Genomic DNA, 144,179 nt, shown 5'->3' with positions numbered 1-144,179 from the left:
TACTCATTTATGTCTAAGTAGATACTTCTTAAGGCTTTGCTTGGGGGAGAAGAGAGCTAAGAAGTGCTAGGGGCATGATATAGTAACAAGAGAATTGGATTTGACATCAGATGACCTGAGAGCAATTGACAGATCTTCCAGTCACTCCTTTTTTTACTTTGGACAACTCACATCCTCTCCAGGCTTCATTTTGCTCATTTGTTATATGAAAGATTTGGGTTAGGTGAACTTCAAGATCAATTCTAGTTTTGAGTCTACACGTCTATGATATTATTAACCTATTTATTTTTTAATCCAAATCCAGAATTTTCTTTTCATTACTTCAGATTATATCTATATTGAAATTGTTTTGTCTATCTACATCAACATTTTACATCTATAAACATCTATATTCATATTTGTATTAACATCTATTTCTATGCATATTTGTGTAGACATGTCCATGAATATCTTTGCCATTGATTTTCCTGACTCTCAATGAAAAAATACTAAGTGTATGGAGCTATTTACTACTTGTGGCTTGCAGTCAATTTATCAAGTCCATGAATATATTTATCTATGCTTCCAGTTTACTCTGACAATCTGGACTAATCTTTTGGAACCTTAGGTAAAAGTTCTTGTGAAGGAAAAAAGAAAAGATGATTAGCAATCACCGAGTTTGGTTTATTGGAATCTTGTCAAAGCAGGGAGGCACTTTAAAGCCTATTGCCTGTGGTCTTTGAAGTAAACAACCTCCCAGGTATGGAATACTGATGTACTAATAGTGTGACAGTGAAAATTCAAGGCCTCTGGGCTTAGGAAAATCAAATCTAAGGAGCATTTTTTCAGATTGTCATATTTTGGATCTATAAATCTCCAGGGTCTCATTTAGTTTTTTGGATCTTCCCTATACTGAATTTTTACATTTTTAAATTAATGCATTAATTGGACTGAAAGTTGTCAGATGTAATGAGATTGGATACATACATGTTATTCCACTGCCACTGGACAATCCGGAAATTCACAACATATATTTCTTTCTCTGATGTAGCCATACCATGTATCTCTCCTCTGACACTCACTGATGCAAAGAGACTGTGACAAATCAGCTCTTCGTGTAGTTACAGAATCTAAATGTGTAACATTCCAAGGGCAATCATTTTACCTTTTTCTCCTTGTGCTTTTCTTTATTTCCTCCTTCTAAGGAATTAACACAAGATGGACCAGATCTACACAACATTCTTCCTAATTCATGTTGTCTGGTACATAGTAAGTACTTAATAAATGTTTGATTTCTCATTTGCTCTTACTAATTCTGAAAATGTTTTACTTCATTCCAAGACAACCTCAGGTTACCTTCTTGCTCTGCTTCATTCTTTACAGACTATCCCTCTTCCATTTGCCTTCAATCAGCTCAGTCAAACATGACAAAGGACTCTTGGAGCTCTGAGGAAGGTAGTAGTGAGTATAATTAATCCGATTATACTTAAAAAGCTACCTGATCTTATCAAAGTAAAATTTCAAAACAAACTGATAAATTCTGTTTTTTTTTTAATTGGGCACCCTAACCAAAAGGAAATCATTTCTAACTGCTAAAGACTCAGAACTAAGTAACCACATTGTGTAAACAAGGAAGGCAGCCTGTCACTCCTTGCAATCCTTTTTCCTTGACCTCTTTTCCCCTCCTCTCAGATTCTTTGAGTGAGAAAAGAATGACATAATTTAGGATGAAATGAAGGTCACTTGGATAACATCCAGGTGTCCAGTTAACTAAACTACTAGAACAAGGGGTTTTGGCTCCCACTTAAATTTCATTCTCTATGTCGTTACTATCTTGGAGTTATAGATGTGTGAATTTCTTTTTAAGTTCTCTTGGCCTCATCCCCAGTCTAGCGAACCCCCAGACATTTCATCTGTGCTTTGTTCTCACCCAGCATGCTCTTTGTTTGTAGTTGGTCATGATGGATGAATGTGGCATAAAAAACCCTACAAAATCACTCAAAGAGACGAAACAGGAGAGGATTAGAGGCAACCAGCTGGCTAGAATTAAATTGGCAGAGTTCAGCCAATGAAAGTCAACTTGCCAAGATTTAGTCTTCTGTTAGGTCATCTGTTTCCTCCTAACTAAACAATTCTTGGATATTTATAGACATAAATGAATTTTTATTCCCCACAATAGCCAATAACTTGTCATTTCTGGTATTTGAATGTCAGACATGGGGAAAAACAAGGTCTTGGATATAGAAAACTCAAGTGTAGTCTCCTGACTGACTTCAAGTGAAAAAAAGGAACAGATATAAAATATGTTTTATGCTGGATGTCATCTTAAATGAGGAATTTGTTTAAACTTTGTTGAATTAACATTGATATTGAGAAGTAGCAGTAACAAAATAGATTTTAGACTCAGAGTCAGCAATGCCTAGTTTCAAATCCCACTTCAGATACTTAATAGCTCTGTGACCTTGTATGTTACTTTCTTGATATATGTCTCAGTTTCCATACCTGTAAAATGAGATTATTTGGGCTTGATCACTTCTAAGGTTTCATGCAGTTGCAGATCTATGACTTCTATTATATGTGCTATGAGGACCACTGTACATTATAGAAATTACTATTAAAACTGTAATTCCTTTCAAAAGATGTTGATATAGATAAATGGATAGATTATGGATGAATGGATAGATTGATAGACAGACAAAGAAGACTCTAAAAGAATTATTTTCCAGTTGTTTGAAGATCCCATATTTAAAGCAGGTGGATATCCATTTCTAACAAAGATTCAAATCCAGGGGAAAGGATTTGATTTAGCTTATATTTGTAACAGGGACTATTTTATCTGTTGTCTTTAGTTTAAAGATCTGACTTAGCAATATTTTTAATGCCAGCATAAATTGTAATCATTATTGTTAGATTTTTCTTTATGGATTTTTTTTCAAGTGTCCCAAGTGATTTTGTTTCTGATTTGTAACTTTAGTATTTATAGCTAGAGCTACCTTTCTATCTTTCACAGTGAAAGGAGAAAATTATAATTGTGAAATCATATCATTTAGTGTATTCCTATGTGTATGTAAATATGAAATTATGTATCTATATATAAAATGTATATCAATTAATTGGCAAGGATTTATTTAGTTACTACTTTTTGGCAGTTATTCTGGCAAGCTTTGGGGATAGAAAGACAAATAATAAAACTGTCACTATTTGTTTTTTTTTTAAGATATTTTATTTTTCCAGTCATATGTAATAACCACTTCCCACATACATTTTTTGAAGTTATAAGATCCAAATTACCTCTTTTCCTCCCTCCTCAGCACCCCCCACCCCCAGAGATGGTAAGCAATTTGATCTGGGTTATAAATGTATTATGAACCAAAACAAACTTCCATATTGTTCAAACCAAAACCCCATAATAAGAACACAAATAAACTGAAAAATAGTATGATTTGATCTGCATCCTAACTCCAACAGTCCTTTCTCTGGAGGTGGAGAGCATTCTTTGTCGTAAATCTTTCAGAATTGTCCTGAATCATTGTATTGCTGGGGATAGCTGAGTCTTTTACAATTGATTGTACTATAATATTGCTGTTACTGTGTACAATGTTCTCCTGGTTCTACTTATTTCACTCTGCATCAGTTCATGTAGATCCTTCCAGCTTTTTATATAATGATCTGTCTGTTCATCATTTCTTACAGAACATTAGTATTTCATCTCCATTATATTCCACAATTTGCTCAGACATTCCTCAACTGATGGACATCCCTTCAATTTTTATTTTTTCATCACTACAAAAAGATCTATTTCAAATATTTCTGTACAAATAGGCCTTCCTCCCCTCTTTTAATCTCTCTAAGATACAGCCCTTCTGGTGGCATTACTGGATCAAAGGGTTTGCACAGTTTTATATCCCTTTCAGCATAATTTCAAAATGCTCTCCAGAATGGCTGAATCAGTTCAACATCCACCAACAAACCATTAATGCCCTAATTTTTCCAAACTCCTTTGAATATTTATTACTTCCCTTTATTGATATATTGGCTAATATGAAGATAGAAGGTGGTACCTTAGATTTGCTTTAATATGCATTTCTCTAATCAAAAGTGATTTAGAATGTTTTAATATGATTATTCATAGCTTTGATTTCATTTGAAAACTGCTTGTTTTTTTACCATTTTGAGCATTTATCAGTTGGAGAATGGATTTATTCTTAAATTTTTGTCTTAGTTTCCTATATATTTGAGAAATGAGACCTTTATCAGAGAAATTGGACATTAAAATTCTTTCCTATTGTGATATTTCTCTTCTAAAATTTTAATTCATTATAGACAAAATTATTCATTTTACGTCTTATAATACCATATATTTCTTATTTGGTCATAAATTATTTCCTTGTCCAAAAATCAGAAAGTCCCTAGAGTGACTTTTAGTGGGGAAGAAAATCAGTATTGATAGAGAATGAAATGAAGGACAAGGAAAAGAAAGGGTGAGAGAAAGATACAGAGAATGAGACAAGGAGACAGAGGCAGAGTTAAGAGACAGACATAGCAGGTAGAGACAGAGTCAGAGAGACAGAAATAAATAGAGACATAGATAAAGAAACAAAGAGACAAAGAACATGGTACATTATAGTCTTTAAAATGTTCAGATGAGTATCACACAGACATTAAAGAAGTGGGTGCAAGCAACTTCTCCATAATAAACATATAATAAATCCTAAAATATGACATTAAGGAACTTTGAAAAAGAGCTGCAGCAAAAGATTTTATCAAAGAAATAAACAATTGAAGTATTGTATTGGGTAGAGCCCATTGAGACAGTGAATGATAGCAGATGGATGGTCCTCTTATTCTACTGATATTCTTATGTCAGAAAACTGAGTACCATGTCCTTTATGGCCAATTTTTGAAGTAACAAGAACAAAATTTGTCCTCTATGAGAAGATAAGGAATAAACATTTATAAGGATAGGTAGTCTACAATCTCCATCCCCTAGACAGAATATCCAAATTAATAAAATCAAGCATACATTTGAACATTTGGATATGTGTATATAAATATGCTTCTCTGAATCTATGATCACACTGGTACAGGTAGTCTTTCATTGATATAAAGTATACCTCCAAACCTCACTCAATGTGATTCTGATTTATATTTTCTCACTAATTCTTTCCTTAATGAGCTACCAAGTATACTGAAAGCTTTCCTCTGTTGTTTTTTTTTAATAGCTTAAGCATATAAATATAGGAATGTAGTTCTTTGACAATGCATCCATTGTTCCTCATTCTTGCTATGTGACTAATTCATCTGCCTTTTGAGTACAATATATATAGGACATTTAAGTTGTCTTTTATCACTGGTTACATGAAAGTAATTGTGGTTAATTTGTTGCAGTCTATTTACCTATGCCTTGAATTCTTTCATTTCCCTTTGATTCTTGTCTCTTTATTTCTTCAGATCTTATGACTTCCTGTAATTTTTATTAAAACTTGGGGGTGAGAATATGATCATGTCCTCCAAGTATTTAAAGCACCAGCATGTGGAAATGGGGTTAGATTTATTCTAATTGCTTTCCTGAGTAATCAGTGAAAGTTTAAAGGGGATAAAAGCAGATTTAGGCTTAATATAGGAAAAAATGATTTGACAATTATAACTGTTTTAAAGTAGTATATGATTCCTCCAGAAAGAAGTATCCCCTTGCTTGAGTTTGTCATGATGACCACTGGTAAAGGATATAGTAGAAAGGATTCTTGATCACGTAGATTGGCACTGAGATCCCTTCTGGTTTGAAGATTCTATGATTCACAGAGCAGTCCCAAAAGGATTTTGATGTTAAAGACGCATCTGTAGAAGTAAGCAGCTTATTGGTATTGTGGGATTTTGCAGAATCAAGGAGCTTAGGATCATCAAAAACCCTATACATCTTTATAGTTTGATTCAGCAAAATCTTTTCCATTCCAAAAGATGTTAATGCATCCTTTTATTTAACTTTATGAGATTCGTTAGGTGAACAGTACAATTGTTCTATTTACAAAGAAAAAATTAGAAGATTTCTCAGTTTCTTAGGGGAATGAAAGATTTGAAGCTAGATAGGGCATGAAAGATCACTGTGTCCAACTAACACACTTTAGAAATGAGGACAACAAGGCCCAGAGAAGTTAAAAGTTTTGAACAATGCCACATATATAAATAATAGCAGAGGTGGATTTGAATCCAAATCCTATGTTTCTAAGTATCTTGCTCCATTCTTTGTGTTGTTTTGGCTCTTTGTTAGTTTTGTAATACTAAAATTATAATAATAGTAATATTTGGGGATGATTTAGGAGAATAACTAGATGGTACAATAGATAGAATGTTGGCCCTGGAGTAAAGAAGATTCATCTTCTTTAGTTCAAATCTGGTCTCAGACACTTACTGGCAGGATGACTCTGGGTAACTTATTCAACCCTGTATGTCAGTTTCTTCAACTGTCAAATGAGTTAGAAAAGGAATTTGCAAACCATTTCAGTGTCTTTGCCAAGAAAACTCTAAGTGGAGTCATGAAGATTTGTACACAACTCAACCACAGCATCTAGGAGGAAATCTACCCTGATATTAATACCTATTTGCTCTTCTTCTTTAATTCTTCTTTCTATTGACTAGAAGTAGACTTTTGTTGGGCTCAGTAATCTAATTTCCTGCTTTAATAAACCTAAATATCTTTATTGTCTATTTCAAGCTCCTATGCTAAGCACCCTTTTAAAAATATTTGCGTGTGCAAAATTTTGATATGTATTCTTGCCCTTTATTCTATCAATTAGTCTTCCTCTTCATTCATCATTAAAAGCGTTGCCTTTGTCTCAAAGATTTTCAAGTATGCTTTAAGCAAATTAATATCCAAATATTTGCCCATCTCATTTCTTTCCAACATAAAAAGATAAGAATGAAAGTATAACAGGCATGGTACAAGATTGAAAGAAAAAGAAACACCAAAAAAAACAAGAAAAAACAAGAAACACCTCTAACAATTTAGACTAATATTGCCTAGATGTGGCAAAAATTGTTGAAAAAGATTCAACAAATGTGTTCTGGACACTATTATGTGGTCAACATTGTTCAAGACTTTTTAGATCATCCAGAAAGGAGAAAGGATACAGTCATTGTTTCAGGGATATTAAAATCTAATTCAAGGGATTTTAACCTGTTTTTGTATGCTAACCTATGGAACTCTTCTCAAAATGTTTTTAAATGAATGAAATAAAATTCAAAGGAAAGGGATAATATTTAAATGTAGTTATTTCTCAGTCTATCTATAGGTCTATGGCTTTCAATCTATGATCAATTTATCTCTATTTCAAAATACTTCATGAATTTCAGGTTGAAATCTTTGAATTATTGCAAAAGGGAAAATAACACAGAAAACACAAGACCAAATGTAATTAAAGACTAATTTTCTTGGTACAGGCTATAAATTCTGTAAGATTCCAGAAGAGAAGAGAGCAAGAAAAGACAGTAGTGGCCAGTAGATTTTCATGGAAAATGAGGGATTTGGCTAGAATGAGGTAAGGGTATTCCAAGCAGAAAAGTTAAGATATTGAAGAGAATATCTTGACTCCACTGGAGTATGGGTTTTTGTTGTTACTATTTAGTCAATTGTATCTGACTCTTTGTGACCCCATTTGGGATTTTCTTGGCAAATATGATAGGAAATGGATACATAAGGTATCTATAGTATTTATTGGAAGTCTAGAACAAGAATCCCAGTGAATGAGAAGACTTGGAAAAGACAGAGTTGCCAATTGTGACAACCCAAGGAGTACTAGCATCAGTGGAGTCACAGATCGATCTATGTATCCAACTGAGAGAGAATGGGGCTGGACTTAAATGTCAAGTGACCAGTATAGCCTAGCTATGATCAAATGAAAAATGCTAAATCAGAGATGCCATTTAATACTTCCTATAAGGTACTTCTTTACCTGTCTTGACAAGCCTTCTCTTTCTCCTGATGATTTATTCTGGGTATCATATCTGTGCACAATGTTTCTGCATCACCAGACAGACTAGTGGCCCAGACTGCACCTCTATTGATTACTGTCCTCCTCGCCTCAGGAGAACCACTTGTCACCTTGTACAGACTATGATGTTTACTGCAGGAGTGGAAAAAAAAAGTCTTAGCTGTTGCAAAACATTTTCTAGTGATTTAAGGATATAGCATTCTAGCAACTCACTGTTATAATGAGCTGTGGGGTTTTTCCCTTGGATTTTGCAGGATATGCCCTTGAATTATTTATAACAGTGCAGCCACCTGCTTGCAACCATTTTCCATTTTGCCTTGTGTTCATCCAGCCTTGTCAGTTACCTTACAGGTGAGAATGGCATTTCTTCCCAGCCCCACTTTCACCCATATTAGAATGATTCTGACCCTGAGCTTCCAGGCATACCACTGTTACTTATCAAGCAAGGCCATGGCTTTTCTCTAAATGGAGAGACCTATGGGCCTCATCATCAAGAGAGATACACTGTTCAATTGTTCAAACAAATATCTCTAACTCCAGTGATGCTGAAAGCTAGCATTTTCTTGAAAGGTTGAAATTCATGAACATGCATGCTTGTGATGACTAACTGAGGGGGGAGTGGAGGGGACCACCAATATACCTGCTTTCAAAAGTAGAGTCTGTGCTGGCAAACAAGCAATTCTTTTCCCCATCCTTCTTACTGCTCTTTAACAAAAAAAAAAAAAAAAAAAGAAGAAGAAGAAACATTACATGTTTGAGTAGATAACAAGAGGCACCATTACGATGCAGAAAATTGAAAACCTAGACAGCAATAAAAATTTGAGGGAGAAAAAAGGCAGACACAGGGGAATTTGTAATGGTTTCTCCAGGTTTTAGTGGAAGACTCCCCCCCCACCTTTTTTTATTCACTGAGCAAACAGTGTTCACAAGCAACGGTGAAGAACAAAAGCTGTGATTTATATTTATGGACAGGTCTACATGCACCCCTGACCTCCTGCTGCCTTCCTAGCCCTCAGCACCAGAAGCAATTTATGGAGACTGGTCTAAATAAACATTAAAGGGGCAAAGCCACCAACTGACAGCCAGGAAAATCAATGGTCTCCAGAAACCAGCAAGTAGGATCAATAAAAGAGATTAGGCATCACAGGCGAGTGTGGGGGCACTTACAGGTAAATGTGGCTTACTCTTCATCTGACAGGCTTCTCTCAGCAACAGGATAAAAACTGTCATATAAACAGAAGCACCCTGAGTAGCCGATGGAAGACGTTCCTTAGCTGCAAACACTCACCGATGACCTCGGAATGAAAGGGATTTATACAGGGGCCTTTGGGAATTTTCAATTGCTTTTCCAGAGTCATCTCACACACACCTGGGTAGCTGCCCATAGGAAGCTGTGCAGATGTCACTTTTACAGAGCCCTCTCCTTCTTTTTCATTTGTTTGCTTTCCTGTGGTGTATTCATTTTTCCTTTTATTCTCCTCTCACCAGTTCCACACATACCTGCCTCTCCCAGGCCTGCTGCTTGCCCTTCTACCCCCTAAGCCCCTCCAACCTTTACTTCTCTTGCAAGGTTATTTATACAGTCATATGTGCAATGAGGAAATACTGAAGCACTTCTCAGCCCATGTTACCCCCACATATCTGCTTCATGGAAAGGAAATCCATAAACACCACACTAATACTTTAGAAATCTGGACAGTAAGCCCTAATCAGAAGAAGATTCATCTTGAACCATTTCACAGTGAAAAAAATGAAGGATAATTATATTCCTAAAAGTCTAAGAGTCTGAGATTTTAATGACTGAGACTATTTTTCCTTCTTCCCCCATATAGAACTGTTATTTAAGGACCTGGGAATTCACATCTCAGCTTTGTACTAATAGATACTTGTTTTATGATTAAGGCTAAGCTACTAATGCACTCACTGTGCCATGTCATGCCCTGACTCTGCCCTTCTTGGGTGGGGGAAATGTTCTGTTAATATGTTCTATATATCAAAAGTTTGAATTTTTCCCTTTTACTTTGAAAGTGAGGGGAATAAGCATGGTGCTGAAAAAATGCAAAAAAAAAAAGTACTATGTTTAGTCAGATGACCTATTCAAATCCAGACTCTAAACAATTATTACTTACGAGACCTTTGTTGAGTCACAACCTGATTTTTGTCTTTTATATTATGAAGTGTTTAGAATAGATGAATCTGAGTTCCTTATAACTAAAATTGTGATCCTATCATCTGAAATGCTTTAAATTCCTTTTGAGAATCAAAAGGATGAATGAATGGCAATCTAAACCCAGGAAAGTGGTCAGAATAAGCTTCTGGATGAGAAAAATAAAGAGATACATTGTTCATTGGTCAGAAAGTGTGTCCATTTTCTTGGCTTTATCAATGACATTAGAGACCAGAATCATTCATCTGAGCCTGGTAGGTATGATCAAGTAAAAAGGAATCTGAAAGATTTGTATTGTGAATTGGTACCACTGGGTGGATCAAAAGTCAAATTTCCTCAAAAAAGAAGGGGGTCCAAATATAAGTCTCTAGAGTAAAACACAGTCTCAACTGTTATACTGGATAAATGATTTTAACAGTGACTAGAATTGGTAGGCTAAGTTGAGTGTAAGAGGTAGTTTTTGAGGCTCAAGAAGGATGGACATCTTCCTTAGTGTGTAGGAAATGAGTATATGAGGTCGCTGCAAAAAGACTGGAATCCAAGGGAAGAAATGGTGATATAAAGGATTTGTGTTCCATCTCATTTATAGAGCCAGCAGAATAGACAATTCATTAATATATTAATTATTTGAGTAGTTAGGTAGTTCAGCAAAAATTTCAAACTGCTTTTGAGAATCATGGAAGGAAGGATGAATGAATGGCAACCTAAACCCAAGAATAAATGGGCAGAATAAGCATTTGGGTAAGAAAGAGTGCTTGGCCCAAGGTCAGGAAGACCGGAATTACACTCTTGGTCTCAAATGCTATGTGACTCTGAGCAAGTCATTTAACCTTGATCTGTCTGATTCTTCATCTTCAAAATGGGAACAATAACAATAATAGCACATACCTTGCAAAGTAGTTGTAGGGATCAAATTATATAATAACTGTAAAGTGTTTAGCATGGTTCCTGGCACATAGTTAATATTAAATTAAATGTTAGATGTTATTGTAAACGAGTCTAGAAACTGAGGATAAAGGAATTATATTCTCAGAACATTGATGCAGAAAATGACTTTGTAAAATGAACCTATAGCAACTAGAAACCCAAAATATCTATCCAGCCTAAGAATAGGAGACTCCAAAAGTGAGACTTTGAAAAAAGGTAGTCAATCAGGAAAAGACATAGAGTCTGGAAGAGCATGGACTTTGAACAGGTCTAAGGTAATAATCCTCAACAATGTCAAAGACAGAAACTGAAAATAGGTCAATTATAAAAAAAGAACAGAATAAGGACCTTGAGGGCAGGAACTGTCTTTTACCTCACATTATATTCCCAGTGGTTTGCACATTTCCTGGAACAGAGTAGGCTCTTAATAAATATTTATCATTGACTTAATGATTAAATATACAACAATATATTGAAATATTTAAGCAGTCTTTGTATAATAGCAAAAAAATGAAATGAATATAATTATATAATATAATTATATATAATAATATAGTATAATAGATTAATTGTGGTATATAAATGTAGTAAAATATATTACTGAACCATAAAAACAATTAATTTTGAAGAATAAAAAGACTTATATGAACTGATGCAGAAACAGCAAAAATACTATACAATATCTGAAAAAATTAAAACCATCTTTGATCATGTGATAAAATGCTCTAAATCACTATTAATAAGAAAACTGCAAATTAAAATATCTCTGAAGTATCATCTCTGACCTATTAGTCTGGCTAATATAATAAAAAAGGAAAATGATGAATGTTGGAGGAGGTGTGAGCTGATACAACCATTCTGGAGAACAATCTGGAACCATGCCCAAAGGACCATAAAACTGTGTATACTCTATGAATCAACACCTCTACTAGAGCTGTATCCCAAAGAGATTTAAAGATAGCAGAAAAGGACGTATTTGTACCAAAAAGATTTATAGCAGCTCTTTCTGTAGTGGCAAAGAACTGGAAACGGAAGAGATGTCCATTAATTGGTGAATAATTTATCAAGTCCTAGTACATGATTGTAATGGAATACTATTGTGACACAATAATTGACAAACAAGATGATCACCAAAAAATAAATAAAAACAGCAAATAACAACAATAATGTATGATCCACTGTGAATGATTTAACTATTTTCAACAAGGCAAGGATTCAGAACAAAAAAAGTTATCTAATGCCATAGTAGAAACTGAGGGAGCCTAAATGCAGATTTAAATATAGTATTCTTCATTTTATTTTGTCCATGAATTTTTCTCTAGTTTAAGCAATATGTGTCTTGTTTCACAACTTTAGAAATATGTAAACATGTACAATCTATATCTTCTTATCTGCTTTCATTGGGAGAGGGAATAGTGGGAGTAGGGGAGAGAACACAGATTGCAAAATGTGAGAAAATGATTATTAAAAATTGTATTGACATGTAATCTGGAAAAATATACAATGTCTACAACTATTTAAATGAAAAGAAGAAAATATAAAAACTGACTGATGTGTAATTACACTAACTAGTTTGGTTATGAAATAGAGATGAGAAAATGAAGTATTTCATTAGACATAATTCTCTTGTCTTTGAGGTAAGGAAAGAAAATATACTTCCATCTTTCCTGATCTCTGGCCTCCAATGGGAGGAACAAAAATGCCATCCTTGCATTTCCTACCTGGTCTCCAGCCTTCCATACGAAGAGGAGAAATGTGAATCCATTGCTTATCAGGCCCCTGACTTTGAAGTGAAGGGAGTAAAAAGTACATTCTTGGTAGTTTCAAAGAATAAAAGATGGCAACACAAAAATAGGAGTTGTAATTCAGGTTGCTTCTTTCAGCCAGTGCAGCATTGTTTTTCAGAAAAACAATGAATGTTCTTCAAGAGTGACTTTCAGTCAATCCTGGGCCTTGCAACCTCAGAACACCTACCAGCATCCCTCCAACCCATTCACCATTCTCCACAAAGACCCTCTAGTTACTGCTTCCTGGAGCTTTCATTTTGTGGAGGGGGAGCAAGGCTGGCCTACCTTCATTCTCTTTCCTATTTTGTTTCTGACTTCCCCTAGGCTTTAAAACCATTCATCCATGCCAGATACTTTCATTCCTCCCCCACTACACATACACTCAGTCTTTTCATTTCTCTTTTCTGTATTGTCTTCTCCCTTAAAAAGATAACTTCCTGAGGTAGTGAATGTCTTTCTTTGTACCTGTATCATCAACAGTTAACACAGTACATGGCACATAGTAAACCATTAATACATTCTTATTTTTCCATTCCTTCCTTATTTCCTTAATTCTTAAATAACAAGATGGTTTTACAAGGTTTGTCTTAGAGCTTAGTGGCTAGGCTGATGACACCTTCATCCTTTAGGTTTTTCATCTGTGGTGGGAATCATGCTCATATTTCAGGGAAATTATCTATCTATCTATCTATCTATCTATCTATCTATCTATCTATCATATCAGAAAAGAAAAGAGAGAGATAATTTCCTTGGACACTGATCCATGTCATGAGAAAGGAGTGTTTACTGAATTTTAATTTAAGAATGATTTTGAAATAGGTTCAATCTGCTCAAGTTAAAATGTATAATAAGTATAGTTGAAGTCTAGTCCATCTAGTCCAAACTCCTCATTTTACAGATGAGGAAACTAAGACTCAAGAAAACTAAGTGACTTTCCCAAAGTAGGTGGCACCATGTATAGAGCACCAAACCTAGAGTTGTGAGGTCCTGGGTTCAAATCTGGTCTCTGACATTTCCTAGATGTGTGAACCTGGGCAAGTCACTTAATCTCAATTGCCTAGACCTTGCCATACTTTTATCTTAGAATTAATATTAAGATGTAAGGCAAAGTTTTTTTTTTAATAGTTACTAACATAGTAAATACCAGAAACAATCAGAACTAGATCCTCTCTGAACCTAGAAGTAATGCTCTTTGGTGATTGTTGATCAAGAAATAACAATCAGAACTAGATCCTCTCTGAACCTAGAAGTAATGTTCTTTGGTGATTGTTGATCAAGAAATAACAATAATCTACATATATTATATATTAAGTTTTGTAAAATGTTTCATCTAAACCAACCCTGTGCATTAGGACTTTTGGTTTTTACCCATTTTATAGAAGAGATTCCAAGACTCATAAAATTAAAGTGAATTTATCAAAAATGCATATATATAGGGGTAACCACACACACACACACACACACACACACACACACACACACACATATATACAATGGATGTATATGTTTACATTCTCTTCCTACCCTGAAGGTAAGTAGAATGGTTTCTCATGAGCCCTCTGGAATTGTGGTTGGTTATTGTTTTGATCAATATTTTTATATATTTCAAAGTTATTTGTCTTTAAAAATATTATTGGTATTATATAAATTATTCTTTTGGTTCTTTATATGTCTTCCACAGTTTCTCTGAAACTAAACCCATCATCATTTCTTACAGAACAACAGTATTCCATCACATTCATATATAATAACTTGTTCAGCTATTTCTCAATTAAAGAGTGCTTGCTCAATTTCTAATTTTTTGCCACCACAAAAAGAACTAAGCTACTATAAATATTTTTGTACATAAGGCTATTTTTTCTCTTTATTTGATTTTTTAGAGTATACACCTAGTGGCAGTATTGCTAGGTCAAAAAGTACACACAACTTAATAGCTTTTTGGGCATAGTTGCAAATTGCTTTCCAGAATGGATGAACCTATTCACAGTTCCAACAAGAGTGCATTTATGCACCTGTTTTCCCTTAGATTCACTAGCATTTGTTAGAATATTTGTTTTCAATAAGCTCTATATCTAATTATGTCCCAAAAGATGAGGGGGAGGGGCTCACCCTGTGAGGATGCTGTGATCCTAACTCTGTCCTCAAATTACTATGTAAGATGTCCTGAGGAAGAACCATAAACTTCAGGGTCCCTTAATTTTGAATCAGGTAGTAATAGCTCACTTGGTGTCGTTGAAAAAAGTGTAAGACATGGAGTCTTAAGCTTTGACTTAGAATTTTAGTTCTCTCACCAATCGGATTTGTGATTTGGAACAGATCACTTAAGAATCTCTGCACTCCCACTTTCTCATCTGAGATATGGGGCTGGGTACCTTTTTACTGCCTACCATAGGCTTGTTTTAAGAATCAAGTACATCAATGGATATGAAAGTGGGATGCAATTTTTAAATACTCTACGTGTAATGTATTAATAGCTAACATTTTATAATAAGATATAAATAAAACTAATTAAGGTTTGTAAATAACTTTATATATATATATATATATATATATATATATATATATATATATATATCATCTCATTTAATCCACACAACAACTATGTAAAGGAGGAGTTACTATTTCCTACATTTTACAAATAATGAAACTGAAGCTGGGCAGTTACGTGATTTTCCATGGTACTACATGGTGGCAGAACCAGGATTTGATCCAGATTTTTCTCATTCAAAGTTCAGTATTGTATCTGAACAAAAACTAGAATGTTCTTCCTAAGCTTTTATTATTGTCATATTTTTATGGTATCTTTATTTCTAGAATAACAATAGGCATTCAATGGAGCATGAGGGAATATGCCTTTTCCCTGTGTTCTCCACGTAAATGCATTTAAAAAGAGTATGACCAACTCTCTTGACTAAGGCCAAAGCTCATCCCTATATATGGATCTATTACCTTCCTTTCCTCCCCAGCTATATCCTTCTTCCTTACTTACCTATTATTGTCAAGAGTCAAAGACCACTATGGTCTTTGTCTCCCAGGTTTTAAAGCCAGTTGTTATTCTTGACTCCTTACCAACCCTGACCTTAAGCCCCATATCCAATCAGTTGTCAATATCTGTCATTTCAACCTTTTCAACATCTCAATTATGACCTCTTCTTTCTTCTGATATTGTAACAACTCTGGAACAAGTCAATAATTAGATTATTGCAATAGTTCACTGGTTGGTCTCTGTTTCAGGTCCCTTTGGACTCCAATCTACTCTATTCAGCTATCAAAGATACCTCAGTAATATGCAGATGGTAACATATATGCATCTTCTCCATTCAATAAACTCCAGTGGTTCCCTATTCCCTTTAGGGTCAAATGTAAAATTATCAGTCTTTTAATCTAGCTCCTCCTTACCTTTCCAGTCTTCTATACTACTCAGCACACACACACTATGATCAATTGATACTGGCCTCATTGCTATGCATCTTTTGATCCCAAGCATTTTCAATAGCTGTTCCTAATACTTGTGACACTATCTCTTCTCTTCACCTCCTACCTTCCCTAGCTTCCTGCATGTCTCATCTAAAGTCACCTCCTTAAAGAAGTCTTTCAGAGTTCTCCTTGAAACCTGAAAGCCTTCCCTTTGAGACTAACTCCAATTTATCTTGTCTTCTTTTTGCCTAATCGTTTATATATCATCCCTACCTACCTAATTGTATGCCTAGAGTTTACAAAATACCTGGGGCATATTGGATATTAATAAATACTTAACTAATATGCCCCAGTGGTTGGCTGTAATTATGCTGTTAATAATAAAATAAGGACAAAGATTTTATATCATTCTAGAAACTTCTTACTGAATTATACTTGTTGCACTAAGGAGAGTAACAGAAAAACAAGTAGCGAACAGAACAGGATATTTAGAGATGGTGCACTGGAACCAGAGCTGGGGATTATCTGGATGATGAGGCCTATCTAGCCTTCCCCAAGTACTTTTTTCTCATTCTCTTTGGGATCTAGGGACAATTCAAACTTTAGACATGGAAAAATAGGGCTTCAGATACAAAAGTAAAAACTGGATTACATCAACAAAAGTTTATCTATATTCGCAAACTAGAGGATTTATCTTCTAATCTACATTATTTTATTATTTCCAAAAGGGAAAAAAGAACAAAGGATTTGTGATAATGAGATGGGTGAAGAGGGATGTATTTTTCACATTAGAGTCAGAAAATGGTCTCTATCTCATGCTTCAATATGCCTGACATTTGAAAAGGAACTGGAATGCATTCCCACTATTAAGAAGAGTGACCTGACAAACATGCCCGCACGTCTCTTAGCAGCCTGTCAAAAAATAAGATCATGGGACACTTGGTGCATCCAATCTGTCATATTAATGAAAATTCCCCAAAGCCTGAACATTCATCTTTGCCTTGCACTCCTAGCAAGGAAATGATTTAAAAGAGAAGAAACAGGGACCCAGCCTATCATAAGGCTCTGCTAGCTTATTGGGATTTTTTGCTTTAATTCTGCTTTGATTTTTTTCTCTAAATATACATTCACACTCATATACACTCACATATACACTCACATCTACACACACACACACACACACACACACACACACACACCACTCACACAAAGCTTTTTCTCTTTCCCAGCTTTGAACTGGTTTGTTATCACCTGGTACTACCTGTAGCTTAGATGTTTACTAGCGTCCAGATGTTATCCATCCTACTGTGAGTGGTATCAGTGTTCCCTTGCCTACCATATTGCTGGGTGATATCTATCAACACGTGTTCCACAATCTGTTGCTTTCCCAAGGGTTCTTCACACATTTATTTTCCGTTCCATCTCTGAAGTGTAAGATAACAACATACTTTGCTTTATTTTGGGCACAGTCATCAGTGAAAACCATCTTAGGAATGGTGTACACAGTCCTGAGAATTAGTTGAAATATCTAGTTTCCCTGGGACTGAGTGCTCAATGTGGAAACCTGAAACAAGACCTGAACATATGCTAGAACATTTAGGACAACTGGTGTGAAAAGACTGGAGTTACTAGCTCTTCTCTGCTTGCTCTGTTTCATTAAGAGCCACCTAAGTTCAGCCAAAATCCTTTCAGCTCACATTCTCATGGGTCAAATCATTTTCCATCCTGAATGCAGAATATTTAGGAAATACTAACTCATGGAGGTCACATTCACAGGCATGCATTCGCACACACACACACACACACACACACATAATAAAATATTTTTTAGTTTTCTATTTTCTCTTTGACTATATAGCTTGCCTTATAAGAGTGAAATTAGATAGGCAAAAGGTAGGAAATTAATTCATAAAATTAAATGACTGCCCAAAGGCCAATAACTTGAATGAACCTAACAGAAAAGCTAAAAAAAAAACCCAACAGAATATTTTCTCAAGTATTACTATTTAATATTTCTGATGTAATCTGTGTTTTTTACGAGAACCTTGGCTACGTGTTATATGTGCAGAGTCCCTTAAGGGCAGAGGATGTCGCATTTTCCATCAAATTTCCAGTGACACAGTGGATAAGGTGCTAAGGTATGGAGTCTGGAAGAAATAGATTTGAATGATACCACTTAGACTTGCAAGCTATTGCAAGTTGGAGATTTCATTTCTTCTATAAGAACTATAGTTTCCTTATCTCAAAAATGGTGATATTCATAGTTGTATTACAATACCTATCTTATGGGGGCTGCATTGAGAATCAAATGAGATAATGTATATAAACTGCTCTGCAAACTTTAAAGTGCTATATGCATGACATGAGTCCTTTATAAGTATTTGGTATTTTGAAATGAGTAAAAACATAAAATATTAGTCTATAGGATTTAGCTAATGCTTTAAGGTATGCAAATTGCTTTGCTCATGTTAATTTCATTTTAGTTTTCACAACATTCCTGAGATTGCTTTTAATAATTTCCTTTTTTAGATGAGGGAACTACTCATGACTAGGTCAAATAACTTTCCAGGGTCACACAGCTAGTTAATATTTGAGGCACTATTTGAATTTGAAACTTTCCGACTCCAAATCTGGCATGCTAATCACCTGGTCTCCTAATAGCTTCTGGATTTGGACTCTGATATATGCCAGAAGTGCCATATAAATGGAATTTTGTATAACTAAACTGGTAAAATCTTTTAGTTCAAATAGTTAATTGCCATCCTTTGACATGATAGATAGTATAAAAAGAGAGCAGAGATAATTATTATTTTTAAACTTTTTAAATCCTTTACCTTCAGTCTTAGAAACAAAACTGTGTATTGGTTCCAAGGTAGAAGAGGAGTGGTTAAGTGACATGCCCAGAGTCATACAACTAGGAAGTGTCTGAGGCTAGATTTAAACCCAGGACCTCCCATCTCTCTAGGCCTCACTCTCAATCCACTGAGCCATCCAGATTTCCCCAGAGATTTTTAAAAAAATATAGCTATTCACTGAAACAAATAATATTTTTATTATTTGATGACTCTTATGGTATCCTTGGGATAGATGCAGGCTCTCATCATCTCACTCCAGGACTATTGTAATAATAGTGTGCTGATGGATCTGACTATCTCAAGTCTTGCCCTACTAATCCACCTTTACTCACCCACAAAAGTGATATTCCTAAAACACAAATCCAATTATGCCAATCCCTATTCTGTATATTCTAGTAGCTCTCTATTGCCTCTAGGATCAAATATAAAATCTTCTGTTTGTCATTCAAAGCCTTACATAACTGAGATCCCTCCTATCTTTTTTTTTTCTTACAACTTACTCCTTTCCCTCTACTGTTCGATTCAGTGACACTAATCTCTTCCATGCCCATGGAAGGAAGAATACATGGGCATGGGGTCTTCAGGGAGAACTAGTACTTTGGATGTGAAGGCTTGCCAGGCCATTTTGAGGACTGTTCATACACCTTTGGTGTTCACCTTTCATCCAGCTTTCATTTGTGACTCTGAGCAGTTGTAGCATGAAGAGTGGCTACATCTGGTATGAAAGCCGACAAGCTCTTTTGTTCTGGACTGCTTTCCACCTTTGGTGTCCACCTGACACCCAACTTTTGCCTCTAACTCCAAAAAACTATAACATGTTCCGGGGCCATATCCCAGTAAAACTGTCTTGGGATTCAAGCTAAATCAGGTTGGGGGTAATCAATAGACCTCCAAATCATCAATGAGGCATGGGAAGGCATTCCCAGAAGATTAAGCAAATGTGTAAATTTGTTCCAATGACCATGAAGGTAGCAGAAGCAGGCACTGTGGAGCACATGGAGCTTGAGTAGCATCAAAGATGCAGCCATTGCATCCTGAGTCATTGTGAAGTCATTTTGACTTTCTGGTTGCCCTGGCTCTGATGACCCTGGAAGAAAGAGTGTGGCCAACCACTTCCACCAATGCTGTCTCACTTAAATTCAGTTTCTGAGCAATTGAAAGACATCAACCATATCCATTTCCACTTTGCATTTTACTATATTACCATTTCATTATTTTATTATATATAGCCATCCCAAATGTTCATATGGGCCATTTGTGCTCAAGCTATGGTAGAACTTTTCAAGTTGATATTGATCTGACTGGCCACAGTCAGACACATTGTACACTGACCCCAACATAGTAATATCATTTTGCTCCTTTCTGAGTATGAAGGACAATAACCAATAAATCATAGCCCTCAGTAAACACCTCCGGACCAATTCCATAGCTGCTACACAACAGTTCCATATGGAACATCCTGAACAAAAGGGCTTGAGTGAATGGTGAACCTATTCATCACATCTACATCATTCTTTAAAGTCTAGTTAGTGATTTGGAAGAGTTCAGTCAAAACAAAATGTCAGGTCATGTACACACAGGCTCATAAGGTCTCTGAGAAAATCTCCCATATAGAGATTGTTATGAACTCATTCAGAATTCAATCAAAGGCAAGAGAGCCAAAGGTCCTCAACTAATAACAACTTATCCAAGATCAGTGATAGAGAAAGCCAGGTTATACTTTCCAACCCATATGTCCCTTCTCTTTCCTTTGTCCTATCAACCAATTATTATACTGAAAGATGGCTAAGTATGACTCTCAGAGTGGAAATAATACAAAATGCCTTGCTTCCCAACAATCACTACTTTAGAAGTCCTGATAAGAGTGGAAAATGAATCTTTACTGTACAAAAGGGGGTTACTGGGAAACTACCTGCAATGAACTACTAACCTCACCACAAATTGCACTGTATACAAATATAGACATTTCAAGGTCTCCAATCTTATTCCTCATCTTCAGTCCTGTTGGGGCCTCATTCTAATTAAAATGATATCCTTTAATAAATCTCATTTGATTTATATGTTTTATATTTGGAATGCATCCTGCTTCCCTTAAGAGTGGACTTTGATACAATATATAATCACTCATTTGGAAATAGTCTTGCTGCCAATTTTAGGAATTAAAGTATATATAAAAACCAAAAATATTTTTTAATTTAAGGTAAAAATCAATGAACCTAGAAAATTATACTAATTAAAATTGGATCCAGGATTACAGCTAATACAGAGGTCTTGCTCTACTCAGATTTTTTTGGAAGGAAGGAGACAAACATTTATTAAATACCAATATTGTGTTAGGTGTTGTCATAAGTGCTCTACAAATAGTATCTCATTTGAGTTATCCTACAACTCTGGAAGGTAGGTTCTATTATTATTATTATTCCTATTTTGCATTTGAGGAAACAGAGAGACATAGAGTTTAATTGACTTATCCAGGGTCAAATAGCTAGTGCCTGATGTTAGATATGAACTCAGATTTTCCTGACTCCAGGTGTAATATTCTATCTATTGCGCAACTAACTGATATTGTAAGATCAAGGAGTTTATAATTCACATATACCTAGTATTGCTGGGAGGATTGGTGACAATGAGATAAATTTTCCTAGTATCAAGCAACTTGGGAATCATTGTAGCATGGCAAAAATGGCCAAATTTAACCTAGTACATACTTAGCTTACTATTTGATTCTACACATGTAGTCCAACCTAGAAATGAGTAAGATGGTAATAATATCCAGATTCTCTCCTTCTATTCCACAAAGGCTTCCCTGAATAATCCAGGTCTCAGTAATGTTTTCCTCCTGGAGATTACCATATGGTCTTTATCTTATTCATTTGTCATTTCCATAGTACCTCTTACTGTCATTTATCTGAGTGTGAACTCCTTAAGGACAGGCAAAATCCTTTGCCTCATTTAGCCCCAGTGCTTAGCACAGACCTTGACACATATTAAGTGCTTAAATAAATGATAATTGACTGACAGATCTAGCTGTTTCATTTGTTAAAAAAAAGTAAGCTACATAATAAAATAGAAAGATCATTGGTATTGTTGTCACTTGTCCTGTGTTTGAATCAATTAATTTTGAAATCCATGAAATTGTCTTCCAACATGTTTCAAGGACAATATTCTGATAACTGAATTATATGAAAGGAAGTTATTTTGGAAACATTTACAAATAGGAGATCTTATACGCTCATTTTTGTGTTGCAATAAGCTCTACTTGGATAGCAGAGAATAAAGTTATATCATATAACATTGGATCACAGAAACAAACTTTCAATTAATCAACATTTATTAAAAGTTTACTATATGCTAATATATCAAGTATTATATTAACTGCCACCGATGCAATTACAAAATGATAAATTCTCTGCCTTCAAAGAGATTAGATTTGAATTATGAAGGAGAAAAAGATATATAAACTATATGGTTGTTTGAAAAGGGACCTTTAGTCTGAACACTCTAGGGATTTTGAATAGATACATAAAGAAATAGATTACCATATTCTTTCCATAGGAAAAATGCTCTTGAATTAATAATTATTCTTTGTGAAATAATTAGAAAAAGATATTATATATATTAGGACTTGACACACATTATATACTCAATAGATAGTCATTGAAATGAATTCATTTGAGAGAGAAAATATTGTTTTATTTTACTCAAAAGATGTTTTAAAATTTTGTTTGGAGTAAAGGAAGCTAAGACCCCTAAGAGAAGTGGCTTGTCTCCTGGTTTTCATAACATAATGTGGGGTGGAGCAATGAAAGTAATCAGGTGATTTTCTAGCTATATGAAAAGTCAGTTGGAACATTTAGGACCAAAAGAAGATTCAATGGTAGGCAACACAAGATTGTTGAATTCCAGAGCAGCCATGATCACAGTAGGGTAATACAGGATCATAGTCCTCATTGTTAAGAGAAAAGCAATTCTGAATTTTATTAATAAAGAAAATATTACTATTTACACTGAAGTGGTTCAATGCCCAAGTGAAAAATCAATCTTCTTAGGCAAAATTAGGGATCTATGAAATCATCTAGTTCGCATCTTCCATTATACAGTAAACATTTCATTTTAAAAACAAGGAAACTGTGTCAAGGAAGTTTTTTCCCTCCCCCTCCTGAGTAGCTTGACCTGTCCATCAAATGTTCCTGACATACCACAGTTGTGCCAGGTTTGAGTTCCTGTACATGTTGTATGTCAATAAAAGTAAAGGCTTTGGCCTTGATGGGAGGAAGAAGCAAGAAGAGAAGGAAGAAAGAAGAAGTCAGGAACAGAGCAGGCAGGTAAAGGGGGAAGGTGGAAGAGACTTGCAGGCTAGGGAGCACATGGTCAGGTTACTTAGGGGAATAATTGTCTACCCTTTCTAATAAACTTTATTAAATATATATCTGGGTGGAAATATTATTTCAATTCTTATAGGATGGCAACCATTTTGGTTTAAAATAGGACCTTTATTTTCTTCTGAGAAGTTTTAAATACGTGCTTAGGTCAGCATAGGTTAATAGAAACTCAGTTGTGCCTGCCTGCATACATGAAACTTGCTGAGAAAGAGAAACAGAACTATCTAAAGTACCTCTTCAGATGAACTAGTGAGAAAACTCCCTCCCATGTGTTTCCCCACCCCCGTTCTTTTACCTTAGGCCAGGGTGGGTCAGTAAAGTCCCAACTGGAGCATTGCCCAGCCCAGCCCAGCCCCTGACTTCCCTGGGTACTCAAAACCACTGGCTCCTACTGCCACTTTGTACTCCCTAAATTAATCCTGGGGATCCTTCTACACTGTGAATTAGAGTTAGGGGCTCCATGGGACAGTAGAGACAGAAGTCCCAGCTTTTTGCTCAAAATAGAACCTAGGCAAGGGAGTGACTGCTTTTTTCCCCTGGATCATTAAGAACTCTTCCCAAGTGGTTCCCCACCTCCAACCCCACCCCAACTGTTTTGGACAAGAATGGGAAGGTAGAGGATAGGGGCAGGATCCCACACTCCCCCTAACAGTCTGACTTTTCTTGGGCACAAAAAGTGCAGATTCCTGTTTCTTCCCAGCCTCTACACTCTGCCCAGATGCAAGATACAGGGGAAACTGCATTTTTTTAAAACATTATTTTATTTGGTCATTTCCAAACATTATTCATTGGAGACAAAGATCATTTTCTTTTCCTCCCTCCCCCCTCCTGCCCCTCTCCCATAGCCGACCCACGATTCCACTGGGTATCATATGTGTTCTTGATTCGAACCCATTTCCATGTTGTTGGTATTTTCACTAGAGTGTTCATTTAGAGTCTCTCCTCAGTCATTTCCTCTCAGCCCCAGTAGTCAAATAGTTGCTTATATTCGGTGTTTTTACTCTCACAGTTTATCCTCTGCTTGTGGATAGAGTCTTTTAGATCCCTGCAAGTTGTTCAGGGACATTGCATTGTCCCTAGTGGAGGAGTCCATTACCTTCGATTGTACCACAATGTATCAGTCTCTGTGTAAAAGGTTTTCCTGGTTCTGCTCTTTTCCCTCTGCATCACTTCCTGGAGGTTGTTCCAGTCTCCTTTTAGCACAACAGTATTCCATCACCAACATATACCACAATTTGTTCAGCCATTCCCCAATTGAAGGGCATCCCCTCATTTTCCAATTTTGAGCCACCACAAAGAGTGCAGCTATGAATATTCTTGTACAAGTCTTTTTGCTTATTATCTCTTTGGGGTACAAACCCAGCAGTGCTATGGTTGGATCAAAGGGCAGACAGGCTTTTATCACCCTTTGGGCATAGTTCCAAATTGCCCTCCAGAATGGTTGGATCAGTTCACAACTCCACCAGCAATGAATCAGTGTCCCTACTTTGCCACATCCCCTCCAGCATTCACTGCTTTCCTCTGCTGTCATGTTAGCCAATCTGCTAGGTGTGAGGTGATACCTCAGAGTTGTTTTGATTTGCATCTCTCTGATTATAACAGATTTAGAACACTTTTTCATGTGCTTATTAATAGTTTTGATTTCTTCATCTGACAACTGCCTATTCATGTCCCTTGGCCATTTATCATTTAGAAAATGACTTGACTTTTTGTACAATTGATTTAGCACTTTGTAAATTTGAGTAATTAAGACTTTGTCAGAGGTTTTTATGTAGATTGTTTCCTAATTTGTTGCTTCCCTTCTGATTTTAGTTACATTGGTTTTGGTTGTACAAAAGCTTTTTAATTTGATGTAGTCGAAATTATTTATTTTACATTTTGTGACTCTTTCTAGGTCTTGCTTGGTTTTAAGTCTCTCTCTTCCCAAAGGCCTGACATGTATACTATTCTGTGTTCGCCAAATTTACTTATAGTTTCCTTCTTTATGTTCAAGTCACTCACCCATTTCGAATTTATTTTGGTGTAGGGGTGTTGATCCAAACATAATCTCTCCCACACTGTCTTCCAATTTTCCCAGCACTTTTTATGAAATAGTGGATTTTTGTCCCAAAAGCTGGGATCTTTGGGTTTATCATATACTGTCTTGCTGAGGTCACTTGCCCCCAGTCTATTCCACTGATCCTCCTTTCTATCTCTTAGTTAGTACCAAGTTGTTTTGATGACCGCTGCTTTATAATATAGTTTGAGATTTGGGACTGGAAGGCCCCCTTTCTTTGTATTTTTTTCATTATTTCCCTGGATACCCTTGATCCTTTGTTCTTTCAAATGAACTTTGTTATGGTTTTTTCTAAATCAGTAAAAAAATTTTGAAAGTTCAATGTGTATGGCACTAAATAGATAAATAAGTTTGGGTAGGATGTTCATTTTTATTATATTGGCTCATCTTACCCATGTGCAGTTGATGTTTTTCCAATTGCTCAAGTCTAGTTTTAGTTGTGTGGAGAGTGTTTAGTAGTTGTGTTCACATAGTTCCTGTGTTTATCTTGGCAGATAGATTCCTAGTTATTTTATTTTGTCTAAGGTGATTTTGAATGGGATTTCTCTTTCTAGTTCTTGCTGCTGAGCTGTGTTGGAAATATATAGAAATGCTGATGACTTATGTGGGTTTATTTTGTATCCTACAACTTTGCTAAAGTTGTTGATTATTTTGATTAGCTTTTTTGATTGAATCTCTGGGATTCTTTAAGTAGACCATTATGTCATCCACAAAGAGTGATAACTTGGTCTCCTCATTGCCTATTTTAATGCTTTCAATTTTTTTTCTTCTCTAATTGCTACTGCTAGTGTTTCTAGTACAATGTCAAATAATAGAGGTGATAATGGGCATCCTTGTTTTACACCTGATCTTATAGGGAATGAATCTAGTTTATCCCCATTGCAGATGATAGTAGCTGATGGTTTTAGATATATACTGTTTATTATTTTTCAGAACGACCCTTCTATTCCTATGCTTTCTAGTGTTTTTAATAGGAATGGATGTTGTATTTTATCAAAGGCTTTTTCTGCTTCTATTGAAATCATGTGATTTTTGTTGGTTTACTTGTTGATATGGTCAGGTATGTGGATGGTTTTCCTAATATTGAACAAGTCCTGCATCCCTGGTATAAATCCTACTTGATCATGGTGAATGACTATTCTGATCACTTGCTGGAGTCTTTTTGCTAGTATCCTGTTTAAGATTTTTGTATATATATTCATTATGGAGATTGGTCTATAGCTTTCTTTCTCCATTTTTTACTTCCCTGGCTTCAGAATCAGTACGTTTGTGTCATAAAAGGAATTTGGTAGAACTCCTTCTTTACTTATTATGTCAAATAGTTTGTATAGTATTGTGATTAGCTGTTCTTTGAATGTTTGATAGAATTCATTTGTGAAACCATCAGGCCCTGGGGATTTTTAATTAGGGAGTTCTTTGATGGCCTGTTGGATTTCATTTTCTGATATGAGATTATTTAAGAATTCTATTTCTTCTGTTAGTCTAGGCAGTTTATATTTTGTAAATTTTCATCCATGTAGCCTAGATTGGCATAGTTATTGCCATATAATTGAGCAAAGTAGTTTTTAATGATTGCCTTAATTTTCTGTTCATTGGAGGTGATGTCTCCCTATTCACCTTTGATACTATTAATTTACTTTTCTTCTTTCCTTTTTTTAAATTAGATTGAACAGTACTTTGTCTATTTTGTTTGTTTTTTCAAAGTACCAGCTTCTAGTCTTATTTATTAGTTCTATACTTCTATCATTTTTCAATTTTATTAATTTCTCCCTTAATTTTTAGGATCTCTAGTTTGCTTTTCTTCTGGGGGTTTTTAATTTGTTTGCTTTCAAGATTTTTTATTTGCATTTCCAATTGATTGATCTCTGCCCTCCCTAGTTTGTTAATATAGGCACTCAGGGATATGAATTTTCCTCTGATTATTGCTTTGCCTGCATCCCATAAGGTTTGAAAGGATGTCTCACCATTGTCATTTTCCTCGATGAAATTATTAATTGTTTCTATGATTTGTTCTCTAACTAACAGATTTTGGAGTATCATATTATTTAATTTCCAATTAATTTTTGATTTGGTTCTCCACATACCCTTTTTATTGCCTTATGATTTGAAAACACTACTTTTATTATTTCTGCTTTTCTGAATTTGTATGCCCTGTTTCTGTGACCTAGTGTATGGTCAATATTTGTGAATGTGCCATGTAGTGCTGAGAAGAAGGTGTATTCCTTTTTGTCCCTATTTATTTTTCTCCATATGTCTACTAACTCTAATTTCTCTAAGATTTAATTCACTTCTTTTACCTCTTTCTTATTTATTTTTTGATTTGATTTATCTAAATTTGATAATGGTTGTTCAAATCTCCCACTAATAGGGTTTTACTGTCTATTTCCTCCTTCAATTCTCCTAGTTTCTCCATTAGAAATTTGGGTGCTATACTATTTGGTGCATACATGTTGATTAGTGATATTTCCTCATTATCTATAGTCCCTTTTAACAAAATATATTTACCTTCCCTATCCTTTTTAATCAGGTCTATTTTTGCTTTGGCTTTGTCAGATATCATGATTGCAGTTCCTGCCTTCTTTCTATCAGTTGAGGCCCAGAAGGTCCTTCTCCATCCTTTAATTCTGACCTTTTGAGTGTCTACCCCACTCATGTGTGTATCTTGAAGACAACATATGGTAGGGTTTTTGATTCTAATCCATTCTGCTATTTGTCTACATTTTATGGGGGAGTTCATCCCAATCATGTTCAAAGTTATGATTGTCACTTGTGGACTCCCTAGCATTTTGATATGCTCCCCTAATTCTGACCTTTCTTCTTTAGCTATAAACTTTTAAGCCAGTGATTTACTTTAAATTAGTCCCCCGTAGTCCCCTCCCTTGATATGTTTCCCTTTCTAGCCCCTCCCTTTTTGTTCCCTCCCCCTCCCCCCTCTCCTTCCCTCCTTTTTTTTGGTTCCCTCCCCTCCTAACCACCTTGGTTTTCCCTTCTCCATTACCCTGTTGGATAAGATAAAATTCATGATCCCAATGGATCTGGATGTTCTTCCCTCCCAGAGTTGATTTCACTGAGAGTAAGGTTTAAGTAAAACCTCTCTTCCTCTCCTTATAGGAGAATTCTTCCCCTCCCTTTCCCATGTGTATCTTTGTGTGAGAAAGATTATTCTATTTAGTTTTTTTTTTCCTACTTCTTGGAGTATATCTTAGTACCATCAACAATTCCCCCCTCCCTTTTTCTTTCTATCCCCCACCCATATCCATACATCTTAATGCCCCAAACATTCCCTATGCGTGCTTCTTCTTACTACTCTAATGATGCATACAATTTTTGAGAGTTACCCATTACATTTCCCCACATATTAATATACATATTTTGATATAAATGTAGGCCTTATAGAAAAGAGTTTGAATAAAAAAAATAACATTTTTCTCCTTTTCCCTTTCCTTCATATTTCCCTTTTCATGTTTCTCTTGCTCTTTGTGTTTGGATGTCAAACTTTCCATAGAGCTCTGCTCTTTTTTTTACAAACAATTGGAAATCTTGTATTTTGTTGAATGCCCATATTTTCCCCTGGAAGTATATAGTCAGTTTTGATGGATAGCTGATTCTTGGTTGAAGACCCAGCTCTCTTGCTTTTCTGAATATCATGTTCCATGCCTTGTGGTCATTCAGAGTAGAAATTGCTAGGTCCTGTTTGACCCTGATTGATGTTCCTTTATATCTAAATTGTCTTTTTCTGGCTTCTTGTAAGATTTTTTCTTTTGCTTGGAAGCTTTGGAATTTGGCAATGACATTCCTGGGCGTTGTCTTTTGGGGATTTAGTGTAGAGGGTTTTCTGTGAACTCTTTCAATGCATATTTTGTCCCCTTATTCTAGAATCTCTGGGCAGTTTTCTTTGATGATACCATGTATTATGATATCAAGATTACTGTTTATTTCTGGCTTTTCTGGTAGACAAATGATTCTCAGATTTTCTCTCCTTCCTCTGTTTCCAGGCCTGTCACCTTGTCAGTGAGATATTTTATGTTGTCTTCTAATTCTTTAGTCTTTTGACTTTGTTCATTAATGCTTGCTCTTTTGTAAGATCATTATCTTCCAATTGTCTGATTCTGACCTTTAAAGACTGGTTTTCTTTTTCAGTTTGGTCTGACCTGTTTTTTGAGGCTTCGAGTTATTTCTTCATTTGCATATTTTGTTCTCTCTGATTACTTAGTTCCTTTTGCATTGTTTCCCATTTTTCCTTCCAGAAGGCTTCCATCTTTTTGATAATTTCTGACTTAAATTCTTCAAGAGTTTGTGGAGAATTTCCATTTCCTTTGGAAGGTTTTGGAGCATTTGTTTGTGTTTCCTCTTATATTTCCTTTGTATTTTGTATTTTTGCTCCATAAAATGCATCCAAAGTCACCCCCTTCTTGCTTTTCTTGATGTTTGGAGGTTTTTTGCACTTCTGTTCTGTTTGCCATCTCTATGGCATTTTTCTCCTTTCCAGTCAGAAGTCTGAGTGAGGAGGACTGGCTCTTACTGTATCTGTCTGATGGTCAGAGGCTTTAGCCCCAGGCAAATTGTCTGTTCTCTGCTGCTGTGCTATCTTCCTGGGAAAGCCCAGTGTCTTCCCTCCCCTGCCTCCTGGCGTTTTGGGTGTTACTGCTTTCAGTTCCCTCCAGTTGCTTCTCTGCTGCCTTACTTCCACACTCTGAGCCTGGCACAGCACTGTCCTCAAGGTACCTCAGTGCCTTGATGTTCCTGTCCTTTCAGAGGGCCCTTCACTCTAAGGAGGAAGGGGTCCTGGCCTCCTTGAGCTCTGAGGGCTTCTGATGGGATTAGGTTCAGCTGGGTTGGTCTGGATGTGCCCAGAGGCAAAAACCTCTGGTGAGACTCTGATGAAAGGACCCAGCCAGGAGGCTACAGGCTCCCCCTGTCTCTCTCAGGCTCCTTCCCTGCCTTTTGTGTTGGATGCCCCAGGACTGGCCCAGGTTGCTTTCAAGTTATGCCCTGCAGAACAACACCTTTGCAGGCCCTGAGGTTCCTGTCCTTTCAGAAGGCCCTGCACTCTAAGGGGGAAGTGGTCCTGGCCTCCCTGAGCTCTGAGGACTCCTGATGGGATTAGATTCAGCTGGGTTGGTCTGGATGTGCCCAGAAGCAAAAACCTCAGGTGAGACTCAGATGGAAGGACCCAGCCAGGGGGATAAAGGCTCCCCCATATCTCTCAGGCTGCTTCCTTGCCATCTGTGTTGGATGCCTCGAGACTGGCACAGTTTGCTTTCAAGGTGCACCCTTCAGAACAGCCAGCCCTGAGGCTCTTTTGCTGGCCCTGAGGTTCCCGCTGCTGCTGCAGGATCAGTACTCTGGGTTGGAGAGGAGGGGTCCTGGGACCTTCCTTCTGCCTTCCCCTTAGACCCAAGTGATCTAGGATTCTGGCTTTTGGGGGGCGTACTTTTGATTTGAGTCAAGAAGGAGGATTCCCAGGCTCTGTCCTGTTGTTAAGTTAGAATTTCAGTCCCTTATGAACATTAAGTTTGTGATCAGTAAGGAAGGGTTTTCAGAGGTCAGAAATTTTGTTGCTTCTAAGCCACCATCTTAACCAGAAGTCCAGAAACTGCATTTTTACAAGGAATTTCTCTTTGAATTTTTCTATCTCACTTCCCCACCCTCAAACTTTTCTTGCAGACTGCTTGCCTTCCTTTAGCATATCAAAAGTCACATTTTTCTCAAACCTTCCTTGCAGACTCCCTGCCTTCTTTAGCATAGCAAAGGCCACAATTTTTTTTCTTTCCCTTCCTTTATCTGACTGCTTTTAGATAAAGGCCTACACACAAGTGCCTTCCACTCTATGCACAGTCATAGTGCCACCTACTGTTGAGAGTAAAAACTGCAGAAAATAAAAAGAATTCCTTTGCTACTGCTACAAGTGTTCTAACATAATGCTATTAAATTGAATACATTTAAATAAAAGGATTATTAATAGGAAATATTTATAATATTGAATTTAAATTAAAACCAAATTTCTAAAATTGAATAAAACCAACATTAAATTGAATTAATTACATGCAATATTAAGGAATAATTTAAGAACACAATAGTATAAAAATATAATAAATAAGAATAATCATCAATTTTCAATAACTATTATTAGTCTCTACCTCTTATTATTAATTATTAATAATTATTATTGATGATTGATACTTGTTTATGGTTGCTTATTGTTATTAATTGTTAATAACACCATCAACAATTATAATAAATGCATATTGTTATTAATTATTAATAACTGTTATTATACTATATACACATTAATTATTCATACTATTGATGTGCAACAATTCCTTTTTCCTTACATTAGCTTTTATTTTAAACCTTCTCTTATTGCCTTCCATGATAACATTGAAGAATTTTATGTCTCCATTTTTTTATGTTTTATGAACTTTTCACTGGAGCTTCTAGGTCAGTTTTAATGAGTAAACCTTGATTCTTCATGTAATCCTATTGGCTCTTTAAATGTAATAGTTGTGGTGAGAGCACCTCTAAAGTTTGAAAAGCTTTCCTCTCACATAGTGTGTGGACTCCTCTCAGTGAAACATTCTTTCCTTTTAATGCCAAATTCCCCTACAAATTTGTTAGGGAGAGATATTTTATGCAAACTTAGAGCCACAATAACATGCTCTCCAGATGACTCTATGAAGCTAGAATTGCCTGAGGAATTCTTAAAATTGTTTCTGGTACTTCTTTCCAACAATCAGGATGTGGGAGAATCACCCCCATTTGAAATCCCAGCTGATATAACTGAGTCTCTATGGGCTACATCTTCTTCCAATGTTGGCCTACTGAAATAGCTGATGACATTCAGATTAAGATGAAAAATTCCCCACCTACTTCCATTCCTCAGTATCCCCTCTCAAAAGAGGCAATTGAAAGTATTTCCTTAGTGACAGAATCATTAATAAAACAAGGAATAATGATCCCATGCGAATCCAAATATAATACACATATTCTCCCTGTAAAAACAAACAAACAAAACAAAACAAAAAAAAAACTAGTCCCTGATGGAAAATGTTTATATAGATTTGTACAAGATTTGAGGGCTGTGAATAATCATGTCACAAAAAGGCAACCTCTGGTTGCAAACCCAAACATGATAATTTCTCCTATTCCTGGCATAGCCACATACTTTTCTTTAGTGGATTTCTGCTCAGTCATTTTATCAATATCAATCCATGAGGATTCCAGGCATATCTTTGCTTTTACCTGGATAGGCTCATTTTGACATGGTGTCATCTGCCCCAAGGGTACATGGAAAGTCCCACCTTCTTCGCTCAAATTTTGGCACGGATACAGATAATATTCAATTTAAACAGAGTCACTTGATTAAATATGTAGATCATTTACTCTTGACTTCACCAAATGCAGCAGCAAGCCAAGTGGATAGCATCTTCTGTTAGAACTATACAAGAGAGGTCAGAAAGTCTCACAGGCAAAGGTTCAATGGTGTCTCCCAAAATGGAATATTTAGGGTTTGTTTTAACTGCTGGTTCCCATTCTATTTCTCCTAAGCACATTAAAGATATTCAAAAATTAAATGCTTTCACTACTAAGAAACAGTTGAGGGCAATCTTAGGGGCAACAGTGTTTTGTAAACAATGGATCCCTTGCTATGGGGAAATCACAAAACCCCTTACAGTGCTAACAAAAGATTCAGTCACTGAACTGCTTAGATTGGAACCAGAACACTTATCAGCTCTGTCAGATTTAAAACAAGTTATCTTATCTGCCCCTGCTCTAGGTATCCCACATTATGATAAACCACTTTATATGTGCATGAACAAAAAGGAGTAGCTTCAGGTGTTTTAACCCAAAGTCTAGGACCAGCATCCAGTTGCTTATTATTCCACCCAGCTGAATCCATCATCTTCAGGAGCATGACCATGCCTTAGAGGTGTAGCTGCTACAGCTTTATTAGCATCTAAGGTGGCTGACATGGTATTGGGATATCCATTAATGATTATGTGCCCACATGAAGTAGAGGCATTGTTGCTCAGACATAGGACACCAGAATTCTCTGATCAGAGTGTCACATAATATAGAATAACCTTATTAAACAATGAAAATATAATTTTAAAATGTTGTACAACTTTTACTCCTGCTACCTTGCTTCCTGATTTGCTAGTCTCAGAAGAACTATTACTTAGCTGTGAAACTTTAGTGTCCATGGATGAAAAGGCTTGGAAGGATCTCTTGGACACTACTTTAGACAATCCAGATCTAGTCTTATTTACTGATAGTTACTCTTTCATGAAGGTTGGTATACATTACACTGGAGCTGCTGTAGTCACAGAATTTGCTGCTGTATGGTCAGCTTTGCTGCACTCTAATTTAAGTGCTCAAGATGCAGAACTGATAGCCCTGAAACATGCCTGTATGATGGCCATGGGTAAGAAGGCAACAATTTATACTGATTCGAGATATGCCTTTGGAATTTGTCATGCAATCAGTATGTTATAGCTTCACAGAGGATTTTTAACCTCAGCTGGAAATACTATAGCAAATGCAGAAATGATTACTGAACTTCTTTCTGCTCTCTAGTTACCTGAGTCCCTAGCTGTAGTTCATTACTCTGCCCATACAGGTGGAACTGATTCTGTCTCTAAGGGAAATGACTGGGGAGATGCTGCTGCAAAGTTAGCAGATATAGAAGGTCCTGAATTAATTTTGACATTAACAACAACAAATGAAGCAATTTATTACTTTCTTACACTGAAAAGGAAGTGGGAAAATGGAGGCAACAATTTAAGGCAAAACAGATAAAAGGAGTATGGGTGTCCTGTGAAGGAAAACCCCTGCTCCATAGAAGTTTTTATCACCAACTATGCAAATTGGTGCATAAAAAAATGGTCACTTTGGAACTCAGGATATTGTGAACTGTTAAGAAGTTATAGATAGCCCCTGGTATAACTACTATAAACTCTATAGTATGTGCAGCCTGTTCTACTTGCCAGGCATATAACCAACATGCTTTACAAGGCAAGGCTTTTGGTAGGCATCCTTTGGCTTAAATATCTTTTAAGCATCTAGATATGGACTTGATCACCATGCCTAAAGCTGGACATTACAAAGTTTGCCTGGTCATAGTGGATGAGTTGACCAGATGGCCAGAGGCTTTTCCTAGTGCCAGAGCTACAGCAGGTTTTGTTGCTAAAAAGTGCTTTTAAGAGAAGTTATCCCTCACTTTGGCCTGCCAGCATGAATTGATTCAGAGAGGGGAATCCATTTTACTGATTCTGCTTTGTCCCAGATTTATACTTGTCTGGGGATCACTCCCCAATTCCATGAATCATATCACCCTCAAAGCTCAGGTCAAGTTGAGAGAATGAATAGGGAACGTAAGACCATGATTATAAAATTGTGCCCTGAGACTGACTTAAAATGGCCTGAAGTCCTCCCATTGTTGTTTTTTTTTTGTTTGGTTGTTGTTGGTGTTGTTGTTGTTGTTTTATCTTCATAGCAGACCTAGGGGAGATTTTTTTTTTATTTGAGATACTTTTTGGACATCCTCCAATGCAGGCAATCCTTTTTATCCTGCATACACATCATTATTAGGTGGGGAAACTTCTATTGCTTCTTATATAAAGGATTTACAGGTCAGATTGTGAGAACTCCACAAATCTCAATCTGTGGGACAAGCAGAACCTCTAGACTTATCATGACCTACACCCAAGAGACAAAGTGTACATAAAGAACTTCCAGCATGCTGGAGTGACTCAGCCTGCCTGGGAAGGTCCATTCCAAGTATTGTTATGCACTCCTACAGCTATTAAAATTGGAGAAAAGGAATCCTAGATACATTGCTCCCATGTAAAATGGGTACCTTCTGTTGATGTTGACTGATTGTATCTTGTCACATTTGTTGTATTTCCTAATTGTTTTAACATTTGATTTTTGTTTTGAATTCACATATCAATCTAATCTATCATATTCCATTTTACTATGTCACCCTCAATGACTATGTTTTGGCTATTAGTTATGTGTCCTGTTACACTGTCTTTATTTGTACCCTCCCTATATGACTGGACTGGTGATAATATCATTATAAAGTCCATCGATAAGTTGGAAAAACTTTTTCTGGGGAAATGACATTGGTCCTCATGGGTGCTGGGTGTGTCACCAGATCCATAAGAGCTCTGTTTGGTAATGGGAACCAATTCCAGTCCACAGTAATGAGACATTATCAGTTTGCAATGTTGTCTAAATGATGTTTTTCTCCTTTTGCTTTTCTTAATTGTCACATTAATGATGCTGAGTGGACCCCATAGAAATGATTATGACCTGTGTCAGTGACTTTTGAAAAACCTGATGAGCTAAAAATCTCAGTTGATTTTAGTGGGTCTTCAAAAGTAATTTTCAGATATCTAGGAGCACTATTGCCTATGACTTATCATACACCTACCTTTGACTTGTGTGTAAGAAGAGGTAAGGGTCCATTGAGTGGAGGTAAGTACATGGGAAACAAGATGAAGTGCAAACATACTGTTATATTTCCTACCTCCAAATTTATCTGTGCTAGAGTACAACTTAAAAAAGAAATGGATAAGACGTTTAAGTACATGCCTTTTATAGCTATTACAATCTCATCCCAGAGGAGGGAGGATTTCCCATGGGGTTTGGTCAGCCCTGGACAGTTCTATATTTGTAACTACTCAGATTACTCTACCCTTCCACCAGGATGGAAGGGTACTTGTGGTTTAGCCTATGTTATTCCACCTGTATCTGTACATGATCACAATGCTGGCTGGATAGACAAATCAATAATCAGAGTTCTAGGTTCAGGGTGGCATTGTAGACCCAAGAGGTCAAGACCAAATTCAGTAGTCTCTTGATCAGGAGGACAGAGGTTTTTCTGGGCTCTCCTGCCAAATTTTGGAATGATGACAGTGATGGACTGTGTTAGGAATATCTCAGCTAAGGTTGAAAGTTTGGTTCAAGACACAACTCAAGCCATCTCTCAAACCACTATAGCCATCTCTTATCTACAGGAGGACATTGCCTCCTTAGAAAAAACAGTCTTGCAAAATTAACTAGCCGTCAACATGCTCACTGCCTCATTGAGAGGTACTTGTGCATTTATTAATCAGTCTAATTGTTCTTATGTAAATAGGTCTAGAGAACTTGTGACAAATATTCATGAGCTTCAGAAGCTTTTTAATGACACACAGCAAGTAGCTATAGAGACTCATGTGAATCCTAATGATAGCTGGTGGAATCTCTCATGGCTACAAGGAACGGGTTTGTTTGCAGTTATCCGTAAATGGGCTCTTATAGTTTTGGGGATTTGGGTACTTCTTAGAATATGTATTAGTTGTTTTATTACTGTTTTTAAAAGGCTTTTACCTGGTGAAAGAATTATGTACACTCACACTGTGGATCCTGGCCAAGTTAAGAGTGATGTAAATTTCATATTTGAGTCAGCACCTTTTGTGTTGTGCCTCTGCTTGGCTAACACATTGTCACATGGAATATGAACTGTGAAATTATGATTTTTTTAATTATTTTTTTCTCTCTTTATGTTTGCAATAGGATATTTTATTTTATTTTTGTCCTCTTTCTTTTTTCCTAACCTTGGTTATACTTAGAGTACATGACATCAGTATTAATGTGTTTTTTTTTTTTTGCTTTGAAGGATAAAGTTTAAAGTATGTATTGGCCCTAGTAACTATGCATACCCAAAAGGCTTTTGACTATGGAAGCCTGAAATTTATTGATAAATATTATGGAACTTTGTTTAATGATTATGTCTGATTCCAGGAGAAGGGAACAAAAGAGCCACTATACAGTGCCAAGTAACATGAGGTCAGAAAGGACCAAACCCAATGCAGGGAGAATTGTTGAACTTCTATGCCAATATGAAAAGGACTTGAACATAGTGTGAGAAGCAAGGTTGTGTCACTTGACATATGTTAAGATGCAGGAATCCCTTGAACCACACTCTATGTGCAATATTCTGAGTCAAATACCTCAGGTTGGCTATCATCCTGGCTTCCCCAGTGATAGTGATGGTAAAATCAGACCAGGGAATGATTTTTCCCATTTGCTGCTGAAACTTAGTTCTTTCTTTCTTATAGTTTGGCAATTTTCTGTAATCCTGACTGCAAATGGGTAAAATGTTATGTTGCTGCTATTGTCCTACATGCTTGTGGGACATACATCACTTTAATAGAGCCTTACTGTGATTCAAGAACCTGTTACAGGTTTTTTACTCAGAATTTTATAAACATAAGATTTTATTTTTTATTTTTTATCATTTCTGTACATTTTACTCTCTTTATTTTGGGATTTTTTGGGGGTGGTTTGTTTTTGTTTTGTTTTTCTTTTGACAATTGTTTCATATCCCTCATAATTCAGTCATGTATCCTGGTGTGATTCTGGTGTTTGTCAACATCCTCCTCAGGGGGGATTGTGTAATAATCCTAAAAAAGTCCAAGATTTAAAAATTTTTGGAGAAATTTAAGGAAAAGAAACTTGTCCAACATCTGAATCAAGAAAGTGGATCCTTTTGGAGAAGGTGCTATAAAGATGCCTGAAGAAGCCACACACTGCGTCAAAGATCCAGAATGAACTTTGGCATGTAATGAACTGAATTGAAGGGGGTTGAACATGCTTATTTTGAATGTAAACTCTTATGCCAATGGGGACTGCCTCCTAATTGACATTTTGTCAATGTGTCTATCAATCAGTTTTTTGTATTTTACTCTCCTCTTAGACAAATGCAATATTGTATGTGCTTTTAGCTAGGAGGTATTTAGAGTTATACGATAGTTATATTTAAATGATCCACTAGGGAGATGGATCTTCTAATGGATCACAGGGGGGATTATGTTAAGGAAGTTCATTCCCTCCTCCTCCTGAGTAGCTTGACCTGTCCATCAAACATTCCTGACATAACACAGTTACAAGAGGTTTGCTTCTCTGTATGCATTGTATGTCAATAAAAGTTAAGGCTTTGGGCTTGAGGGGAGGAAGAAGCGAGATGAGAAGGAAGAACAAAGAAGTCAGGAATAGAGCAGGCCAGTAAAGGGGGAAGGAGAAAGAGACTTGCGCTCTAAGGACCACGTGGTCAGGTTACTTGGTGGAAAAATTGCCTACCCTTTCTAATAAACTTTCTTAAATATATATCTGGGTAGAAATATTATTTCAATTCTTACAAAACCAAAAACTGGGGAAGTTAAATGATTTGTCAAAGTCCCATAATAGTAGATAAAAGTGGGATTCGAATGCTGATCCTTTAAATTCTAGAGAACATGCTGTCTATGTTGGTTTCCTGGGTAAAGCGATGAAACTCCTCATAATGTCTCATGCTCATAAACTTAGCACAGTGTATGGCTCAAAGTAAATCCTTAATACATGTTGTTTATTTACCTATCTATAATTTACCTTTCTGTCTACATATATATCTATTTATCTATTATCTGTTTCTTTGACTACTTAGGCCAGAGAAAGGTGAAATCTTGATTTTTCTTTAGGTAAAATAAAATATCTACTTGTTACAGACATTATAATTTTAGCAGAGAAGATATGAAGCAAAGTGGCAGTTTTCAATCCATGACATTTGAGGTGAGAAGGAAATGTGTTGTACTTTTCTACCAAACCCATGGAAATGTGATCTTGAGTTTGTTTCCAAGTAGAAAAATAAATATTTTTACACATTTTTATATATTTTTGTAATGTGGGGATGCTTTGGGAAAGGACAGCACATAGAGGCTTAGCTTTGGGTAGATTTCGAAGTAGAGATCAATAAATAAAGAAGAGTGACTTTCCATCTCTCTCATTCTTTTTTCCCCCCAATATCTGTGCTCCTATAGAAGGGTCTTAATTCAGAGGCCATCTTGGAATATTTTTCATCATATAAAATAATTGGGTTGCCATTGAAATACTGAAAAAATAATGAAATTCCATGAAATATTTTTTTATATCTGCTTTGACTCCTAATTAAGGTTTTTATTTTCTCAAAAAAATTTTGTTTATAACAATTATTATACTTGTTGAATTGATATAATTACTCTACTAATTTATCACTCATTCATTTGCTGGTATCAGTGAAAGATGTTATATATAAATATATTTTCCAAGAAACTGAAAATTTATCGGTAGAATGCCAAAAGATTTTGTTAAATTATAACTACTTTCAAAGAAAATTTTCTAAGTATGCATTTCATGCATTTCTATTTTTATATATAAATGATATTATATATTATATCATTTTTATTTTCCTGATGGCTCAATTCTATCATTATGAATTGAGCTATTAAAATATTAAAATATAAAAAATAAAATAAAAATTATTAAAATATAAAAATAAAATACTTCTCATATTTCAGTTGTTCTATATTCTTTTCCCTGTCCTGTTGTAATTTTTTACTTCCTCTGTTGTCATTGTGTCTGCTTACAACAACAGACCCTTTGTTGAGGTCTATTTGACAAATTACTTATGGGTCAATGAACTGGGATGAGGAAAATGACTCTGGGATTACAGGAGGGCTGAACCACCAGACTTACAGATGGACACACAGACAATCTTCTTGCTGGGCTGTGAAAAAGTTTAAAAATGAGTTGGGGTACACACTTTATAGGGAAAATGATATAGACTAAGGGATTAGATAAGCCTTTTGCAGGGATAATGGTTAGTAATGATTTATAAGATGGAAACAATGGATTTGGATTACCTCAGTGGTTCTAAAAAAAAGTTTTATATAGGATAATAAATCACAGGTATATGCATATATATGTATGTATATATATATGTACATATATATATATATATATATATATACACACATACATACTTATAAAACCATCTAATCCAGATTCTCAGGGAAATGTTTGGTTTCAGAGGGTAGAACAAGGACAACCAGTTGTGCTAAGTACAGGAGAGGTTTGGGGGGCCTCATGTGTGACTGATTTTGGCTAGACCATGGTTTCCCAGAGACCTTGAAATCTGGGGTTCACTCTCACTACTGGGGACTATACCCCTCCCTATTCTCCTAATTTATTATATCCAATCTACTATGAGCTGAGAAACAAGAAAGGCAGATTTAGAATTTGTATGTCAATATGACTCTTACTGTATGTTTTATGAGCAAAGTCTATGGTTTTGGTGCAGTTATTTAAGGGGTAAGAAGCATTTGTCCTAGAGTCAGAGATATGTTCCAGTGTGTTAGTTATTGAAAAAAATGACCTTTCTATAAATGGAATGGTATTGTATTATCACCATCAAACAGGAAAGGAAGTTGACCTATCAGAAAAGGAAAACAGCACTGTCTGTAAACTCTGAGTCTGCCCAAGTATAGATTATAAAAGGCCTCTGAGATGGTATTGTCCAAATTGGTCCTAGTCTCATGACTACAGAATTTATTATGTTAATAAGGAAAGTAAGAGAACCAGATGAGATTGTGTGATTTTAGGTAAGCCATATCCTCTCAGGGTTTTTATTTACTTATCTGTAAAATGAGATTTGCACTAGATGATCTCTTAAGATCCCCTCAAAATCTAAGATAGGTGATCCATGACTTCCTCAGTGCAAAATGAGGTAGTGCTTGGGAATCTGAGTAGCTGGAAGACTTTTCCTATGTGCCTGTATGTATATTCTGGCATGCCTGTATAGAAGCGAGTATATCTGACCAGAATCTATCTTTAAAAATATATTAAATATAAGGGCTTTCTTTAGTGCCCAATAACAGGCCTAATATGGCCTTTCTTCATTCTCTTTCAAATTATAATGAAAATATTAATTGGCTCTATATGTCTTCAGTCTTAATTCAGGAAGATTTATTGTAATTGACTGAGCCATAATGACTAGCCTGATCTTAATGCTTCTTTCATATTCAGTTCACCTGACTGATACCACCCACTATAACAGATCCATGGTGAGAAGGCACAGTAATCAAATGGAAAGTCCAAAGTGTCATGACTTAGCAAATGCATACCTTCTGTTACCCTCCCTAGTACCAAAGATTCAATCATACTTTACATGGGATGAGGAGAACAATTTCTTCCTTTTTTTTTTTTTTGGTACCTTACCCTATAGTCTGGTCTTTATTCAATGCAAGAAATATGTGAATTAAAATGGTGGTAATCTCTGAGCAGAGGCATTAACCTAAGGGCTACAGGAAAAGACACTTTCAGAAGGTGAGAGTTGAGCTATATCTCTTCTTTTCATTCTCATCTTCTTGTATTCATGCAAACTTCTCTCCCCTTGAGCTCCAGGAGAAAATCTACATGCCTTTTGAATAATTCTACCTCAATGACTGACCAGCTCTTCAAATGCAACACGTCCAAAATATAATTCAATATCTTTCTCCCTATTGTATACAATATACTAGAATTATTGGAGCATGTGAACAAAGAGAATTTTAATGTGGAAGAAAAAATAATTTTTATAAAAAAGGGAAAAAAAAGTTCCAATAGTTCATGCTTCCAGCAACAAAGGAAAGCCCTGGCAAAATCTTCATGAAGTAGCCAAAGGAAAACATCTGGCATCAAGGCTGTTATTTAAGTGAGTTATTACCAAGCCAACCAAGGCATTTCTTTAGATTCTGACAAACCTTAGGAAGGCAATCTAGAGAATCACGTAGGCAGCAAATCAGGGGCTCAGCAATTGGTTATTGATTGCCTAATAGCTTGGTTCTTCAGGTGTTACAAATAAGATAATTCTGCTGGCTGACTTCAAGTAGTATACATTACCTTACTGGGCAGGTGTTCCATATAATTCCTCTAATCAGGTTCAGCATGTGGTCACTAATATAGCTAGAAACAGGTGAGATCAAGTCCTGTCTTTCATTCTGTCTTTTATAATTTTTTTCTGCAAATTACCAATCTTCTACATCCCCTAAATGTTTTCTCCTTTGTTGCCTCTCTTTGAAAAACAGGCAAGCTGGTTGTTCCCTTTGACAACTCCATTTCCCTTGTATTCTATATTTAATTAGGCAGAAAATCACAGATAATCTGAATTTGTTAATATCTCTCTGTGTTTGGCTTTGGCTGTGGGCTTCCGGGCAAGATTGCAGTTTAGAGGTAGCAAAAATTCAGACCTCCGTAAACCCTTTCTCACTGATCAAAAATACAGTGCTTCCAGAGGACTGGAAACCAAATCTAACAACAGGACAGAGCTAGGGAACCCTCCTTCTGGATCTAACTTAAAAGGTATGCCCCCCAAAAGCCTTAACTCTAGAACATGTGTGTTTAAAGGGAAGGAAGAAGGAAAGTCCCAGGACCCCTTCCCCACCTACTGAGCCCCAGCAGTGGCTGGAATCTCTGGGTGAGCAGTGATGCTAGTCTGAAGGGAGTACCTTGCAGGCAAAGCTGTGCCAGGCTCAGGGCTTATAACAGGGGACTTAGAGGCAGCTGGAAGAGAAGCAAAGAGCAGGAAGTTCAGTCCAAGCAGAAATGCTCCATTTTGCCCCCCCCACCCCTTCTGGAGGTTTTGGCCTCAGGACACAGCCAGCTTTGCAGATCAACTCCTCTACCCTGTTTGAATCTCATCAATAAGGGAAGATTAGAAGCCTTCAGAGGGCAGAGAAGTTCAAGATCCAACAACCCTGCCCCATAGACTGATCTGAGAGCCTCCCTGACTGAGTTCTAAGGGGCAAAGATAGCAAGAAGCTACAGGCAACAACCTTGACCACAGGGCAGGAAGCCCAGGTCCTTCTCAGCTTCTGCTGTAAGCTGGGGAATATCAGACTACTTGATCAAACAGCAGAACAAAGAAGAAGCCCCTTCAGGACAGAACAGCCCAAACTCACAGATCCAGCACAAAATGAGAGGAGCAAGACAACAGGCACTTACATATGCAAAAGAAGAAGGAAAAATGAGTAAACAACAGAAAAAAAGGAAATTACAATCAACAGCTTCTATTCAGGCAATAAACAAAGAACAAATGAAACAGAGGAGGATTAAGGAACACCAAGCAAAAACACAGAAACTCTAGCAAATTGGACACAGGCTTTGGAAGAACTCAAAATACAATTCCAAAAAAATTAAGAGAGGCTGAAGACAACTGGGAAAATAACTTAAAAAGCAAAATAAATCATGTGGAAAGAGAAAATAGTGTCTTGAAGGCCAAAATTAATGTACTTGAAAATGAGGCAGAGATGAAAGATGAGGCAAAGAAGATGAAAGATGACCTCCAAAGAAAATCAGACCATAAAGAGAAGGATGACCAAAAAACCAGTGGTAAAATTTAGTCTTTAAAAACTAGAATCCAACAACTAGAAGTAAATTACTTCACAAGGCATCAGGAAACTATAAAACAAAATCAACAGAATGAAAAAATTGAGGAAAATATGAAACACCTCATCCACAAAATGGAAGATTTAGAAAACAGGTTGAGGAGAGACAACTTAAGAATCATTGGTCTACCAGAAGGTCAAGACAAAAGCAAAAGCCTGGACATCATTCCACAGGAAATTATTGAAGAAAACAGTCCCAGCATTCTAGACCAAAAGAGAAAAGTAGTGTTTGAAAGAATCCAGAGATCACCTCCTGTACTTAATCCCCAACTGACAAGAATACCCAGGAATGTTATAGCCAAATTCAAGAACTACCAGACCAAGGAAAATAATATTACAAGCTTCTAAGAAGAATTCATTCAGATACCATGGAACTACAGTTAGGATAACACAGGTTCTGACTACATCTACACTGAAGGACCAAAAGGTGTGGAATATGATATTCTAAAAAGCAAGGGAACTAGGTTTACAACCAAGAATCAACTTCCCAGCAAGACTGACTATATTCTTTCAGAGGAAAGAATGGCCATTTAATAAAATAGAGACTTCCAAGCATTTGTAAAGAAAAGACCAGACCTGAACAAAAAATTTGATGCCCAAATGCAGAACTCAAGAGAACCACCAAAGGTAATTAAGAAAAAGGAAAAACAACAACCAAAAAAAATCTAAACAAAAACAAATTTTTTTAAGGGACCCAATAAGTTAAAATGTTAGGTATCCCTACAAGAAAAGAGGATATTGGTAACTCTTAAAAATTGTTATTATCACCTGGGTAGCTAGAAGTATTATACTTAGAGGGAACAGTGACAAACTGTATAGAATGAAATGCCAAGACATAAATATGTGTGTGTGTGTGTGTGTATGTGTGTAAAAAGAGGTTAATACTAAGAGAAATGGGAAAAGAAACAAAATGGGATAAATTTATATATCATAAAGAAGCACATGATGGGAGTAGGGGAGAATACCAATACACTGGAAGGGTAAAGAGGTTGGAGATAGGAAATACTTAATTCTTACTTGCATTGAAATTGAATATGATTTTTGTAACCAAAGAATAATGTTCTAAAGTGAGTAATCAAATAAAATTTTCCAAAAAAAAAAGTTTCTCTGTGTTTGTCTCCTCAACTCCATTTCCATAGCCATTCTTCTCATTGAGGCCATCATTTCCATTCATCTCAATTATTTTGATTCTGTCCTTAATCTCTCTCCTCTAAAATCTATCCTAAAAATGCTGACATTACTTTCTTAAAGCACATCACAGTCAGTCTACCTGCTTGAAATCATCAATGGATCATTCTTGCCAACAAAATAAAGTATAAAATCCCTATCTTGTATTTAAAGTTTCCATATTTTGGTGCCAACCAAATGTTCTAGCCTTATCTCTCATGATATCTGGTCTCTTAAAAGTTAGCAGTAATTTCTGTATTCCCAAATTCAACTGTCCTCTCTATTATTTTTCCTTTGATCTCAGCTGCATTTGATACTCTTGATGACTATCCTCTTTGACACTTTTATCCTTTCCAAATTTTTATGACACTATCTTCTTCTGGCTCTACTCCTACTTTTATGACAGTCCCTTCTCAGTCTCTATTTTTAGAGGTCATCATCCATAGCATACATTCTAATTCTGAATGTTCCACAATTCTCTGTCCTGGACTTTCTCTATATTCTCTTTATGAACTCAATATCTCCAGTCAAATTATCATATTTATTCAAATGATACATAGATTGCTATATCAAGCCCCAGGCTCTTTCATGAGTTTCAGCTGTGTAACAGGCATTTCAAACTAAAGGTCCCAGTGACATTAACTTCAACATGTTTAAAGCAGAATTGATTATCTTTTTTCCCCCCTTGCTCACCCATATTCTAAATTCCCTTAATTTTGGCAAAAGTACTGCATTTTTCTAGTCTTAGTTTAATTATCTTAGCATTATCATAGACCTTTTATTTTTTCCAAGTCTTGTGTCTTTGAGCTGACCCTTTCTCTTTATTCACATATAAACCACCTTAGTTAAGGACCTTGTCTTCTCTTGCCTAGGCTCTAATACTTGGCTAATTGTTCTCTCTATATTCCAATGCATTATTCACACAGTTATCATAGAGATCTTATAGAAATATATTATTTCTTATAGAAATTGAAATTTCTTATAGAAATACACATATGACCATTTTATTCCACTTCTCAACCAACTCAAGAGTTTTCATGTTGTTTTTAGGATCAAATTTAGACCCCCTCAGTTTGGTTTCTATAGACCTTCACAACGAGAACCCAATCTGTATGTTAGCTTCATTGTATATTACTTTCCTTCTGAAAATCTATGTACCAACCAAACTGTATTTCTTTTGATTCTTTTCCTCACACACAGTATCAGTTCTCTGGTCTCTGTAGTTTTTCATTGACTATCCCACATGGCTGACATATACTTTCTCCTCATCTCTATTCAAAGAATTTCTTCCTTAAATGTATACTTCAACTGGGCAAGTCACTTATCCCCCATTGCCTAGCCCTTACCACTCTTCTGCCTTGGAACAAATACACAGTATTGATTCCAAGATGGAAGGTAAGGGTTTATAAACATGTATATTTCAAATAGCACTTTCCACAGCAAGCTTTTCCTGATATCCCAAATTCTGTTGCCTCTATTCCTTAACTACTTTATTCTTGTCATCTATTTTGCATTTATTGTTAAAATACTTAAATGTGTACTGATTAGCTCCCCTAATAGGATATTTTTTAGTGTAATAAATATTTCTTTTTTTTTCCCTTTATATCCTGTAGCTTAGCAAAGTACCTGATAAATAGAAGGAGCTTATTAAATATTTATTGTTTTACTAATATATCTCTTCTGACAAGCTATATATTAAACTAGACAACTATTTCTTAAATAGGCCCCAAGCTTACCCACTTCGGTGTCTTTAAAAGTTTCCTTTAATAACTATTGCCTGCAGTGAACCACCACATCAACTTCAACCTCCTGATTTTTATTCATGAATAAAGGACTAGTACAATTATCACCTCTTTCATGAATTTTCCCTCATCTTCCTTGTCAGAGGTAATTTTTCTTTTCTCTAATCTTTCATAGTCCTTCCTCTGATCACCTATTTCAATTTAACATTCTGCTTTATATTATTTTTATTTGTACATTTCTTATTTTATTGCCCCAACCTGGAGGGCAAGGACAATATCATTCATTTTTCTCTTCATTTTTGCTGTCTTGAATAGCTTCTTACACATAAAAGTCATTCAATAAACATTGTTAAAATTAATGAATAAGTGAAAATTAAGAAATGTATAAGTAAAAATTACCATATCCTCTACGATATGAATAATCAAGCTCAATAGTGTCGGCTAGAAGTTAATTGGGGGCTGATTTTAAGCTGAGGAAAATTTAGTTTTTCTAGTTTTTTTACAATGACATTCTTCATTAAATAGTGCCAAATATGTGAATATAATTATACTTAATTATAAATATGCCAATTAAAATTATTATAAATAGTATGTAATTTTGCCTACTGTCAATTTTGCAATGTCCATAAGAACTGTTTTAGTTTAAAAACAGTGGTGTAACCCAGGTTGACTTCTTGATGTGATATTTTATAAATAATAAATACATAAAGGCTTTCATAAAACAATTTCATGCTGGCATTCCTGAAATAAAATACAGACAATTCCTGATGCTAAAATATTCCCTAGTTATCTTTTTTTCATTCTATCAAGTAACCTCAGAATGCTCTGTAGACACTATCTCATTAATTTTCACAAGATCCCTGAACAGTAATAACAGCAGAGAGATTCTTATTATCATCATCATCTCCATGAAATGATGGCCCCAAGAGGTTAAGTCACTTGCCCAAGGTTATGCACCTAGGCAAAGATGCAAAGTCAGAGTTAATCCATCCAAATGTCTCCTCATTCTTTCTCTGTCCAATATTCTACTTTTGAAATAAACAAAATTACTGTGCTCAAGGCTCCATTTCCAGTCATGTTTAATGCAATAGCATTCAAATTATTATGAGTTGCCCAGTACTCTGCTATTTATTTTAGATTGAAGCTACCTGGGTGAGTGTAAAATGAATGGAATTTCAGATCACTTGATCCATTAATTTCCACTCTCTTAATCATTTTTGTAGATTTTCTTGTGACTTATTCAGCTATGAATATTGGCATAGATCATGATGGTGACTGAAATGAACAGAGCAACTCCCCTGTGCATCACTTTATTAGTGGAAAGAGTTCTAAGCATGGAGACTTAATTTTGAGTGTGAGCAGTAACTTTTACTAATGACATGACCATTAAACCTTCCACCTAGTATTCAAACTCCTAATCTACATGCCTGGGTTTGTGATTTGTGAGAGTTCTTCACATCTCAGCCTGATCACATACTAATCAAACTATTCCCTGGTTCATCTTCATGTCATGTCACCACTGAAATATTCTTGGTCCACTTCCTGTGGTCCACCTCTTACTCTGGGAATAGAGTTCAAATCAACACTAACATTCCTGGAAAGAATAAGTCCTTTCTAGTTGCTCACTAATTCCCTTCACTTTGTCTGTGAAATTTCAAAACCAAATATTCCTCTCTGGCCATTTCTTCTGACTATGTGGTGTCTTCCCAATCAATCTCCTTGAAGAGAGAGACTGATAATATCTATATCTATATCTATATCTATATATCTTTGTGTGTGTGTGTGTGTGTGTGTGTGTGTGTGTGTAATAAGCCATATAATTGGAATCTGAGGCAGGATTTGAACTATCTTCCTAATTCCAAGTCTAGCACTCTATACTAAGTATCATCCACTTGCCTGATAATGGATACAAATTAAATGAGAAAAGAAGTTATTGATAAATTGCGGTCTATGCTGGTGGAAGAAGTACACACACACACACACACACACACACACACACACACACACACCACACACACACACATGCATGCATGCATGTGTTCATGTGCCTATATTTCTACAATATCCTTCCTTCTCTCCCCTGCTTCAGAATCCTTCCTGTCCTTCAATACAAAGCTCAAGCACAACTTTCTATATCATTTCCTGATAACCCAACTACTAGTTTCCTCTGTTACTACATTAAATTTAACTATATTTATTATTTTTCTCTTTATACATTTATCCTGTATAAGCTTATATATGTCCTTATCTCCTTCATTAGAATGTAAGCTCCTTTGAAGCAGAGATTTTTTTTGTAGTTGTACCTTCAAGGATTATAGTTTTTGGCACATAGTAGTTGCTTGTTAAATCCTTATTGTTTAATGAGATAATATCCTCCTTCAGAGCTTAGAAACCAAGAAAAATTTAGTCAAATTTTCCTTCAAAAATATAGCAGAATTTGGTACAACTAGGTAATTGATTATGAAATCATAGGTCATGCCATCCAGGTATTTCAAAACTTGATAAAAAGCCATTCAGGCAGGTTTGAGAAAGAAACTATTTAGGGCTGTCATGTATGTAATGGCCCAGCTGAATTTTGTTCCATTCTCATTTTTTAATCAGTGGAACAATTAAAATGAGAAACAGGATCTTTAGTTCATAGGAGTTCATCCGGCCTTCCTGCTGGTTAATCTCCACCTGCAGTTATATCTCTGTGGCATCATAACCATTTCCATAGCAACTGACAGTGATATCATAGTACATGATTGGCATTCCAGGAGGGGACAGATGAACTCCTAAAAATAAAGATCATGGAATTTTGTTTTATTTTCATTTTTTAATGCAGATGTTCTTAGAAGAAAGTAAAAACAGAATATTTAGGAATATTGGTTGCAGGAGGGGGCAAATCTGAATGCCTATGATATTAAGTTGTTATTCAGCTAATGATGCAACAATCTTTATTTTTCTGTGGCAGAGGGTGGCAATATGAAAATGAAAGAAAGAAGGGAGGAGGGTGGGGAACAGAGGAAAAGATGTCATTGAGAGCATCCTTGATAGCCTAACCTATTATTTTAAAAACTCTGAAGACTGTATAATGTTTAAATATTGCTGATGGGGACTTGAGCAAATTAGCAAGCACATCTGTTTGACGCACGCAAGAGAGGTAACAGCTAGGGCACATGCAAGAATTCATAGGCAAATGTGAATTGTGCACCCTCATTGAGTTCCTTGGGGAAAAAGGTGAGCTATAAAACCCAAGTTATTATAATAGTGATTTGGAGGCAGTTTACAACATACTTTAAAAATAGAGAATGAGTCTCACTCTCTTACTGTGATGCTGATCTTACTTCCTTGCCAGAATACATTCATGGATAAGATACTAGAGCTATAAGTAGCAATTTTTGTATTAGGAGCAAGTGGTACCCAATGTATCTGAGGAAAAAAACAAAACAAAACAAAACAGAACATGCCCTTGAAGTTTCCTTTTTAAACAGTGATAATAGTTAAAAATCTATGTACTGTTTACAAAGCCCTTGGAATATAGATCCCCATTTGGTTCTCAAAGCAACCCTGTGATATAAGCTATTATTTTTTTCTATTTTCCAACTAAAGAGACTGAGATAGAGATGTTATATAACTTATCTGAGGGGAGGGGTAAAATTAGTAGGCATCTGGGACAAGATTCAAACTCATATCTAACTGATTCTACAACCAGCATTCAACCTACTGTATCATGCTGCTTCTTCAAAGTCAAGACTGTGGCAAAGGGGAAGGTTGGAATGAGGATCAGTTCTGAAGACAGGAACCCACTGGGTAGAAACATAGAACCTAGGACCCTGAAATGATGCTAGGTCAGAAAATAATTCACATCATTGGGGGGGGGGAGAAATAGCATGCCATCTGGTAATTTCTATTTTAACTAAATATTCTTTATGATTATGTACTAAACTCAGTTGTCCTATAAAAGATGTGAAGTGTTGCAATAGTTATCTTTTTCAGCACCTTCAAAATTTGAATGTCTTTAAAAAAGCCCCTGTTGTACCACACTAGTTACAACTTTGAGTGAATAGAACCAGTATCTTAGGAAAAACTGGACACATTGCCATCTTCTTATGCAAACAAAGGAATAATTTTCCTCAAAGCTAGCAATTATGGAAAGTATGAAAAATGAGAAGGGATTAGGGAAATAAAACTACATGTACAGGTAGTTTGTTTTCTGTTGACATACTAACCATTCACCTCTTCCTAGATTGTTTTCAATATCTATCACACTTTGTATCACAATAATAAAGTTAGTTGACTACATAAGGAAAAAGCATTCATCTGCTTAGTTCAATATCTTTTCAAGCTCCCATGTACAACTTATTGTACATAAAGGAAGATAAAATAGCAAATAATAGAAGGTTCATTCTTTCATAGTATTTAAAATTTAGTGATGCTATTAAAATATTTGCAGATAAAATTAATAAAATTAAAATATAAAAAGTACAAGTTAGAGTGGATAGTGCTATAAGATCAGATAAAAGATAGTTGGAGTAAAAGGAGAAGATAACAGGAAAGAGATTGGATTTGAATGGGACTTTTAAAGATGAGTAGTATTTTATTTATTTATTTTTATTTTTTTGAAAATTTATTTAATTAGTCAATTTAGAATATTTTTACCTGCTTACAAGAATCATGTTCTTTCCCTTTCCTCCCCCTACCTCCTCCCATAGCCGGCTCACAATTCCACTGGGTTTACATGTGTCCTTGATCAGAACCCATTTCCATGTTGTTGTTGTTTGCACTAGGATGATAATTTAGTCTACATCACCAATCATATCCCCATTGACCCATGTGGTTAAGCAGTTGTTTTTCTTCTGTGTTTCTATTCCCACAGTTCTTCCTCTCAATCCCTCTGGGTTATTCAGGATCACTGCATTACAATTAATGGAGAAGTTACATCCATTACATTTGATTGTACCACAGTGTATCAGTCTCTGTGTACAATATTCTTCTGGTTCTGCTCCTTTCACTTTACATCGATTCCTGGAGGTCATTCCAGTTTACATGGAATTCCTCCACTTTATTATTCCTTTGAGCACAACAGTATTCCATCACCAACATATACCACAATTTGTTCAACCATTCCCCAATCAGAGGGCATCCCCTCATTTTCCAATTTTTTGCTACCACAAAGAGTGAGACTATGGATATTCTTATAAAAGTCTTTTTCTTTATTAAAATTCCTTTTTCCTTATTATCTCTTTGGAGTATAAACCCAGTAGTCCTATGGTTGGGCAGACAGTCTTTTAGTGCCCTTTGGGCATAGTTCCAAATTGCCCTCCAGAATGGTTGGATCAATTCACAACTCCACCAGCAATGAATCAGTGTCCCAATTTTGTTACATCACTCCAACATTTATTACTTTCCATTGCTGTTATGTTAGCTAATCTTCTAGGTGTGAGGTGGTACCTCAGAGTTGTTTGCATTTCTCTGATTATAAGAGATTTAGAACATTTTTTCATGTGCTCATTAATAGTTTTGATTTCTTCATCTGAAAATTATCTATTCATGTCCCTTTCCCATTTATCAGTTGGGGAATGGTTTGATTTTTTTGTAAAATTGATTTAGCTCTTTATTAGTTTGAGTGATTGGTCCTTTGTCAGAGATTTTTGTTATGAAGATTCTTTCCCATTTTTCTGTTTCCCTTCTTATTTTGGTTGCATTGGCTTTGTTTGTACAAAAACTTTTTTTAATGTAAACATAATGATTTATTTTACATTTCATAATTTTTTTCTAACTCTTGCTTGGTCTTTAAATCTTTCTTTTCCCATACATCTGACAGGTATACTATTATATGTTCACTTAATTTACTTATAGTTTCCTTCTTTATATTCAAGTCATTCACCTATTCTGAGTTTATTTTGGTGTAGGGTGTGAGATGTTGATCTAGACCTAATCTTTCCCAAATTATTTTCCAGTTTTCCCAGCAGTTTTTGTCAAACAGTGGGTTCTTATCCTAAAATCTAGAATCTTTGTATTTATCATATACTATATTTCTGAGGACATTTACTCCAAGTCTATTACACTGATCTTCCCTTCTGTCTCCTAGCCAGACCATATTTTTGGTGACCACTGCTTTATAGAACAATTTAAGATCTGGTACTGCTAGGCCACCTTCCTTCACACGTTTTTTTCATTATTTCCCTTGATATTCTTGATCTTTTATTCTTCCAATTGGGCTTTGTTTTGGCTTTTTCTAATTCAGTAAAAAAAAAGGTTTCTTGGTAGATTGATTGGTATGACACTAAATAAGTAACATTAGTTTGGGTAGAATTGTCATTTTTATTAGTGTTAATTTTAATTGTGGTTGGACTCTGAATATTTATATATGTGGTCGCCAGGGGTTCAATTTCTAAATTCCAAAAATTATTACTAAAGTAAAGTGAAATTTATGGTAATTTTTGCAATAGTGGGAAGATATTAAGGAAGAGAGAAAAGGGGGGAGAGAGAGAGAGAGAGAGAGAGAGAGAGAGAGAGAGAGAGAGAGAGAGAGAGAGAGAGAGAGAGAGAGAGAGAGAGAGAGCTCTGGATTCCACTGATATCAGTTAGAAATTCTAAGGCCCAGCCAGGGGAAAAGAGTCTCAAGAGGATGGGCCTTTTCCTGGAGGCTTCATGCCTCTAGAAAGGCAGGGTCACTAAGTCAGCCTTTCACTAACCAATGGTAACTGTCTAAAAGGAAAGCAGTCTGAGGTCTCCTGCACAAGTTCCTCCAGGGTCGAGTTCCTCTTCCAGTCTCTCCTCAAGTGTCTGTCCTCCAGTCTTTACTCTGAGTCAGAGTTCTTCCATCCCGAATCCCTTCCGTGGTCCTCTTTTTAAAGATCTTTTTCTCTTGTGTCAACTCCCTTAAATTTCACGTCTACCAATCACAACAGATGTTCTGCTCTATGACTGCCCAGAAGGCAATTATTCGATTCTAATTCATTACTCACTATCAGACATGTGGGTTACAGACCACCCACCTCATGATTAAGTGGGAGATTTACACCCCTGGTGATCAGATCCAACCTGGGCAGGTCTTCCCACTCAACTTCAAGTACTGTGCTTACATTTCTGGGCATTAAATAAACAAATAGACAGAGGATTACAATTCAATCTTTACAATCAAGGAAGAGCTAAATACCTTCATTATTACAATCAAGGGAGAGCTAAATTCAATCTTCACATTAGGTTATATCATCCTACCCATGAGCAATTAACGTTTTTCCAATTATTTAGATGTAATTTTAATTGTGTGGAAAGTATTTTGTAGTTGTGTTCATATACTTCCTGTGTTTGTATTGGCAGATAGATTCCTAAGTATTTTATATTTCCTAGAGTGATTTTAAAAGGAATTTCTCTTTCTAATTCCTGCTGCTATGATGTTTTAGAAATATATAGAGGAGGCCGGGTAATCATGGCTGCAATCTAGACGCCACGCGCTTCCTCTCCCCGGCACCGAACGAAGTGGACTGCATCAGAGGAGCATGAAATCACCTTTGGAGAAACAGAAGGACTCCCCAGTACCCCACAGAGGCGGGGGTACGTGGGGCTTGAACATTTCCACACTAAAATAGGAAGGAAAAGCTTGCACAGAAAGGTGAACTGAGCCGCCCTTCCCCCACCCCACCTCCCCCACTAAACCAGAGTGAGCTACCTGAGCGCTCACCGGGACGGCGAGTGAGTGGGGAGCGTCTCTGTCTGGGGGGGCACTCCAGGGTCCTTGGGGTCTGGGGAATGCCAGGAAAAAACGTCACAGGGCGATTTCACTGGAGAACCCAGTGGAACTGTACTTGGGGCGGGCTGCGCTGAACACCGCGCTGATTATCTGGGCGGAGCTGAATACCTGGGCTCGGAGGCTGGGAAGAACTAGTCTGAAGCAACCTAAATTCACAGAAAAACCGCTCATATAACCCAGACCCCAGACCAAAAAGGAAAGGGGAATAAAACCACCAAAGGAATGGCTCACATGGCCCAAAATCAAGCCTCCAGGAAGAAAGGGAAAAAAGTGACTATTGAAAACTTTTATGGTGGAAGTACCCAAGGAAAAGAGGAGAATGAGGAGGAAATCCAAAAAAATTCAGAACACGCCTCCCAAAATGGAAACTATCAACAAGCTCTGGAAGATCTCAAACTGGAACTTATCCAAAAGATGGAAACCTGGAAAGAAAAATGGGAGAAAGAGATCAGCTGTCTGACAGATAAGAATGCTCAATTGGAAAAAGAACTCGAAGCATCCAATAGAAGGGCAGACAAGGCTGAAAAGCAAAACCAGTCCCTAATGACCAGAATTAAGCACCTCGAAGAAAGTGAGATGATAAAACAGCAAGAATCAATAAAGCAAACCCAAATAATTAATGAATTGGAAGAAAACATAAAATATCTCACTGAGAAGGTCACAGACCTGGAGAACAGAGGAAGACGAGAAAATCTCCGTATTATCGGTCTCCCAGAAAAACCAGAGGTAAACAACAAATTGGATATTATTCTACAGGAGATTATAAAAGAAAATTGCCCCCACGTTCTGGAGCAAGGGGGCAAAATAGAAATAGAAAGGATTCATAGAACACCTTCTATACTAAATCCCCAAAAGACAACGCCTAGGAATGTAATTGCCAAATTCAAGAGCTTCCAAGTAAAGGAGAAAATCCTACAAGAAGCCAAGAAGAAGAGCTTCACATATAAGGGGGCTCCCATAAGGATCACACACGACTTAGCGGCTAACACACTAAGAGACCGCAAAGCATGGAACACGATATTTAGAAAGGCAAGAGAGCTGGGTCTCCAACCAAGAATCAACTACCCAGCAAAACTGACTATATACTTCCAGGGGAAAGTATGGGCATTCAACAAAATAGAAGATTTCCAAGCATTTGCTAAGAAAAGACCAGAGCTCTGTGGAAAGTTCGATATCCAAGCACAGAAAGCAAGAGAAACATGAAAAGGTAAATATGAAAGAAAGGGAAAAGGAGATAAATCTTATCTTTTTCTTTAAGTCAAACTCTCTTCTATAGGGACTACATTTACATCAAATTATATATATTAATATGTGGGGAAAATGTTTTGTGTAACTCTCATAAATTGTATCACCATAAGAGTAGTTAGAAGAAACATGCATAGGGAAAGATTGGGGCATTAAGAAGATTTGGGGAAAGTTGGGGCAAAGAAAGGAAAAGGGAGGGGGGAACCGCGATAATACTAAGATTAACTTCAAGAAATAGGGGGGGAATCAATAGAATAATCTTTCCCATATAAAGATACACATGGGAAGGGGAGGGGAAGAACTCTCATATGAGAAGGAGAGGAAAAGAGCGTGAAGTGAAATTACTTAAACCTTACTCTCAGTGAAATCAAATCTGAGAGGGAAGAACATCTAGATCCAGTGGGATCCTGAATTCTATCTTATCCATTAGGGCAAGAAAGAAAGGAAAATCAAGGAGGGGGAGGGGGGAGGGAGTACAAAAAGGGAGGGGATAGAAAGGGAAGCATCTCAAGGGAGGGGACTAGGGGGACTGGCCTAAAGTAAATCACTGGTTCAAAAGGAGAAAGCTAAAGAAGAAAGATCAAAACTAGGGGAAGATATGAAAATGCCAGCGAATCCACAAATAACAATCATAACTTTGAACGTGAATGGGATGAACTCACCCATAAAACGTAGACAAATAGCAGATTGGATTAGAACCCAAAACCCTACCATATGTTGTCTTCAAGAAACACATATGAGACGGGTTGACACTCACAAGGTTAGAATTAAAGGTTGGAGTAAGACCTTTTGGGCCTCAACCGATACAAAGAAGGCAGGAGTTGCAATCATGATATCTGACAAAGCCAAAGTACAAATAGACCTGACCAAAAGGGATAGGGAAGGTAAATATATTCTGCTAAAAGGAAGTATAGACAATGAGGAAATATCACTAATCAACATGTATGCACCAAATGGTATAGCATCCAAATTTTTAATAGAGAAACTAGGAGAATTGAAGGAGGAAATAGACAGTAAAACCATATTAGTGGGAGACTTGAACCAACCACTATCAAATTTAGACAAATCAAACCAAAAAATAAATAAGAAAGAGGTAAAAGAGGTGAATGAAATCTTAGAAAAATTAGAATTAATAGACATATGGAGAAAAATAAATAGGGACAAAAAAGAATACACCTTCTTTTCAGCACCACATGGCACATTCACAAAAATAGATCATACACTAGGTCATAGAAACGTGGCACTCAAATGCAGAAAAGCAGAAATATTAACTGCAGCCTTTTCAGATCACAAGGCAATTAAAATATTGATCGGCAAGGGTACATGGAGACCCAAATCAAAAATTAATTGGAAATTAAATAACATGATACTCCAAAATCGGATAGTTAGAGAAGAAATCATAGAAACAGAAACAATTAACAATTTCGTTGAAGAAAATGACAATGGCGAAACATCCTTTCAAACCTTATGGGATGCAGCCAAGGCAGTACTTAGAGGAAAATTCATATCCCTGAGTGCATATATCAACAAATTAGGGAGGACAGAGACGAAGGAATTGGAAATGCAAATCAAAAAACTTGAGAATGAACAAATTAAAAACCCCCAGAAGAAAACCATACTAGAGATCCTAAAAATTAAGGGAGAAATTAATAAAATAGAAAGTGACAGAACTATTGAGCTAATAAACAAGACTAGAAGCTGGTACTTTGAAAAAACAGACAAAATAGACAAAGTACTGGTTAATTTAATTAAAAAAAGGAAAGAAGAAAGGCAAATTAATAGCATCAAGGATGAAAAGGGGGATCTCACCTCCAATGAAGAGGAAATTAAGGCAATCATTAAAAACTACTTTGCCCAACTATATGGCAATAAATATACCAACCTAGGTGATATGGATGAATATTTACAAAAATATAAATTGCCTAGACTAACAGAAGAAGAAATAGTTTTCTTAAATAATCCCATATCAGAAAAAGAAATCCAACAGGCCATCACAGAACTTCCTAAGAAAAAATCCCCAGGGCCTGATGGATTCACCAGCGAATTCTATCAAACATTCAGAGAACAGTTAATCCCAATACTATACAAACTATTTGACATAATAAGCAAAGAGGGAGTCCTACCAAACTCCTTTTATGACACAAGCATGGTACTGATTCCAAAACCAGGCAGGCCAAAAACAGAGAAAGAAAACTATAGACCAATCTCCCTAATGAATATAGATGCAAAAATCTTAAATAGGATACTAGCAAAAAGACTCCAGCAAGTGATTAGAAGGGTCATCCACCATGATCAAGTAGGATTTATGCCAGGGATGCAGGGCTGGTTCAACATTAGGAAAACTATCCACATAATTGACCACATCAACAAGCAAACCAACAAGAACCACATGATTATCTCAATAGATGCAGAAAAAGCATTTGATAAAATACAACACCCATTCCTACTAAAAACACTAGAAAGCATAGGACTAGAAGGGTCATTCCTAAAAATAATAAACAGTATATATCTAAAACCATCAGCTAATATCATCTGCAATGGGGACAAACTAAATCCATTCCCATTAAGATCAGGAGTAAAACAAGGATGCCCATTATCACCTCTATTATTTGACATTGTATTAGAAACACTAGCAGTAGCAATTAGAGAAGAAAAAGAAATTGAAGGCATCAAAATAGGCAAGGAGGAGACCAAATTATCGCTCTTTGCAGATGACATGATGGTCTACTTAAAGAATCCTAGAGACTCAACCAAAAAGCTAATTGAAATAATCAACAACTTTAGCAAAGTTGCAGGATACAAAATAAACCCACATAAGTCATCAGCATTTCTATATAATTCCAACACAGCTCAGCAGCAAGAACTAGAAAGAGAAATCCCATTCAAAATTACCCAAGACAAAATAAAATACTTAGGAATCTATCTCCTGAGACAAATACAGGATCTATATGAACACAACTACAAAACACTTTCCACACAACTAAAAGTAGACTTGAACAATTGGAAGAACATTAACTGCTCATGGGTAGGACGAGCCAATATAATAAAAATGACCATCCTACCCAAACTCATCTATCTATTTAGTGCCATACCCATGGAACTTCCAAAATTTTTTTTTACTAATTTAGAAAAAAACATAACAAAGTTCATTTGGAAGAACAAAAGATCAAGGATATCCAGGGAATTAATGAAAAAAAATACAAAGGAAGGGGGTCTTGCAGTCCCAGATCTCAGACTATATTACAAAGCAGCGGTCATCAAAACAATTTGGTACTGGCTAAGAGACAGAAAGGAGGATCAGTGGAATAGACTGGGGGCAAGCAACCTCAGCAAGACAGTATATGACAAACCCAAAGATCCCAGCTTTTGGGACAAAAATCCACTATTTCATAAAAACTGCTGGGAAAATTGGAGGACAGTGTGGGAAAGATTAGGCTTAGATCAACACCTCACACCCTACACCAAGATAAATTCAAAATGGATGAATGACTTGAACATAAAGAAGGAAACTATAAGAAAATTAGGCGAACACAGAATAGTATACATGTCAGACCTTTGGGAAGGGAAATACTTCAAAACCAAGCAAGAATTAGAAAGAGTTACAAAATGCAAAATAAATAATCTGGATTACATCAAATTAAAAAGTTTTTGTACAAACAAAACCAATGTAACCAAAATCAGAAGGGTAGCAACAAATTGGGAAACAATCTTCATAAAAACCTCTGACAAAGGTTTAATTACATAAATTTATAAAGAACTAAATCAATTGTACAAAAAATCAAGCCATTCTCCAATTGACAAATGGGCAAGGGACATGAACAGGCATTTCTCAGCCAAAGAAATCAAAACTATTAATAAGCACATGAAAAAGTGCTCTACATCTCTTATAATCAGAGAGATGCAAATCAAAACAACTCTGAGGTATCATCTCACACCTAGCAGATTGGCTAACATGACAGCTATGCAAAGTAATGAATGCTGGAGGGGATGTGGCAAAGTGGGGACATTAATTCATTGCTGGTAGAGTTGTGAATTGATCCAACCACTCTGGAGGGCAATTTGGAACTATGTCCAAAGGGCGATAAAAGACTGTCTGCCCTTTGATCCAGCCATAGCACTGCTGGGCTTGTACCCCAAAGAGATAATGGACAAAAAGACTTGTACAAAAATATTCATAGCTGCGCTCTTTGTGGTGGCCAAAAATTGGAAAATGAGGGGATGCCCTTCAATTGGGGAATGGCTGAACAAATTGTGGTATATGTTGGTGATGGAATACTATTGTGCTAAAAGGAATAATAAAGTGGAGGAATTCCATGTGAACTGGAACAAACTCCAGGAAGTGATGCAGAGCGAAAGGAGCAGAACCAGGAAAACATTATACACAGAGACTGATACATTGTGGTACAATGGAAGGTGATGGACTTCTCCATTAGTATCAATGCAATTACCCTGAACAATCTGCAGGGATCTAAAAAAAAATACTACCCACAAGCAGAGGATAAACTGTGGGAGTAAAAACACCGCTGAAAAGCAACTGCTTGACTACAGGGTTGGAGGAGATAAGACTGAGGAGAGACTCTAAATGAACACTATAATGCAAACTCCAACAACAGGGAAATGTGTTCGAGTCAAGAACACATGTGATAACCAGTGGAATCATGCGTCGGCTATGGGAGAGGGAAAGGCAGGGGGAGGGGGGGGAAGGGTAAGGGAGGAAAAGAAAAGGATCTTTGTTTCCAGTGAATAATGTATGAAAACGACCAAATAAAATAATATTAAAAAAAAAGAAATATATAGAAATGTTGATGTTTTATGTGGGTTTATTTTATATCCTGCAACTTTGCTAAAGTGGTTGATTATTTCCACTATCTTTTTAGTTGATTCTCTAGGATTCTTTAAATAGACCATTATATCATCTGCAAGGAGTGATATCTTGGTCTCCTCATTGCCTATTTTAATGCTTTCAATTTCTTTTTCATCTCTAATTGCTATTGGTAGTGTTTCTAGTACAATGTCAAATAATAGAGGTGATGATGGACATCCTTGTTTCACTCCTGATCTTATTGGAAAGTCTTCTAATTTATCCCCATTGCAGAAGATACTTGCTGATGGTTTTAGATATATACTGTTTATTATTTTTAGAAAAGGCCCTTCTATTCTTATACTTTCCAGTGTTTTCAATAGGAATGGGTGTTTTATTTTCTCAAAGGCTTTTTCTGCATCTATTGTGATAATCATGTGGCTTTTGTTAGTTTGCTTATTGATATGGTCATTTATGTGGATGGTTTTCTTAATATTGAACCACCCTTGCCTTCCTGGTATAAATCCCACCTGATCATACTGAATAACCCTCTTGATCACTTACTGGAGTCTTTTTGCTAGTATTCTATTTACGATTTGTGCATCTTTGTTCATTAAGGAGATTGGTTTGTAGTTTTCTTTCTTTGTTTTTGGTCCTTTGGATCAATACCATGTTTGTTTCATAAAGATAATTTGGTAATTCTCCTTCTTTCTTATTTTTGTCAAATAGTTTGTAAAGTATTGGGATTAGTTGTTCTTTAAATATTTGGTTTAATTAACTTTTGAATCCATCTGGCCCTGGGAATTTTTTCTTAGGGAGTTCTTTGATGGCTTGTTCAATTTCTACTTCTTATATGGGATTACATAAGTATTCTATTTCATTTTATGTTAATCTAGGTAATTTATGTTTTTGTAAATATTCACCCATATAACCCAGATTGCTCTATTAGTTTCCATGCAACTGGTCAAAATAGTTTTTAATAATTACCTTAATTTCCTCTTCACTAGAGGCAAGGTTGTCCTTCTCATCTTGGATACTGTTAACTTGGTTTTCTTCTTTCCTCTTTTTTATTTAACTAACCAATACTTTATTTTATATATTTTTTCAAAGTGCCAGCTCCTTGTCTTATTTATTAATTTAACATTTCTTTTACTTTTAATTAATTTCTCCTTTAATTTTTAGGATTTTTAATTTAGTTTTATCTGGGGATTTTTAATTTGTTCTCTTTCTAGTTTTTTTTTTATTTTGCATGCCAAATTCATTAACCTCTTCCCTCTCTGATTTGTTGATTTATGCAATCAGGGATATAAATTTTCCCCTGAGTACAGCTTTGTCTGCATCCCATTGTTTTTGATATGATGTCTCCTCATTGTTATTCTCTTAATTGAAATTATTCAGTGTTGTTATGATTTGCTCTTTAACCAACCAATTTTGGAGATACATATTATTTAATTTCCAGTTAATTTTTGATTTGCCTCTTCATGTACCCTTGCTAATTATAATGAAGCCTTTATTTGAAACAATGTGAAAGGGGCAAAGTATGAAGTCCACAGACATATAAAAATGCTTGACTAAAGGCCATATCCTCTGCTAAGTGCTGGAGATATAAAGAAAGTCAAATATACAGTCATTTTTGTCAAGGAGCTTAAATTCTAATGGGGAGAGAAATTTTAGATAACTAGACATAAAATATATAGAGAATAGATGCAAGGTAATTTCACGGTAATCCAATGAAACATCAGTGGAGATCAAGTAAATCCTCATGTAAGAGATCATATTTGAGCTGAATCTTAAAGAAAATCAGGAAAGCCAGGAAGTGGAAGTGAGGAGACAGAACATTCTATGAATGGGGGACAAACCACCAGTAAACAGCCATGGAGTTAGAGATTGAGTATTATTTGGAAAAAAAAACAACAACGACAACAACAACAACAAAACTGCAAAAATACCAGTGATACTGAATTGTAGAGTGTGTGAAGGGGACCAAATTTTAAGACTAGAAATGGAGTAAAGGACCAAAATTTGAAGGAAATTAAACATGAAACAAATCATTTTATATTGGTTGTTCATTCATAAAATGAGGATTTTGGACTACATGTATTAAATGACTTCTAGGGTGAGCTCTAAATATATAATCTTATGAACATACCAAATAATTTAAACACATAGAGCTGGCATTGTTAGCTTCCCCTCCCACCAAAAAATGTCAAACAGAGAGAGTTTACTTACTATTGATTCTTCTACCTATTTTTACATTCCTAAATAATCTGTATGAGAATTTTCTACTCATATATTAGGAAAATCATAGAGCTGCTGGAAGAGTCTAAGATGACTTTAATATGTGATTTTTCAAGGGGTACCTGGGTGGTTAAGTTGAATGAGAGCCAGGACTAGGAAGGGAGGTCCTAGTTCAAATCTGGCCTCAGTTCCTAGCTGTATGGCCCTGGACAAGTCACTTTACCCCCATTGCCCAGTCCTTACCACTCTTCAGTTTGGGAACCAATATCAAGTATTGATTCTAAGATGGAAGGCAAGGATTTTTCAAAAACACAAGTGATTTTTCAGTGCAAAAAAATCTTTATAGTAACATAACTGACAGATTTCTTGGAAACAAAAGATTCTGTTGTGTTTATTTTTATCATTAAAACATCAACAATATTTGACTCAGTATAATAAAATTCTTCTTAAAGGTTGTCCTTAACAAGGAACTATTCTTTTGTTAAGATCATACAAGAGTCCTCGATAGTTATAACTACATAAATAATTTTAACAACTCTCTGATTATCAATATTGAGAGGCATAAAACCATACTTACTAGAGCTATTGATCATGGTCTTAGAGTATATCCTGTTCATAGTCCAAAGGGAAGAATGATTTTCTATAAATTGTTCTTGCAGATGTTACTTTTTAAAGAATAATAATTATTTTCAAGTTTCATTTTACATTTAAGATACCCATATTGAATGTGATTCATGCTATGATTACTCAAAATAAATTGGTCTAACAATACACACATGAAACGAAAAAGAAAAGTAAGTAAACTATACTATTTCCTCGGCATTATATGAAAAAAAAATTAGCTGGGCCCAGAATTGGGTAAGTGGGAGAAAATAGGTTGGAACAAAATTGGAAAATTAGCACCTTTAATAAATCTAAGTTGTTCCCTAATATAAAAACTCATCTTTTTAACATCAGTGTTCTCTTTAGTCAAGGGTCAGCATGATTTAAAATATAGAGAGCAAAATGAGTTCAAGTCCTACCTCTGACATAAAGCAATCATGTTACAGTAAGATGTTCATTTCACCTCTCAGTTCCCCAGAAGACTCGCTAATAAAACAAGATGCAGAAAAGATGTTCATTTTACTGGTAGAGTGATTCTCCTCAACAAAGTCTCTCTATACTTATTAAGACACAATACAGACCCCCAGCTTTTTGGTCCTATTATCCTAATGATCCTATATGACTATAAGTAACATGAAATCACAATTTCTAAAATATCATAATTGTTGGTTAGCTAAAAGGAAGTAGAGAGACACATAGTGGAAATAAATAGGCTGTAGGATTTACAGTTTGAAAAGCTTTGACTAAGTGCCTATCATGTGTGTTAACAATATCTTACAAGTTATTGTTTAAGAAATAGTATATAGGAAATATGCAATGAGAAAAGGACACGGAGTCACTTCTGTATTAAAATAAGATGACCAGCCTTTGTGATGCATGAAGAATCATTGAACTAAAAGCTAGATATGTGCTTAATGCTTGCTGAATGAATTGATGAAGCAATTTCTACTTCTCTGGACAGATCTCCCATATATTAAAATATGTGTGCAGTATTATAAGTTCTTAATGCTGTATCCCTTCATTAAATGTTTTTTTAAGCTCATTGAGATGATAAAAAGAAATAAAAGTGGCAGTATTTTAACTAGATACATATTGCATTCAGATGAAGAAAAATATGTAAATGTACTTTATAAGAATTAAGTTTTCACTTCCGGTTAAGATGGCGGCTTAGAGAAAGCTCAAGTTCAGATCTCCGGAAAAACCTTCCCGACCGATCTCAAACGATAAGCTCCTAAGGCGCCGAAATTCAAAACGATCAACAGCACAGACCCTGGGAACCCTCCTCCTGGACCTGGACCCGGTTCAAAAGGTACGGCTCCCCTCAAAAGCCAGAACCCGAGATCCCTCGGACCTCAGGGGTAGGAGCACAGAGTCCAAGGCTCCCGGAAGCCGCAGCCCTGCCGGCTGGGCTCAGAGAGCAGAACCCTCAGGGCCTTCTACAGTCCTGGTGAAAGTTACTGCCTGGGGCTTCCGCTGCAGAGAGCTGGTCAAAACAACAGCAACCCTCAGGGCGGGCAAGACAGCCTCACGGGCTGGATCCTGCTATCCAAGTCTCAGTGAAAGTCCTTGCTCTCGGAGCTTGGGTTAGCTGCAGCCCATCCCCCCGCAGGCCTACGAAACAGCCTCACGGCCAGGGATTCTGAAGGCAACTTCCTGAAAGCAACGTGGTCCGACCCTTCCATTCCAGTTCCAGTGAGGCATATTCAGTTTAACCCAGGGAAAGTCATAGAACCATCTGCCCAGGACTAAAGCCTCTGAACACCAGACAGACAAGAAAAGCCAATCCTCCACATTCAGAGATGGAAAACTCCACAGAAGCACAGAAGCCCCAAAATACCAAGAAAAATAAGAAGAAAGGGGCGACTTTGGACACATTCTATGGAGCCAAAATACAAAATACAGAGCAGATAGAAGAAGATATACAAGAAAATTCTCCAAAACCTTCCAAAGGAAATGGAAACTCTCCACAAACCTATGAAGAATTTGAATCAGAAATGACCAAAAAGATGGAAGCCTTCTGGGAGGAAAAGTTGGAAATAATGCAAAAGAAATTCACGCATCTACAAAACCAGTTTGACCAAACTGTAAAAGAAAACCAGGCTTTAAAGGCCAGAATCAGGCAGCTGGAAGACAATGATCGTGTAAAAGAGCAAGAATCAATAAAGCAAAGCCAAAATACCAAGAAATTAGAAGAGAACATAAAATATCTCACCGACAAGGTGATAGATCTGGAAAATAGGGGGAGAAGGGATAATTTAAGAATAATTGGACTCCCAGAAAAGCCAGAAATAAACACCAAACTGGACATGGTGATACAAGATATAATCAAAGAAAATTGCCCAGAGATTCTAGAACAAGGGGGCAATACAGCCACTGACAGAGCTCACAGAATACCTTCTACACTAAACCCCCAAAAGACAACTCCCAGGAATGTAATTGCCAAATTCCAAAGCTATCAAACAAAAGAAAAAATCCTACAGGAAGCCAGAAAAAGACAATTTAGATATAAAGGAATGCCAATCAGGGTCACACAAGACCTTGCAAGTTCTACTCTGAATGATCGTAAGGCATGGAACATGATCTTCAGAAAGGCAAGAGAGCTGGGTCTCCAACCAAGAATCAGCTACCCAGCAAAACTGACTATATACTTCCAAGGGAAAGTATGGGCATTCAACAAAATAGAAGACTTCCAACTTTTTGCAAAGAAAAGACCAGAGCTCTGTGGAAAGTTTGATACCGAAAATCAAAGAGCAAGGAATACCTGAAAAGGTAAATATTAAGGAAAGGGGAAAATGTTATCTTCTTCTTTTACTCAAACTCTCTTCTATAAGGACTACATTTATATCAACCTATGTATACTAATATGTGGGGAAAATGTAATGTATAAATAGGGGGTAAAGAAAGACCAAATAGAATAATCATTCTCACACAAAGATTCATATGGGAAGGGGAGGGGAAGAAAACTCCTATAAGAAGGAGAGGAAGAGAGGGGGGGGGATTTATTTAAACCTCAATCTCAGGGAAATCAACTCTGAGAGGGAAAAACATCCAGATCCATTGGGATCTTGAATTCTATCTTACCCAACAAGGGTAAGGAGAAGGGAAAACCAAGGGGGGGAGGGGGAGAGGGAGAACAAAAAGGGAGGGAAAGAGAGGGGGGAAGGGGAGGGAACAAAAAGGGAGGGACTAAAAAGGGAAACATCAAGGGAGGGGACAAGGGGGACTGTTTCAAAGTAAATCACTGGACTAAAAGGTAGAGCCGAAGAAGAATAGGTTAGAATTAGGGAAGGCAATCAAAATGCCAGGGAGTCCACAAATGACAATCATAACTTTGAACGTGAATGGGATGAACTCACCCATAAAACGTAGACGAATAGCAGAATGGATTAGAATCCAAAACCCTACCATATGTTGTCTTCAAGAAACACACATGAGGCGGGTTGACACCCACAAGGTCAGAATTAAAGGATGGAGTAAGACCTTCTGGGCTTCAACTGATAGAAAGAAGGCAGGAGTGGTAATCATGATATCCGATAAAGCCAATGCAAAAATAGACCTGATCAAAAGGGATAGGGAAGGTAATTATATTTTGTTAAAAGGGACTATAGACAATGAGGAAATATCATTAATCAATATGTATGCACCAAATAATATAGCACCCAAATTTCTAATGGAGAAACTAGGAGAATTGAAGGAAGAAATAGACAATAAAACCATACTAGTGGGAGACTTAAACCAACCATTATCAAATTTAGATAAATCAAATCAAAAAATAAATAAGAAAGAGGTAAAAGAAGTGAATGAAATCTTAGAAAAATTAGAATTAATAGACATATGGAGAAAAATAAATAGGGATAAAGAGGAATACACCTTCTTCTCAGCACCACATGGCACATTCACAAAAATTGACCATACATTAGGTCACAGAAACATAGCACACAAATGCAGAAAAGCAGAAATAATGAATGCAGCCTTCTCAGATCACAAGGCAATAAAAATAATGATTAGTAATGGTACATGGAAAACCAAATCTAAAACCAATTGGAAATTAAACAATATGATACTCCAAAACCGTTTAGTTAAAGAAGAAATCATAGAAACAATTAATAATTTCATCGAGGAAAATGACAATGGCGAAACATCCTTTCAAACCTTTTGGGATGCAGCCAAAGCAGTAATCAGAGGTAAATTCATATCCCTGAATGCTTATATTAACAAACAAGGGAGAGCAGAGATCAATCAATTGGAAATGCAATTGAAAAAACTCGAAAGCGATCAAATTAAAAACCCCCAGCAGAAAACCAAATTAGAAATCCTAAAAATTAAGGGAGAAATTAATAAAATCGAAAGTGATAGAACTATTGATTTAATAAATGAGACAAGAAGCTGGTACTTTGAAAAAACAAACAAAATAGACAAGGTACTGGTCAATCTAATTAAAAAAAGGAAGGAAGAAAAGCAAATTCACAGCATTAAAGATGAAAAGGGGGACAGCACCTCTGATGAAGAGGAAATTAAGGCAATCATTAGAAATTACTTTGCCCAATTATATGGCAATAAATACACCAATTTAGGAGAAATGGATGAATATATACAAAAATACAAACTGCCTAGACTAACAGAAGAGGAAATAGAATTCCTAAATAATCCCATATCAGAAATTGAAATCCAACAAGCCATCAAAGAACTTCCTAAGAAAAAATCCCCAGGGCCTGATGGATTCACCTGTGAATTCTATCAAACATTCAGAGAACAGTTAATCCCAATACTACACAAACTATTTGACATAATAAGCAAAGAGGGAGTTCTACCAAACTCCTTTTACGACACAAACATGGTACTGATTCCAAAACCAGGCAGGTCAAAAACAGAGAAAGAAAACTATAGGCCAATCTCCCTAATGAATATAGATGCAAAAATCTTAAATAGGATACTAGCAAAAAGACTCCAGCAAGTGATCAGAAGGATCATTCACCATGATCAAGTAGGATTCATACCAGGGATGCAGGGCTGGTTCAACATTAGGAAAACCATCCACATAATTGACCACATCAACAAGCAAACTAGCAAGAACCACATGATTATCTCAATAGATGCAGAAAAAGCCTTTGATAAAATACAACACCCATTCCTATTAAAAACACTAGAAAGCATAGGAATAGAAGGGTCATTCCTAAAAATAATAAACAGTATATATCTAAAACCAACAGCTAATATCATCTGCAATGGGGATAAACTAGATGCATTCCCAATAAGATCAGGAGTGAAACAAGGATGCCCATTATCACCTCTACTATTTGACATTGTACTAGAAACACTAGCAGTAGCAATTAGAGATGATAAAGGAATTGAAGGCATCAAAATAGGCAAGGAGGAGACCAAGTTATCACTCTTTGCGGATGACATGATGGTCTACTTAAAGAATCCTAGAGATTCAACCAAAAAGCTAATTGAAATAATCAACAACTTTAGCAAAGTTGCAGGATACAAAATAAACCCACATAAATCATCAGCTTTTCTATATATCTCCAACACAGCTCAGCAGCAAGAACTAGAAAGAGAAATCCCATTCAAAATCACCTTAGACAAAATAAAATACTTAGGAATCTATCTCCCAAGACAAACACAGGAACTATATGAACACAACTACAAAACACTCGCCACACAACTAAAACTAGACTTGAACAAATGGAAAAACATTAACTGCTCATGGATAGGACGAGCCAATATAATAAAAATGACCATCCTACCCAAACTTATTTATCTATTTAGTGCCATACCCATTGAACTACCAAAATACTTCTTCACTGATTTAGAAAAAACTATAACAAAGTTCATTTGGAAGAACAAAAGATCAAGGATATCCAGGGAAATAATGAAAAAAAACACACATGATGGGGGCCTTGCAGTCCCTGACCTAAAACTATACTACAAAGCAGCAGTCATCAAAACAATTTGGTACTGGCTAAGAAACAGAAAGGAAGATCAGTGGAATAGACTGGGGGAAAGCGACCTCAGCAAGACAGTATACGATAAACCCAAAGATCCCAGCTTTTGGGACAAAAATCCACTATTCGATAAAAACTGCTGGGAAAATTGGAAGACAGTGTGGGAGAGACTAGGAATAGATCAACACCTCACACCCTACACCAAGATAAATTCAAAATGGGTGAGTGACTTAAACATAAAGAAGGAAACCATAAGTAAATTGGGTAAACACAGAATAGTATACATGTTAGACCTTTGGGAGGGGAAAGGCTTTAAAACCAAGCAAGATATAGAAAGAATCACAAAATGTAAAATAAATAATTTTGACTACATCAAACTAAAAAGCTTTTGTACAAACAAAACCAATGTAACTAAAATCAGAAGGGAAACAACAAATTGGGAAAAAATCTTCATAGAAACCTCTGACAAAGGTTTAATTACTCATATTTATAATGAGCTAAATCAATTGTACAAAAAATCAAGCCATTCTCCAATTGATAAATGGGCAAGGGAAATGGATAGGCAGTTCTCAGATAAAGAAATCAAAACTATTAACAAGCACATGAAGAAGTGTTCTACATCTCTTATAATCAGAGAGATGCAAATCAAAACAACTCTGAGGTATCACCTCACACCTAGCAGATTGGCTAACATAACAGCAAAGGAAAGTAATGAATGCTGGAGGGGATGTGGCAAAATAGGGACATTAATTCATTGCTGGTGGAGCTGTGAAATGATCCAACCATTCTGGAGGGCAATTTGGAACTATGCCCAAAGAGCAACAAAAGAATATCTACCCTTTGACCCAGCCATAGCACTGCTGGGTCTGTACCCCAAAGAGATAATGGACACAAAGACTTGTACAAAAATATTCATAGCTGCGCTCTTTGTGGTGGCCCAAAACTGGAAAATGAGGGGATGCCCATCAATTGGGGAATGGCTGAACAAACTGTGGTATATGTTGGTGATGGAATACTATTGTGCTAAAAGGAATAATAAAGTGGAGAAGTTCCATGGAGACTGGAACAACCTCCAGGAAGTGATGCAGAGCGAGAGGAGCAGAACCAGGAGAACATTGTACACAGAGACTAATACACTGTGGTATAATCGAACGTAATGGACTTCTCCATTAGTGGCGGTGTAATGTCCCTGAACAACTTGCAGGGATCCAGGAGAAAAAAACACCATTCATAAGGAAAGGATAAACTATGGGAGTGGAAACGCCGAGAAAAAGCAACTGCCTGAATACAGAGGTTGAGGGGACATGACAGAGGATGGACTCTAAATGAACACTCTAATGCAAATACTATCAACAAAGCAATGGGTTCAAATCAAGAAAACATCTAATGCCCAGTGGACTTACGCGTTGGCTATGGGGGGTGGGGGGGGAGGAAAAGAAAATTATCTATGTCTTTAACGAATAATGCTTGGAAATGATCAAATAAAATATATTTAAAAAAAAAAAAAAAGAATTAAGTTTTCAACTAAATTCCACTGTGAGCTGTATTTTTCTCACTTTAATATCATTTTTTGTAAAATATGAAAATGCAATATTAAGATTAGTAAGATTAGTCAGAATATTCACAATCACAGATTTCTCACATGGATTAATTGTTTTGCCTTTGAGAAGTTTGCCTTAAATTTTTCCTAATTAATCAAAATTATTGCTCATTTAAGTTTCCATTTGAGATTTTAAGATTCTGGAGTAGATCCCAACAGAGAAAACATTATCTGATGCCGTTATAATGCTTCCTACCTGGATTCTACCTCTTCAAAATCATCATTCATTCTACTGCTAGAATTTACTTTCATACTCAGATTTGGTCATATATCTCTCTCTTCAACAATCTTTAGTGGTTTAGTAATTTGATCCAGCAATACTAGTCCTAAAACATTTATAGCAGCTCTCTTTCTGGTGGCAAAGAACTGAAAATTGAAAGAATACCTATCAGTTGGGGAATGGTTAAATAAATTATGGCATATAATTTTGATGAGATATTACTGGGCCATAAGAAATGATAATCAGATTAATTAAAAAAAACATAAATTTTGGGGGTGAAGCCAAGAAGGTGGCTTAGTAGCAGCAAAAAATGAAACTGCTCTCACAATCCTTCCAAACCTATCTTTAAAAAGTTTGTTCCTCAAAAAAGATAGAAGTATAAAACCAAAAGCAAGATGGAGTGAGGGGTCTCTCCTGCTGAGCCCAACTTGAAGGGTCAGAGAGAGTCAATTTCATTGGATAAGGGGGTGAAATGAAGCAAAACTGCTCATAGAAGCGTGCTAGCCAACCACTCCTTCACCTACTGTGCTAGGTTACATGTCTGAGCATTGGTTAACTTTACGATTCCAAGTCCTTGCCTTCACCAACAACAGGGCACCTGGCACTCCAGACCCGCCCTTTGAAGCCCTAGCCCTGGAACCAGCCCACAATGTAGCCCAGAATTCTATAGCATGTGGCCCTATCAAGCCAGCACTGTAGCAAAGCCTTTAGGTCCAGGGCAAAATATTAGGCCTAGGAGACAGAACTATCAGTTTTCAGAAATCCAAGTCCACAGGCAAAAATAAAAGGTAGTGTGATAAAGGAATGATCCAGAGACTTTGAGGAACAGAGCCTGTAGGACATGCATAGGTCTGCACCCACAGTGCAAGATGGTGAAAGATGTTTGGAATCTTGAGGGAAGAGGAGATTCCAGGGGGAGACAGTTAATATCTCTCTCTTGCCTGAGAAAGCTAAGAATGATCAGAGTTTCCTTTCCTGAACCATGCAAAATCCATCACGGATCCTAAACACCATTTCCCCCCAAAGACACCAAGAATTGTGGTAAATCCTGAGAAAAAGAAGAACAGTATCAGAAGATCTCACACAGCTCCTATGATATCCTGAGTTTGGACATTGGCTCTGCTGTGCTAAGACCAGGGTTAACAAACCCTGAGTCTCTTAGAGACCAGGCTGACAAGCTTGGAAGGGAGAAGGATATTTTTAGATAGATAGAGACTTTTCTTACCCCCTTTCCTATAAACTCCAACCTGCAGACATCTTGTTTTTCTTTCCCCTAACCAACATTTGTTAGAATAAAGTGTGAGTTATCTTAAATTGACTTCCTTGTCATATTGAAGAGGGAGAAAGCAGATTTTTCTCTCTTTCCCCAAGGGAAAAGGTTGACCAATTAATGAGTTATTAGAGGGGAGTAAAGGCAGGGTTAATGGAGAGACATATTTGAAGAAGACTGAAGGGAGAATCCATCTCACCCTCCTTTTACTTTCTGGGATCATCTACTCTATCTCCAAATATATACCCAAACCAAATTCTCTAATACAGTAGGGAAAATAAGCAAACAGCAAAAGAAACACTAACTAAAAATTTTTATGTAGACAAATAAACAAACAAAATCAAAACAATGAAAAAAAAATAAAACATGAAATATCTCATTAAAAAGAGAAATGACCTGAAAAATAGATGCAGGAGAGATAATTTAAGAATTACTCAACTACCTGAAAGTAATGACGAAAAAAAAACAAAACAAAACTCTAGACACTATATTATGATAAATTATACAAGAAAAATGCCCTGATATTCTTTATTTAGAGGATAAACTATAAATTGAAAGAATCCACAGATTAGCTCTTGAAATAAATCCCCAAATGAAAAAGCCCAGCAATGTTCTTGAAAAATTCAAGAGCTCCCAGGAAAAGGAAAAATACTGAAAGTAGACAGAAATGATAAGAAATACACAGAGGATAATCATAACTATGTATGTAAATGGAATAAACTCACCCATAAAATAGGAGGCAGAGAGCAGAGTAGATTATAAACCAGAATTCTACTATATGTTGTTACAAGAAACATACTCCAGGCAGGCAGACACACACAGAGTAAAGATAATGTACTAGAGTAGAATCTATTGGGCTTCAATGGAGACAAAAAGAAGCAGAAGTAGCAATTGTGATCTCAGACAAAGCTAAGGCAAAAAGAGAACTGATTTGATGAGATAAGGAAAGTAAATACATCTCGATGAAAATCAGTATAATATAGTAGCAGTACTTAACATATATGCAACAAAGGTACTGCATCCAGATTGTTAAAACAGAAACTAAAAGAGGTTAAGGAGGAAACAAACAGTAAAACTATATTAGAGGAGGACCTCGACCCTCCCTTATCACAGCTATATAAATCTAACCAAAAAACAAATAAGATAGAAGTAATGGAAGTGAATGAAATTTTAGAAAAGTTGGATTTAATAAATATCTGTAGCAAATTGACTAGGGATAAAAAGGGATATATCTTCTTTTCAGTAGCACATGATACATATACAAAAATTTATCATGTACTAGGGCATAAAAACATTATAACCAAATGCAGAAAAGCAGAAATAAGAAATGCAACCTATTCTGAAAAGATCATGATGCAATGAAAATTATAATCAATAAGGGGTAGTGGAAATACAATTAAAAATTAATTGGAAACTAAATTATCTAATTCCTCAAAATGGATGGGTCAAAGAACAAATCATAGAAAATATTACTGATTTCATGGAAGTGAATGACAATGAGGAGAGACAACATATCAAAATTTACAGGATATAGCCAAAGCAATACTCATGGGAAAATTTATATCCTGAATTCTTATCTCAATAAAATACAGAAGAAGCAGATCAATGAATAGGGCTTGGAAATTTAAAATAAAAAAAAACTAGAAAAAGAAAAAAATTTAAAATCCCCAATAAAAGATGAAATTGGAAATCCTAAAAATCAAGGGAGAAATTAGTAAAATAAAAGAAATATTGAATTAATAAATAAGAATAGGATTTGGTATTATAAAAATCAATCAAAGAAAATAGATAGAGCATTGGTTAATTTGATTTAAAAAAGGAAAGAAGAGAATCAAAATATCAGTTTCAAAAATGAAAAGGATAATTTCACATCTATTGAAGAGGAAATTAAAGCAAACATTAGAAGCTATTTTGCTCAATTATAAGACAATAAATCTGATAAATAAGGTGAAATGGATGAATATTTACAATATGAGTTGCCTAGATTAACAAAAGAGGAAGTAGAATACTTACATATTCCCATTTCAGAAAAAGAAATTGAGCCACCCATCAATGAACTCCCCAAGAGAAAGATTCCTAGGGGCAGATGGATTCACAAGTGAATTCTATCAAACATTTAAAGAACTATGGATCCTAATACCATACAAACTATTTTGTAAAATAAGCAAGGAAGGAGTCAAACAAAATTCTATTAACAGGTAGGATTCATACTATGAATGCAAGGTTGGTTTAATATAAAGAAAACAACAACCAAACCTGACCATATCAATAATGAAACTAACAGAAGTCACATGATTATCTCAATAATTGCAGAAAAATCCTTTGACAAAATACAACACACCTATTCCTATTAAGAACACTAGAAATAATAGGAATAAAAGGACCTTCCCTTATAATAATAAGTAGTATTTGTTAAAAAAATTCAGCAATTATCTTCTGCAATGGGAATAAGTTAGAAGTGTTCCCAGTAAGATCAGGAGTGAAACAAAGATGCCCATTATCACCAATATTATTTAGTATTGTACTAGAAATGCTAGCTTTTGCAATTAGAGAAGAGAAATTGAAGAAATTAATGTAGGCAACAAAGAAATTAAACTACAACTCTTTGTGGATGATATGATAGTATACTTGGGAAATCCTAGAAAATCAACTAAAAAATTAGTTGAAATAATTTATAACTTTAGTAAAGTTGCAGGATACAAAATAAAATGTAGGCATTGCATGAAAGCAATTAAAAAACACTTTTTATACAAGTTATACTTCAAAAATTGGAAAGACATTAATTAATTGCTCATTGGTAGGCCAAGCTAATATAATAAAAATGACAATCCTATCTAAATTAATTTATTTATTGAGTGTCATACCAATCAAACAACCAAAAAACTATTTTAAAGAACTAGAAAAAATAATTATAGAATTCATCTGGAAAAATAAGAGGTCAAAAATATCAAGGGAATAAGTGAAAAAAATGTGAAGGATGGTGAAGTAATGGTACCAGATCTTAAACTATTATAAAGCAATAATCATCAAGACAATCGGGTAGTGGCTAAGAAATTGAGGGGTGGATGAATGGAATATTTTAGGGGTAAATGTCCTCAGCAATTTAGTGTTTGATAAACCCAAATATATTGGGGATAATAACTTGCTGTTTGACAAAAACTGCTGGGAAGATTGAAAAACAATATGGCAAAATTAGTTTTAGATCAATTTCTCAGTTGAGGTCAAATTAAGCATATGATTTAAATATAAAATGATATAACAAGTAAATTACGAGAATATAGAATAGTTTACCTGTCAAATCTATGGAGAAGGGAAGAATGACTTATTATGAAGCTCATTTAATTTTTTTAGACTTGATTTTTCTCATCAATAAAATGGTTACACTAGATTATCTCAAAGTTTCCTCTTAACTCAAAATGAAACTTGAGACTATTTCCTAGAGTTTAGGGTAGAACTACATGTAGATAAAACCTCTATTTCCCTGGAGTGTTGTTTCTAATTCTGGCTTAGTTAAGAACACACTTAGGGTCCTTTGTAGGTAACAACGTCAGTTCATAATGACTCCATACCCCATTTAATTAAATTGCCTGTCTCCATTGAGGCTCAGAGCCAGTTCAAGTCAAATGTCACACAGTTGACCAAGTACCCAGTTGGGAATTTTCCTCATTGTCACCATCAATGATCGACTCTACAGCACCATATTCTCACCCATGCTGAGTGCTCTTTAGAGTTGCAAAGGATCTCTACACTTATATGAGCTCCAGTGTTCAAGATTTCAAATGTTTGCGTAATTCCTCAATCCACCCAATTCCCACTTTCACATATCTCTCCCACTCACATATGACTATTGTCACATTCTTCCTCTCACATGCAACAGTGCACTTAATCACAGAGACATATGAAGACACAAAGAGAGATATCCACACTCCAGTCCTCTATCAATCTTCCCACTTACCAGGCAACTGCAAACCACAGTTGCTGTTCTTGCATCGTCCTACTCTAACTGCCCATGGACAGTTTGGCCTAATAACCAGTAGTGTTTTTAACCTAAAAATCTCTTTTCTGCTTCTCTACATTGCCTGCCTTTTTCCTGCTCTTTCTTGGAAAATGGCAAGAATACAGTTACTTTCCTACAGGTTGAGTAGGAAGTGGTAGACTTGTGACAGCTCATACAGTCTGAGAAAATCTGGGCTCTTTCCACGTACTCCAACACCACCTTGTCCCCTTTGAGACTTAAAATCCTGCTTTTCCATCTCGATTAGAGACTGGAGGAAAGGGGAATAGAGAGCAGCTATAATCATCTTAAGAGAGCTCCTCTTCTACTAGAAGCTTAAGGGAAGCCCTGGGCCAATTTTCCTTTAGCCCCAGGGTGATCATAGTTCAGCCAATGTGGGGGAGATTCTGTCTTCTTCAAGTGGATGGGCAAACTGTAAGTTTCAAGTCTGATATAACATTTTATATTTGGGTGCTACTTTGAGGATAGAAGCAATGAAAAGGCTTTTCATTTCTGGGGGGGGCATAAAACAGGGCATTTAAGGAGTGAATAGGGGAAAAATAACTTTCAGAATTTAACTTCATGTTTTAATGAAACATCAGCTAACCACAACCTGCCAAACTAATCAAAAGTATACTTTATCTTATGAAAGACCTAATTTTATTTGGCTTAAACCATCAACCATCCCCATGTTCTGTCAGTACGGTAAGATTGTTTATCAGAAACCTGCAGTTACACAATTTGTGAACTTATTAAAGCTTCTATTTGTTTTTCTCTTTTTCTATTACCCCATTTCTTCTGCATACTTAAAAAAAAATCTTTCACCTCTACAGTCCAATTTGTGGATTGTTTTTTCGCTAGTAAACATTGTGCCTTCCCCTAGCTCATTCTATTTGTTATGCGTTCGAAGTCCATGGCAATATGGAAACAAATCAACAGCATAACTAAAGAATAAACACTGCAGAAATAATTGCTTACCAAATGTTTCAGGTAAGCCAAATACTTGTAGGGTTCAGGCAGTCCAAGAAACCTCCTTTAGCAGGGGGCTGTATGTTTTTTGTTTCTTTTTGTGGCACATCACCTGCTGTACCTTGTTATAAGATTGCAATAAACCCAACTTGGATTAAGAAGTTTTCCATGTCAACCCCTTAGGGCAGCTGATTATAGGTCTGACCTTTTGAGATTCTGTGTATTTCCCACTTAATCAGTGCTGGAATGAGCTGCTGCTAAGTAGGATCTATAGCATCCCGATGGGAAAAGAGAAGCCATCTAAAAAATAATGAGACTCTCTTCTATCCCCTCCCCCTTCCCATTTTGAGCTCTATTAGGCCATGATAACAGTCTTAATCTGGGCGACACAAAAGCATAACACGGCATGTGATGTTTGCATTATACAGGGTTAGAGGGAGGCCAGGGAAGACTTTTTGGCAGCTAAGAATGTAAATCAAGCTTTACCATTTGGTTTAAAGGGAGGGGGGAAAGCCTCCGCTTTCCCCTTTTTGGATAAAATTTAAAAAAAATGTTTCAATGAGAAGAGGTCTTGTGAGGCTTTTAAGCTCCAGCACCTCAGATTTTGACAGAGTAATTGGTTCCCTGTTGCCTGGGCAATAATACAAAATTGGCACCATCTCCATTTTGTCTTGTTACAGTAACACACTTGGTGGTTTAGATATAATCTCACAAAGTACTCTGGGCTGGTCATCAGTTCATTTCTCAATAGCTGAGGCCTCTATGTGTGTGGTGTATGTGTTATTTTTTCCTTACAACCCATTTTTGCCCCCTTCTCTCCTTCCCTGTCCTCTCTACCAACCACCTCCCACCCCTGAACCCCCAACCTTCCATGAAACTGAACAGCATAATAGATGTAATTAGACCTTCAGTAATAGGACCGAATGGAGCAAGCAATGAGACTCCTTCTAGGGAAGCAATCAGTGCATTAGGTCCCCAGGACTGAAACTGCATTTAACAAGGTTTGGGGCTTAGGGATTGTCAGTCTAGGCTTCTATTGCTTCCCCCAGAGAAAGGTCTACCCAGAATGCAAATCTTCATTTACCATTTCTACAAAAGGGAGGAAAAGAACATTAGCTACTTTATTACACACATAATGAAGCGAACTGTAGCTGTTAATATTTTTTTTTTCTCTCCTTGGCAGTAAATCAACTGTTCACAAGTGCTCTGAAGGATAAATATGTATTTCATCTTTATTTTAAAATCAGTTCCTATGTTTTCATTACCAACTTTTGGAAGAAGATAACACTGAGTGGTGTCAAACAAAAGCAGGCTTTCTGTTTTCAGGAGCCTGTTGACATGTTTCTATGCTGAAATAAGAATTTGGCTAATAATATACTAGAAACCTATATTTAAAATCATCATTTTTGATCAAAAGTTGATGCATATGCAGATTAAAAAACAACCAATTTGGTTGCTAGTATTTCTTTTCTGTGGTGCACAGATGTGAATACTTGTAAAAGGAAGTGCTCTTCCTAGTTATAGTATAGAATGCATTTGAAAAAGCCCCTAATAGCAAGACAGTCGGTGGAAAAAGTTCTTCATAATCAATAACTGATCTCCACATTTCTCTAATAAGAACAGTTACCACTCTCTATGGAGAGGCAGTGCCAAAGTGGAGAGAGAGCTGGTCACAAAGGTCTGAATTTGAATCCTTCCCCAGACACAAATTCTTTGGCTTAACTATATCACTTAACCTTTCTAGGTCTCAGTTTCCTCATCTGGAAGATGAGAGACTGGCCTTCATGGTCACTAATGTCTTTTTAACCTCTAAATCCATGGTCTCTAAATAAGAAGACTATCAATTTTGTGAGTAGAAATTGGATCAACTAATGAGATACATCATCTTAGAAAGATCTAAAGTTTGCTTTAGATTGTTTTGTTGCTGGAATACTTTGCTACAGACACAGCTAAAACCTCCAAGATTTGCACAGACTATTAATAGGATCCCTGGTGAGCTAGTCAAATGGGCTGAACATTATGATACCATATCCAATTAACCTATTCAATGTAATTCCTACTGAAATGCTAGAATACTTAATTCAGTTTAAAGAACCAGTATGTTCTCCCCTCAGAGAAAGTTTCTCCCCTTACTAAGTAGTCTACACTAACTCAGGAAGCTAAATATATTTTTTCACCTAACAAATCAACAAATAATTATTTAGAACCTATTATGTGCTAGACATTAAGTGCTAATACAAAAAAGGAAAGGGGAAAATCAGAATAGGTTCTTTCTTAAGGAGGAGGAAAGAGAGAACATGCAAACAGTTATATACAAACCAGACATATCCTGGGTGCAGGGAAATAATCTCAGAGAGAAAACTATGGAGGACTGTAAAAATCTTATTGTAGAAAATGAGAAAACTTGAAAGAAACCAGGGAAGCCAGGAAAAGGAAGGAGGAGTTCCAGGCCTGGGTAGAGAGTCAGTGGAAATACATGGTGAGGTTATAAACTTTAAACCTCTTCAAACTTTGTCAGACTGAATCTCATACAACAGTCTGGCACCAGCTTCCTACTTGAAGCTTTTCCAGCTTGGTAGATCCTATTGAGCTTAATCTTTACTGGCAAGGGCTTAGAGAATTCAGAGTTTCATCCACTCCATGATAATGAGTTATCCAAGGAGGACTTTAATGGAGACTTAGAAAATTATCTCTTCAAAATCTTTGTTGAATGAATGAATAGATAAAAAAAAATTTTAATGAGCCTGCCATATGAATATACTATGATCTAGGTGCTGTGATAATTGCTTAAAATTATGATGTCATTTGTTTCTTACAATAGCCTTACAAAGAAGATGTAGTATAGTTCTCATTTTACAGTTAAGGAAACTGAAGGCAATAGAGATAAGTGACTTGCACTGAGTCATAACTAGTAATAGTAGCTAACATTTATATAATACTTAATATGTGGCAGACGCTGTGGCAAATAATTTATAATTATTATCTCATTTGAACCTTAAAACAATCCTGCGAGGTAGGTGATATGGTTCCCCTTGCCCTATTTTACAAATGAGCAACAAGCAAATAGGTTAAGTGACTTACCCAGGTTCACACAGTAATTAAGTGTCATGGGATAGATCTGAACTCTGGTCTTACTAACCATTTTATCAGTTGTATCACCAGTTGCCTCACTAGGTATACACCAATCTTATATATTTCCTTGAAACAAAGATATTTTAATTATGTTTGACACAAAGATCATTCTGATTGGATGACAGATTTGATCACATCTTGAATCATTTGTATAAAGGTAAGAGCTAGTATAATACCAGAAAGAGTTTAAGGGTCTAATAGTGGAGAATTGAGGCATAAGCTACACCAGAATCAGAAGCACAGATCAACCAGTGAAGACAGAAAGGGAAAATAGAACTAGGCTTAATCAGAGAAGGGCCATTGGGCTACAGGCATTTTAGAGCAGAAGATAGGGCTGACATGGACTTCTGACACTGACCTTGCAATTTACAAAGGCAAAGTTAAAAGTATTTTAAAAAACCCAATTCTGCTTCAATTTTACATTTATCAGGCATGAATTGCAAGTGTCATAAAGACAGATTAGGAAAGATAAACCAAAAGGCTACTAAAATTAAAGGGAAACAGGTAAAAATTGAGGCATGTTAATGGGAAAAGGATACATTACAGATAATAAACAGGACATTTTAGGATGCATTGTAAATGGAAGAGGGATAGTTTGAACATGAAGATGTTCTCCCAAGATAAGGAGGTACTTACTATTCAGAGTAGATTTTAGCTGCTCTCATATCCTCTTCTACCCCTAAATCCAGAATCAAAGTCTGCTTGAACTTCCAATGCCCTCAAGGTTCCTAGAAGCACTCAGTGAGAACAGTTTCTGATTTCTTGTTCATATCCCAAAAGTACTGGACCTTTTTGGACAGAAGCATCACCTATTGTAGAGGTAAAGTTTCATACTTCTTAATATCAGTGCTGAATGGCATACTTTTAATTTTTTTTTCTGGACTAAGACTGATTATTATAAATATTCAGAGTTTATTTTCCTGTTGGTTTTTCAATTTACTTTATTGTAATTATTGCTTATATTGTTCTTCTGGTTCTACTTATATTTCATTCTGCAATGGTTGACACAAGTTTTCCCATATTTCTCTGAGTTGTCATATTTATCCTACCCTCTGACTTGCATAATTTTTTTGCCAGTAGGTTGCTATCAGTCTCTACTAGATAGAAACCCATTTGTTTCCATGTATTTGCTACCACCCCAAAAATGTTACTATGACCTCCTGGGGGTAGAATACCTTGTAATGAAACTACTGGGTCAAAGTGAATGAACATCCCATTTAAGAATTCCAAACTATTTTATAATTTACATCAATTTTTAGTTCCACCAAAAGTGTCAGTTTGCATGTCTCCCCAAAGGCACTCAAATATTGACCTTTTCCCCATTTTTATCATTTTGCCTTCTTGTTAGATATTAGGTAAAATATGAGTTGTTTTAATTTTTTCTCATTATTAGTCATTTAGAACATGTTTCTACATGATCATTGATGATTTGAATTCTTTTTTGATAGAAATTGTTCATTCATATTCTTTGTCATGATTCATTTGGGGAATGACTTTTGGTCTAATATATTTGTGTCAATTCTATATGCATGTACACACACAAACACACTCATGAGTGCAAGTGTGTGTGTGTATGTGTGTGTATCTTTACTGTCAGTCTTTTATTGATGATATTTGATTTTAAAAACTTTTAAAACCATTATACCAATTATATTTTACAGTCTTATGAAAAATTTTTGTGTTGAATTACTGTGGAATGTAGCAATATGTAGATATAATACTTTAGAGTATGTTTTGTATTTCTCTTACATACGTCTGTCTTATTGTTTGCATATATTAAGTACTTAATAAATGTATGTTGAAATTAAATATATTTATTTTCAAATATTCCGTATCTCCCTATAATAAGATCCAAAACCATAGTTTAAATACCCTTGTTTCATTTCAATTGAATTAAACAAACAATAGGTGCCTACCATGTGCAAGGCATAGAGATAAAAAGAGAAAAATGAACTAGTCCCTTCCCTCAAGGATACATACACCTTGCCCAGAAGTAAGTAAGGATAAAATATGTACAAAGTAGCACAATGAAATAAGAGTGAGAGTGCTCATAACAGTTGAACATCAGTGCAGTAAAGGCCCCCTGCAGGAGTGAAGACTATTTTCAAGCAACCAATCTACCAGCATATATTAAGTGTCTACCATATGCCAAACACAAAGTAGAATATAAATTGGGATATAAATAGAAAAGTGAAATAGTCCCTACACTCAAAGAGCTTCCATTCTCTGGAGTGACAGAACATGTTTTGGTAAATTCTGGGATGTACACCAAATAGACACATCTGTATAAAATAAGTATAAATAAATACGTACAAAATAAACAGAGAGATTAGGGGAGAAGAAAATCTATGAGTTGAGACAGAAAGATTCAAGAAAATGATCGTGAATTTTCAAACCTAATTGTGTGAGAGGACAAAGACCATATTACAAATGTGACTGCAACTAGCACATATGGCATAACATGGGCGCTAATATAAATTGGGAAGGTTTCGGAGGAGGCACTGATTTGAAGGGAGTAGCGGATGGGAAACATAACAAGTTCCTCTTTGTATGTGTTTCGGTTTGATCTGCCTTTGGGACATCCAGGTGGAGATACTCAGTCATTTTGGATATTCTTCAGGATTTAGTGCAGTATTCTGTCTTCCACCATTCTTAATAATTGTTTGTTGAATTGATTTGAATTGAACTGGGATGTATGTGGGGGAGGAATTGAAGCAGAGGCAGTTGGTGGGAAGCGTATAGCCAGGTTCAGGTCAATAGGGCACTGTTAATTGTCCTGCAGAAGTAATTCAATAAATGAGACTCCAGGGTACTAGCTAGAAGAATTGATGACCTCTGAAAATGCCTAACAGAGCTAGGTGAGACCTTATTATCCCTGGAAGATCTTGTCCCCAGTGCAGTAGTTTCTGATTCTGAGAATTTGATACATTTGAACTGGCAATAAGATCAGTCGAAGCAAAGGCTAATGGGTGTGAGAAGAGTGAAGAGGTTTTCTCTCCTCTGTGGTTTGGCAGGGCACAGTGTTATGCTCTGTGGAGTAAGAGCAGGTGAGTAGGTTAGATAAATTATTTATTCATAAGGGGCAAAATGAAATTGGAATTTAATCTGTAGAAATAATCTGTCTGCGTCTATTTTCACAAAATCTTTCACATGAACATTGAGTCCAAATTTCATAAGACAAGACATTAAGCTATAAGATAATTTGACTACTGTAATATCACTAAAAGGTCTTGAAATTAGAAAGAATTAGTAGATCACTATTATATGTATATATGAAATAAAAACAAATATAAGCCATCTATCAGGATGATATTGACATAGTGGATTTAGATGACATGGAAAGTGGGGGACAGAGAAGGGTAACATATTTCAGAATAGCTTCATCCAAAAACCTGGAGAAATCTCTCCATTCAATTGCCCAGTGCCCAGAATGAGAATAGAAATTTCTGCTTTTTTTTTTAACTCCTACTTTCTGTCTTAGAAATAATACTGTTTATTGGTTCCACGGCAGAAGAGCACTAAGGACTAGGAAATGGGGGTTAAATGACTCACTCAGAATCTCAACCATCCTATCTTTAGCTTGGCTCTCAATCCACTGAGCAACCCAGCTGCCCCTTAAAGTTCTACTTTTATGCATACTTGCTTAAGATGGAGGAGTGAGCTAATAATTTCTGTTGAGGTCTCCCAACTAAAACTAAAAACTTTTTTAAAGTGCATCAAAGTTAATTCTGAGTAAAATAGGACACATAATTATAAAGTAAGTAATTCCTTTTTTTCCAGATCAGAACAACTAATGAGGACAGAAAGGTCTGGTTGTAAACACTGGAGTGGAGTGGAGCCAGAAGGAAGAGGCACCTCTGGTGGGTATTAGAGGTATAGGTGGCAGCAGGGAATATTTGTTATGCATTTCTGCATTTCTAACTAATTTTAAAGGACTTAAAATATATAATTATAATTAAAATTTTAATAATATAAAATTGCATACTTAAAAAAAAACAACAACTTTGCAACATTCAGTTCAAACCAAGCCTGAGCTGTGTAGATATCAAAACTTTTGGGTTTCCTTTGAAAAAGAATAACAACAACAACATTTGAAACAGTAAAAATAAGTACAAACTAGCCAGAACCAGTGAGGCTGGACTGGTTCTGACAAGCCCCAAACTGACTCAACCAACTTGACTGGCCACAACTGCCCAAAACTGGTTTAGACTGTTTAAAACTGGCCAAAACAAGTTTGAACCAGTTTAGACTGGTCAGAGCCGGTCTAAAACAATCCAGATGGCTTTGAACTGGTCATAACACAGTTTGAACTGGTTTGAGCCAGTTCCACTCAGTCTAAAACTGGTCTGACCCAACTCAAATTGATTTAGACCAGTTCAAACCAGCTCAGGTAGAACTGAGCAAAACCAGTTTGAATTGGGCATACCAGTTTAAACTAGCTCAAAACAGTTCAGACCGATTTAAACCAGTTTATACTTGCTCAAACCAGTCTGGACTGGCTTGGAATGGTGCCAATCAGTCTAAACTGGTTCTGGCCAGTCATAGCCAGCTCAAACCTCAAAATCAAAGATTGATTCTGATTGACTGAAGCCAGTCTAGTAGAGCAGTCAAGCACACTGCTCACAGGATATGTGTCTTTTACTGGCAACATCCAGAACATCCAGGAAATTGCTATTCCTATAAGAACAAGCTTCTTGTACTAAAAAAACAAAACAAAATAAAAAAACACCTTTCTATCTTAGTACAATAATTATTATCTTTCCTTGACAATAATGAATGCTTTGGGTGTAGAGGGGAGATGATGATTGTGGTTATGATCAAGTCTCATCATAAAAAGAATCATTAAAAAAAGGTCACATACTGATCTTTGAGAGACCTGTGGACCCCAGTTTCCTTATCTATAAAATGAATTGAATCAGAATGATCTCTAATTTGTTCATTTAAAATTCTCTGAATTTATTAATAAATTGGACTGAGTGAATAATAATTTGAGAACCTATTTTGTTTGTTAGAATATCTGATACAAACTTCTTTTTAAAAAAGCATTCATTCCACTTGCATGGTATTTGGAAAAAATCCCCAAATTTTCCATTAAGGATTTTCTTTAATTCTGGTTTCCCATATTGAAATAAAAATCATAGAAAAATGAACAGAATAAAATCAATTAGCTAAAAAGTGATTATATATGGCTCTCAACCTGTTCAAGTTGGCTCCAGCACACTGTTGGTTGTTTCTTAAATTAATATCCTTAAGTGTGAATAGACAAATTACATGAGGTGATCTGTAGAACTTCAGGACATTGTCACCATTGTCCTTAATCAGCTTGGGAAAATCCCAAAACCTCAGACCAGCTACAAAAGGCAACTTGGTTTTCAAAATTGTTTGTTTTTCTTAATCCAGATATCTAGTTTACAAATGTATCAAAAAGATCACTTTTAATTTTGTTTTTAAACTATAATCTGATTACTATGGCACATGAGCAATAGAAGAACTTACATAGAGATAGAGTTTAGTGCTATCTTCCAATAAAATTTACAACAAAATTAATCTGATACATATTAATGATATGAAAAATAATTTGAAAACATGTAATTAGGCCATAAATGGCAGGCAATTTTCATAAATGGCTGTAATTAGTATTATTTTAAGACAAGCAAACCAAAATTTGAGTGTTTCATTCCTATTGGTGAGTTCTTCAGTAAATGAAGGAAAGTGAAAGAAAATGTATTTATTATATATGCCAAACTGGAGATTCAAAGTGAAAAAAGAAAGAAATAGAAAAACAAATGCAAGGATAGAATCAGTTCTCAGTTTTCTCTGATAAAGTTTTTACTATAATAACTGTGATTATAATAATAATACAAGTAATAATAATAATAATACAAATACCACTATAAATTCATGCAAAGAAAAAGGCATTCCTCTGGAGTTCCCTATTCATAGCACTTACCTTAAATATAGAGTTGATGATACCTTATCTCTTCTCTGCCCCCTCTTTGTATCATGTCCAATTCTCTCTCATTTTTTCAAAGATGTTTCTTGAGAAGGCACCTCCCACTGCTACTCCCTACTTCACTACTGGAATAGTCAGTCCCAGGTATCATTTCAATTCTATATGTGTATATGTGCGTCTATGCACCTATAGAGAGATATATCCACACATTTATACATATGCATACAAACTCTATTTATATGTTTATATGTATATTATATGTATGATATTACATATAACATATTAAATATATATGAGAGAGTTGGCTCATTATTCAAATGTCTTCCTTATTATATGTAAACTCTTGAGGTCAGGAATTTTGTTTCTATTTCTTTCTTTTTGTTCTTAGCACCTAACACAGAGTTTGCTACATATTAAGTGTCTAATATTATTGATTACAAATAATAATAATACTATTGATTGGTAAATAAAAGAGTAGCTTGGAGCTCTAAGATATGAACTTATTTGGTCCCTGGAGGTCCCAGTAAAAGGGAGGGGGAATGGATCATAGAATCACAGATTTAGATATAGGAGATAGAGGTCATCTAGTTTAAATCTCTTTATTTTTCATTGAAGGAAGCTGAAAACCAGAGAAATAATGTTGCTTTCCTAAGATCACAAAGGTAGTATCAGAGGATAGAATTTGAACCCCAAACCTCTGAAATTGAGGTGTTAGAACATAAGTGGCTGACATTGTCAAATAACTATGTCCAAGGTAGGATCCAAGTTCTGATGTTTAAAAAAAGTTATTCTTGGTCTTGTTTCATTATTTCAAGTGGCCTACTATCAAAGCAATCTTAATGTGTTAAATTTATTTTCCTTGGGGATGGATTGTGGAGTGTTGTTTATGAGCCTGTAATTTCAGCTGTGTCAGGAATTTCTGATAGGATAATTTCTCCATTAAGGCAGGTTGGCAAATTGTCTGTGACTTTTATTCTTACAGAGCTGGGGGTGGAATGTGGAGAGTTGGGGGTGGCATGGGGAGATGGAACCAAGAAATTTCCTATCAGTAGTTGCAAAGCTTGATCTGAGGTCTTCCTATCTCTAAGTCCAGCCCTCTATCCAGGGTTCCTTGCTGCCTTTCCATGGAACACTGTTTGTGGATTAATGAAAGCTTAGGGCAAATATATTTTTGTTTAGGATGTCTATAGATATGTGGGAACATTGGGATTAATATAGAAATGAGGTTTGCAATAAACCCATACACACATTCTAATGGTAACCATGAAACACACCAATGTCAAATTACATTCTGTTGGAAAACAAATCAAATGTTATTAGGCCTCCCCATGGGTAAAGGTTATCCTGGATTTGTGGGGTAGCTGACTATGCACAGTACTGATATCTCCAACTCAACCCTTTCAAAAATCTAATTTCTTATTTTAAAAAAAATGTAGAGTAGGACAAAAATAAATCAAATCCAGAACACACAAATAAATCACCACTCATAAAACATGTGCAATAATGGAAAGGAAACAACAGGACTGGGGAAAAAAGCCAAGCAAGAAGATCCAAACAAAGCCCATGTGAAAACAGCCGATTAGCATTAAGATCACAATTTGAACCACATGAAAATCAAACTATGCTGTTTTTCTAAGCTCATTATGGATATTGCCCTTGTATTTGGTGATCATTAATCCAACCTGGAAAGGTTTCAAACCTAGCCAATTGTCATGTCCTCTGCCAAATGAATTGCTGAACAGCAGGGTAAGGCTAATGCTGAGAGAGCAGAGTAAAATCAGAGCCTTTTCCAGATAGCTTTTGGGAGTTTCAGAGTAGCAGTGATCTCACCAAGGGAACTATAAAAGAAGAAAGAATAATAACTGTACTTATTGTCTCTTACATAGTCTTAAAAGTTTTGTTATTGTTATTCCTCTCATTAAAAAATGATTACTGATAGCTTTTGTTTTTATATCAGTTCTTTCTAGAAAAAATATATCTTACTTCTTACTCATACAAAGATTCATCCCTTGGAACAAAAACTCTTAAAAAAAAGGAGGAAAGGGCAGTTCTGCAAAACAAATCACATCATTTGAATATAATAACATATTCAAAGTTCTGCACCTCTATTCCCCACTAATGCAGATAAACTTTCCTCTTGTTTTTATAGCTTCTTTTATTTTCAACACAAAAATCTATTCTTTTCTTTATTATTTGTCCCACTACTGTCTAGCTTGTACTTTTCTTTGTTCATTTGGTTTAGTTTTATCCTTTGTTTTTTGTTTGATATATTTACAGATTTGGTAAATAATATTTGCCTAGTGCTATATAATTTTCAGAATATTTTTCATATATATTATTGATTGCCAAGTATCAAAGAATGAAAAGGACCATGACCATAGAGTTAATCATTTCATTGGTAAATAGGAGATATGAATCTCTGTATATAGGAATATTTAGATTTAGAGGTGAAAAAGCATCTGTGGAGGTGAGGAGTTAGAGTAGTGGATAGTGACTGATAAATCTGAAGTCAGGAAGACTTGAGTTTATATCCAGCCTCAGAAACTTACTAGCTGTGTAACCTAGGCAGGTAACTTAACCTCCATCTGCTTCAGTTTTCTCAACTTAAAAGAAAGATAATAACATCTACTTCCCAGGTCTGTTGTAAAGATCGAAAGAGGTCAAATTTATGAGACTTCATGAAACTTAAGGCACTACATGAATGCATTATTATCATTAGGGCAACTTTTTCATAGAGAAACCGAGTTCTAGGAAGGTTAAGCAATTTGTCCAAGGTCACACGGGGGGAGGGGGGAGGTATCAGTGAGTCAAGGGATGGGATTTGAAACCAACTCCTACTAGTATTGGCCTAGAATTAGGAAAAGCTTATCTGATATCTGGCCTCAGATACTTAATAGAATCATGACCTTGGACAAGTCATATGATCCTATGTGCCTCAGTTTCCTCATTTGTAAAATGAACTGGAGAAGGAAATGACAAATCACTATGGTTCTTTGCCAAACAAACCTAAATGGGGTCATCAAGAGTTGGACTGAAATAATTTAACAACAGCATGTTTCTGGTTTTGACTTGACAGGGTTTATACCCAATAGTGTAACTGGAATTTTTTTTCACCTGAGATAAAAATGGTTCCTAGCAACCTATCCTGGGGATTTGTGGGAGATATAGAATCCAGACATCTAAGGGAGAGGTTTGACAATCCAGAAGTGGGCCAACAGAGAAATGTGAGGTGAGATGTGGGAATGATGGCCTGGTCTCCTTGGGGAGGAAGAACTTCCCCTCTAGAAGTAGGAGGCCTGGACCAAGTCCCCAAGCCCCATTAATCTCAGCTAGTAACAACTCGGGTAGTACCATGGATTTTCCTTAACACTGAATTCAAACTGCTATTCTAGGAGCATAACTGAGTTAAAAGTTTTAATTTGCAAGAGGCTCAATAAAAGACAAAACAGGAGACCTGAATTTGGATGGTATTTCCTTACTTGTATCTAATTTTTAAAAATTCATTTTCAGGGGCTCGTTAGAATCCTTTTCTGAACAAGGCTCATTATTCTGCTTATGCAGTATTGTCTCCTAAGTTGACTGTGCTGTCACTGGATTTCCCAGTGGAGAGTATCTTGGGGAGTAAAGCCTAGTAAACATTATCCTTTGCAGGTGAAGTCTAATTAACCTCTCATCCCATTCAGTTGTTTTAAGCTGCAAATTTGAACTTGCCTCTGCCCTCTAAACAGAACAATACTTGCTTAACATCTCATTAGTCAAAAATAAACAGCCACTGTAAAGCTTCATCAACTCAAAATTCAAGGGACCCAAAAATAATCAAGCTAGAACTAAATAGGCTCAAATTATCTGTCATGCTATTTTAATGGCAGGAGAGTAGAACAGCCAACCAACTTCCTTCTGCAGCCAAACAACCTGTGAATGACCCTGATTACCCAGCAACGTGAGGGAAGTAGGCAGGGACTAGACTGGACTGAAAGGTTAATTTACTAACAACCTCATCATCTTTCCATCCTCCCCTATTGACAAGTAACAGAAGCCATTAGTTGTGGCAAGCAAATAATTTTCTGTGAATTTGTGATCCACTGGGACAGATACTTCAAATTTCCAAGTAGGTGTATTTCAAAATAAAAATTTATGATCCCTGTTAGGGGAAAAATCTGTAAGCTGTCAAGTGCTATGCAAATTTCATAATAATTATCATTATTGGGGGCACCTGGGTAGCTCAGTGGATTGAGAGTCAGGCCTAGAGACCAGAGGTCTTGGGTTCAAATCTGACCTGAGACACTTCCCAGCTGTGTGACCCTGGGCAAGTCACTTGACTCCCATTGCCTAGTCCTTACCACTCTTCATTGGAGCCAATGCACAGTATTGGCTCCAAGACAGAAGGTAAGGATTTTTAAAAATTAATTAAATAATTATCATTATTAATATTGCCAATTTCAGAATATTTTTCCAGGTCTTTCACTTAACTGCATAGTATCTCAATATTCCTCATTGCTGACATTTTTGACCATAATGTATCTGTGCTTCCTGCTTCACAACATTGTGAATAATCGAATCCCAGGGTTATTCCCTTATACATTAAACAAATATTTATTGAATATCTCCTATGTTCAGGCACATGTGTTTCCAAAGATACATAAGAGTGTGAGAATATTTTTTGAACAAAAAAATCAAGATGCATTGTCTCTGTTATAGTTAAATGGGTCTGCCTACTATTCCTCATGTAGGAGATACCATTCGTTTGTGCCTTTGAACAGGTGGACTCTCATGTCCAGAATGCACTCCCCACTCACCTCTGCTCCTTGGATTCCCTAAGGTCTTTCAGGATGCAACTCAGGTGCCACTTCCTACAAAGGACATTTCATGATTTCCACAATTATTGGAGTTCTTTCCTTTTTGAAACATTTTTGATTATTTTGCATTTTATTTGTATATATTGATCTATACAAACATGTGCCTCCATCTTCCAGTAGAATGAAACATTGTTCCTGAAGACAGTTACAGTTTCACTTTTGTTTTTGTGATTTCCATTTAGGATTGTTCTGAAGTTAGCTTGGAAAGCCCAAGGAGCTGATTGTTAAATTTTCAGCATGAGCACATATGCATGAGAACAGGAAAGTGCTACAAACTGGGGCTTGATTTTAATGCAGTTTAAACTTAAAAGTGTGCCCTAATGTATATTTTATTTGAGAACTAATAGTTAAAAAATTATGGGCACATTTTTGTGCCCCCATGCCTAAGAATACACATAGCAAGAACTTGATAAATATTTGTTAAATGAACTGAATTATCTCACAAAAGATATTTCTTTCAGAATTTTTTAATACCACAAATGACTTGGGGGTGCAGAGAATACAAGATTCTGATGCATATTTTCTTATCTTTTTAAACCCTTACCTTCTTTCTTAGAATCAATACTAAGTATTCGTTCCAAGGCAGAAGTGCAGTAAGGGTTAGGCAATTGGAGTTAAATGAGGACCAGAATCACATAGCCAGGAAGTGCCTGAGGTTTAGATTTGAATCCAGGACCTCCCATCTCTGGGCCTGGCTCACTTTCCAGTGACTCATCAGTCTGCTCTGCACATTTTCTTTATTGACCATAAACACACACACAACAATTTGACTTGGTGAGACAAAATATCTTTCAAGATCTCATCAATAATGTATTGTTAAGATCATATGAGATTTTGTCAACTAGACCACAGAGATAAATCAGTTCAATGATCCTCTTTATCTAAGCCACAAAGAGCATAAAATGGACATATCTATGCTCACCAAAAGGGTCCAGCATTTTCTTAAAGACTATCTTCTGTAAAGCTCAAATGAAGAAGAGATTGCCTGTGGTCCTACCAAATAGATGCTTTTCTTTGACATGATATTATGCTGATAGTATCATGCTCAAATACATTAAGTCTCTCCTCAGTGATATTCATTATTATTATTCAAAAGAGATTGGCTTGACTGTCTATTCATGAAAAATTAAATGAATGAAACATGCCCATTGTTCAATTTGTGACATGAAATGTGTTTACCAGTCCATTGAGCTAGTAACTCTGCTCTCAAATTTTTATTAATAATATATTTTCTTTTCTTAATGTAAAAGAGGTGCAAAAAGGGTCAAGAAGTGACATTATTCCATTAATGGAATACTCCATTATTTCTTTAGGACATATATATATATATTTATATATATATATATATATATATATATAAATATATATATTTCCTTTTATTCCTTTAGCAGGTAAGAAGCCCTTCAGTCAACTTACTGATAAACTTTTAGGGTGGCTAGCTATTAGATGGATGAAGGATAATCTCTGTTGGCCCTAAAAAGAAAGGCACACACTCTTATCTCTGGTATTAGTCAAGAGGAGAGTTTCCTCTGAAGGTCTAGAAGCTGATCTCAGTGAGTTAAAAAGATATCAGACTGTTGAAAAGGAATCCAGACCTTAAGGACCCACTAGTGCCTCAAGAAGAATATGAGAAGATGGGGAAAATACTTTCCCATTAAAATACCATAATAATTTCTAAAAGGAAATGATATGGGAGATTTTACAGGAGAAAAGCAATAAGACACTATGAGAAGAAAAAAAGACATCTAGACTCTGTATTTCAAGCATTATGAGTAGCCTTCGCTATAAGTGTTCCCTATGATAATAGCTAAAATTTACATAGACTTGAGTTTGCAAAGCTTTATATGTATATGTCATCGAATTTTCACAGCAACAACCCTGAGAATTAGATACTGTAATTATTCCTTTTTTTACAGATAAGAAAATTGAGACATAGGCAGGCAAGTGTCTTGCCTGGAATCATATAATAAGACTAGATTTCAACTTAGAACATCCAGATTCCTAACACAGTGGTCTTACTCACTGTACCCTATAACCACCTATAAATCTGTGTCTCTTTAGTATTGTATTTTATTGTATACCTTCTCCCATTGGCTTTTTTAAATTTTGCTTTTGAAAAAGGGTCCACTCCAGGCTTTGTGAGATATGTTGCATTGCTACTATTCTTATAATGCATTTCCATAAATATATTTTCTTTGATTTAATTGTAACTTCTGTATGGGTAGATAAAAGTAAAAACACTGATGGAGCTCATGAGCTAGAATTTTTCGGAATACATACCCCAACCTAGAATAGTCAACCATTTGGTGGCCCCAAATTGTACTTGAATTATTGGGAATATACAGAAATGCTTATGTAGAACATTTATGATTATTCCAGAAAAGCTGAGACATAGGATCACTGTAAACACAAGACATTATTTGAGGAATTTCACAGCACATCACTTCAAAAGCCTTTAGGTATCCTTTTCTAATAACTTGTTGGTGAAGATGGTATGGGGGTAAGGTTTAGTGGTCTAATATATCTAGTTGGGACCTCTGAAAAGACAGTGTGAGTATTTACACTTTGGAAATTGGCAAAAGAAACAAATCATGGGCTTGATTTCTTTTGTTGATTGTCTGGACATAAGACAGGAATTGAGAAATTGTTAATAATGCTCATTAACCTTAAATGTGCTGAGATTTTTGAAGAGCAAGACTTAAACATTTACCAGCACACCTCTGGTAGGAGACTGTATATATGACTGAAAATTCCCAATGAGATAGTTGACCACCTTTATGACCTCAGAGACATAGTCTTATATAAATTGTATCATTAATGTGGCAAACTTCATTTCTATTTAGTGGGATATTTTGCATTTTTCCTTTTGCTTTTTTGTTGCTGTATTTTAGTGGAAGTGGGGATGAGGGTGGATTGAGATGATTCTCTCCTAATAGAAACACAGAAATTCTAGTAAAATAATAGAATCTTGGACCTGAAATGGACTTTATTTATCTTCCAGTCCTAAATCTCTGTTTTGTAAATGAGTAAACAGATGCACAGAGGGATTAAGGATTAACTTGCCTGAGATCGCCCAGCTAGTAAGTGACTGGCCCAGGATGAAATCCCATGTTATCCTGACTTCCTTGTTACCCTGTTCTTTCTATTTTACCATTTTGCCTTCTATGCAAAGGTTTATTCCAGAACAAAATGTTCTTATTTGGCTGAGTAGACAGTCTTACTTTAAAGTAATGATTTTTAATGTTCTGCTATCAGATTACAAAGGTGTTAGTGTACTATCTTGGTTGGACTATTAAACTGAGCTTTAGCAAAATATCTACTCTGAATCTTGGCTGGACATATGTTCTCTTATCCTTTTCAATCTTGAGTGTGAAGAAACACTTCTAAAATTCTGTTTTGAGTTATTTAAACTTCAGATGAGTGGGTCAATTTTTAAATATCAATTATATTTTTAGAAATTTCAGAAAAAAAGATTCCTCAGAATCCTTACACAACGACATATGTTCTTTCTTTCCCATTAACTATAGATAAATACCAAGTACAAATGTAAACTTTGTTTGACTGCTAAGACAAATAGTTGGGTACAAATCTTTGAAATAATGCCAGCCTCACTCAAATCTCAATATAGAAAAAAATATAATGATGAGAAATGGCTGAAATTGAAGCCTTGAAAGGACAAATTGAGATTAAAATGCAATCTTGAGTACTACAAGAGAGACCAGTTCTATTTCTTTTCACCATTTACATGAAATATTTGTAAATTGTATGCAGTTTAGTTCATATACCATCTGCAGTTAGTTTTCTAGGCATATTTATTTTTTTTTCTTCAAATCCTACATTCACGTCCAGTTGTGTCTTGTTTCTTACTAGACTTTAAAAACTAATTTTTTCTTTAACTTTAACTATTTTGCTCAAACTCCTTTATGCTCTGTTTTCTCCTTTTTCTTTGCTTTCTCTTCCCTATTTCCAATTTATGCTCTTGGGATTCCTGGTTTCAGAAAGTTCTCTTTTCCTTTCTTGTGTTTTCTGACCACAAGATTTTTTTTATGTATGATATCTGGGGTGATAACATCCAGCATTCCAAGAATATTTGGTTTAATTGTTCTTTTTTTAAAAAAATAATCTTGGCCATTAGGCTCACTTTGCAATGAAAGCCTTAGACTATAATTTTATTCTAGTCACACACATTTTTTTCCTAAATATTATTCCAAAGTGAGCATCATGAGGCCTTGTAAGTCAAGACCTAAAAAGAAAATGAAATAAGTAGTCATAGGCTAATCATTCACAATACCTACTACAAAAAGCAAAAGTAAACTGGATTTGGAATTAGAATATCTGAATCTAAATTCTAATTCTTCAATTTATTAGCAGTGTAACTTTGGAAATGTTGCTAAAAATGCCTGAGTCTCAGTTTTCTCATCTGTAAAAATGGGATAAAATTGTCTACACTGCACATTTACTGTTTGTCATTGAAAGTCAAATTAATGAATGCATGACAAACATAAGATAATGCTCAAATGGATATTATGATCTCATTAATTTGGAAATTGCCTATCCTTTCTGGTTCTTGCCTATTATCTGCCAAACATTGACAATAGGGAGTCCACCAGATTGAAACCTTCCTTGATTTCTATAAATATTTTGAGGGTACCAGTGGACAAGTTACTTCTCATCTCTCCCTCTTGCCATATGACTAGTATATTTTTCCTTCTTTTTACAGAATTCTTTGCACTCATTCTTCAGTTCCTCAGTATTAAGGAGTGCTACAGGCTCATATCTGGCATGTACTTCTCTATAGACCTTTGTTTTTAGCTTTAAGAGGCAGTGGTAAATATACAAATAAAATTTCTTCATATCTAAAGTATTAATAAATCATGCCTTTTAAAATGCTTCATTCAAAATTTCATATAAGTCCTTTTCAAGGGTATTTTACCACACATGGTTAATGGTGAACAGGGAAGAGAGAAAAATCCATGTAGAGAGTGGGCCTGGAAAAAGAGTTGAGATCAGGTCAGATGTTTTGGGTTTGTGAAAAACTTAAGGTGGGGGGAAGTCTTCTTTAAGTTAGAGAAAGGGAAAAGAAAGTGAGAAATGGGAAAGCATAGTCTTCTTCCATTTTTGTCCAGTCAAGCTACAGAAATACTGACCAGGAAAAGGATCAAAGAGGTAGGGAATCAGGGACCATGTGGTGAAATAAAGAGTGCTTACTGAACTCAGAATATCAGTACCTGAATTCAAATCCCAGTTGAGCCACTTGCTACATGTGTGAATTTGGGCAAATTATTTAATTTCCCTGATCTTCAATTTCCTCATTTGTAGAATAAGAGGTTAGACTCCAAGGCCTCTAACATTTCTTTCAAACATAGATATATCTCCATATCTTTTGCCCATAATTCCAGCCAATGGATTGTAGGGTGAAGAATCTGGTCTTAGAAGTTAGGTTGATAGCATTTGTTGGGCTAAGATGGGTTCAAATCTGCCTTGGATATTACTGGATGAATGGCTATTAATAATTTACTTAATTTCTTTGAGAATAAGTTTCTTTATACAGAGAGGGAGGAGGACTTAATGGATTCAAACGCTCTTCTAGTTCTTAGTCCATAATTCTATGACCCCTTATCTTGATACTTCTTTACATAAGCCTGAGATTGTCTATCTGCCACCTCACTTAACAAATCATTATTGAGTGAAGAGACTGGTTTAGGCACTGAAGGTAAAAAGACAAGAATGAAGTAGTGTCTGCCCTCAAGACTCTAAGATGTTATTGGAGGAAGACTGGAATTGTGAACTTTTGTGTGTTTAGAAATGAAACTCATGTGTGCCCTTACTATTTTACTGCATATACATTTCAAAAGATGAGGTTTAGACTTAGCTACCATAGTCTGAATTTGATTTTGTCTTTATATCCTTTGTGCTTTTAAATCTATCTTTAAGCAAAAATGTTATATTTTTAAAATGTATTACAAATTTTATAGCATTCTACAAATGTCACTTATTAGTGATGGAGAGGAAGAAAGAGGGATAGCGTTTAAAGAACCTGGATACATATCCTCTTTTATGTGTCTTCTTTCTTTGTATTTGTAAAAGTATCATCAGAAAGGGGGAAGGAAGAAAACAAGGTTTTAATAAATGCTTACTAATTTGCCAGAAATTGAATAAGTTCTGAAAATAGAAGTAAAAGAGAAAAACAGAAGCTACCCTTATGAAGTTTTCCTTTTAATTCAGAAAGACAACACAAAAAGGGAAGCTAAAGTAGGGAGGATGATGGGAAGTGGAGGGAAATGAAGGTACCAAAGGACAGGTTTTTCTGAGTCCGAAAGTAAAGAACAGAGATAAGAAGGAAATGACTGTTGCAACTAGCAGAATGCTACAGTGGGAGGACCAGTGGAATGGAGAAAGAAGACCTTTGTCCCATTCTGCCACATCACCTTTTCTGGCTCCCTTCTTCCCTTGAAATAACTTCAGGTAATGGAAAGTGAAACCATATATAAAAGGGAGACTACAATATAGACCCTGGAATAATTCACCAATTGGAAGAGAGGGTGGGTCTTCCAGGTTGAAAAGACCACAGAAGGTGTCAGGTGCTGAGGGAAGTTCTGGAATGATACAACTGTGCCTAGCACAGAGAAGGTCATTAAATATATGTTGATTGATGGTCAATTGAATAAAATTTGATGGGTAGGGTGATTCCCTTGCTGGATGCCTAGTAGTATTATTCTAACTTTATTTCATTGGGTACCTTTCAGAGTTTGGGGATAAAAAGATATTTAGGCTACAGAGCGCACATCACAATTCTTTCTTGGTTTCAAACTTGAAGGAAAAAGCCTGATGAAATTTCTAATGAAGTCCACAACATGAATGCAATAAATCAATACCCTGGTGACTTGAAGCAGAAATGTGCCTCTCTGTGCTATTACTTTGCTAAGGAATGCTGTATTCTGTGACTAGCCATGGCATAAAGTCAACCATTATGAAATGCTAAAATGGGTAGAGATTTGCACTGATTGCTGAGCAACTACAGGTATGACACACAGCCATTCTAATATAGTGATTAAGGTGGCTTGTTTTTTAATGGATCTTAACAAAGCATTATAATTAATTTCTTTTTTGTAATTAATAGTCCAAAAAAGCAAAATAAAATATACACCGAAATCCCAACACATGAGAATACCTCACTTTAAACCTTATTCTCTAATTCATGATTTTGGTAAAAATGCAAAACTTTTGAAACCAGTAGTTTTGCCACTTATATATAATCACATTTATTTGAAGTATTCTTTATTCCTGAAATCTTTATGGATCAAAAATCAATTTGAGTAAATTTAATCACTGTTTAAAATTACTCTCACATGACAGATGATCAATAATGCATTTTGGCTATCAATTTTATCACAACATTGACAAATAGGTGACATGTGAAAATCAAATATGTATTCAGTATCTTTAATTTAGAGTTTTGCTTAAATATGATTGAATAACAATATTGCAAATATTAGCAGATTTGTACCAAGATAAGTTTTTCAAGCTACTCTAAAAACATAAGAATCTAATTTCTGATATGTTCCCAATTCATTACTTAAATTGAATTTTCCATCCTTGAGCTAATTCATTTATTGCCTATTTTGGAACATTTTGCTTTGTGCAACTCTTTAAAAAGTAATATTTACCATGCTTCTCTCCTTTTCTTTGCCCAGAGATGAATATTAAAAATGTCAGAATATGAAATGTTATGTAATTTGATGGGAACATTGGGCCAGATTCAAGAAAAAGGGATATAGCAGATACAGATATTTCTCATTTGTATAGTTTTAACAAATAGAGGAACCTTCTGTTTTTTATTTACAGTATAATACAATTTACTTTTGTAGCATCCTTCATATAATAGTATCACAAAATAATTCACAGTCGATTACAGTCAAGACTATTTATCTACCCTTGAATTTTAACAAATAGATTTTACCCAATTTCTTTTTGGGCCATTTTTCTTCCTAACATGAATTTAGTACTTGTGAAAGGTGCCAGATTGATAGCTCCATTGAATGAAAGCCTCTATTTATCCACAGATGAGGTATGGCATAAGAAACCACACTACATAATTACCAAAGCTCTGTACTGGGGGTGGTATATTTACTTCTCCACATAAGCACTCCGTGTAACTCCAATTATTGTTGTTAGGAACTAAGTAGCTCTACAGAGAAAATATACTCATTACAAAACCACACATATCATACACTTTTTTAGGAAGTTAGGAAGGAGCAAATCCTTGGGATTCGAAGCCTAGAATCTTACTAGCCTCTTTTCACTCCCTGAGGGCAGGGACCTTAGCTTATTTAGAGCTATATAAAAATAAATCATTCAATAAATGAATGAATAAATGAATAAAACCCCCAACTTTCCCAGTAATGTCTCCAACACTGTAATTTCTAATAATGGTTTTGATTTTGGATGCTGAAACTCAACAATGTTCTACTTGTGTATGGTATATAAAGATGTTGAACAGCTACAATTTTCCTTTTAAGTGGTCAAAGCAGGTAATTACATCCAGGGATATTGAATAGATTGCTGTGATGTCTCCCTCATATTTATGAGTTGAATATGTGCCATGATGTGTCCTGGATATGTTTTTCATTTTCTATTGTATTCCAAGGGCCCACATCTGCTATGGTTTGTGCACGTGTATGTTTAAGGTTATCCATGAACTTCACAGAGAAACCCAAGACATTCTGCATCATGCCTTTATAAGAGAATTGTTTGAGACTTTTTCTGAGTATACATATGGTTGTGGGTAGAAAATCCTGAGTGGTTGATTTGGATCCTCCCTAAGAAACACTTATTTTAGACTAGTGCTTTTTTGCCAAAAGGAGTGGTGGTTTCCAGTCAAAACATTTAATTAACAGCAAGTCGAGATGCTCTTGTCTTTGTTCGTGCTTCATTGACTGTCAACAGCCATATGTAAGTGGTAAGGAAAGTAACAAACTAAGGACATGAGTATTTGCCTACTGGATTAGGTCCTTGACTCTCCACATCTGGCCTTGATAACATCATATCTTTTATTTTTTAACAACTTCTTTTGTTCTGTTTTCTTGCATTCCATCTTGGGGGGGGGGAAGGAAGGAGGGAGGGAGAGAGAGAGAGAGAGAGAGAGAGAGAGAGAGAGAGAGAGAGAGAGACAGAGACAGAGACAGAGACAGAGACAGAGACAGAGACAGAGAGACAAAGTAAAACAGAGACAGAGACAGAGAGACAGACAGTCAGACAAAAAGAGAGAGAGAGAGAGAGAGAGAGAGAGAGAGAGAGAGAGAGAGAGAGAGAGAGAGAGAGAGAGAGAGAGAGAGAGAGAGAGAGAGAGAACAAGAACAAGCTAAAACTACTTAGGCACAACAAATGATTGCCAATATTGTCCCTTATAAGTAACTTCAGACAACTTACAACTTACCAGGGAGGGTGGAGACAGACAGAGGCAATAAGAAAACTTGAAAATCATAAGGTTATTTACAAAAGTAGAGATATCTTGCTACTATTTTATTAACACTCTTTAAAAGTTTGTATCCATTGACACTGCAAATACCATGAACTATAAAATGATATAAAGGATATATTTATAATGGGAGGGGGAAGAGGGAAGGAAGGGAAGAAGATTGAAAGCAGATGCTATAATTGCCCTTTTCTTCCCATTGTTCTGTTTTTTCAAGAGATGATTTAAAAAGAGCATCAAAAAGAACAAAACATTCATTATAATAAGCCATCTAGTGAAATAATTCCCTAAAGATTATATATATATATATATGTATATAATATCACTACAGGTTACATTTAATAATAACCTCACAAAAAAAGAAGGGATAAGCTATAATAGCTAACACCAAAGGCAATGTAAGCCTCAGTAATGAATCCCATGATATTTCTATGAACAAAGGAAACTGGAAAGTGCAAATGTTTTCAATGATAATAAAGAAAAATGAAAAGTTTTAAAAAAGGGGGAAGGGAGAGGAGGTTGGGCAAAATGTTTCCCTAAATTAGCAGCATGTACTCCCTCACTGAATTATGTGATAACAGAATGGTCCATCAGAGTTGCATCTGTCAGAGAGATTTCCTAATTAATTTTTTTCTTTCTTTTTTTTTAAACTTTGAGCTTTGGGGAGAATAGCTTAAAATTACTATGAATAGAAAAAAAGAGTAAATTTTGTCTTTCCTGAAAAAGAAATATCTCCATTTGTTAGAAAAGTATGATACCAGAATGAATCTCCTAGAAGAAGTCTTAGAAGTTACATAGCTTCTTTCATATACATACACCTTAGATAATTACAAGAATAGGAGCTAAAGTGGGGTGCTACTATATTTTCTGTGGGATGAGAGCATTATTTATCTCATGAAGTCAAGGCATAGGAAAACTACAGATTCCTTAATGGGACATTTCTAAAATTTGCTGAGAAGTAAGAAAAGGTAATCAAAATAAACAAAATATAATAAAGTGAATATTTGAAAATGTTACTCTCACTAAGTAACCCACTACATATATTGCTGATATGACCAGGTCATTTTGAATTCATCAAGATGCTAGAGTATCTCTGAATTTTCATTGAGGATTGTAGAATATCTCCTAAAACTCATCCAGAAGAATGTGCAAAGAAAATTCAACAAATGTAGACTGGGGCACATTCTTTCTGAGCAAAATAACATTTTATTAATAGAGGTGCTATATGCCAATGGAATGGGTCAATGGCTTGCCTCAGGTAAGCCATAAATATCCACACAGGGACTTGGTTAATTTTTATAAGTTTAGAAAAAAAGAACAGAATAAACTAGAGTAGGTGGGGAAACATACAATTGGTTATAGTATTGGTGACGTCAAAAGGTTGAAGACAACATGATTTATTGCATAGTTGAGGCAAGAGAATAGAAGGATTGATTGGAAGTTGGGAATAGGTGCTAGCAACAACCCCTTCCTTCCCTTCTGTGGTAAAGAAATATTCACCATTCCAGGCTACCTGCAAGGACAGAGATAGTGAACCACATTTCTTTGGATAACACACCAAACATCTTTGGGAACATAAAGATGCTAGACCAGATTACCTGATATCCTACATCCCCCAAGGAAGACAGATTTCCTTGAGGCAAGAATAGAAGAGTTATTAGCAAAAGAATTAGATTTTTAAACTTAACCCATTATAAGCCAGATGAATTTCTGAACTAAATTCAGAGACAAAGAACCATGAGTTAAACAGGAACAGGACAAATTCAATTAATTAACTGGCAATAGGATCAATAAAAATGATATAAAATAAGTTTCATTACTAAAGAGACATGCAATTTAGATAAGCTCTCATTATTACACTCCCTATTTAGATACTGTTACCTTTTTCATTACAAACTCAGAAATGTCTCCTCTGAAGATGTATGCAAATCTGATAAATGACTATATTGAATGAGTAAGGATGAAAACAGAGGATGTGAGTAATTTAAAAGTTAAAAAGACTTTGAACCAAGACCACTACCAGAGTGAAGTAGAAAATTAGGGAATTTATTGATTCAAATTATAATACTTTGTTCACTGAGTTGAAAGTCAGAAATTCTGAATTTGAAACCTATTTCTGTCAATCTTTTTGACCTTTTACACTGTATTTGACCTTTTGAGTCTCTATTTCCTAATCTGAGGAATAAGAATAATAAAAAGATCTCAAATAATATACCACTTAGTTAACAGGTACAGTGTTGATGAAAAAGCACAAAGAATTTTGAATTATAAGCTCTGCCATTTAATTGCAATGATAATCTCTCTATACAAATAAAACCTCCTTCAAGCTTTTTCATTCTGTGTAATTGTTGTCCATGTTCTTTTTGTAGATTCTCCAAAAAAGTTCCACCAAATACAATGGAAGCCTTTTATCTCATTCTTTTAATATTGAGAGAGGGAAAGAGAATTAATATTTAACATAATTAATTTAATCACATTTGATCACTGTGTAATTTTATACCTACTGTGTACAATGTTCTCCTAACTGTTCTTATTTCATTTTGTCTAAATTTATTTGTCTTTCCACATAGTTTAAGAGCATCCTGCTTTTCATTTTTTTATGGCATAGTAATCCATCATAAATATATATCACAACTTGTTCAGCCAATGCCCAATTGATGGACATCTCATTTTCCCCTTTGTTGCCACCACAAAAATAGCTATTATAATATTTTTGTACTTTTAAGTACTTTTCCTTCTTGTTCTTTGTTACACAGAACTTGTAGTGGTATTGCAGGGTCAAAAAGTTTACATGGTTTTATAACCTCTTGGGCACTGCTCTTGAGAGTGTTTGAATCAGTTCAAAACTCCTCGAACGATGTAGTGTCTCACTTTTTCCATCATCTCTCCCAACATTTATCATTTTCCTTTTCTATCACATTAGGCAATCTGATAAGTGTGGGATGGTACCTTAGAATTTATCTCATTTTAATTTCTCTAATCAGTAGTGATTTAGGACATTTCTAACATGAGTGTAGAAAGTTTTCATTATCTCATCTCAAAACTACCTATTCAAATTGTTGACCATTTATCAATTTGTGAATGTCTTGTATTCTTATAAATTTAACTCATTTACCTATATATTTGAGAAATGAGGTTTTCATCATAGAAACGATTTATTTTTTCATACTTATGATTAACTGTGTATTTCTGTCCACTCTATTTCTACCCCACTGTTTATCCTGTCCTTCCTCAAAAATCTTTTGCTTCTGACTACCACCTTATCTGTCCTCCTTTCTATCAGTTCCCTCTACTTTCCTTATTTTAATTCTCTTCTACTTTCCTGTATGTCAAACTAAATTTCTATATGCCACTGAATGTGTATGTAATCTCCTCTTTGAGCCAGTTCTAAGGAGAATAAAGTTGAAGTGTTCCTCCCCAACTCCCCTGTCTTTTTCTCTGCTGCAAAAACTCTTTTGTTTCTCTTTTATGTGAGATAATTTACCCCATTCTATCTCTCCCTTCCTCCTTCTCTCAGTGCATTCCTCTTTCTCACCCTTTCATTTTAGTTTTTCTTTTAGATATCAATTATATACAATTCACATCCATTCCTTTTGTCTGCTTAATACTTTTAACTGCCCTAGTAATTAAATTCTCAGGAGTTACAAGTATCATTTTCCCGTGTAGAAATATAAATTGTTAAATCTTATTAAATTCCTTATAATTAATTAAAAACAATTCCTTATAATTTCTCTTCCCTATTTAACTTTTGAGACTTCTCTTGAGTCTTGCTTAAAAATGAAATTTTCTGTTCAGCTCTTGTCTTCATCAGGAACACTTGTAATTCCTCTGTTTTGTTTAATATTCAATTTCCCCTGAAAGATTCTCCTCAGTTTTGCTGAATAGATGATTCTTGGTTATAGTCCTATCTCTTTTTTCATTCAAGAATATAATATTCCAAGCCCTCAGATGCATTAATTTACATGCTGCTAAATTATATGTTATCCTGACTGGTGTTCGATGATATTTGAAATGCTTATTTCTGGATGTTTGTAATTTTTTTCTCCTTAACTTAGGAATCTGAGAATTGGGCTATAATGTTCTTTGGAGTTTTCATTTTGAGATATTTTTCAGGAGGTGATCAGTGGATTCTTTCAATTTCTATTTTACCTCCTGGTTCTAAAACCCCAGGCCAGTTTTCCTTGATAATTTCTTGAAATATGATAACTAGATTTTTTATTTTATATTAATTTTCAGGTAGTCCAATGAGGCTTAAATTATATTTCTTTGTGAAACAAGGATGTCCATCAGATAAAGATGATTTTATCTTTGTGACTTGAAATCTAAATAATTGGTCACCAGGAAAAATTCCCAAATAATAAAATACCCAAGTCAGCTGGGAATTATGGTGATTTTAATTAATATAGAGAGAAGGAATTCAGGAAAAGAGAGAGAGAGAGAAGAATTAATTTAAACTGCTCTGTCTCAGGCTGAATCAGGAAGTAGTTAAAGGCCTTGGCCAAAGTGATCTCCCTGAGCCTAAGGGAAAGGGAGTCAGTCTTATCACTCACCACAAGACCATCTCCAAGGAAGCTGTCTGAGTGAGATCCTCCAGGCTGAGCTCCAGTCCTGAACTGAACTCCAAATCCAATTGCACACTGAATTGAATTCAATCCAAACTGAACTGAATTTCCTGAACTGACTTTTTAGCCTATTTTTAAAGAAATTTTCTCTTATGTAACCTCCCCTAAATTTTCACTTCTACCAATCACAGTAGATGCCTTCCACAAGACTGCCTATTCTTTAGTTCTCACTTTCTTTGATTGTCCACTCTTTAGTTCTCACCTTCCCTGGTTAGATTATATCTTCTGAGGTACTTCACACTTCTTTGTTAAGTTTATCTTTTGTGAGTTACTTGACCTTATTGTGATTAATTTAACCTTTATAGGTACTTAACACCCTTTTTTATTAGATCTAAAAATAGACTTAACTTAAGTTTTAGCTTTACTATAAGGTATGAGTTAAGTACCTTCATTGTTCAATCAGGAGTTTACAACTTTATCTTTCCCTAAAGTATGTCTGACTAGGGTGGAGTAATTTCCAAGTTCACAATCATCACCAATATTATTTAACAGTAATAGAAATGCTAGCAATAGCAATAAGAAGAAAAAAAATTGAAGGAATCAGAATGGGCAAAGAGAAAATAAAACTATCATGGTTTGCAGATGATATGATAGTATGTGTGGAAAATCTTAGAGATTCAACTATAACTTTTGTTGAAATTATCAATAATATTAGAAAAATAGAAGGATAGAAAATAAACCCATACAAATCATCAGCATTTTTATAAATTGCTAACAAATTATTGCAATAAGAGATAAAAAGAGACACTCTATTTAAAATAACAACAGATAGAATAAAGTACCTGGTAGCATGACCTTTAAAACAAATACAAGAACTACATGAACATAACTATAATTTTTTTACAAGTAAAGTCATGTCTAAATAATCAGTGACATATTAATTGTTCCTGGATGGCAGAGCCAGCATAATTAAAATGACAATCCTAGCTAAACTAACCTGCTTATTCAATGTCATCCCAATTAAATTACCAAAACACTATTTTATTAAGTTAGGAAAAAAATAACAAAATAAATTTGGAAAAACAGAAGATCAACAATATAAAAAGAATTAATGAAATAAAATATAAGGGAAGGATGTCTAGCAGTACCAGATTTTAAATTGTACTATGAAGTATAAATTATCAAAACTATCTGGCACTGGCTAAGAAATAAAAAAAGTAGAAAAGTGGAACAGGACACACAAGAAAATAGTAAGAGATTATATTAGTGTCCTTGTATTTGGCAAAAAACATAGATAAAGTTTTTTGGGATAAGAAATCATTATTTGGTAAAAATTGCTAGGACAACTGGAAACTAGTTTGGCAAAATGTAGGTATAGACCAATATCTTACACTATTCACTATGATGAGATCAAAATGGATATATAATCTTGACATAAAATGAAATATCATAAGTAATTTAAAAGACCAGAGAACATATTAGCTATTATATTCATGGAAAGGAAAGGAATTTATGTCAGCAAGAGACAGAAAGCAATGTCAAATATAAAATGGATAATTTTGAGTATGTTAAAATTATTTTGTATAAATATAACACATTTTGCTAAGATTAAAAGGAAGCAGAAAATTTGGGGGGAAATGTATAGACAAACCCTCAGGTAGAAGTTTCATATCTAAAATATATAGAGAACTTTGTCAAATTTATAAGAATAAGAACCAATCCCCAAATTATAAATGGAAAATAAATGAAAAGACAATCTTCAGTTGAAGAAATCCATGCCATATATAGGGATATGAAAAAATATATAATTCTGAAATATCTCATGCTTATCTGATTAGCTAAAATGGCAAAAGGGGAAAATGATAAATTATGAAAGGAATGTGGAAGAATGGGGACACATACACTGTTTGTAAAGCTGTAAACTTCTACAGTTATTTTTGAGAGTAATTTAGAATTACACCAGAGATTTAAGAAAATGTGTATATCTTTAAAATCAGTAATACAGTTTCTGGGTCTGTTTCCCAAGGAGATTAGGGAAAGAGGAAAAGAAAAAAAATCAACTTGGAACTCCAGGAACAGTGAAATGAATAGAACCAAGAGGACAATGTACACAACTCCACAATTAAAATTGGAAAAATAAATTGTGAAGATTACCCCCAGTCAGAGAACGGAAATATGAAAACATGAAAGAATTGAGTTGTATGACTGTCATTCTACTTCTGTTATACAAGGAGTATGGGAAGGGACTGGGACTCTTGTAAATGGGATTTATTAAGCAGATATGAAGAAAAGTAAGCTAAATATAAAAGACATTTGTGATTTCATTTATATAGAATGAACTATTTCTTTGTATATGTAAATCCCTGTTTTATTTGGTTTTGAATATTTTGGAAAGGAATTTAAATTTAACTAAATTTTAAAAGAATTGTCTCTTTAGGCAGGGTCAAGATGGTGGCTTAGGAGCAGCAATAGTTCAGACCTCTGAAAACCCTTCCTTACCAGTCACAAACTAGATGTTCCTAGGGGACTGAAAATCAAACCTAACAACAAGATAGAGCTGGGGGACCCTCCTGCTGGACTCAATTCAAAAGTTATGCCCCCCAATAGCTGAAATCTGAGATCATTCGGGTTTAGAGGGAAGGTCCCAGGACCTCCCAAACCCAAAATAGAGTGCTAAGCCTCCAGCAACAGTGGGAACCTCTGGGTGGGCAAAGGTGCTAGTCTACAGGGTGTACCTTGCAGGCAGGGCTGAGCCAGGCTAAAAGCATCGAACACAGGTGGAGGGGAATCATCTGGAGAGGGAGTGAAGAGTTGGCAGCCTGGTCAGAATGGCTGAGACCCTTCATATTGCTACAGCCTTCCAGGAGGTTTTGGCCTCAGAACACATCCAGCCCAACCCAGCTGAAATTAACTCCATCAAAAGTCTTCAGAGGTCAGGAAAACCCAAGCTCCAACACCCTTCCCTCACTGACTGATGGACTTTAATCCTATCAAAAGCCTCCAGAGAACAGGGAAGCTCAAACTCCAACACTCCTCCCCCAGAGATTGCACTGAGAGATCTGACAAAGCTCCAAGAGGGGAAACTGACAGAAATACCCAAAATCAAAAGATGAGAGGAGCAAAAGCAAAGACAAATATGGGGAGCAAAGAAGGGGTAAATATGAACAAAGAACAGAAAAAGAAGAAAGAAATTATAATTGACAGCTTCTGCACAGGCAATGAACCAAGAACAAACAGAACACAGGAGGAGGCAAGCAATAAAACAGAAATCCCAGAATCATCAGCAGACTTCCGGTTAAGATGGCGGCTTAGAGAAAGCTCAAGTTCAGATCTCCGGAAAAACCTTCCCGACCGATCTCAAACTATAAGCTCCTAAGGCGCCGAAATTCAAAACGATCAACAGCACAGACCCTGGGAACCCTCCTCCTGGACCTGGACCCGGTTCAAAAGGTACGGCTCCCCTCAAAAGCCAGAACCCGAGATCCCTCGGACCTCAGGGGTAGGAGCACAGAGTCCAAGGCTCCCGGAAGCCGCAGCCCTGCCGGCTGGGCTCAGAGAGCAGAACCCTCAGGGCCTTGTACAGTCCCGGTGAAAGTTACTGCCTGGGGCTTCCGCTGCAGAGAGCTGGTCGAAACAACAGCAACCCTCAGGGCGGGCAAGACAGCCTCACGGGCTGGATCCTGCTATCCAAGTCTCAGTGAAAGTCCTTGCTCTCGGAGCTTGGGTTAGCTGCAGCCCATCCCCCGCAGGCCGACGAAACAGCCTCACGGCCAGCGATTCTGAAGGCAACTTCCTGAAAGCAACGTGGTCCAACCCTTCCATTCCAGTTCCAGTGAGGCATATTCAGTTTAACCCAGGGAAAGTCATAGAACCATCTGCCCAGGACTAAAGCCTCTGAACACCAGACAGAGACAAGAAAAGCCAATCCTCCACATTCAGAGATGGAAAACTCCACAGAAGCACAGAAGCCCCAAAATACCAAGAAAAATAAGAAGAAAGGGGCGACTTTGGACACATTCTATGGAGCCAAAATACAAAATACAGAGCAGATAGAAGATAATATAAAAGAAAATGCTCCAAAACCTTCCAAAGGAAATGGAAACTCTCCACAAACCTATGAAGAATTTGAATCAGAAATGACCAAAAAGATGGAAGCCTTCTGGGAGGAAAAGTTGGAAATAATGCAAAAGAAATTCACGCATCTACAAAACCAGTTTGACCAAACTGTAAAAGAAAACCAGGCTTTAAAGGCCAGAATCAGGCAGCTGGAAGACAACGATCGTGTAAAAGAGCAAGAATCAATAAAGCAAAGCCAAAATACCAAGAAATTAGAAGAGAACATAAAATATCTCACCGACAAGGTGATAGATCTGGAAAATAGGGGGAGAAGGGATAATTTAAGAATAATTGGACTCCCAGAAAAGCCAGAAATAAACACCAAACTGGACATGGTGATACAAGATATAATCAAAGAAAATTGCCCAGAGATTCTAGAACAAGGGGGCAATACAGCCACTGACAGAGCTCACAGAACACCTTCTACACTAAAACCCCAAAAGACAACTCTCAGGAATGTAATTGCCAAATTCCAAAGCTATCAAACAAAAGAAAAAATCCTACAGGAAGCCAGAAAAAGACAATTTAGATATAAAGGAATGCCAATCAGGGTCACACAAGACCTTGCAAGTTCTACTCTGAATGATCGTAAGGCATGGAACATGATCTTCAGAAAGGCAAGAGAGCTGGGTCTCCAACCAAGAATCAGCTACCCAGCAAAACTGACTATATACTTCCAAGGGAAAGTATGGGCATTCAACAAAATAGAAGACTTCCAACTTTTTGCAAAGAAAAGACCAGAGCTCTGTGGAAAGTTTGATACCGAAAATCAAAGAGCAAGGAATACCTGAAAAGGTAAATATTAAGGAAAGGGGAAAATGTTATCTTCTTCTTTTACTCAAACTCTCTTCTATAAGGACTACATTTATATCAACCTATGTATACTAATATGTGGGGAAAATGTAATGTATAAATAGGGGGTAAAGAAAGACCAAATAGAATAATCATTCTCACACAAAGATTCATATGGGAAGGGGAGGGGAAGAAAACTCCTATAAGAAGGAGAGGAAGAGAGGGGGGGGGGGATTTACTTAAACCTCAATCTCAGGGAAATCAACTCTGAGAGGGAAAAACATCCAGATCCATTGGGATCTTGAATTCTATCTTACCCAACAAGGGTAAGGAGAAGGGAAAACCAAGGGGGGGAGGGAGAGAGGGAGAACAAAAAGGGAGGGAAAGAGAGGGGGGAAGGGGAGGGAACAAAAAGGGAGGGACTAAAAGGGGAAACATCAAGGGAGGGGACAAGGGGGACTGTTTCAAAGTAAATCACTGGACTAAAAGGTAGAGCCGAAGAAGAATAGGTTAGAATTAGGGAAGGCAATCAAAATGCCAGGGAGTCCACAAATGACAATCATAACTTTGAACGTGAATGGGATGAACTCACCCATAAAACGTAGACGAATAGCAGAATGGATTAGAATCCAAAACCCTACCATATGTTGTCTTCAAGAAACACACATGAGGCGGGTTGACACCCACAAGGTCAGAATTAAAGGATGGAGTAAGACCTTCTGGGCCTCAACTGATAGAAAGAAGGCAGGAGTGGTAATCATGATATCCGATAAAGCCAATGCAAAAATAGACCTGATCAAAAGGGATAGGGAAGGTAATTATATTTTGTTAAAAGGGACTATAGACAATGAGGAAATATCATTAATCAATATGTATGCACCAAATAATATAGCACCCAAATTTCTAATGGAGAAACTAGGAGAATTGAAGGAAGAAATAGACAATAAAACCATACTAGTGGGAGACTTAAACCAACCATTATCAAATTTAGATAAATCAAATCAAAAAATAAATAAGAAAGAGGTAAAAGAAGTGAATGAAATCTTAGAAAAATTAGAATTAATAGACATATGGAGAAAAATAAATAGGGATAAAGAGGAATACACCTTCTTCTCAGCACCACATGGCACATTCACAAAAATTGACCATACATTAGGTCACAGAAACATAGCACACAAATGCAGAAAAGCAGAAATAATGAATGCAGCCTTCTCAGATCACAAGGCAATAAAAATAATGATTAGTAATGGTACATGGAAAACCAAATCTAAAACCAATTGGAAATTAAACAATATGATACTCCAAAACCGTTTAGTTAAAGAAGAAATCATAGAAACAATTAATAATTTCATCGAGGAAAATGACAATGGCGAAACATCCTTTCAAACCTTTTGGGATGCAGCCAAAGCAGTAATCAGAGGTAAATTCATATCCCTGAATGCTTATATTAACAAACAAGGGAGAGCAGAGATCAATCAATTGGAAATGCAAATGAAAAAACTGGAAAGTGATCAAATTAAAAACCCCCAGCAGAAAACCAAATTAGAAATCCTAAAAATTAAGGGAGAAATTAATAAAATCGAAAGTGATAGAACTATTGATTTAATAAATGAGACAAGAAGCTGGTACTTTGAAAAAACAAACAAAATAGACAAGGTACTGGTCAATCTAATTAAAAAAAGGAAGGAAGAAAAGCAAATTCACAGCATTAAAGATGAAAAGGGGGACAGCACCTCTGATGAAGAGGAAATTAAGGCAATCATTAGAAATTACTTTGCTCAATTATATGGCAATAAATACACCAATTTAGGAGAAATGGATGAATATATACAAAAATACAAACTGCCTAGACTAACAGAAGAGGAAATAGAATTCCTAAATAATCCCATATCAGAAATTGAAATCCAACAAGCCATCAAAGAACTTCCTAAGAAAAAATCCCCAGGGCCTGATGGATTCACCTGTGAATTCTATCAAACATTCAGAGAACAGTTAATCCCAATACTACACAAACTATTTGACATAATAAGCAAAGAGGGAGTTCTACCAAACTCCTTTTACGACACAAACATGGTACTGATTCCCAAAACCAGGCAGGTCAAAAACAGAGAAAGAAAACTACAGGCCAATCTCCCTAATGAATATAGATGCAAAAATCTTAAATAGGATACTAGCAAAAAGACTCCAGCAAGTGATCAGAAGGATCATTCACCATGATCAAGTAGGATTCATACCAGGGATGCAGGGCTGGTTCAACATTAGGAAAACCATCCACATAATTGACCACATCAACAAGCAAACTAGCAAGAACCACATGATTATCTCAATAGATGCAGAAAAAGCCTTTGATAAAATACAACACCCATTCCTATTAAAAACACTAGAAAGCATAGGAATAGAAGGGTCATTCCTAAAAATAATAAACAGTATATATCTAAAACCAACAGCTAATATCATCTGCAATGGGGATAAACTAGATGCATTCCCACTAAGATCAGGAGTGAAACAAGGATGCCCATTATCACCTCTACTATTTGACATTGTACTAGAAACACTAGCAGTAGCAATTAGAGAAGATAAAGGAATTGAAGGCATCAAAATAGGCAAGGAGGAGACCAAGTTATCACTCTTTGCGGATGACATGATGGTCTACTTAAAGAATCCTAGAGATTCAACCAAAAAGCTAATTGAAATAATCAACAACTTTAGCAAAGTTGCAGGATACAAAATAAACCCACATAAATCATCAGCTTTTCTATATATCTCCAACACAGCTCAGCAGCAAGAACTAGAAAGAGAAATCCCATTCAAAATCACCTTAGACAAAATAAAATACCTAGGAATCTATCTCCCAAGACAAACACAGGAACTATATGAACACAACTACAAAACACTCGCCACACAACTAAAACTAGACTTGAACAAATGGAAAAACATTAACTGCTCATGGATAGGACGAGCCAATATAATAAAAATGACCATCCTACCCAAACTTATTTATCTATTTAGTGCCATACCCATTGAACTACCAAAATACTTCTTCACTGATTTAGAAAAAACTATAACAAAGTTCATTTGGAAAAACAAAAGATCAAGGATATCCAGGGAAATAATGAAAAAAAACACACATGATGGGGGCCTTGCAGTCCCTGACCTAAAACTATATTACAAAGCAGCAGTCATCAAAACAATTTGGTACTGGCTAAGAAACAGAAAGGAAGATCAGTGGAATAGACTGGGGGAAAGCGACCTCAGCAAGACAGTATACGATAAACCCAAAGATCCCAGCTTTTGGGACAAAAATCCACTATTCGATAAAAACTGCTGGGAAAATTGGAAGACAGTGTGGGAGAGACTAGGAATAGATCAACACCTCACACCCTACACCAAGATAAATTCAAAATGGGTGAGTGACTTAAACATAAAGAAGGAAACCATAAGTAAATTGGGTAAACATAGAATAGTATACATGTCAGACCTTTGGGAGGGGAAAGGCTTTAAAACCAAGCAAGATATAGAAAGAATCACAAAATGTAAAATAAATAATTTTGACTACATCAAACTAAAAAGCTTTTGTACAAACAAAACCAATATAACTAAAATCAGAAGGGAAACAACAAATTGGGAAAAAATCTTCATAGAAACCTCTGACAAAGGTTTAATTACTCATATTTATAATGAGCTAAATCAATTGTACAAAAAATCAAGCCATTCTCCAATTGATAAATGGGCAAGGGAAATGGATAGGCAGTTCTCAGATAAAGAAATCAAAACTATTAACAAGCACATGAAGAAGTGTTCTACATCTCTTATAATCAGAGAGATGCAAATCAAAACAACTCTGAGGTATCACCTCACACCTAGCAGATTGGCTAACATAACAGCAAAGGAAAGTAATGAATGCTGGAGGGGATGTGGCAAAATAGGGACATTAATTCATTGCTGGTGGAGCTGTGAAATGATCCAACCATTCTGGAGGGCAATTTGGAACTATGCCCAAAGAGCAACAAAAGAATATCTACCCTTTGACCCAGCCATAGCACTGCTGGGTCTGTACCCCAAAGAGATAATGGACACAAAGACTTGTACAAAAATATTCATAGCTGCGCTCTTTGTGGTGGCCCAAAACTGGAAAACGAGGGGATGCCCATCAATTGGGGAATGGCTGAACAAACTGTGGTATATGTTGGTGATGGAATACTATTGTGCTCAAAGGAATAATAAAGTGGAGAAGTTCCATGGAGACTGGAACAACCTCCAGGAAGTGATGCAGAGTGAGAGGAGCAGAACCAGGAGAACATTGTACACAGAGACTAATACACTGTGGTATAATTGAACGTAATGGACTTCTCCATTAGTGGCGGTGTAATGTCCCTGAACAACTTGCAGGGATCCAGGAGAAAAAAACACCATTCATAAGGAAAGGATAAACTATGGGAGTGGAAACGCCGAGAAAAAGCAACTGCCTGAATACAGAGGTTGAGGGGACATGACAGAGGATGGACTCTAAATGAACACTCTAATGCAAATACTATCAACAAAGCAATGGGTTCAAATCAAGAAAACATCTAATGCCCAGTGGACTTACGCGTCGGCTATGGGTGGGATGGGGGGGGGAGGAAAAGAAAATTATCTATGTCTTTAACGAATAATGCTTGGAAATGATCAAATAAAATATATTTAAAAAAAAAAAAACAGAAATCCCAGTGAATTGGATACAGGCTTTGGAAGAACTCAAAATGCAATTCAAAACACAATTAAGAGAGGCTGAAGACAATTGGGAAAAGAATCTAAAAACTAAAATAAGTCATCTGGAAACAGAAAATAGTGCCTTGAAAGCCAAAATCAACCAGCTTGAAAATGAGGCAAAGGAGATGAATGATAAAACAAAGAAGATGAAGGATGAGGCAAAGGAGATGAGAGATGAGGCAGAGTGGATGAAGGATGACCTCCAAAGAAAATCAGACCAGAAGGAAGGATAATCAAAAAATCAGGGATGAAATTCAGTCTTTAAGAACCAGAATACAACAACTAGAATTAAGTGACCTCACAAAGCAGCAGGGTACTATAAAACAAAATCAAAAGAAAGAAAAAAATTGAGGAAAATATGAAGCATCTCATTCACAAAACAGAGGATTTGGAAAATTGTTCGAGGAGGGACAATTTAAGAATAATTGGTCTACCAGAAGACCATGACAAAAGAAAAAACACACAATCATGATATCTGACAAAGCCTATGTAAAAATAAATCTAGTTAAAAGAGATAGGGAAAGTAATTTCATCCTGATAAAAGGCAGTATAGACAATGAGGAAATATCAGTACTCAACATGTATGCACCAAATGGCATAGCATACAAATTTCTAAAGGAGAAACTAGTAGAGTTCAACGATGAAATAGATAGAAAAACTATACTATTAGTAGACCTGAACCCTCCTCTATCTGAACTAGATAAATCAAACCAAAAAATAAATAAAAAAGAGGAAAGGGAAATGAATGAAATCTTAGAAAAAATTAGAGTTAGTAGATATGTAGAGAAAAATAAATAGGGACAAAAAGGAATACAACTTTTTTTTTCTCCAGCACATGGTACATTCACAAAAATTGACCATGTATTAGGGCATTAAAAACTTTGCAAACAAGTGCAAAAGAGCAGAAATAATAAATGCAATCTTCTCAGATCACAATGCAATGAAAATAATAATTAGTAAGGGCACATGGAGAGGGAAATCAAAAATTAATTGGAAATTAAACAATATGATTCTTCAAAACTGGTAGTTTAAAGAACAAATCATAGAGACACTGAATAACTTCATTGAAGAAAATGTCAATGATGAGACTTCCTTTCAAAACCTATGGGATGCAGCCAAAGCAGTAGTCAGGGGGAAATTCATATCCGTCAGTTCATACATTAACAAATTAAGGAGGGCAGAAGTCAATGGATAAAATTTTTGTACAAACAAAACTAATGCAATCAAAATTAGAAGGGAAGAAACAAATTGGGGAACAATCTTCATTACAAAAACCTCTGACAAAGGTCTAATTACTCAATTTTATAAAGAGCTAAACCGATTGTACAAAAAAAAAAAATCAAGCCATTCTACAATTGATAAATGGGCAAGGTATATGACTAGGCAATTTTCAGTTAAATAAATTAAAAATATTAAAAAGCACATGAAAAAGTGTTCTAAATCTCTTATAATCAGAGAAATGCAAATCAAAAAACTCTGAGGTATCACCTGACACCTAGAAGACTGGCTAGTATGACAGCAAAGGAAAGTAATAAATGTTTGATGGAATGTGGCAAAATTGGGACATTAATGCATTGCTGGTGGAGTTGTGAATTGATCTAAACATTCTGGATGACAATTTGGAACTATGCCCAAAGGGCACTAATAGACTGTCTTCCCTTTTATACAGTCATAGCACTACTGGATTTGTATCCCAAAGAGATAATAAGGAAAAAGACATGTATAAAATTATTCATAGCTGCACTCTTTGTGGTGGCAAAAATTGAAAAATGAGGGGATGCCCTTCAATTGGGGAATGGCTTAACAAATTGTACATGTTGGTGATGTAATGCTATTGTGCTCAAAGTAATAATAAAGTGGAGGAATTCCATGGGGACTGGAACAATCTCCAGGAATTGATGCAGAGTGAAAGGAGCAGAACCAGGAAAACATTATACACAGAGACTGATACACTGTGGTACAATCAAATATAATGGACTTCTCCATTAGTGGCAGTGCAGTGATCCTGAACAACTAGGAGGAATCCAGGAGAAAAACCACTATCCACATTCAGAGGAAACACTGTGGGAGTAAAAACACCAAAGAAAAACAACTGCTTGAATAAATGTATCAAAGGGATATGTATGGGTATGCAGACTAAATGAACATCCTAGTGCAAACATCAACAACATGGAAATAGGTTCTGATCAAGGGCACAAGTAATACCCAAAGAAATTGTGCATGGGCTGTGGGAAGGGTAGGTGGAGGAGAGGGAGGGAAATAATGTGATTCTTGTAACCAAGGTATAATGTTATAAATTGACTAAATAAACTAATTGAAATGGGGAAAATATTGTCTCTTTGCAATATATTTTCTAGGTCAGGTGTTTTCCAATTAGATGTTTCACACATTCTTATATTTTTTCATTCTTTGAAAAAAATTTGTCTTAATATCATGTGGAGTTATTATCTTCTGCTTGACAAATTCTAATTTTTAAGAAATTATGTTCTTTTGTGTGCTTTTATACCTTCTTTTCCATTAGATCAGTTCTAATTTTCAGTGTTCTTTTCTTCTGTTAATTGTTATACATCTTGTTTTCCCTATTTGACCATTTTTTTCTAAAGGAATTTTGCTGTTTAGTGAATTATGATGACTTTTTTTTCATCATTTGGTCATTCTGGGTTTTTTAAAGAGTTATTTTTTCCCTCATTATGTTTTTTTTCCTTTCCTATATCAAACTGTTGACATTTTTTCATGATTTTCTTGTTTCATTCATTTCCTTCTCCAATTTTTCCTTTATTTCCCTCATTTGTTTTTTAAAATCCTTTTTGAGAAATCCCAGGAATTCTTTTTGTACTAGAGACCAATTTACAATTTTCTTTGAGTAGAAGTTTTGGCTTGGTAGTTTTCTTCTGAGTTTGTGTTTTAATCTTCCATGTCACCATAGTAACTTTCCATGGTCAGTTGTTTTTTTTTATCTCTGCTTATATTCCTAACCTATTTCTTGATGTTAAATTTGGGCTTTTCTCCCTGGATTTAAAGTGCATTATTCTAAACTTCAGGTTTTTTTGGGATAAGTTATTTTCAGAGAAAGTTATGAGGGTCTGTAAGTTTTCAGTTCTTCCAAGATAATATGATTTAAAGAGATATGTGTTTATTTCTCTCCTTGGGTAGCAGAGTTCCAACTCCCTTGAGTTCACAAGTTCTGATGTGCTAGTGCTCCTCCTTCTCTTGAAACTGCACCACAGTACTATAATCTAGTTCAATATGTGAGTAATGCAAGAGTCCAGCACCCAGTACCAACAAAGGGACCCTTGTAATATAATTCTGTCTAGCTGTCCAACACCCTTTCTCCCTTACTGTCTCTGGACTGAGAGCATTGGAATCCATTGCTGACAATTAATATGCTTCCAAGGCCTGCTGCTGTCTTGAAGGGGCATTACTTGTGCTAGACTGTGCTTCATTCTCACCCCTGTGCTACAGAACTCGCTTGAAAATTTTCTACGTTATATTGGAATTGAAAATAATTTTACTTTATCCTTCTGTGGTTTCTGCTACTCTAGAATTCATTTTGAACCATTATTTTAAAGTTGTTGGAGGGAATTTTCAGATATATCAGGTAAGTTTATCCTTTTTTCTTCCTTCTTGACTTCTTCCTGCCTCATTTTTTTTAAAGCACAAGTCTATTTCCCACATAGTATATACTCAAATTTGATCCTCTTACTCAAGTTAATTATCTTACTTACTCCCAGTTTACTATCTATCTCCACAGCTCAAAAACACAAATAGACTAATTGTTTTGGCTGCTGTTTTTACTCTTTGCTATTAAGCATCCTCCTTCACCATATATAGAAGGAATATTTTTCCTCTTTTGACAAGTTTTCCTATTTGATTCTGGACCAAACTGGAAAAATTCCAGATTTTTTTTAGGTACTATAAGAATTCAAGCATATATATTTTTATCAGCATAGTTATTGCTTTCATTGATTAAGATTGTTTTCCTACTATAATGTACTATATTGTTTTCAAGAATTTCTCCAGCTAAAAATTTCATTACCCTGGAGTCAAATAGATGATGAACCTGTTTGAACTCACCTAACCTGGTCTTCAGACACCAGATATAGAACTCATCACCAGGGTCAGATTGAAAATATTTCTAATTTTTAAAGTCTTGCTAGATCGTTTTTCCACTGGCATCCAGGGTCATTTCATCACAATGATGAAACATCAGAGTAGTATTTTATTGGAGGAATAAAAATAAGTCATAACACTAAGTTTGAGAGAACAATTTCCACCCAGTATTTCTGTGATATAGGTTGAGTATTCTGATGCTACAGATAAAGAAACTGGATCTTCCAATGGGAGAGTGTCCTGTAAAGGGGCATTTACCTAAGCCAGTAAGGGTCTGAAACATATGCCTGAGTATGGTGATTCCAGATTCATCTTTTTGTGTCTTGAATCCCTTTGTCATTCAGATGAAGCTCATGGACTCCTTTTTAGAATATTTTTCTTAAATATAAAAGCCAAAATATATAGTACCACAATGAAAACCAATTCTATTGATATATAATAATCAAAATCTTAAAAAGTTATTTATATATATACACACACACATATATATATATATATATTTCAGTTTAAAAATCCATTGCATTGTAGTCTAGGTTTACTTTATTATATAATACTTAAAATCATTGATTTTTGTTTGTTTTTGTACTTATTATTATCCTACTTTCTTATTTTAATACAGAAAATCCATAAACCGCATTTTGTAAATGTCATTATTACCAATTTTAAAGCGAAAAATTTAGCTGATATAGCTTCCTTTGTTTATATTCTGACAGTAACCCATTCTCCCCCTGCCCTGAAATTAGTACTTTAGTATTATGTAGGTATCTATACCTATATAATATATTATATGTAATACTATATATGTATACAAGCCCAAACATATACATACATATTATATATACATATCAAGAGATATGTAGGTATACATATATGTGCATATATGTATATGTATATATAAACATATGTCTAGACATAAGTCCTAGTGATGTGACACAGTATCTTTTCCATTCATCTACTATTAATTATAGTAGAACCTATATAGTATTTTAAGGTTTTGCTTTGATTTGTTTTTGTCATTTGAAGGCATATTTTTAAAGCAGTTTTCAAAAATGCCTGCTTCTGTTTCAATCACCTCATTCCATGAATGGAGCTGGTGTTCCTCTCAGTGGGAGATGCCAGAGTAATGAAGCTACCCAGCAGGGACTCTGTTGGATGATGCAAACTAGGATGGAGAAGAATGGCTTCCTGTTTAGAAAGCATCTCGAATCAGAAATATTCCAAACTGCAGTGAAATAGCCCTGTGATTTATCTTCAGGGAATAGCATTTTCTTAAGTGAACTAGCTTTAACCAGATGCTAATTGAGCATAAAATGCTACAACTTCGTTTGCAACAGACTCAGGCTGTAAATCCACTGGCAGGAGAGATGTTGACCCTGTATTCTACAGAACACCTAGCAATGCTACACTGTGGGCACCAACTAATTATTCGGTAAGAGTAACTTGGAAGAAAATGAAATTTTAATATTATTTCTAAAGGGGAAAATGGCCCTTAGAAGGCTCTGTATTTTCTCATTAATTAAGTGGCAATTTTTGAGATAGTTCAACACTTCTTTCATCCTGATCTGAAATTCTTCTTTATCTGGGTTTATATATCCTGTAGTTAAATCATAGATGCCATTGATTATAATGCTTTGTAACCTGGGATCCATGAACTTTTTAAAAGTATTTTTATAAAATAATAGATTCCTTTATAATCCTATGCATTTTTATTCACTTAAAAACCTTATTTTAGAAGTGCCTAAGTTTCAGAACAGTGTGAAAAGGATCTATGACCCATAAAAAAGATTAAAAACACCTGTCCTACAATATTAGCTCTAAATCTGTTAAAATAATTTATTAAAAAAACCCTCATTTTTTCAAGGACTCAACCATTTCTTAGATAGGTTAAGTGACATGTCCAGGGCTGAATGTCATTTAGAATGAGATCATTGGTCTCTAAGCAGAAACAACAGTGGGTTTGGAGTTAAACAACCTAAGTTTGAACTCCAGTTCTTCAATTTATTGCTTATTTGACCTTGGACAAGTCATTCCCATCCTTCTCCTTTTGAGACTCAGGTCTTTATTTATAAAATGTGGGAATTAAGCTAGATCATTTCTCAGTTCTCTTTCAATTCAAAATTCCATGATCCATATAACTAGTGAGCACCTTAGCTGATTGTGTCTATAATAGAGCACTGATTCAACTTCAACAAATGTTTAGGGGATTACTGTGTGTACAACTCTAGCCTAGGTGTTGACAGAGAGTTGTAGTTGCTGTCTCCATAGAATTCTGCATATCCTAAGAGGACATTACATATACAAATCACACAACAACTAAAATATTTTAAGAGGTGAGGGGTGGATGATACATAGATACATGCATATATTGATTGATACATAGCATCAAGCACTTGCTATGTTTTAGTAAATGAGCTTTTATTAAGGAGCTACTATGTGCTCAGTGCTAGCAATACATATAAAATAAAGCAAAACAGTCCCTATTATCAATGAGTTTATATTCTAAAAGGGAGAAGACTACACATTAAAAGGTGAATGAAAAGAACAAATAGGGGAACTCATAAGGCTATGTAATAATAGATAGCTATAATTTTAAAGATCACTTAGTTCTGATTGTTTTCATTCTTTAGCTTCTAGTATATGACCCAAATCACCAATTGACCCTTTCCCAGGTTTCTGTGTTTAAAGAAGGTGGTGTAGTAGGGTGAAACAAACCTTAAACTGAAAGTCAGAGGAACTTACTGTCACATACTGACTGTGATATTTTGACTCATTTTATAACCTCTCTCAGATTGAATTTCTTTTTGTATTAAAAATATCATAAAACCCACAATACTTATACAATATGTTGAGGAAAAGATTTACTAAACTATGCCAATAGATATTTTTGTTATTTTTTTTCTTTTTTTTTTAAATATTATTTTATTTGGTCGTTTTCATACATTATTCACTGGAAACAAAGATCGTTTTCTTTTCCTCCCCCTCCACCCCCCCCGCCTTTCCCCCTCCCATAGCTGACGCATGATTCCACTGGTTATCACATGTGTTCTTGACTCGAACCCATTTCCCTGTTGTTGGAGTTTGCATTATAGTGTTCATTTAGAGTCTCTCCTCAGTCTTATCTCCTCCAACCCTGTAGTCAAGCAGTTGCTTTTCAGCGGTGTTTTTACTCCCACAGTTTATCCTCTGCTTGTGGGTAGTATTTTTTTTTAGATCCCTGCAGATTGTTCAGGGAAATTGCATTGATACTAATGGAGAAGTCCATCACCTTCGATTGTACCACAATGTATCAGTCTCTGTGTATAATGTTTTCCTGGTTCTGCTCCTTTCGCTCTGCATTACTTCCTGGAGGTTGTTCCAGTCTCCATGGAATTCCTCCACTTTATTATTCCTTTTAGCACAATAGTATTCCATCACCAACATATACCACAATTTGTTCAGCCATTCCCCAATTGAAGGGCATCCCCTCATTTTCCAATTTTTGGCCACCACAAAGAGCGCAGCTATGAATATTTTTGTACAAGTCTTTTTGTCCATTATCTCTTTGGGGTACAAGCCCAGCAGTGCTATGGCTGGATCAAAGGGCAGACAGTCTTTTATCGCCCTTTGGGCATAGTTCCAAATTGCCCTCCAGAATGGTTGGATCAATTCACAACTCCACCAGCAATGAATTAATGTCCCCACTTTGCCACATCCCCTCCAGCATTCATTACTTTGCATAGCTGTCATGTTAGCCAATCTGCTAGGTGTGAGATGATACCTCAGAGTTGTTTTGATTTGCATCTCTCTGATTATAAGAGATGTAGAGCACTTTTTCATGTGCTTATTAATAGTTTTGATTTCTTTGGCTGAGAATTGCCTGTTCATGTCCCTTGCCCATTTGTCAATTGGAGAATGGCTTGATTTTTTGTACAATTGATTTAGTTCTTTATAAATTTTAGTAATTAAACCTTTGTCAGAGGTTTTTATGAAGATTGTTTCCCAATTTGTTGCTACCCTTCTGATTTTGGTTACATTGGTTTTGTTTGTACAAAAACTTTTTAATTTGATGTAATCCAGATTATTTATTTTGCATTTTGTAACTCTTTCTAATTCTTGCTTGGTTTTGAGGTGTTTCCCTTCCCAAAGGTCTGACATGTATACTATTCTGTGTTCGCCTAATTTTCTTATAGTTTCCTTCTTTATGTTCAAGTCATTCATCCATTTTGAATTTATCTTGGTGTAGGGTGTGAGGTGTTGATCTAAGCCTAATCTTTCCCATACTGTCCTCCAATTTTCCCAACAGTTTTTATGAAATAGTGGATTTTTGTCCCAAAAGCTGGGATCTTTGGGTTTGTCATATACTGTCTTGCTGAGGTTGCTTGCCCCCAGTCGATTCCACTGATCCTCCTTTCTGTCTCTTAGCCAGTACCAAATTGTTTTGATGACCGCAGCTTTGTAATATAGTCTGAGATCTGGGACTGCAAGACCCCCTTCCTTTGTATTTTTTTTTCATTAATTCCCTGGATAACCTTGATCTTTTGTTCTTCCAAATGAACTTTGTTATGGTTTTTTTCTAAATCAGTAAAAAAAATTTTTGGAAGTTCCATGGGTATGGCACTAAATAGATAGATGAGTTTGGGTAGGATGGTCATTTTTATTATATTGGCTCGTCCTACCCATGAGCAGTTAATGTTCTTCCAATTGTTCAAGTCTAGTTTTAGTTGTGTGGAAAGTGTTTTGTAGTTGTGTTCATATAGATCCTGTGTTTGTCTCGGGAGATAGATTCCTAAGTATTTTATTTTGTCTTGGGTAATTTTGAATGGGATTTCTCTTTCTAGTTCTTGCTGCTGAGCTGTGTTGGAATTATATAGAAATGCTGATGACTTATGTGGGTTTATTTTGTATCCTGCAACTTTGCTAAAGTTGTTGATTATTTCAATTAGCTTTTTGGTTGAGTCTCTAGGATTCTTTAAGTAGACCATTATGTCATCTGCAAAGAGTGATAATTTGGTCTCCTCCTTGCCTATTTTGATGCCTTCAATTTCTTTTTCTTCTCTAATTGCTACTGCTAGTGTTTCTAATACAATGTCAAATAATAGAGGTGATAATGGGCATCCTTGTTTCACTCCTGATCTTAATGGGAATGGATTTAGTTTATCCCCATTGCAGATGATATTAGCTGATGGTTTTAGATATATACTGTTTATTATTTTTAGGAATGACCCTTCTATTCCTATGCTTTCTAGTGTTTTTAGTAGGAATGGGTGTTGTATTTTATCAAAGGCTTTTTCTGCATCTATTGAGATAATCATGTGGTTCTTGTTGGTTTGCTTGTTGATGTGGTCAATTATGTGGATAGTTTTCCTAATATTGAACCAGCCCTGCATCCCTGGTATAAATCCTACTTGATCATGGTGGATGACCCTTCTAATCACTTGCTGGAGTCTTTTTGCTAGTATCCTATTTAAGATTTTTGCATCTATATTCATTAGGGAGATTGGTCTATAATTTTCTTTCTCTGTTTTTGGCCTGCCTGGTTTTGGAATCAGTGTCATGCTTGTGTCATAAAAGGAGTTTGGTAGGACTCCCTCTTTGCTTATTATGTCAAATAGTTTGTATAGTATTGGGATTAACTGTTCTCTGAATGTTTGATAGAATTCGCTGGTGAATCCATCAGGCCCTGGGGATTTTTTCTTAGGAAGTTCTGTGATGGCCTGTTGGATTTCTTTTTCTAATATGGGATTATTTAAGAAAACTATTTCTTCTTCTGTTAGTCTAGGCAATTTATATTTTTGTAAATATTCATCCATATCACCTAGGTTGGTATATTTATTGCCATATAGTTGGGCAAAGTAGTTTTTAATGATTGCCTTAATTTCCTCTTCATTGGAGGTGAGATCCCCCTTTTCATCCTTGATGCTATTAATTTGCCTTTCTTCTTTCCTTTTTTTAATTAAATTAACCAGTACTTTGTCTATTTTGTCTGTTTTTTCAAAGTACCAGCTTCTAGTCTTGTTTATTAGCTCAATAGTTCTGTCACTTTCTATTTTATTAATTTCTCCCTTAATTTTTAGGATCTCTAGTATGGTTTTCTTCTGGGGGTTTTTAATTTGTTCATTCTCAAGTTTTTTGATTTGCATTTCCAATTCCTTGGTCTCTGTCCTCCCTAATTTGTTAATATATGCACTCAGGGATATGAATTTTCCTCTAAGTACTGCCTTGGCTGCATCCCATAAGGTTTGAAAGGATGTTTCGCCGTTGTCATTTTCTTCAACGAAATTGTTAATTGTTTCTATGATTTCTTCTCTAACTATCCGATTTTGGAGTATCATGTTATTTAATTTCCAATTAATTTTTGATTTGGGTCTCCATGTACCCTTGCCGATCAATATTTTAATTGCCTTGTGATCTGAAAAGGCTGCAGTTAATATTTCTGCTTTTCTGCATTTGAGTGCCATGTTTCTATGACCTAGTGTATGATCTATTTTTGTGAATGTGCCATGTGGTGCTGAAAAGAAGGTGTATTCTTTTTTGTCCCTATTTATTTTTCTCCATATGTCTATTAACTCTAATTTTTCTAAGATTTCATTCACCTCTTTTACCTCTTTCTTATTTATTTTTTTATTTGATTTATCTAAATTTGATAGTGGTTGGTTCAAGTCTCCCACTGATATGGTTTTACTGTCTATTTCCTCCTTCAATTCTCCTAGTTTCTCTATTAAAAATTTGGATGCTATACCATTTGGTGCATACATGTTGATTAGTGATATTTCCTCATTGTCTATACTTCCTTTTAGCAGAATATATTTACCTTCTCTATCCCTTTTGATCAGGTCTATTTGTACTTTGGCTTTGTCAGATATCATGATTGAAACTCCTGCCTTCTTTCTATCGGTTGAGGCCCAAAAGGTCTTACTCCAACCTTTAATTCTAACCTTGTGAGTGTCAACCCGTCTCATATGTGTTTCTTGAAGACAACATATGGTAGGGTTTTGGGTTCTAATCCAATCTGCTATTTGTCTGCGTTTTATGGGTGAGTTCATCCCATTCACGTTCAAAGTTATGATTGTTATTTGTGGATTCGCTGGCATTTTGATATCTTCCCCTAGTTCTGACCTTTCTTCTTTAGCTTTCTTCTGTTGAACCAGTGAGAAAGTGTCAGTCCCCCTAGTCCCCTCCCTTGAGATGCTTCCCTTTCTAGCCCCTCCCTTTTAATGCTCCCTTCCCCTCCCCCCTCTCCTTCCCTCCCTTTTTGTACTCCCTCCCCCCCTCCTTGATTTTCCTTTCTTTCTTGCCCTAATGGATAAGATAGAATTCAGGATCCCACTGGATCTAGATGTTCTTCCCTCTCAGATTTGATTTCACTGAGAGTAAGGTTTAAGTAATTCCACTTCACGCTCTCTTCCTCTCCTTCTCATATGAGAGTTCTTCCCCTCCCCTTCCCATGTGTATCTTTATATGGGAAAGTTTATTCTATTGATTCCCCCCCTATTTCTTGAAGTTAATCTTAGTATTATCACGGTTCCCCCCTCCCTTTTCCTTTCTTTGCCCCAACTTTCCCCAAATCTTCTTAATGCCCGAATCTTTCCCTATGCATGTTTCTTCTAACTACTCTTATGATGATACAATTTATGAGAGTTACACAAAACATTTTCCCCACATATTAATATATATAATTTGATGTAAATGTAGTCCTTATAGAAGAGAGTTTGACTTAAAGAAAAAGATAAGATTTATCTCCTTTTCCCTTTCTTTCATATTTACCTTTTCATGTTTCTCTTGCTTTCTGTGCTTGGATATCGAACTTTCCACAGAGCTCTGGTCTTTTCTTAGCAAATGCTTGGAAATCTTCTATTTTGTTGAATGCCCATACTTTCCCCTGGAAGTATATAGTCAGTTTTGCTGGGTAGTTGATTCTTGGTTGGAGACCCAGCTCTCTTGCCTTTCTAAATATCGTGTTCCATGCTTTGCGGTCTCTTAGTGTATTAGCCGCTAAGTCGTGTGTGATCCTTATGGGAGCCCCCTTATATCTGAAGCTCTTCTTCTTGGCTTCTTGTAGGATTTTCTCCTTTACTTGGAAGCTCTTGAATTTGGCAATTACATTCCTAGGCGTTGTCTTTTGGGGATTTAGTATAGAAGGTGTTCTATGAATCCTTTCTATTTCTATTTTGCCCCCTTGCTCCAGAACGTGGGGGCAATTTTCTTTTATAATCTCCTCTAGAATAATATCCAATTTGTTGTTTACCTCTGGTTTTTCTGGGAGACCGATGATACGGAGATTTTCTCGTCTTCCTCTGTTCTCCAGGTCTGTGACCTTGATTTTATGTTTTCTTCCAATTCATTAATTATTTGGGTTTGCTTTATTGATTCTTGCTGTTTTATCATCTCACTTTCTTCGAGGTGCTTAATTCTGGTCATTAGGGACTGGTTTTGCTTTTCAGCTTTGTCTGCCCTTCTATTGGATGCTTCGAGTCCTTTTTCCAATTGAGCATTCTTATCTGTCAGACAGCTGATCTCTTTCTCCCATTTTTCTTTCCAGGTTTCCATCTTTTGGATAAGTTCCAGTTTGAGATCTTCCAGAGCTTGTTGATAGTTTCCATTTTGGGAGGCGTGTTCTGAATTTTTTTGGATTTCCTCCTCATTCTCCTCTTTTCCTTGGGTACTTCCACCATAAAAGTTTTCAATAGTCACTTTTTTCCCTTTCTTCCTGGAGGCTTGATTTTGGGCCATGTGAGCCATCCCTTTGGTGGTTTTATTCCCCTTTCCTTTTTGGTCTGGGGTCTGGGTTATATGAGTGGTTTTTCTGTGAATTTAGGTTGCTTCAGACTAGTTCTTCCCAGCCTCCGAGCCCAGGTATTCAGCTCCGCCCAGATAATCAGCTCTTGGTGGTCCCCATTGTTCAGCGCAGCCCGCCCCAATTACAGTTCTGCTGGATTCTCCAGTGAAAGCGCCCTGAGACGTTTTTTCCTGGCAGTCCCCAGATCCCAAAGACCCTGGAGTGCCCCCCCAGACAGAGACACTCCCCACTCACTCGCTGTCCCGGTGAGCGTTCAGGTAGCTCACTCTGGTTTAGTGGGGGAGGTGGGGTGGGGGAAGGGAGGCTCAGTTCACTTTTCTGTGCAAGCTTTTCCTTCTTATTTTAGTGTGGAAATGTTCAAGCCCCACGTACCTTTGCCTCTGTGGGGTACTGGGGAGTCCTTCTGTTCCTCCAAAGGTGATTTTATGCTCCTTTGATGTAGTCTATTTCGTTCGGTGCCGGGGAGAGGAAGCGTGTGGCGTCTAGATTGCAGCCATGATTACCCGGAAGTCCCTCGATATGTTTATTATTTTTAAGCCATTACCTTCCATCTTAAAATCAATATTGTGTTTTGGTTTCAAGGCAGAAGAGTTACTAGGGGTATGAAATAGGGGTTAGGTGACTTGCCCAGGGTTACATAGCTAGAAAGTGTATGAAGTCAAATATTAACTGAAGACCTCCTGTCTCTTGGTCTGACTCTAAATCAACTGAGCCACCTTGTTGTCCCAATGTTTATTGCCCTTTAAATAAGTGGCCACGTAAGTCCTCCTTATCCTGGCCCAACTCGACCATCTCTCATTAATTCTTTCAATAAAATAAACAACACTATTTCGTGCAAAACAATATGCTAGGTAAATGCAAAAAAAGAAGATACTGTCCCTGGTCTCAATGAAATCAATTTATTTTTTATTTATTTTTTATTTTTTTAAATAACATTTTATTTGATCATTTCCAAGCATTATTCATTAAAGACAAAGATCATTTTCTTTTCCTCCCCCCCCAACCCCCATAGCCGATGCATGATTCCACTGGGTGTCACATGTTTTCTTGATTCGAACCCATTTCTATGTTGTCAATATTTGCATTAGAGTTTCGTTTAGAGTCTCTCCTCTGTCATGTCCCCTCAACCGCTGTAGTCAGGCAGTTGCTTTTCCTCGGTGTTTCATCTCCCATAGTTTATCCTTTGCTTATGAATAGTGTTTTTTCTCCTAGATCCCTGCAGATTGTTCCGGGACATTACACCACCACCAGTGGAGAAGTCCATTACATTAGATTATACCACAGTGTATTAGTCTCTGTGTACAATGTTCTCCTGGTTCTGCTCCTTTTGCTCTGCATCACTTCCTGGAGGTCGTTCCAGTCTCCATGGAACTTCTCCACTTTATTATTCCTTTTAGCACAATAGTATTCCATCACCAACATATATCACAATTTGCTCAGCCATTCCCCAATTGATGGGCATCCCCTTGTTTTCCAGTTTTTAGCCACCATAAAGAGTGCAGCTATGAATATTTTTGTACATGTCTTTTTGTCCATTATCTCTTGGGGTACATACCCAGCTGTGCTATGGCTGGATCAAAGGGTAGACATTCCTTTGTCACCCTTTGGGCATCGTTCCAAATTGCCCTCCAGAATGGTTGGATCAGTTCACAACTCCACCAGCAATGCATTAATGTCCCTATTTTGCCACATCCCCTCCAGCATTCATTACTTTCCTTTGCTATCATGCTGGCCAGTCTGCTTGGTGTGAGGTGATACCTCAGAGTTGTTTTGATTTGCATCTCTCTGATTATAAGAGATTTAGAACACTTCTTCATGTGCTTATTAATAGTTTTGATTTCTTTATCTGAGAACTGCCTGTCCATGTCCCTTGCCCACTTATCATTGGAGAATGGCTTGATTTTTTGTACAATTGATTTACCTCTTTGTAAATTTGAGTAATTAAACCTTTGTCAGTGGTTTCTATAAAGATTTTCCCCCCAATTTGTTGTTTCCCTTCTGATTTTAGTTATATTGGTTTTGTTTGTACAAAAGCTTTTTAGTTTGATGTAGTCATAATTATTTATTTTACATTTTGTGATTCTTTCTATGTCTTGCTTGGTTTTAAAGCCTTTCCCCTCCCAAAGGTCTGACATGTATACTATTCTGTGTTTACCCAATTTACTTATGGTTTCCTTCTTTATGTTTAAGTCATTCATCCATTTTGAATTTATCTTGGTGTAGGGTGTGAGGTGTTGATCTATTCCTAATCTCTCCCCTACTGTCTTCCAATTATCCCAGCAGTTTTTATCGAATACTGGATTTTTCTCCCAAAAGCTGGGATCTTTGGGTTTATCGTATACTGTCTTGCTGAGGTCGCTTTCCCCCAGTCTATTCCACTGATCTTCCTTTCTGTTTCTTAGCCAGTACCAAATTGTTTTGATGACTGCTGCTTTGTAATATAGTTTAAGGTCAGGGACTGCAAGGCCCCCATCATATGTGTTTTTTTTTTCATTATTTCCCTGGATATCCTTGATCTTTTGTTCTTCCAAATGAACTTTGTTATGGTTTTTTCTAAATCAGTGAAGAAGTATTTTGGTAGTTCAATGGGTATGGCACTAAATAGATAAATAAGTTTGGGTAGGATGGTCATTTTTATTATATTGGCTTGTCCTATCTATGAGCAGTTAATGTTTTTCCAATTGTTCAAGTCTAGTTTTAGTTGTGTGGAGAGTGTTTTGTAGTTGTGTTCATATAGTTCCTGTGTTTGTCTCGGGAAATAGATTCCTAAGTATTTTATTTTGTCTAAGGTGATTTTGAATGGGATTTCTCTTTCTAGTTTTTGCTGCTGAGCTGTGTTGAAGATATATAGAAAAGCTGATGACTTATATGGGTTTATTTTGTATCCTGCAACTTTGCTAAAGTTGTTGATTATTTCAATTACCTTTTTGGTTGAATCTTTAGGATTCTTTAAGTAGACCATCATGTCCTCTGCAAAGAGTGATAACGTGGTCTCCTCCTTGTCTATTTTGATGCCTTCAATTTCTTTTTCTTCTCTAATTACTACTGCTAGTGTTTCTAGTACAATGTCAAATAATAGAGGTGATAATGGGCATCCTTATTTCACTCCTGATCTTATTGGGAATGCATCTACTTTATCCCCATTGCAGATGATATTAGCTGATGGTTTTAGATACATACTGTTTATTATTTTTAGGAACGACCCTTCTATTCCTATGATTTCTAGTGTTTTTAATAGGAATGGATGTTGTATTTCATCAAAGGCTTTTTCTGCATCTATTGAGATAATCATGTGATTCTTGTTGGTTTGCTTGTTGATGTGGTCAATTATGTGGATGGTTTTCCTAATATTGAACCAGCCCTGCATCCCTGGTATAAATCCTACTTGATCATGATGGATGACCCTTCTGATCACTTGCTGGAGTCTTTTTGCTAGTATCCTATTTAAGATTTTTGCATCTATATTCATTAGGGAGATTAGTCTATAGTTTTCTTTTTCTGTTTTTTATCTGCCTGGTTTTGGAATCAGTACCATGCTTCTGTCATAAAAGGAGTTTGATAGAATTCCCTCTTCACATATTATGTCAAATAGTTTGTATAGTATTGGGATGAACTGTTCTCTGAATGTTTGATAGAATTCACTTGTGAATTCTTCTGGCCCTGGGGATTTTTTCTTAGGAAGTTCTTTGATGGCTTGTTGGATTTCATTTTCTGATATGGGATTATTTAAGAATTCTATTTCCTCTTCTGTTAGTCTAGGGAGTTTGCATTTTTGTATATATTCATCCATATCACCTAAATTGGTGTATTTATTGCCATATAATTGGGCAAAGTAATCTCTAATGATTGCCTTAATTTCCTTTTCATTGGAGGTGCTGTCCCCCTTTTCATCTTTGATGCTATTAATTTGCTTTTCTTCCTTCTTTTTTTTAATTAGATTGACCAGTACTTTGCCTATTTTGTTTGTTTTTTCAAAGTACCAGCTTCTTGTCTTATTTATTAAATCAATAGTTCTATCACTTTCGATTTTATTAATTTCTCTCTTAATTTTTAGGATTTCTAGTTTGGTTTTCTGCTGGGGGGTTTTAATTTAATCGCTTTCGAGTTTTTTTATTTGCATTTCCAATTGATTGATCTCTGCTCTCCCTAGTTTGTTGATATAAGCATTCAGGGATATGAATTTACCTCTGATTACCGCTTTGGCTGCATCCCAAAAGGTTTGAAAGGATGTCTCGCCATTGTCATTTTCCTCGATGAAATTATTAATTGTTTCTATGATTTCTTCTCTAACTAAATGATTTTGGAGTATCATATTGTTTAATTTCCAATTAGTTTTTGATTTGGTTTTCCATGTACCTTTACTGATCATTATTTTTATTGCCTTGTGATCTGAGAAGGCTGCATTTATTATTTCTGCTTTTCTGCATTTGTGTGCTATGTTTCTGTGACCTAATGTATGGTCAATTTTTGTGAATGTGCCATGTGGTGCTGAGAAGAAGGTGTATTCCTTTTTATCCCTATTTATTTTTCTCCATATGACTATTAATTCTAATTTTTCTAAGATTTCATTTCACTTATTTCACCTCTTTCTTATTTATTTTTTGGTTTGATTTATCTAAATTTGATAATGGTTGGTTTAAGTCTCCCACTAATATGGTTTTACTGTCTATTTCTTCCTTCAATTCTCCTAGTTTCTCCATTAGAAATTTGGGTGCTATATTATTTGGTGCATACATGTTGATTAGTGATATTTCTTCATTATCTAAAGTCCCTTTTAACAAAATATAATTACCTTCCCTATCCCTTTTGATCAGGTCTATTTTTGCTTTGGCTTTATCTGATATCATGATTACCACTCCTGCCTTCTTTCTCTCAGTTGAGACTCAGAAGGTCTTACTCCATCCTTTAATTCTGATCGTGTGGGTGTCAACCCGACTCATGTGTGTTTCTTAAAGACAACATTTGGTAGGGTTTTGGATTCTAATCCATTCTGCTATTCGTCTACGTTTTATGGGTGAGTTCATCCCATTCACTTTAAATGTTATGACTGTCATTTGTGGACTCCCTGGCATTTTGGTATCCTTCCCTGGTTCTAACCTTTTCTTCTTCGGCTCCACCTTTTAGTCGAGTGATTTACTTTAAATTGGTCCCCCTTGTCCCCTCCTTTGATATGTTTCCCTTTTTAGTCCCTCCCTTTTTGTTCCGTCCCCTTCCCCCCCTCTCTTTCCCTCCCCTTTTGGTTTCCCTCCCCCCTCACCCCCCCCTTGGTTTTCCCTTCTCCCTACCCTTGTTGGGTAAGATAGAATTCAAGATCCCAATGGATCTGGATGTTTTCCCTCTCAGAGTTGATTTCCCTGAGAGTAAGGTTTAAGTAAAAACTCCCTTCCTCTCCTTCTTATAGGAGTTTTCTTCCCCTCCCCTTCCCATGTGAATCTTTGTGTGAGATCGATTATTCTATTTGGTCTTTCTTTTCCCCCTATTTACACATTACATTTTCCCCACATGTTAGTATATATAGATTGATATAAATGTAGTCCTTATAGAAGAGAGTTTGAGTAAAAGAAGAAGATAACCTTTTTCTTCTTTTCCCTTTCCTTTAAAATTACCTTTTCAGGTATTCCATGCTCTTTGATTTTCGATATCGAACTTTCCACAGAGCTCTGGTCTTTTCATTGCAAAAAGTTGGAAATCTTCTATTTTGTTGAATGCCCATAATTTCCCTTGGAAATATATAGTCAGTTTTGCTGGATAGCTGATTCTTAGTTGAAGACCCAGCTCTCTTGCCTTTCTGAAGATCATGTTCCATGCCTTACAATCATTTAGAGTAGAACTTTCAAGGTCTTTTGTGACCCTGATTGGCATTCCTTTATATCTAAATTGTCTTTTTCTGGCTTCTTGCAGGATTTTTTCTTTTGTTTGAGAGTTTTGGAATTTGGCAATTACATTCCTGGGAGTTGTCTTTTGGGGGTTTAGTGTAGAGGGTGTTCTGTGAGTTCTGTCAGTGGCTGTATTGTCCCCTTGTTCTAGAATCTCTGGGCAATTTTCTTTGATTATCTCTTGTATTACAATGTCGAGTTTGCTGTTTATTTCTGACTTTTCTGGAAGTCCAATTATTCTTAAATTATCTCTTCTCCCTCTATTTTCCAAATCTGTCACCTTGTCAGTGAGATATTTTATGTTCTCTTCTAATTTCTTGCTCTTTTGGCTTTGCTTTATTAGTTCTTGCTTTAAAGCCTGGTTTTCTTTTACAGTTTGGTCAAACTGGTTTTGTAGATGCGTGAATTTCTTTTGCATTATTTCCTACTTTTTCTCCCAGAAGGCTTCCATCTTTTTGATCATTTCAGATTCAAATTCTTCATGGGTTTGTGGGGAGTTTCCATTCCCTTTGGAAGGTTTTGGAGCATTTGCTTGTGTTTCATCTTCTATCTCCTCTGTGTTTTGTATTTTTGCTCCAAAAAATGTGTCCAAAGTCACCCCCTTCTTCTTGTTTTTTTTTTTAATTTTGGGACTTTTGTGCTTCTGTGGAGTTTGCCATCTCTATCTGAGTGGGGGGGATTAGCTTTTCTTATCTCTGTCTGGTGTTCAGAGGTTTTAGCCCTAGGCAGATTGTCCATTCTATGCAGTTGTTTTTCTGTCTTCCTGGGAAGCCAGGAGTTGCTGGTGTGTCCCTGTTACTGCCCTCCTCTCCTCAGCACCCTCCTGATGCTTCTCCTTTGCCTTACTTCCATACTCTAAGCCTAGCTTGGCCCTTGTTCCTGTGCCTTAGCAGGCCAGATGAGCCTGCTCTCTGAGGGGGGAGGGGCCACGGCTTCCAGGAGCTCTGAGGGCTCCTAATGATATTAGCTTTCCCTGGGTTGAATTTAGTATGCCTTGGGGCAGGGACATTTTTCGTGAGACACCTATTATGGTAGGATCCAGCCAGGGGGTTACAAGCTCCCCCCTCTCTCTCTGTTTCCCTGCTGTCTGGGTGCCCCCTCGACTGGGTTAGGTTGTTTTCAGGATGTGGCCTTCAGAATAGCCGGCTCCCGAGGCCCTTTTGCCAGTCCTAAGGGTTGCTGTTGTTTCAGAAGACCCTGCTCTCTGAGGGGGAGGAGCCATGGCTTCCTGGAGCTCTGGGTGAGGGCTCCTGATAAGAAGATTAGCTTTCCCTGGGTTGAATTGAGTGTGCCCTGAGGAAGGCACCTGAGACTTGAATGGAGGGATCCAGCCAGGGGATTATAAACTCCCCCTGTCTCTCTGTTTCCCTGCTATCTGGGTGCCCCCTCTACTGGGTCAGGTTGTTTTCAGGAAGCAGCCTTCAGAATAGCTGGCCCTGTGGTCCTTTTGCCAGCCCTGCAGGTTACTGTTGTTTCCAAAGACCCTGCTCTCAGAGGGGGAGGGTCTGGGGCTTCCCAGTGCTCCCAGGGCTCCTGATAAGAAGATTAGCTTTCCCTGGGTTGAATTAAGTGTGCCCTGAGGCAGGAAACTGAGACTTGCTCAGATGGAGGGATCCAGCCAGGGGGTTACAAGCTCTCCCTGTCTCTCTGTTTCCCTGCTGTCTGGGTCCCCCCTCAACTGGGTCAGGTTGTTTTCAGGATGTGGCCTTCAGAATAGCCGGCTCCAGAGGCCCTTTTGCCAGTCCTGAGGGTTGCTGTTGTTTCAGAAGGCCCTGCTCTCTGAGGGGGAGGGGCCACAGCTTCCTGGAGCTCCGAGGGCTCCTCCCAGGGGGTTACAAGCTCCCCTGTCGCTCTCTGTTTCCCTGCTGTCTGGGTGCCCCCTCGACTGGGTTAGGTTGTTTTCAGGAAGAGGCCTTCAGAATAGCAGGCCGTGGGGCTCTGAGTTTGCCTCTGCTACCTCAGACTTGGACTCGGCACTCTGGGTTGGGGGATGGGTCCTAGGACCTTCCTTCTGCCTACCCCTTAGGTCCGAGTGGTCTTGGGTTCTGGCTTTTGGGGGGGGGGCTACCTTTTGGTCCATGTCCAGGTCCAGGAGGAGGACTCCCAGGGTCTATGCTGTTGATCGTTTTGAATTTTGGTGCCCTAGGAGCATTTGGTTTGATATTGGTAAGGAAGGGTTTCAGGAGATCTGAACTTTAGCTTTCTCTAAGCTGCCATCTTGACTGGAAGTCCTCAATGAAATCAATTTAAAAGGAGAAATAATTTTAATGCAAAAATGGAAAGAACTAAAAAATTCCCTAAATTTTACAAATAGGAGTTTTTAGAGATCATCTATTATGCATTGTTCTTAACCTGTGGTCCTTAAACTTTCAAAAATAAATATTTTGACAGCTATTTCAATATAAGTGATTTTCTCTGCAATACTATGTATTTTATTCTATGCATTCAAGATCTTAATTCTGAAAAGGGGTCTCTAAGCTTCATCAGACTGCCATACAGGTCCATGACAAACACAAAATAGTGAATAATCACTGTTCAAATCCAATTGAATTAAAATAGTAGGAATAGATAAGTGCCTGGAAATCTTTTCTTAATGCCTGGACATTGAAGAGGGAGAATATGTGGCTCCTTCTCAATGTCTTCAGCAATAGGTTTCAAGAAGTAGTCTCAGTAATTTGAGTAATTCTACCAAACTGCTCCAGAGTCATTGTGGGGAGCTGTAAAAAAAAGAAGAGAAAAATAATATGAACCAACATATATATGGAGCTTGCTATGTGCCAAGCACAGTACCATGTGCTTTACACTTATTTTGTTTGATCTTTATGACAATCCTAGGGGATAGAAGATAATATTGTTCCATTTTTATATCTGAGAAAACACAAACATTGGTTAAGGGATTTTCCCATGGTCACCTAGCTAGTGAATCTCTGAGGCTGAATTTGAACTTAGCTCTTCTTGAGTCTAAGCCAGACATTCTTATCTGCTGTTCTACTCAGATTCTGGAGAAGAGAGAATGCGAAATTTGATAAGTCAACAAGATCTAATATAAAGTTTGGGATAGAGATTCATTTTTAAGATTTATTGAGAGGTATATCCCTCTACTTTGGGTGCCCTTAGATGTGTACAGTTGTTTCTAATGGCATGAAGATGACTGAAACAGGTGATGTGGAATGCTTAGAGCCTGTTCTAATGCCAAAATAACCAAGTTCTTCCATGGAATCCTGGCCATAGCCAGTCTTCCTGAAATTTGTCTTGCCACTGAACTTTGATGACTTTTCAAGAAAGTGAAACTGATGACTTTATGCAAATATGCCTTATTTAAAACCAATTCATGAGCAAGTCAAAGTATCACATCATAGTGTCATTGGTCCTCTTCTAAACAAAGAATGAACAACAATGAATAGCAATAGCTGGGGACCAAAGAAATCAAAGTATCAATGGCTTCAGAAATGAAAGTGCTGACTTCTGGGTTAAGATGGCCCAGGAGCAGAAGCAAGGCTCTTTCTCCTCTCCACCAACCAATATAAAGTGTCTCAAAAGGGCAAAATCAAAATCATATAAGCAAAGGGGCTCCACTGTAGGGTGCAGCATTGAAGGCAGGCAGAATTTGGGGCATTTCCTCACTAAAAAGGGGGCAATATTACTCCCAACAAAACAGGAACTCATCACACTTTCCCCACTCCACCTATGGCACCAGAGTCAGAGCAAGCATGGGGCAACCTCTAGGTTCTAGAGGGCTGGCTTAGAACACCACAGACTTACCGCTAAAAACAATGAGACTTGAGAACTGTAGAGGCTGAGGAACAGAGAGCTTGGACACAGAGACAGAGAAGAGAGGAGCAGAACACAGCAGATACTACCACAGAGACTCAAAAATAGCCTCAGAGTAAAACCTCTGTGGAACTCAAAACAAAGACTTGCCTACACTCCTTGCTCAGACTTCTGTGGGGCAATCTCCAGGTTCTCAGGGGCTGGCTGAAGATACCACAAACTGAGAAGAGTGAAACTTGGGACCGTAGGAGGATGAGGAACTCAGGACTTGGGCACAGAGATAGAGTGGGTGGGAGGACACACAACAGACACCCAAAGACTTGAAAAATAGACTCAGAGCAAAAACTTTCAATACCTTAATACAAAGAGGGCCTGCCCTCCTCACTCAGACTTCTGGCTAGGAAGGGAAGGAAAAAACCATCAAAGCAATGGCCACCAACACCCATGAACTAGAAATTATAAGTCCTCAAAAAATAAGAAAAAGCCTCTGACTCTAGATAATTTCTTCTTAGAGAAACAACAGACTACAGGGGAGATAGCAGGGGATGACAAACACGCAGACAAATCCAAATTTTCCAAAAACAATGGAAATTGGTTATAAGCTCTCCAAGAAATCAGACTGGAATTTGAGAACCAACTTAAAAAGATAGGAGAAACTTGGCAAGAAAAGTGGGAAATAGTTCAAAAATAAAATAATAAAAGTTTAAAAGAAAGAATATCCCACTTGGAAAAAGAAGCCCAGAAATCAAATGAAATGATAAGAAAATGGAAGAACAGAAATGACCTGCTGGAAACTATGAAAAGCAGGATAGACAAAACTGAAAAGGAAAAAAATATCATAGCTGAAAATCAGTCTTTAAAGACCAGATTTGGACAAATAAAAGCTAATAATCTCATAAGACAGTAATAATTAATAAAAGAAAGTTTAAAAATGACAAAATAGAAGGAAGCATGAAATATCTCACTGAGAAAATGACTGACCTGGAAAAGCAATCTAGAAGAGACAATATGAGAATCATTGGTCTACCTGAAAACCTAAAAATAAACAGAAACCTTGACATAATACTAAAAATTTATCCAAGAAGATTTCCCTGATGTTGTTCAACAAGAGGGCAAAATAGACATTGAAAGAATCCATAGATCAACCTCTACATTAAATCCTCAAAAGACAACTCCTGGGAATGTAATTGCCAAATTCAAGAGGTTCCATTATAGGGAGAAAATATTACAAGAAGGCAGGAAGAGACAATTCCAATATCAGGGAGCAACAGTCAGGATTACACAGGATCTGGCAGCCTCCACTCCAAAGGATAGCAAACCTTGAAATTCAGAAATTCAGATATTCAGAAAAGCAAGAGAATTGGGTCTACAACCAAGTATCACCTACCCATCAAAATTGACTACATACTTCCAGGGGAAAGTATGAGCATTCAGCAAAATAAAAGATTTGCACATATTTGTAAAGAAAAGACCAGAACTGAAAGGAAATTTTGATATAATTCCCAAAATCGGTTATTTAAAGAACAAACTATAGAAACAATTAATAATTTCATTGAAGAAAATAACAATGACAAGACATCCAATCAAAATCTGTGGGATGCAGACAAAGCAGTACTCAGGGGGAAATTTATATCTTTGAGTGAATATATTAACAAATTAGGTAGGGCAGAGGTCAATGAATTGGGCAAGCAAATTAAAAAACTAAAAAGAGAACAAATTAAAAATTCCCAGATAAAAACTAAGTTAGAAATCCTAAAAATTAAAGGATAAATTATTAAAATCAAAGTGAAAGAAATATTGAATTAATAAATTAGACTAGAACCTGGTACCTTAAAAAAACAATAAAATAGATAAAGTACTGGTTAATCTAATAAAAAAGGGAAAGAAGACAACCAAATTAACAGTATCAAAGATGAAAAGGCAGACCTCACATCTAATGAGGAGGAAATTAAGGCAATCATTTAAAACCATTTTGCCCAATTATATGGCAACAAATATGGCAATGGAGGTGATATGGATAAATATTTACAAAATTATAAATTACCTAGACTAACAGAGGAAAAAATAGACTACCTAAACAACCCCATATCAGAAAAGGACATTAAAAAAGCCATCAAAGAACTTCATAAAAAAATCTCCAGGGTCCAATGGATTCACAAGTGAATTCTATTGAACATTTAAAGAACAACTAATCCCAATACAATATGAACTATTTGACAAAATAAGCAAAGAAGGAATTCTACCAAATTCCTTTAATGACACAAATATGGTACTGATTCCAAAGCCAGGAAGATCAGAAACAAAGAAAGAAAACTATAAACAAATCTCCTTAATGAACATAGATGCAAAAATATCAAATAGAAAACTAGCAAAATCATTCTAGCAAGTGAACAAGAGGGTTTATTCAGTATGATCAGATGGGATTTATACCAGGAATGCAAGGATCATTCAATATTAGGAAAACCATCCACATAATTTACCATATTAACAAGCAAACCAACAAAAATCACATGATTATCTCAATATATGCAGAAAAAATGCAGAGTTAGAGGAGCAGAACTAGGAAAACAATGTACACAGAAACTGATACATTGTGGTACAATCAAAGGTAATGGACTTCTCCATTAGTGGCAATGCAGTGATCCTGAACAACCAGGAGGAATGTAGGAAAAAAACCACTATCCCTACCCAGAGCAAACACTGTGGGAGTAAAAACAACTGCTTGAATACATGGGTCAAAGGCATATGGTGGGGATCTAAATGAACATCCTAGTGTAAACAACAACATGGAAATAGGTTTTGATCAAAGACACAAGTATTACCCAATGAAAGTGTGTGTTGGCTGCACTAAGAGTGGGGGGTGGTGGAGGGAAATAAATAATGTTCTAAATTCACTTATTCAATAACATTGAAATGGAAAAAAAGAATCATAAATATATGCAGAAAAAGTCTATGACAAAATACATTTATTTCTATTAAAAAAATTAGAAAGTATAGGAATAGAAGGACCTTTCCTAAAACTCAGAAACAGTATATATTTAAAACCATCAGCAAGCATCATCCGCAAAGGGGATAAGTTAGAAGCCTTCCCAATAAGATTAGAAGTGAAACAAGGATGCCCATTATCACTTCCATTATTTAACATTTTACTAGAAACATTAGCAGTGCCAATTAGAGAAAAGAAACTGAAGGAATTAACAATGAGGAGACTAAACTATCACTCTTTGCAGATGATATGATGGTCTACTTAAAGAATCCTAGAGAATCAACCAAAAAGCTAGTGGAAATAATCAACAACTTTACCAAAGTTACAGGATGCAATATAAACCCACATAAATCATCAACTTTTCTATATATTTCAAACACAACTCAGCAGTAGGAATTAGAAAAAGAATTTTCATTTAAAATCACCCTAGACAATAAAAAATACTTGGGAATCTATCTGCCGAGACAAACACAGGAACTATATGAACACAACTAAAAAACACCCTCCACACAATTAAAACTAGATCTAAACAATTGGAAAAACATTGATTGCTCATGGGAAGGAAGAGCTAATATAATAAAATGACAGTCCTACCCAAATTAATTTGCTTACTCAGTGCCATACCTATCAAACTACCAAGAAACTTTTTTATTGAATTAGAAAAAATAAACAAAATTCATTTGGAAGAACCAAAGATCAAGAATATCAAGGGAAATAATGAAAAAAAATTGTGAAGAATGGGGCATTAGCAGTACCAGATCTTAAACCATACTATAAAGCAGTGGTCATTAAAACTATTTGGTACTGGCTAAGAGACAGAAGGGAGGTTCAGTGCAATAGACTTGGGAACCATGCCCTCAGCAAGATAATATATGAAGAATTCAAAGATCTGAGCTTTTGGGACAAGAATCCACTGTTCTACAAAAACTATTGTGAAGGGGGAAGCTGCATTGCTCAGTGGATTGAGAGCCAGGCCTAGAGACTGGAGGTCCTAGGTTCAATCTGGCCTCAGACACTTCCCAGCTGTGTGACCCTGGGTAAGTCACTTGACCTCAATTGCCTAATTCTTACCACTCTTCTGCCTTGGAGCCAATACCCAGTATTGACTCCAAGACCAAAGATAAGTGTTTAAAAAAACTGTTGTGAAAACTGGAAAATATTATGGTAGAGATTAGGTCTAGATCAACATCTCACACCATATACCAAAATAAATTCTGAATGGGTAAACAACTTAAATATAAAGAAGGAAACTCTAAGTAAATTCAGTCAACATAGAATAGTATACCTGTCAGATTTATGGGAAAGGAAAGGTTTCAAGACCAAACAAGAGTTAGAAAAAATTACAAAATGTAAAATAAATAATTTGATTACATTAAATTTAAAAGCTTTTGTACAAACAAAACCAATGCAACTAAAATTAGAAGGAAAGCTACAAATTGGGAAAAAAATCTTTATAACAAAAACCTCTGACAAAGGTCTAATTATTCAAATATATAAGAGCTAAATCAATTGTACAAAAAATCAAGCCAATTTTCAGATAAAGAAATCAAAACTATTAATAAACACATGAAAAAAGTGTTCTGAATTTCTTATAATCAGAGAAATGCAAACAACTCTGAGGTACCACCTCACACCTAGCAGATTGGCTAACATAACAGGAAAGGAAAGTAATAAAGGTTGGAGGGCATGTGAAAAAATAGGGATATTTGCATTTCTGGTGGAGTTGTGAATTGATCAAACCATTCTGGAAGGCAATTTGGTACTATGCACAATGGGCTTTAAAAGACTGCCTGCCACACCACTGCTGCATTTATATCCAAAGGAGATAATAAGGAAAAAAGGCTTGTACAAAAATATTTATAGCAGCACTCTTTGTGGTGGCAAAAAATGGAAAATGAAGGGATGCCCTTTGATTAGGGAATGGCTAAACAAATTGTGGTATATGTTGGTGATGGAATACTATTGTGATAAAAGGAATCATGAACTGGAGGAATTCCATGTGGACTTGAATGACCTCCAGGAAGTGATGCAGAATGAAAAGAGCAGAACCAGGAGAACATTGTACACAGAGATTGATACACTGTGGCCCAATCAAATGTAATAGACTTCTCTATTAGCAGCAAAGTAATGATCCAAGACATTTCTGAGGAACCTATGAGAAAGAACACTATCCACATCCATATAAAGAACTATAGGAGTAGAAACAGAGAAGAAAAATAGCTGCTCAGTCACATTTGTCAATGGGGATATGATTGGGGATGTAGATCTAAAGAATCATCTTAGTGCAAATATCGATAATATGAAAATAGGTCTTGATCAATGACACATGTAAAATACAATGGAATTGCACATTAGCTATAGGAGGGGGATGTGATGAATGGAGGGAAATAACATGAACCATATAACCGTGGAAAAATTCTCTTAATTAATCAATTAAATAAAATAAAAAATAAAAGGGGAAAAAACCTAGATACTTATCCTCCAATTCCTTGGATGACTTTTCTATCTTAATCACAGTGATTATCTCCCACTGGCAGTGCCTCCATTCCCAAAATCTTCCAGTCTGACTGGTATATTATTCCTAGAACCTCCATTTTGAGGAAATATTCCAGTCAACCATTATCACTTATTCCTCAACATAGTTTAACTTCTGACTCTTTAAATCATTCCACTTTAATATCCCAACTCAAGCCTTTTTAAAAATTTTTTTTTTTACTTTTCACCAATTACATGCAATATCAAACTCCCACACAAGTTTTTCTAAGTAGTATGATCGAACTTATCTCCCTCCCTCCTTTCTCTTCCCCCTCCCAGTACTGGTAGGCAATTTTATCTGTCTGTATTATAGTTGTGTATTATCATGTAAAACATATTTCAAAGTTGTTCGTTTTTCTATGTGAGTAATCTTATACAACCAAACCCCCAAACATAAATCAAAATAAACAACTGAAAAATAAGAAAAAGAAATAAAAGTGCTTAGGATTAGAAGTAAATTTTTTAGGTATAAACACCCTCAAGTAGGATATCTGCTGCCTAGAGAACATGCAAAAAGCTTAAGAGAACTTAATGTACCAGACTTATAATAAGAAAGCATTGGATCCTAGTAACAGAAGATCTGATTTCAAATCCTTACACCAATACCTACTGGTTATTTGACCTTGACATAGTTATTAAACTCCATGGACCTTAGGAGTCCCTACATTATCTCAAAGTCCTCTAATTCAGAATATGGGGAGAGAAGCCTGTGACCTCAAATTCTGCATAATCTCCCTCTTTCTGAAGACTGAACAGAATTTCATGAAAAGAGACTTGTGAGGACCTCTAGGGAAATCTTGTGGGACTGTCAGCTGTTGGAAACTGAGAATTATAAAGAAAATAGGAACAGGAAACAGTGACCAGTAATGTCTACTGAAAGTAGCTGGAGGCAGAAGCTATAGTAAAAAGCAACATTGACTACTTTTTGCTAGAATAGTGTAGAACAGCACTGATATGGATGAGCAATCCCTAGGCACACCTGCTAGAAGCTTTACCCAGCCCAGTGCTGAAATGATTGAAATTGTGCAGGCCTCAGTTCAGAATGGTGGGTGGATGTGTGAGTTGCTCAATAGTGGGTATTACTATTTCCTATAAATTTGTATACAAAAGTTCTACTTTTCCTTAACC

Source organism: Monodelphis domestica, chromosome 7, assembly GCF_027887165.1.
Source record: "Monodelphis domestica isolate mMonDom1 chromosome 7, mMonDom1.pri, whole genome shotgun sequence".
NCBI classification, from domain to species: domain Eukaryota; kingdom Metazoa; phylum Chordata; class Mammalia; order Didelphimorphia; family Didelphidae; genus Monodelphis; species Monodelphis domestica.
The sequence above is the reverse complement of the archived record's forward strand: the minus strand, read 5'-3'. Positions refer to the sequence as shown.